The sequence below is a fragment of the Sinohyriopsis cumingii genome, unplaced genomic scaffold (genome assembly GCF_028554795.1).
Source record: "Sinohyriopsis cumingii isolate HCF-2022 unplaced genomic scaffold, ASM2855479v2 utg000837l, whole genome shotgun sequence".
Lineage (NCBI taxonomy): Eukaryota > Metazoa > Mollusca > Bivalvia > Unionida > Unionidae > Sinohyriopsis > Sinohyriopsis cumingii.
The window spans coordinates 1395993-1540171 of NW_028315936.1; the positions used below are offsets into that span (position 1 = coordinate 1395993).

Sequence of the window (144179 nt, forward strand, 5' to 3'; positions counted from 1 at the left end):
TCTGTACTTCTCTGTCCATTCTTCTTTTTCCCTGTTCATTTCTTCTCTGAAGAGCTCTTCTATCAGGTCTTCAGTGATTTTTAACATTCTCACATTCTCTATTTCTTCTGGCTTCGGTATCAGACTGTGTCTGACCCTATGCAAATTCACGTAGGCTTCGTTGAGCTTAGCTAGTTTGGAGCACATCTTCTTAGGAGGATGAGTCGACAATGGATGGTTAGACTGGAAACAACCCCGGTTCTTAAAGTCAAAGCGCGGACGTGAAGGAAAACATCCCCTACACGGTTTTCGAGCCGCAACGTTCAGTGAGTGTCATGAGAGGGATAGTAAGAAATCAAAGAGCATCAATCCAACATTCTTATAGCTAAACAAAAGACAAAGGCATTTTTTTTCAAAACACAACATTTTTTTTTTATTCAAAAATCACTTAACACTAAACAACAGCTCTAACATTTTTTAACAATAATCCAACACGATAACATCAAACAATTTTTTTTCAAATCACAAACATTTTTTCTCAATTTTACAATCTACTTTAAACAGGGCTGACAACGTTGTGAATGAAATTGTGATTTCCACTGTTGGAAATCATTAGGCCATTGATGGACACTACGTTTCCTAGCTTGAGACAAAAGATAAGCATAATGGTCACAAAACCATCGATCTACTTTCACATCGTTCCTAGTAGAAGAACGAGGATCAAAATGAGTCACTAAATGTTCTAAGGAATAGCCCAGGCTTCGATGATGCAGAAAATACACACAGTACTGTCCACACACCAAGGAATCTGTGCCTTGTAATTTCACATTATTGGATCGGGTGGTCTGAGCATTTCTTCTCATAAAGTCGATGATATCGTCTTCCAAAGGGGGCAGTCCATACGAATCGAAATATTCCACACATCCTTCTTGAGGAAAGTAGACGGCTACCCAGTGGGTTCCTGGGAGATGACTGTCGTCCGTGTTGATCACGTAAGCTTGATGGTCTTGAGGTTTGCGATGAGGGAGTTCATCTTTAGCACAGACGACAGGATTCCAAGAAGACGTATACGAACTGTGGTTCAAAAGGTAATAAAGTTCCCAGGTATCCATTGATTTGTGTGTTGTTTTCTTCTTCACAGATAATAATAAGTCGTCAATTCGATCCTGACTTTTTGCTTGAAAATGTCTGACGAATAAACGTTTATTCGTTCTGTTTCCTCACTCTGATTCAGGAGAGCTTCGATACGATGGATCTCTTGAGTGGTTAATGGTGGACAAGAATGTTCACGCAAGTCTTTATACCACTGGTGCAAAACGTCTTTGTCCGAGATGAGACTCCAAGCCTCGTCGAGATACTCGTCCAATTTTTTTTCTTGACTCAACATCAGGCATTTATCCTGTTGAATTTGACTGGGATGATCGTTTTGACATCCATAGCAATTTTTCTTGATCAATTCCGTCATTTTTTCGACCAAGTGTTTGGCAAAACAGGAGACTAAATGGGCTTCTTGTTCTGTCCATCTCGACTTCATCATGATCACTTCTTCTTTTTCCAGGGTCTCCTCACATTTCATGTCCAAAGTTTCTCCACTAGGTAAAGAGGGACAACAGTCTTCCATGGTTTCTAGTAATCTAGGATGACTTCTCTCAAACTGTTGATTTCTATCGTATTATCGAATTCTGCTTACAGGATGACGTTCACCGTTTCATCAGGGTCTCGGTCTTTAAACTGAATTTCCACACGACTCTGGCCGGATTTTATAGGGTGGAAATGTCCCTCGTCGCTGCCTTGGTCTGGAGTGAAATCAAAAGCCCACAAAGCATAGCCTCCTGCATAATCCTCGTACGTAATACCGTGACTGGTGTTGGTTCCTAACTGTCCAGTGGCTTCGTACAGGGACAAGTACGATCTCAAGTAATTCTTCTTGGCAAAGTCAGGTTCGAAAGGTCTGGTACACAAGGTCTTGCCATCGCGACTGACTTCGATCTTGGACACGCCAAAGTGTTGAAAGTAGAAAGGATTTTTTTCGGCAGCTCCGTTGAAGGCTGTATTCTCGACGATACCAACGATCAAACGTTTGGGTAACTGTCCTTGGAACAGATGATCTTCGATCATGGATCGCTGTCCCTTGGGAATGGTGAAGGTTTTCACTTCCACGCGTCGTATGGGATACTTGGCGGTCGTTCTGCTCAACGTCTGACTGATGTCGTTTCCCACTTTAGGTAACACTTCCACACGGCGTACGTAGAGTCTGGCTTCTAGGATTTTGGTTTTGTAACCGTCACTATCAGCCATCAAATGGAAAGCGGCACTGCTACGATTCAGTCTCAGACGGACATCCACCCCGTTCAGCAAATACTTTTCTTGCAACCACATGTCCAAATGCAAACGATCCATCAGTTCTAAACTTGTGTCGACTCCCGTGATTCTCTTTCTTCGTTCTACAAATCCATCATTGTTGTCTTTCTTTTCATCAGTTTCCAATATTTCAAACTTGGTAGGTTCGTCAGCTTCCCATACCACACAGGCATTGAGATGAGTGTTCTTGGCATCTATTCCGTACGTCAAGAGATTTTCCAGGTAAGCACGATAAGGGTGCTGCTACTGACCAGTTTGTTATTCAAGTACAAGTCCACTCCACTGAACAAGGAATGCATGAAATTGTTGACGGGAGCTACTGCTTCATCGTCTATAGCACCTCCAGTCTTATCTAGAATTTTGACTTTCAGGTACAAGTAACTGCTATTCAGATCGATGTAATCTTCGGGCTGTCCTTTGATTTCAAACTCGATGGGAGCGGAATCGGTCAGTGAGGAGACGGGGTGAAATTCCACCCACTGGGATTCTTGCATCGTCATCATCGTGGGGGGCATGGCAAACAGATCCAGTTCCGTCTTGGAACAAGCGCAAGATTCTCGGTGCATCATTTTTTTGTCTCTTTTTTTGGCCTTTCTAGCTTGAAGTCTGGTGAAAGGGTGTTTTCTGCGTCGTCTCTTTCTGCCTTGTCCTTGCTGAATGCCTGACTCGGTAGCGTGCAGAGCATTTATAGGTGTTTCTCGGTGACCCAAAATGTCTTTGCCCGTTTGCAGCAAGACATTTTTGCCTGCCCCCATGAAGGCTTCTTTAGGGTTTTGTTTGTCGATGATGACATTTTGGAGAAATTCTTTGCCTTGCGTCAGTGGCGCATCTTTCAAGGCGTGCAATCCGGGTGTCACCATCGGTTTCAACACCGGGGCCACCGAACGAAAGGCCGATTTTAACATATCTCCTAAACCGTGTCCTCGCTGTCGAGCAACCCCTCGGTACACTGGATACATGACTTAAGAGTCGTGAGAAAACCGTTTTCGAAAATGGAGTTTCACCGTGACTTTTCCTTTGGTGAATGGAATATTTTGTCCCAAATCTCCTTTTATAGTAATGTTGACCGTGTCCAAATACGACTTGCTGACCGGCAAATAGTGAGGATGAACAAATTCGCGGTGGACGTGATAAGTGTTTCCACCTTCCTCGTCAGCGTCCGTGGCAGAATCTACTTTGAAAGGAATGACACGCAGTAACGGCACGGAGGTGTGTCCCACCACGTTGTACCCCACCACATCGGAATACACAAACATCAAATTCAGTCCTTGGTTCAGTTCTACCGGGGCACGAAATAATTTGCTAAAAGACTCGTTGTCGTAAACGATGGGTAATTCGTTTTTCTTCATCATGGTCTTTCTCATGTTCATGTCTCCGCCCAACATGTCAAACAATTCAGGACAAAATAAAATGGACATGATTTTACTTCGTTCAAATTTCATCAAGAAGCGACGAGCTGCTTTGTGGTACTCCAGGGTGACACTTTTGTTGACATGCTCCAAAGCTTTCAGAAACACGACATTAAACCTGGAGGTTATGGTGCTGACCAAATGTTGACCACTAAAATAATAGCCTGGGGGAATGAACAAGTGATAGGTGGTGTACTTTTGTGTACGGGTTTTCTTGTCATATTTGACATTGCTATCCATCCACTGTTGCATTTGCTCGTCATGAACTTCCACATCAAAAAAATTTTGATTGGGAAGGACATTGAGGACTTGGGTCGGGTGAATCATTTCTACTAAAGCCACTTCCCAATGGGCTTCGTGATCTAAGGGGATGGCCTGAGGTAATTTGGCCGTGTAACAGCACAACGTGTTCTTGGGAAACACCTACATGGAACTGTCACTGGGAAAGGTTAAGTAAAATTGGTTTTGGTGACTCATAATTCCAGAGTTCTGTGGCTGTCCGAGGGGTTAGTGGACGTCAGAGGCGTGTCTCCGCCCCAAATGGGGTTCTGGTTGTGGTTGTTGGAGTGGTGACTGACACTGGCACTGGACACAAGGTTCCCGTGGTTCCCGTTCGAGGAGAATTTCAGGGAGGGATTGGGAAGCAGGTAACCGATGCAACTGCTCAATAAAATGGTCCACAATTGTTTGTCTCCTTGTTGCAAACTCAAATTGGCGATGGCTGCCCCGATGACACAATACACCACGAAGATTTGGCAGAAAAAGACGATTTGCGTTTTAGGCACACGTTCTCCACACCACACCCACAAGGGTTGTTTTTGTAAATCTTGCACAGAAGAACTAGGTGAAGGAGGAGTGGTCGACGTAGCTGCGTCTGCTGTGTGAAAGGGTATGATGGTCACTTCTTTTTATAGTCGATGACTTGCGAAGCGTCGATCCAAGAATCAAAACTGGGTGGATATCCTTTCCAACGTACTTTGACTTCTTTGACACGTCGTTTGCCCACTTTACGGTTTCTGCGTTCGAGAATGCTTTCGATGTCGTACACATCGTCTTCTTTTTTGGTGACACGTTGTAACTCGGGCAAATAAAACGTTCCTTTGAGCACTTCTCCGTTCATGTCTTCCAATTTATAGACGGCAGGATGACGACCATGCACTCGTCCAGTGACGCGAAACAATTCGGTCGTCCAGTTAGGTAAGTAACCTTTGTCAAAAGTACGTTTGGTTTTGCCAATGCGCACCCAATCTCCTACGGTCAACTCTCCACTTTTCTTGGGGACAGCCCTCGTCGGGGACGTACCGAACAGGCGCTCAAACACCAACACTTCGTTCTCGGGAGTCACGTCTTGCGGGGAACGTCCGATGCTTCGATGGTAAGATTGGTTGTACGCTTGCACCAGGTGCGGTAAGATGTCGATGTACTTCAGAGTGTGGTGATGCGTAAAATATTTCCACATGCGTTCTTTCAAAGTGCGTTGAAAACGTTCCACGATGCTGGCTTTGGTTTCGGGATTCTCAGTGGTAAAAAAATGAATGTCACGTTTCTTTAATTCTTTTTGGAAAGCTTGGTTCAGAAATTCGGTGCCTTTGTCCGTTTGCCATCGAAGAGGGTGACGACCGCTTTGTTTCAACACCCGTTGCAGGGCTCGCACTAACTCGCTGCTCGATTTGGAAGTCAAGGGCACGACCCAGGCAAATTTGGAAAAGACGTCGATGACACAAAACAAATATTTGTAGCCACGATTGTAGCTGGCCAAATGAGAGACATCGGCTAAATCGGCTTGCCATTGATGATCGATGCCTTCCACTCGGGTGCGACTTCTGGCAAACTTGCGTCGAATGGGTTTGTGTAAAGTGTAGGTAGCTTGTTCTTGTAACCATCGTTGCACTTGAGGTAAACGGAGACTTTTCAGTCGAGTTTTGGCAGCACGATACAATTTTTGAACTCCTGCGTAACCTGCAGGATGAGAGGGATCGTAGTAAATGCTGGCTAAGACTCTTTCCATTTTTTTGTGTTGGTTGGTGTGTTAATAAGGCACCCACTCTTGGAGGATGCTACTCTTTTTCTCTTGGGGTATTTTCTTGGATTGCAACGCTTTGCGTGTGCGACCGGCAATAGGTGTTGAAGAGGAGGAGGATGTCTGAGCGGGGGATATCGGTTCTTGTTTCACTTCTGTCTTCACTTCTGTCTTCACTTTCTTTTTCTCTTGTGATGAAGAAGGGGTGGCCATCATCTTTTTAATCCATCCAATTCTGGAGGTAGGTGGTGTTGTTAACTTGCGTACTTTTTCTGGTGGAGTTTGAAACCCTTCTTCTTCTTCTTTTCCTTTTTCTGTCTTGGTCACTGGTACTGGTACTGGTACTGGTGATGGTGCTGGACTTTTCATCAAGGTCTTAAAATCTTTCAGAGTGGGTAGAGCTGTTTCGTCTAAAGCTTTCTGGTGAAAGAGTTGCAGTCGTTGCAAGAGTTGACCGTACTTTTGCGATTTTTCTGTTTCGGACAAATCTTGGCGATCCATCAAGGACTGCAATTCGTGTTGTAACTGGGACATCTCGCTCAAATGGGGATTGGGAGGCAAATGCGGGGTGTGTTGTTCTTGCCACCGATGGTATTCCATCCATCGTTTGTAAGGCACTAAAGCTAGTTTTCGTCCTTCCATGGGGTTGTCAGGGGTCGATTCTGAGATCTTGGAACTTCCGAGGCCTTTTTATCTTGCTCCCACCAGTCCTCCCAACATGGTTCCCAAGACTCCTTTCAGTATGGGGCCTAACAAGAGAGGTAAAATACCTCCACGTTGCACTAACATCTTCTTTTTTTGACGAATGGGAATTTTCTTTTGAACCATTTGGCGAAGAACGTGACGATGTTTGCCTAAGCATTGTTTCTGGTGTTTGGACAAAGAGATCGTGCCTTTCAAAACGTTCAAACAACATTCTCACACGGTATCGATGACCTCTTTGGAGGCTGTTTGAATGAGTTTTTTTCGTAGGGGTGGAGAAGCTTTGGACAGGACAGATAACATGTCCCCATGTTTGGCTAAACGTGGTGGCAGTCCTTTCCTTTTCTTTCCTTGGGGTTTTCTGGAGGGTGACATCTTTGAGTCTTCAGGAGCACCAAAAAACACTGATACCCGACTTGGTCACAGGCCTTTTTTATACTGGAACGCGTCGCCACTGATTGTCTTTACGTCGTATTAGTTTGAGGACAGGCATGACACGTCGTGCAGGGGTACGTAACGGACTAAATCGAGCCAGTTCTTGCTTGGACAAATCCAGTAAACTTTGTAACATGCCCGATCTTTCTTCAACTTTGATTTTGGGAGAAGGTACTTTGTGAGCAGCAGCCACTGCCACTAAATTGGAAGGTCCTGCCACTGGGGAAGTTCTTTTGTGGGTCATCAACGGAGAAGTTCTTGGTGTGATCAACGTCTCCAAGTACTCTTCAGTTCTGGGTGTCATTAACGGCGAAGTGGACAAACGTGAGGCTGCCGGAGACGCAGTCACCGCTGTGGCAGGTCGTGGTTTGCGAGTGTAAGGTTGCGTCCTGGCCGAAGTGCCTCTCTTGCGACTAGTTTTCTGTGGACGTTTCTTTTTCTGGGGGCTTCTTTTCTTCTTCCGGGGTGGTGTCTGGTCAGAGGAGGGTCCTGCCACTGGAGAAGTTCTCCTTGGGGACCTGGTCTTTTTCTTCTTGGGGCTTCGTTGGACTTTTGTCTTGGGTATAACTTTGGGGGCATTAGGATCCCATCTTAAGAGTGAGCGAATGATGAGCCCTCCTAGAGTACCGCTCCCTCCAGGTTTCAAAATGATTTGTTTTTTGGTTTGAGTGTCGATGCGGGGATCGGCCAGTTGGACCAAAGCGACTTTGTTTCGATCGAAAAAGCGTTTGGTTTGATGAGGAATCTGAATGATTCCTTGGAGTAATTGACGTGCCGTCACCGTGAACCATCGTAAGACTTCTTTGAGACTAGCTTCTAAGACACGAGCTCGTGTTTTTGTGGATCTTTTTCTCGACTGATGCCATACAAGGCACGAATCAATTTGACGGGAAGATGCGACTGAAGGACTCACGGTACTAATTCCACTCCAATGGTAAACATATGGAAACACTGTCATATTCAAAATTCAATAACTTAAAATTTATGGGTGCTGATAATGACACCTATAATTTTTCGTGCACATCTAACCTTGGGGCAAGCTTATGTGTGGAGAACACCATATGACCCGCGGCAATTTGTTTACATACATGTGCATGAAACACGTGTTATTGATTCTGCACCAAATGAATCAGGTGCTACTTTCAGTATTGAGTACTCCTGAGTCAAGCCTGTAAAAATGCTAAAATTGCATCAGTAGAAATTTGTCAATATTTTTTTTACATTACATATAGGACAAGCTCTCAAAAGATATTTTTCCTAAAATTTTAATTTTCATTATTAACCAATTATGGACCACCAAACCTGTAAATACTCACCCATTTCTAGACTGGTTCACAGTTCTTCCGTATAATTAGTACCGTGTGTCCTATAACCAGATTTAATTTTTTTTGAAAAAGTTGTATTTTACTCCTTGATATTAGAGCATAATTGTAAGAAAGAATTGGCCATGCTTGTGCATGGATAATAGTGCAATATCATTTTATGTGATACCAATGTCTATAGTTAAATTGCATCCGTATCACATGTTGCTGTGTTGTATTGTACTTATTAATGGCTTATTCTTGTTATTAAAATAATTGTTTTCTGCCTTTGTATCTTCATGTTATCTTTCTATGGCATGCATGCTACACAAAAGAAACACAATCATGCTGACATCAGCAAGTATGACATCACAGGGTATCAAATTACATGACGCATTGTATTTTCATCTCTCACTGGCTATAAGACAAGTTTTAAATGTTTTAAATTTCAAAATTGCATTTCTTTTCTTGCTGACTCTCAAAGAAATAAGATACAGTGCATCCCTATTCACATCAATCAAACAAAACAAATAAGTGTGCCACATGACAGGTCAAAATGATAAGAGGCCATTTCCCTTTTGTGACTAAAACATATACACACACCCATGAAGCATCAAGAGATGCTGACATTCCAAACTTATTTAAACTATCATCACATGTGATTCATGACCCCCAAATGTTAATAAAAAGGTATAAAAGCAAGGAAGAGTTCCATAAGCTTTATTATACTGAATAATTAAATAACACAGTGCTACTTTTTAGTATAAAACTTCGGGGAAGGGTGAATAAGCAAAGAATAGACAGAGTAATTTCTTCAAGCCTGGTAATGTTCCCCACAACGGGGGTGGGGGGGGGAATGTGTATCAACCCAAATAACACATCAGCATGAGGTATGTTACATAAGGACAGCAAGACACAAATTTGTAAAAGCTATCCAAAGTTCCTATAATGCTGACATTGATGTTGGAGACAGAAAGTGTATGCACAAACTGTTATGACTCAAGCTATTAAGTATGCTGGAGGTGGAGAAATGTGTGAAAAACTTTGCTATGCCAAGACAAGTTCATGTCTCTATGCAATATGCAGACACTGATAAAAATTGTCACTGAATACACTACTTGTTAAATTTAAGGAATAGAATTGAATTGCATATTGAAGTTGTCTAATACATAAATATATACCTACATTTACCCAAAGCTCATAAAAAAGTTAAGAAAATGTCTCAAAATCATTACTGTGGCTACTTTCCACTATAAGCAGTGTTAAATTACTTACTTTTTAATATAAAGCTGAAAAAATGCATACATTATTGAACAAAAGAGAAACAAAGCAAACATTGCAATCACTCAATTACAGTCAAAGGGGAGGTAATACACCTTGATTTGGCAAACCAAATAGCAAGCTCTAATTTACAGCTAAATGATTCCTTACTATTACTTGATGGTAAGAACAGAGCAATGTAGGTTTAATAAATAGCTTTTGTTTCAAATATGAAACCATATTTCTGACATGAAGCTTGTTTTCATTTATTCACAACAACATATATGGTGAACAAAACCCATATCACTTAGTGCACGCAGTAATCAAATGCTGAGATTTGGAATAATGTGTTCTGAGACCACAAGTTGCAACACCCTGAGTATAAAGGTTTTCTATCATGGGACTTGGTACATGAAGAAAAAAGAGATCTGGTTTGGTGGGAGAGAGCAGTATGTTCACCACGCAGTTATGCATCAAGAATGTTTCAACTGTATGAAGGGAGGTTGGGGAAGAAAAACTGCCTGTGTAAAGAATGCAATACAGATAGGACTTTTGCAGACTTATATTGGGAATGAAGGGTTGAAAACTATTATTTTAAGTGAAAATGTCCCTCCCTGCTCCCTCAACAAAAGAAATGCAGAAAAGTTCCAATACTGTTTGCCCAAAAATGTAATGTACCAATATCAGAAACATGCTGAACATAGAATAGGTGTCAAGGAGTTTAATTCTAGGATAAGAAATAAGACCGGTATAATTGATATTCAATGTGACTCGACATATAATAATTCAATTTACAGGTTGAGGCAATGCAGCATGTGCAGTTTTGTGCACAGTCCTTATTTTTACAATGTTCTCTGCTTTGATCTGCTGAGTGTGTCTCTAAAGTTAAATGATCAGTACTGATACATAAGTGATTGTGACATAAGTGGCTTACATATAAAATCTACCCCACCCCACCCCATTTTGGGGAATTATTGCATGTGTTAAATGGCATTTAACCATACAGGCCAATCTATGGGTACCATCATATGAAATTCTGCCATCAGGCCATACTGTGCTCTTTTCCCTATGGCCTGAGCTATCTACTTCCACTTTCCAGTGTATAAAACCATCCCCATCTGTCTTTTGTATAGAATTTTTCTCCGAAATCACATGCAAACCATGATAAAAAGACTCCATTATCACTGTCATATGTAAAAACCACCAAATTGATACCCTGGATGCACGTGGTAACCATGGAAACAACAAGCTCCTATTATGGTATAGGTCGCATATAGGACTCACGGTACTAATTCCACTCCAGTGGTAAACATATGGAAACACTGTCATATTCAAAATTCAATAACTTAAAATTTATGGGTGCTGATAATGACACCTATAATTTTTCGTGCACATCTAACCTTGGTGCAAGCTTATGTGTGGAGAACACCATATGACCCGCGGCAATTTGTTTACATACATGTGCATGAAACACGTGTTATTGATTCTGCACCAAATGAATCAGGTGCTACTTTCAGTATTGAGTACTCCTGAGTCAAGCCTGTAAAAATGCTAAAATTGCATCAGTAGAAATTTGTCAATATTTTTTTTACATTACATATAGGACAAGCTCTCAAAAGATATTTTTCCTAAAATTTTAATTTTCATTATTAACCAATTATGGACCACCAAACCTGTAAATACTCTATCATTTCTTCACCCATTTCTAGACTGGTTCACAGTTCTTCCGTATAATTAGTACCGTGTGTCCTGAAGGAACGTCATGTTCGCACTGAGACTGAGACAGACGAAAAAGAGTCTGAGGTTTTTATAGATTTTTTTTATGTGGAGTGAAATGAAGTCGAGGACGGAGACGTGTACAGGACAGGCCCTCCGTCTTGGTACCAGTGGTGAAACAAGTGGGTACGAAATCGCAAATCCTCGGGGGTCGTAGGTTTCAAATCGACGAGTAAATAGGCGTGTGGAGTTTAAGTGGCATCGTCGTACGCCTGAGTCAGCCAAGGCGTTCCTAACTGTTTGGCTAAGACTTGCACTTGCGATTTATCTCGAGGGCTTTTAAACAAGACCACGTAATGCGCATTGAGACTGATGGTGCGATGGGCTTGACTTTGTTGAAACAAATTTTGGGTGATGTAAACGACACTGGCATTACGGTGATGCCCTTTGTGCGTGAACCACAGTTTAATTTCTTCTTCGTCTTCTCCTAACATGTCGTCGAAAATGACCAAATGGGTTAGACGGGAGTCAGAGACGATGCCATCGTCTTCTTTAGGAATGCCTTCCACAAACACGATGGAATCGCCTTGACGTTCTCGCAAGAGGCTGTACGCCGATTGCCACTCTTTGTAACACCACACGATCCGTTGAGGTGGTCGATCGATCAAATGATGTTTATGTTCGATCAAACGTTTGACGAATTCGGTTTTGCCTGAACCGCTAGGTCCAGCAATGAGCATGTTAAAGGGATGGCGAAGATACAAAGCCTCCCAACTGGCACGATCTAAGTGTTCGTCGATGACTTTGACAGTAGAGGAAGAGGGAGCAGAGACAGCAGAGGTAGCCATGGTGTGAGAAATGTCACTTGTGACACGAAAAACAAACAAGACAAGAGTTTATATACTTTTTCAGAACACGTTTATTGAATGTTTTTTCAAACATGAATACGAAAGACAAAAATACATAAAAGCCAATGGCTTAAGTACAAGAATAAAAGGCACATGATAACCATGAACGTGGAATAAACACAAGTGTCTGTACAACATGTTTTGGGTAAAGTTCTAACCAGTTCTATAGTAGCGGGTAAGGTCACACAAGTGTCCTCCCGAAAGGGTCTTTCAGGCCTGTCCACGACAGTCCCGTCCTGGGTGACGGGTTCTTCTGGCACCGTCACTAACACGGATTGAAAAGTAACTTTTTTCCTTGAATAACTCTCGTGCATACTGGGCCACCTCTTGGGTCCAAGCCAAACCAATCTGGTTTCTTCTTCGTCAACGACATGGTAAGTTACTTCAATGAACAATGAACTATCGATCTTGCCAAGGGTTCCTTTTTATATACAGACCAATACCGACGTGACCGTACGGTAAGGTGAAGTGATTGGGAAGTCGCACTCGCTTCTGGTATACAATTTGATAGACTTTTTCCAAGGGTCGACTGACGATGTGGTGAGTGGGTAAACGTACAATCTTGTTCGGTTGATAGGTGGTCACTTTAAAGTTTCCATCCTCTCCCGATTGCAAGGCTTCTTTCAATACCCCAAAGTTGACCACTCGACTGGTACGATAATTCAGAGTCAGTCCTTTCACTTTGCACGTCGTGTGCACTTCTCCTTGTTTGTCCCGGTATTCGTAGCCGTAATTTTTGGGGCCGCCACTGACGAAACTTAGAATCTTGTCGTCGGGATGCTCGTCTGTCCAGGCTCCTAAACGGTCTCCTTCGATGTCAGGGTGATGTTGACTCGGGTGATGGATGTAAATGCAACTGTCCGTGTCAAAGTACAGGACGCGTTCTTCTAACAGTTCTAAAGCTTCGTACAATTTTAAGCGAGCATGAGCTGTCACGTAAGCCGCAATGATATTTCCAAAAGGGTCGTCTTGCACAAAGTCCAGATCTTCTTCGTAATTAACCAAGATCAAATCCTCGCGAACGACGTCCACGTGTTTCATGTATTTGGTTCTGTCGTGAATCATCTGGAAGTAGCGGGAAGGTTCTGTCAAATATTCCGTCTTGGGTAAACACGGACGTTGTGCCATTTTACCCCACAAGCAATTTAACATCACTTTGGCAAACGATCGCCTGCCTTCGTTTTTTTCGATGTGGTCTAAAGAGATGCCTTCTTCTTCGTAGTATTTCTCTTTGAGTTGTATTTCGTCTTCGGGAGTGTGACACCAGGAAGGATAGCCGCTGACTTCTTGTTTCAGTTTCAAAAAGGCATCCACGTAGTCGGCGAAAATGCCTTTCTGAGTAGGGTCACCCTTGTGGTACTGTTGTGTCTTGGGAAAGTGGCAAATCTCGTACACTTCTAACAGTTGGTATCCCATGTCCAGAGCTTTGAACAATTCCACGCTGACCCAGGTTCCCGTCAAGGCCCGTTCTTCCTGGGTGTGCTGACAAGGCTGATCTTGGTTGCACGTTTCGGCACAAGTACGGCACAAGGGACACATCAGTTTGCCTTGACAATGGTGAGGTAAGACGGGATGGTATAGGTTCGTGGGAGGCAAAACTTTACACTTGATCAAGCCTTCGTATTGTCGAATGTTTTTCAGGTCGCTGTGTTCCGTTAACAATTGCGGGAGCCCTACAGGAAAGCGACAATATTTGCACACGTAGGGATACAGCGAACACACGTCCAAGTATTTGATTTCTTCTCCTTTCTCTTCGTCGGCTTGGTACAGCAAACAGGTGGCATTGGTCCTTCCTCCGTACAAACTATCCCTCGGGTTCAGCGGGTCCATGAACTGGTAACTTTCCACGAGGCGTTTAAACTCGGGATCGGTTTTCATACGGTGATCGTACTCGTGTTCCCACATTTCCACCACTTGGTATCCTTCCTGTTCTAACTTTAGGCGCCGCTGACAAGTGTCCTGGTACAAGTCTTCCATGGTTCGTTGCAAAAACTGATTTTTAGTGCCACGGTCAGGGTAACAGACGGGACATCCGTGAAATAAGCAACCGTTAAACTCGTACACGATCTTGGGGTTTTCTAAGTCCCAGCCATCGACCGAATACGTTCCGATGGTCTTTTCACCCCCTCCGTTGCGGGCATGCTGAATCCACTTGTCTTCCTTGTCGCACAAGTAATGTAACCAACGTAGGGCTTTGACCGAGTATTGATGTTTGGCATAGTGGGTCGTTTGAGGGCTGATGACAGCCACGGTGTTTTCAGGCATGAATCGTTGTCGATACACTAAGGAACACGCTTTGGCAATGGTGCAAGCTTCTTTCAAAGGATCGACCCCTCCGTGTTCCATGAACAGTTCTCGAAATTTTCCACAGCAACGTCGTAAAATGTCCACGTCGGAACGACAATACTTTAGCATTTCTTCCTGAAAGTCGAAAGGGTCCGAGGCGTGAGCCTGGTACCAAGCGTAGAAAGCTTCTCGTTGTTCGGTACGCATGTTGTCGGGGTCGTAATAGTGAGCCTCAGGTAAATGGGGTAGAACGGCATGTTGATTGGCTTCCGTATTGAAAAAGTGTGGAAAGTACCCTTTAGCCATTTCTGTCATTCCAAACGTTTTAGGCATTCGGCTCAAAGGCATGGCCAAATAGCTCATCGAATCTTTAAACTGTACTTGTCCCACTTGCATGAAAATGATTTTGGCTCCGTTCAAAGTGACTTTAGGACGTTCGGTGCCATGTTCCGTATAGTACCTCAAAAGAAACTGTCCATCGTATCCGGAGAAATTGTGAGCCATCACCGTGGCATGACGATGACAATCTCCGTAGCGTTCGATGTCCTCTTGGCTCCACGTCTTATCGATGGGGTCTAAGATCCATCGGGCAAAATGGGCTAACGTGTTCGGTCCCCGAAAGATTTTTTCACGCCCTCCAGGAATCTTGCTGCAGTGAGGGCAATGACTGAAGATAGGTTCTTGAATGCACTTCTCGCACGCTCGATGAGCCACGCAGAAATTAGGAATGTGAATGCCGGTCTCTTGCATGCATTCGAAATCGAAAAAGATGAAATTGCCTTTCTTCTTGTGACCGTCCTCTTTCTTTGGTGGGGGTTGGTATTTTTGCACGTAGCATTGGTGTTCCAAGTCCACGATGTGGTGACAAATGTGACATTTTTTCTTTCCTGAACATACGTGTGCCTTAGTACTATTGGTACGTATGCCTTGTCTACACGCAGGGCACAATCTCAGCAGTTGTCAAGCGCATTTCTTCTGTGAACCTTGTGTTTTCAAGTGTTGTTGGTAGCAGGTAGGGCTGACAAACGTGCGCAGACAAGTTGAACAAGCCACTGGTTCTTCGCTCAGACAGGGTGGAGAGGCCAAACATCCTGAGCATTTCCATCCACAATGTTTGTGTTGCTCTCGATTGTTATAACCATAGTCACATTTCTCACAATAATAACCGTATCCCAGGAATCCAGTGATACTGGTAATGGTATCGAAATGTTCATCGTGATAATAGACATGAATGTATTTTCCGTCCTTAAAATCTTGGCCTCGAAACAACAGAGTTCCACGCATTTCTTGAGGGTGCACTTTCAAGGTGTAGCGTGGAGCTAGGGCATCTTGCAATTTTAGCATTTCAGGAATGCCACAGGGTGTGTCTTTGGACAGGCCAGCTTGTTGCAACAGGAGTTCTGCTTCATTTCGTTGTTTGGCTCGATCGGATCGTTGAATAGTTTTCCAGGTTCTTTTCCATTCTACCGTGTCGTTCTTGTTGGCATAGGTTCGTCCCACCACGATGGCACGGGCTAAAGACATCTGGTCTTGAGGGTTGTTAATTCGGACGAGACTCTTTTTGGTGTTGCGAAGGTCGTCCACCAATAGCATCTTTTTGCATCCAGTCCCTTGAGGAGGAGAGACGTGGGCCATTTTCAGTGTGGCTTTACCATCGGTGATGTCAAACTGGTCATTAGATTGTTGTACGTGTTGAATCTTCTCCATGACTTTGGAAGGGGTTAGTTCTGCGGGTCTGCTAAACTCGATCCAAACAGGGGATTTCAAACCGTCGTGATCTATGGATAGTGTCAAGCGATCGTCTTCTTTGGCTTGACATTATCGCTTGAGTGCGGTGAGCAAAGAATCCCACATCTCGGTGATAAACCGTTCTGCTTTCTCCAAGGGTACGTCGGACTTGAAATCTTTAAACTTCACCGTGTAGGTGTAAGCCGTGGTTCTAAATTTTCTAGAGGAGCGCTTTTCCGTCTCTCGAATGGAATAGTATTTTTCCGGGTTGACTAAGGGTGGTGAACTTGGTTTAGAGGTTTCAAATTCTGGTTCACTCATGTCCTCTTTAAAATCACTGGCATGAATTTGTGCCAAGATTTCAGCCCTGGTACGAGGCGATAGATCACGTTTCTGCCTCTTACTTTCTTCTTCTTCTTTCTTCTCAAATGAATAGGATCATTTCATCTTGAGTGCAAAACGTCAAATGACTCAAGTTCAAACACCATAGACTAATTTATAGTCATGGAAACCAGCGTATATAAAAAGGGTGTGTGTCTTGTCCTTTCACTATTCATTTCACTCTCAAGCCGAGCACAACGATGGAAGAGACTACCCAGATGGAACGTTTCGTCAGAGCTTTGCGAGGGGTCATTAGAAAATTCTCTTCAGATCAGCCGACGGACTACTCTCCTTCCTTTCGAGATAAAAGTCAAGATACTTGCTATATCTGTCAGAAGAAAGGGCATTGGTCTTCAGAGTGTCCAGACCGTCAAAAAAGAAAAAAAAAAAAGGGCTAAAAAAGACAAAAGTCAAGATACCTGTTATTATTGTAAAGAAAAAGGACATTGGTCTCCAGATTGCCCAAAAAAGAAACAAGAGGAGTCAGAAGAAAAGAAGGATTCTTGAGAAGAAGAGAGGGATTCTTCGGAAGAAGAGAGGGATTCGTTGAAAGAAGAGAGGGATTCTTCAGAGGAAGAAGAGGAAGAAAGAAGACAATTCTATTTAAAAGAAGCAAAGAAACAGGAGAAGAAAAGAAGAAGGGAAGAAAATGAGGAAAAAACGGTGAAGAAATTCAAAAAACAGAGAGACTAAACAAGGAGAAAGAAGAAGTCAATGAACTTTTAATTAAAGTGTTCTGTGGTGAATTGTGAATTGGATTGTAAAAAATGGATAAAAGAATACATGAATGATATAAGGTAAGTGTCTTTGAGTTTTGATTTTAAAATAAGAAGCTACACTCACGCACTCATACACAGAGATGTACTATAAGGGTAAAATGGTTTGTTTTTTTTTTTGTTGATTTTTGAGTTATTGGCAAATTGAAAGGCTATGTCTTTTCGAGAGAAGTGGGTGGCCCTGAAAAGGGCCTTTTTATTTTGGTGTAGGGGTGAGTTTAACTAATCAACTTTAACTGCCTTAAGCCTTTGCCACGGCCGAGGCCTACTTCTGATGATTGGGTTGAAATCACTAAGGGTGGTACGATAGGCTTAGTCACAGGGTTGGCGTGTTTAGCTCGGGAAGGTCGTATTCTCTTCGGTCGTGATAAAGAAGTCTGATACATTTGTTTCAGACTTCTTAACTCCGCTAAAATGTCCAACAGTACCGTAGCCGTTTGATTTTCACCCTCTTGTTTCTTTGCTGCTACTTCTTCTTGCTGTTGTTGCTGTTGTTTTTTTCTTACCTCTTCTTGTTGCTGTTGCTGTTGCTGTAGGAGAAAAGCTTGTTCCGCTTCCTTTTGTCGTTGCATAAATTTCTCCAATTCTTCTTTCTGTCTCTGTCTAAAATTCTCCACTTGCGGTAATGAAGAAGGTAACGAAGGTTCCGGAACAAATTCTTGCGAGGTAAGAAAATCCACAAAATCCCAATGTACCTCTTCTGAAAGTAAGTCCGGGTTCCCTTGGGCAGTCTCCCCTGCTGGTGCACCCCAATGGATCGTTTTCTGAGTTTCCGTCATGTTGAATCACTGTCGCATAGATTGACTGCACACAAGCGCTAACGAATCTATATAGACCACGTGACGTCACAGACTGCTCTCTTCGGATTGGATGCGGGCTGACTGAATTTTGTAACGCGTGTTTGGATTGGTGAATGAACTCAATCCGTTTCAATCCTTCCTGTACCTATAAATAAGCGCAGTTCAGTGCATTGATTCACTTGTTCTCGTCGCTTCAAGATGTGGACCACAGCTGAGTCATCCACCCTTGTGTCTTCCATGATGTTTAGGACGGACATGCTCATGTATGTCCGGTCCAAGTGGACTGTTGTTGATAGGACAGATACTAGTCAATGGATGAGGAGAGTTTACATAGAAAGACAAGGATGTCTCAATAGGGTACTTGTGTATGGACCGGCAGTTAGAAGGAGTTTAAGAAGAAGAAGAAGAAGATGTGACAGATGCCATCTATGTTAATATTAATATTAACATAAACCCAAAGGCACTTTTCAGGGCCAGCCATATTTCTCGAAAAGAGATAGCCTTTCCATTGCCTACCCCTTTTTTAAAAAATTTAAAAAAAAAAAATCCCAAAAGCCCAAACTCTATTCCCCATGTTAATTTCCCCTTGTCGCTAGACAGACCCACACTATAGTTCCATGTTAAATTCCCCTTGTCGCTAGAGTGACCCACGATTTATTCCCCATGTTAATTTCCCTTGTCGCTAATCTGACCCACGATTTTTCGCCATGTTAAATTTCCATTGTCGCTAATCTGACCCGGGGGGGGGGGGGGTCTGTAATGCTAATTCCCATTGTCGCTAATGTATCTCCATTCACTACTGACCCCCCAAGCATCATCATTAACAACTACGAACTTGAGGTAGTCAGTCAGTTCACGTACCTCGGCTCTACCATCACCAACATTCTCTCGCTTGATGCTGAGATCAACAAACGGATTGAATAGGCATCAACAACTCTCTCCAGGTTGTCACTGAGAGTGTGTAACAATAGCATGCTGAGCCTGAACACTAAGAACTCCGTGTACCGTGCCTGCGTGCTTAGCACTCTTCTGTACGCCAGTGAAACCTGGACTCTGTATGCCTCACAAGAAAAAGACTGAGTGCCTTTCACATGCGATGCATCCAACGCATACTGATTACAATTATGTTAGGTCTGTGTGGTTATCCCACTGATTTTCATTTTCCTTTGCAACATTTAATACGGTAGCTTCAAACTTCAGGATATATCCGGCATTGTACACTACTTACCATAATCTTATTATTATTTCAGCCAAGTAATATTTTTTTATTTGTCGCCGGTCTCACAGTTTAGCAGACGAAACTAACCCTGCAAGCTTTTGATTTCTGCATGGCACCATTTTCTCACCATGTATAAATCTATCTTGTTGTCTGGAGCAAAAGCGGGACGGTTGGTCAACTTCCTTTGTAACCAGCCCATGGAAATCATGTGCTTATCCGGTGCTTAATGATTCACATTGTTGTTGTTGAGTTTAATTATAGTGGCGTGCGCACAATTGTGCATGTGCCACTTTTTTCTGACTGCACCGCAGCCTGCTAGTTGTTCCTGGGGTAGGGAATGGTGCCACCTCTCCCAGGCTTTTATGAATTCAAGGAACCCTGATAGTTTGGCCTCAATCTGTGGGTCCATAAAGGTCACTTACAGTTGAATGGTTGACTGTCATTAGTGGGAAGGAGAGCTCGGGAACGGTCTTGCTTGCTTTACATCGCTGGTTTCTTGCTGCATTTGCCTGGTGTTTCTTGCGATTTTTTTTCCCGATATTTTCTTTCTGCTTCAAAATGTTCTTAAAAAAAGGGGGGGGGGGGAATGTTCTATGCTGTTTATAGAGGTTCTTAGTAGAAATCATGCATGAAGAGAGATTTTCAAGGTTATTATGGTATTACTAGTCGAGGTGTTTAGGGTGTGCTTCCTACGTTATGTTATTTATAAGTTTTTAGATATTGCCTCTTTAAGTTATTTATTTATTAACGTTTTTAGAAATTGAATGTTATTTATGCTTTATTTAGCAAGAGACCGGAGTCCTAGCCGATTACACGGTTCATTAAGGACATCAAGGACCGGATTCCTAACTGATTACTTGGTTCGTTAAGGATATCTAGGACATCCGATTTTGCGGTTTCCTTAGTTTTTTATAGGTGCTTCGTAAGTGAATTATTTATTAATACTTTTATAAAATTGAATGATATGTTATGGGTTATTATGTGGTGGCTTCTGAATTTCTTTAGCTAGCTACTGGGTCTTTTGGTTTTGTGGGGATAGTAATTATATTTTGTTCCTAAGTCCTGCTGAGTCTATGAATTGATTTATATTTTTATATGCTGATTGTTTATTTTTATTAGAGTCCATAAGTAAGTCTGGGTATGTGTGTGGTGATCTAATCACTTTTTGGCTTTTGATAAATATTTTCCGAGCGGGTTGATATTTTGGGCACATATTGAATACGTGGTGTAGATCGTCGGTGGTGTGGAAGGTAAAGCAGTTAATGGTTGCTGGTTGCTGATTTGGGTCCTATAAACCTTCCAAAACGGATGGCTAGTTTAGTTTTTCCAGTTATTAACCTGTTTATGGTTTTCTGTTCTAAATAGGTACCTTTAGGTAGCTGTATGTTCCTATCTACGTTTTTTTTTTTGGGGGGGGGGGGCGTTTCATGGTGCTTTTTACCTTTTGTGAAGGAGTTCCAAAAATCTTGCCATGTTTGGTCTATATATGTTTGTGCGAGGCTTAGTGGTTCTGTAGAGCTATAGTTAAGCTTGATAGAGTTTTGATCTCCTAGTTTGGTTTGTGCAACTTTGTCTGCTGTTTTGTTGCCAGAGATTACAATGTGCGACGGTATCCACATGAGCTCGACTAATTGATGTGCTGTGGTGATATTGTCGATTAAATGGCATGCTTTGACGAGGAATTGTTCCCTAGAATGTGTATTGCGATTTTGGATCGATTTGATAACGCTTAGGGAATCGCTTATAATGACTGCTTTAGGTATTTGGCTGTCTTTGATCCATTGTAGTGATTCAAGTATAGCCCATAATTCAGTGGTGTAAATGGAGCAATAGTCAGGTAATCTGGATCCCGTTTGTATATTGAATTCAGGGATGACTATTGCTGTTGCTGTTCTTGGTAGGTTGTTTGTTTTTGATCCATCGGTATATATTTTAACATAGTCCATGTATTTTTGGTTGATGTCGTTTACCAGTACAGGTTTTATTAAGTTTTCTTGTCCTTCTTTATTGCATAATTTGGTAGCTTCAATGTTAATCCTTGGTGGTTTTTGTAACCATGGTGATTTGTTCTAGTCTGTATTGTTTGTTACCTGTTTTTTTAGTAGAGGTATCTTTTCTCTTAGTTCAAGAATTACTTTGCCACTTGGTGTGGTGGGTATGATTTTGGGTTTGAAGACAACTTTACACTTATTTATAGCTATCTTGGTGGGATGGTTGTCCGGGTGGGTATCTAATCGAATGGAGTATCGGAGGAGCAGTTCTTGCCTACGTAATTATAAGGGTAGTTCTCCTGTTAGTGTTTGTAGTTCTTCTAATGATGTGGGGGTGGGGTGGGGGAGTGTTCCTGTGCATAATAGTAACACAGTAAAGTCTTAATTGTTTTTGGGATACAGAAAGTCATGTTGGCTCTGCTTGAATATGACTCACATTACTAATTCAGTTCCCATAGTACACCTATGCAAACACCATGATATTAAAAATTCAGTAACTTTAAATTTCTGAGTGCTCATGATCAAATATATATTTACCAGTATAGGTGAAACCTAAATGACAGCTTCTTTGTAGAGAAAAGGATATCCCTTTACCTCATAGAGTGTATGGCTTTTTAGCCCTTCGATATACATGTAGCAAAGTTACCGAGTGGCCGAGTAATCTAAAGCGCTCTTCGTTACGGATCATTGCCATCTCATCTGTCTGCGGCGGTTCGAGTCTCGGATTCAGTCAATGTGGGTATGTGAGAAAGCTTGCCAGTAGCTTCTCGTGGGTCGGTGGTTCTTTCCGGGGTTTTCCCGGGTTCTTCCTCCACCATTAATACTGGCCGCCATGTATAGCCTATCATGTACTGAAAAATGGCGTTAAACACTACAACAACAACAACAACAAAGTTACCCAGTGCAGTGCGCTATAAATATTACCTATTCGATTCCATACACAAAGGCCTGCCTGTTAACTGTTAGGCAGTGTAGTGTATGTTACATTTAACAGCGTTTCATCCGAATGACGATAGTACTTATCACACAAAGGTCGTATGCAAACGATACGATACCAGGAAAATTACACAGTTGTTATGCATTTTCATGGATTGGAGGTGAAGATAGGTAAGATATTTCTAACTTGTTTGATAGTGTTTAAATTATGCAGACACTATGGAAACAGAAAAAGAAAATAGACACAATCCAGTCTTAATTGTTTCTGGGATACTGAAAGTCCTGTTGGCTCTGCTTGTATATGACAAAACGATTAGATACATTCCAGGAAGAAAAAAAAAAAAAAAAAAAAAAAAAACGAAATTTCATTAATTACCTCATTTTCATGTACTTAAATAAGTTATTTTTTTTAATGACGATGTAAGTTCATTAAATCGTACAGGCTGCCAGGACTGAACCAAAACAATATGATCCCCCCTTCTCTCTCTCTCTCTCTCTCTCTCTCTCTCTCAACCTATGTTTATTAAGCAACTACCTGCTTTAAATAGTCACATTTTCCGGCTCAGATGAACTAACTTGTTATAGAAATATACATCTTTTTAGGGTTTAACGCCATTTTTCAGCACACGTAGGCTATACATGGCGGCCAGTATTAATGGTGGAGGAAGAACCCGGGAAATCCCCGGAAAGAACCACCGACCCTCGAGAAGCTACTGGCACATCTTTTTAGTATCTTAGAGTGTAACATTTCATGCTCACCACCGGTGGCTCCTTCAGACAGGTTTGATCGTATTTTCTTAAGGGCATTATAAGAAAATGAAATTTCATTCATAAATTGAATACTTCCAATAAGTGAATATTTTAAATGATGCTTATTCACTACTGTAAACCTACAGGTTAAGTAACTCGAACAGTAATACAATTATTTTTGCTTTCTATTTCATGAAATTTCCGTCTTCAATATTCAGTTTTAAACACAACGAATTTTTTTATTTTATTTTTATATATCGATTTATAACTGCTCAGTACCCCACATTTATAACACAGCAGACAAATATTTTGAATTTGTATACATGAGTGACTGACTAATTTTGTCATTTTGTGAAAAGTCGTACTTTTTTCAAATCATCCCCATCCTGTACTTTAATTAGATGAATGACATATGTAGTTTCTGTCTGCGTGGGTTCGAGTCTCAGGTTCGGCCAATGTGGGTAGGTGAGAAAGCTTGCCAGTAGCTTCTCGTGGGTCGGTGGTTCTTTCCGGGGTTTTCATGGGTTCTTTCTACGCCATTAATACTGGCCGCCATGTATAGCCTATCTTGTGCTGAAAAATGGCGTTAAACCCTACAATAACAGCAGTAGTTTAATAATATAGCACCGGACTTTCCGTATATGATGTTAATTTTAGTGCAATATGATATGAATAGACTCGAAGGATTCTACAAGTTTGACCAATCATAGGCCTAGGTGCAATTTCGAGGTCAAGCCTATGTATCATAAAGTATATTCGATCGGATATTCCTCGGCTTTTCCGTTATATCGAGAAAGAGGCCCTATAATTCGTCGATATTGAAAACTATATTCTGAACTACTTTCATTTTAAAGAAACAATATAGTGGCGGAAGGATACATACTGGAACATTCCAGCCTTTCGGTCTCACTGGACAGTTTATCTGGTGAATTTTCATCCGACAGTGACCTATTGCAGAAAAATGAGAATAATTTTACACTGAAGATACAAATAAAAACAACTAATGATTTTTATAGAAAGCATACACATGAGATTTTGACTGCGGCAATCAGGTTAATTCCTAATGAAACTGGTGGTTTTTATACTGAACCAACACTGCCACCAACCCCTCTTTTTTACATTCATTTTGGACATGAAAGAGCTATTTTGAATAATTTCATTTAGCAAGGCAGCTAAAATAATCAGTATGTTCCTTATGCATGAATCAAGTTCACTAGTACTATAACAAATTAGCACAATTTTCATCACCCCTCAACCATCCAGATTTTTAGATATTTACCTCTGTAGCAGACACATGTAAATACGTAAGCAAAGTCGGTTGCTTATCTGCAGCCCAAATTACGCATTTGATCTCCAATGCTCGTCTGTGACAGGCAGTCACCAACAAGCTAACCCATTTACAAGCCTAACTCAAAGTAAATCTCAACCACATTACATATTTAGCTTCTGTGTGAATTTATAAATGCTAGGCTTGTGATAATTAGGTTAATGCCTTCTACCTTAAAATGGGGGGGGGGGGGGTCAAAATAGGAAAGTTTCCAGTGAGACCTTCCTCCCGCAACATATGCAGTGCACTCCACCAGAGGCGAAGACCAAACACATTAAATATTTTTTTTTATTCCTACAGCCACCTCTGAGATTATTTCACATCATTATCAGAAGGAAATGGCCAAGTGATGCTCAGTCAGTTGTATATTAACTGAAGTAATTCGGAGGTACCTAGGCTTTTTAAGAAGCCAAAACCAATCCGAGATATTGCCAATGCATGGAATTATTCCTAATTTCCTGGGCAGTCCAAACGTCAATCTGGTCATTAAAATAATATAGTTTGCCAGAATAGAACTCTGTTTCTTTTCTGCAAAGACGTTTTCGGCGAACAAAATGTGTGATATTTCTTTAAATTACTGAGCCGACATACATCAAACGCTTATTTTGTCTGGCAGAAATAGCCGATCATATTCCAATTGCCTTAATTGCGTCATTTGCACATTTGATTCGTTAACACGAACCACTACAAGGAGACAGGGGACAGTTTTTATGTACAAATTTAATGCCGAAATCAGCGACCTAGTATAAAAAAATCATAAAAAATCAAACACACAAGTGAGGTCAAAAAGATTCATATTTTTGGATACCTTTATTAAAACAAAGCATAAAAATATCCACTTGACCAAAGAAGTCAATGGCAGTTCATAGCAGAAGTGTATGCACCCCAATCCCAAATTTATTTCTGCATTTTCATGTCCGAAGGTCATTTTTGATACCATGTGATACTCACAGTGCAAACACAAGCTCTTTTCCTCAAAGACAACTCTGCAAAACAGTGTGTACTAAACCGGCGGATGCGTTTGAAAATAGCTGTCATCCAAGCCATTTTTGAGATATTCTACTTGCCCCAAACAATGTGTTTACTGCTATGGGAGGCTAGCTCTTCTTCCTAGCCGACAGTAGTGAATAGGGATACCCTAGCGTCAAGGGACTGTAATGTTAAACTAGGAGGGTTGTACCTTGACGTCTATGTAAATTTAACATGGAGCAAAGTGAGTTTATACCCTGACGTCAAGGGGAAGTTAACATTGGAATAGATTGTGGGACTGTAAAACGTCAAAGGAAATTGAACATGGTGGGACTGTATAGCGTCAAGGGAAATTGAACATTTAAAAAGAAAAAAAGAAATTAGGCATGAAAGTTAATTTCTTTTCGTGGCATATGATTGGCCATGAAAAGGGCCTTTGGTTTCTCCTTCTTCTTCTTCTTTTATTTCCTCCACTTTTTCAGCCATCCCGTTGTCTTTCCCACTATACCTTTCTTCTTCCTCTTCTCCTTCTTTCCGTCTCTGGCATCCAGTCAGGATGACCCATCGCTCTGAATATCTGTTGGATCTTGATCCGGTTCTTGTTCAGTTGATCAAAGCTTTCTTTGGTCTTTAGGTTTTCTCTTTCTTTCCTCTCCTTTGTCCAATAATCTTTGATGTTCTTTACCTCTTGGGTTAGCACTCGTCTCATCAGTTCCTCGGCTTTTATAAGTTGGTCTAAACCCACTTCACATAGGACCACTCACTCCACACCAAGATATCTTAGGTATCGCCTGGATGGATCAGTGTTTGATCTCTGTCACCTAGCTGTAAAATCAAAGACGCTTGAAAGACTCATTATTGAAGCACTCTTTGCAGATGACTGTGCCCTCATGGCCCATGAACAGACTCACCTACAGGCAATCATGGACAGATTCTCTGAAGCCTCCAACTTATTTGGACTCACAATCAGTCTAGGAAAGACAGATGTCCTCTTCCAGCCCGCCCCAACCAATGTCCCCTCACAACCCTGTATCACCATTGGCGACACGCAGCTGAAGAATGTGGACAGTTTCAAATACCTTGGCAGCACAATATCTAGTGACAGTTCCCTGGACAAAGAAATCACTGCGAGGACCCCAAAAGCCAGTCAAGCACTCAGACGACTTCGAATCAAGGTTTTGGAGCACAAGGACATACGCCTGTCAACAAAGATGAAAGTGTACAATGCAGTTGTCCTCACGTATCTCTTGTATGGCTGTGAAACGTGGACACTATACCGAAGACATATCAGTCAGGTGGAACAATTCCACCAGCGCTCCCTGAGATCCATTATGCGGATCAAGTAGCTAGACCGAATCACCAACCAGGAAGTCCTTGACAGAGCCAACACAACAAGTGTCGAAGCCAAACTAATCAAGGCCCAGCTTCGTTGGACTGGCCATGTCATCCGCATGGATCAAATCCCAAAGCATTTGTTCTATGGCGAGCTAACCCAGGGAAACCGAAACCAAGGCCGCCCTCATAAGAGGTACAAAGACAACCTCAAGATGAACATCAAATGGACAGACCTCCAACCCCGCCAGCTCGAGCTCGCTGCCTTAGACAGAAGCCATTGGCGAGCGCTGACCAGAAAAGCCTGTTCCACCTTTAAGGATGAACGCCGCAAGCGTCTTGCTGCAACTCGGGAGAGACGTCACAGAACTGTATCACAAATACCACCAACCACCGGTGTCCCATGCAACCGCCTGTGTGCATCGGAATTTGGACTCAGGAGCCACATGCGCGTCCACCGTTGAATGAGATCGCACAACTTGTCTTCCTCGACTCGAGAGACTACCATTATTATTATTGTTACATTACCCAGAGCTTCCTTTAAGCTATCTACTCACATATAGGGAGGGTCAATCAATACTCTTATCTTTTTCACTTCTTTTTTTAACATACCCTCAAGCAGATCCATAGCTAATTTCACACTTGTGACTTGTCTGGTCACAAAATCCTTTGTAACTGGATATTTCCATTCCTTCTCTAGTGTCTCCACCACGTACATTCCATCTACTATCCAAAAATAACTATGTCTCAAGTTGTTGAACAATTCTGTTACAGCCACCATCTTCCTTGTCGTTATTCCGTAGAATGGCGCGAACGACGAATGCTGTAAGTTCTTATATGTAAAGCACAGACGTCAAGGAAAACATCCTTTTCTCTTCTCATATTATATACTATTCACACAAAGGTAATGAACCATATAATCTAACCTCATTATATACTATCCACACACGGGAAACAGCAAAACCAAACCCAAATATACTATCTACACACGCCAAGCAGCAAAAAAACATGACCCAAATCTACTATTCACACACCCGAAGCAGCAGAATCAAACACATTATCTGCTATCCACACACTCGAAGCAGCAAAAACATAACCATAATCTACTATCTCCACATACCTATGCGAGCGCTTACAATCACGCACACACACACACACACACACAAACACACACACATAAACGCATACAATCACACCAGGAAATGAGTGAGTGTTTATAATCACACTACTCCACATTCACACATTGGCAAATTGATTACTATTTCTTTTCTAGAGTTTTGGTTAGCCCTGAAAAGGGCTGTTTTTCAGAAATCCAGATGAGTCGATCTAATGCTGCCACCTTTCGGGTCTGGCACCGCACACGCATCTCCTACTCCAGTCTCCTTGCCAATTCACCCTTGCCACTGGGAGCGCATAGGCGGGTTGAGTGGCTTCACTATTCCAATCTTCGGTCTCTGGGATAGTGAGGACTTCCCTTTCTCTTCTCCTATTTCTAAATCTAGGATGAATTGGCATCCTTACCTCCTGTTGTGGTTGTGGCTGTGGTGCAGCTACAGGCTGTGGTGTTGCTGTTGCCTGTGAAGGCGTCCTTGCCTCAGGTGTCACCTTGCACACAGGGCTCAACATTATGTGAAACCTGATCCCTCTCTTTTTTCTTCCTCTTCTTTCTTTCTTCTCTCTTCCTCGTCCTCTTTCATTCTGCCTTCATCGACGATGGCCTCAGCTGCCAGTTCATTAAGTAGGCGTCTGGCATATTCCAGGTGCATCTGGAGTTCTAACAGTTTTGCTAGTCTGCTGCTCATATTTACTGCTGATCAATCAACAAGGGTAGTCAGACTGCTGACCGTTTTTTCAATTTATATGAAAAGCGCGTACGTGAAGGAAAACACCCCATAAGACCCAAAGCTTATATTACCTAGATCATGACCAACAAAACGCGCGGACCTAAAAGAAACACTCACTCAATTTTATTACTAACAAATACTATTTTAAAAAAAATTCATTATCCCCTTAAAGAAAATGCTTATACACGCACTTTTTAACCAAGATAAAGAATTCATGTGCTTATACACGCACTTCTAATTTTTTCTATCTTATCATAGGCAATGGATTGTTATTTCTTTGCTAGGTATGGGTAGCCCTGAAAAGGGCTGGTTTTTTGTGTGAACTTGAAGCTATGGCAATCTTTTAGGTTCTAAGATTGCGGCCTCCTCTGACGACAGGCTTTCTCACAGGATATCCTCTGACGACAGGCTTTCTCACAGGATAAGGTCTGCTTCATCGGAAAGAGAAGAAGAACTCTTTGGTGTCGATACGACAGTCGACAAAGCCTCTGTCAGGTTCAGGTTGCTGCTGATGTTGTTGTTGCTGCTGCTGTCTCTGTTCTCTCTGCTGTTTCTAAAGTCTGTACTTCTCCGTCCATTCTTCTTTCTCCCTGTTAATTTCTTCTCTGAAGAGCTTTTCTGTCAGGTCTTCAGTGACTTTTAACATTGTAACATTCTCTATCTCGTCAGGCTTGGTATCAGACTTTGTCTGACACGATGGAAATTCACGTAGGCTTCGTTCAACTTGGCTAATCTTGAGCACATCTTTGTAGGAGGATGAGTCAGCAGTGGATGGGCAGACTGGAGATTATCCCGTTTTATAGTAACAGCGCGGACGTGAAGGAAAACATCCCTACACGGTTTTTGAGTCGGAACGCTAAATTAGTGTTATGTGAGCGATAGAGAGAAGTCAAAGGCATGAATCATGATACCTATAACAAAACAAACGACAAAGGCATTTTATTCAAAACACAACATTTTTATTCAAATAACTCATAACTAACAAGTAACATTTTTTTTTCAACATTAACCATTCATTTTAAATAACAAACACTTCTTTCTTCAAATAACTATCTATTTTGGACATGGCTGACAACGTTGTGAATGAAATTGTGATTTCCACTGTTGGAAGTCATTGGGCCATGGATGTACACTACGTTTCCTAGCTAGAGATAAACGATAAGCATAATGGTCACAAAACTATCGATCTACTTTCTCATCGTTTCAGGAAGAATGACGATCAAAATAAGTCACTACATGTTCTAAAGAATATCCCAGGCTGCGATGATGCAGAAAATACACACAATATTGTCCACACACCAATGAATCTGTGCTTTGTAATTTTACATTATTGAATCGTGTGGTCCGAGCATTTCTTCTCATAATGTCAATGATATCGTCTTCCAAAGGGGGCAATCCATACGAATCGAAATATTCCACACATCCTTCTTGAGGAAAGTAGACGGCTACCCAGTGGGCTCCTGCGAGATGACTGTCGTCCGTGTCGATCACATAAGCTTGGTGGTCTTGAGGTTTGCGATGAGGGAGTTCATCTTTAGAACATACGACAGGATTCCAAGAAGCCGTGTACGAACTGTGGTTCAAAAGATAATACAGTTCCCAGGTATCCATTTTTTGCGGTTTTTTTTTGTTTTCTTTCTTCACAGATGATAATAAGTGATAAATTACATCCTAACTTTCTCTTGGAAAATGTCTGACAAGTAAATGGTTATTAGCTCCGACTTCGTACCCTGGTCCAAGAGAGTTTCGATGCGACGGATCTCCAGAGGCGTTAAAGAAGGAAGAATATTTCCTCAAGCCTTTATACCACTGATCAAACACGAATTCATCCGAGATGAGACTCCAAGCTGTTTCCAGTTACTTGTCCAATTTTTCTTTTTGACTCAGCATCAGGCATTTATCGTGTTGAATTTGACTGGGATGGTCGTTTTGACATCCATAGCAATCTTTCTTGATCAATTCATTAATTTTATATCCCAGGACTTTAGCAAAACAGGAGACTAAATGTACTTCTTGTTCTGGCCATCCGGACTTCACCATTATGACTTCTTCGTCTTTGTCTTGGGTATCCTCCTTTCATGATCTCCTCACATTCCATGTCCAAAGTTTCTCCACTAGGTAAAGAGGGATAGCAGTTTTCCATGGCTTCAAATAGTCTAGAATGACTTCTCTCAAACTGTTGATTTCTATCGTATTGTCAAATTCTGCATATAGGATGACGTTCACAGTTTCTGTTAGATTTTAAGCAAACTGAATTTCCACACAAATCTGGCCGGATTTTATAAGGTGGAAATGTCCCTCTTCGCTGCCTTGGTCTGGAGTGAAATCAAAAGCCCACAAAGCATAGCCTCCTGCATAATCCTCATACGTAATTCGATGACTGGTGTTGGTCCCTGACTGTCCCGTGGCTTCGTACAGGGACAAATACGACCTCAAGTAATTCTTGTTGTCAAAGTCAGGCTCGAAAGGTCGGGTACACAAGGTCTTGCTATCGCGACTGACTTCAATTTTGGACACGCCAAAGTGTTGAAAGTGGAAAGGATTTTGATTGTGGACTCCATTGGAAGATGTATTCTCAACCATACCAAGGATTAAACGTTTGGAAAACTGTCCTTGGAACAGATGATCTTCGATCATGGAGCGCTGTCCAGAAGGAATGGTGAAGGTTTTCACTTCCACACGTCGTATTGGATACTTGGCGGTCGTTCTGCTCAAAGTGTGACTGATGTCATTTCCCACTTTACGTAACACTTCCACGCGTCGTACGTAGAGTCTGGCTTCTTGGATGACGATTTTGTAATCGGCACTATCAGCCAATAAATGGAAAGTGGTACTGCTACGATTCAGTCTCATGCGGACATTCACCCCGTTCAGCAAATACTTCTCTTGCAACCACATGTCCAAATGCAAACGATCCATCAGTTCTAAACTTATTCCCTCTTTGATTTTATCTCTTCGTTCTACTAATCCCTCACTGTATGCTTTTTTTTTTATCAATTTCGGTTTCGTCAAACTCGCACGCATCGTCAGGTTCCCATACCACACAGGCATTGAGATGAGTGTTATTGGTGTCTATTCCGTACGTCAAGAGATTTTCCAGGTAGGCACGATAAGGGTAAGTGTCCATGCTACTGCTGACCAGTTTGTTTTTCAAGTACAAGTCCACTCCACTGAACAAGGAATGCATGAAATTGTTGACAGGAGCTACTTTCTCGTCACCGTCTGTAGCACCTCCAGTTTTATCTTGAACTTTGATTTTCAAATACAAGTAATTGCTGTTCAGATCGATGTAATCCTCCGGCTGTCCTTTGATTTCAAATTCGATGGGAGCGGAATCCGTCAAAGAGGAGACGGGATGAACTTCCACCCATTGGGATTCTTGCATCGTCATCATGGTGGGTGGCATGGCAAACAGATCCAGTTCCAACTTGGAACAGGCTCAAGACTCTCGGTATATCAGTTTTCTGTTTCTAAATATTTCAATAATCAAAAACGTCTAAGTCTCGAGCATTTCTTCTTTTCTTTGTCTTTCTAGCTTTAGAAGTGTGAAGTCTGGTGAAAGGGTATTTTCTTCGTCGTCTCTTTCTACCTTGTCCTTGCTGTGGCGTCAGGAAAGTAGGAATGCCTGACTCGCTAGCGCTCAGGGCATTTATAGGTGTCACTCGTCGACCCAAAAGGTATTTGCCCGTTTGCAACAAGACATTTTTGCCTGCTCTCAAGAAGGCTTCTTTAGGATTTTGCTTGTCGATGATGACATTTTGGAGAAATTCTTTACTGTGTGTCAATGCCGCATCTTTCAAGGCGTGCAAACGGCGTGTCACCATCGGTTTCAACACTGGGGCCACCGAACGAAAAGCTGATTTCAACGTATCTCATAAATTGTGTCCTCGCTGTTGAGCAACACCTCGGTACACTGGATACATGACTTACGAGTCGTGAGAGAACCGTTTTCGAAAATGGAGTTTCACCGTGACTTTCCCTTTGGTGAATGGAATATTTTGTCCCAGATCTCCTTTTATAGCAATGTTGACCGTGTCCAAATAAGACTTGCTGACGGGAAAATAGTGAGAATGTACAAAGTTGCGGTGATTGTGATAAGTGTTTCCACCTTCCTCGTCAGCGACCGTGGCAGAATCCACTTTAAAAGGAATGACACCCAGTAACGGTACGGAGGTGTGTCCCACTACGTTATACTCCACCACATCGGAGTACACAAAGATCAAATTAGCCTGAGGGAATGATCAAGCGATAGGTCAACTTTTGAGTTTCTGAGTTATGTATTTTGTTTTCATATTTTATATGGGTATCCAAGTACTGTTGAATTTGCTGATCATGAACTTCCACTGAAAAAAGAAAAAAAATTGATTGGGAAGGACATTGAGGACTTGGGTCGGGTGAATGATTTCTACCAAAGCTACTTCCCAATGGGCTTCGTGATTTAATTGGATGGCCTGAGGTAATTTGGCCGTGTAACAGCACAAAGTGTTGTTGGGAAACACCTCCATGGAACTGTCACTGGGTAAGGTTAAGTAAAATTGGTTAGTGTGACTCATAATTCCAGAGTTATGTGACTGTCCGAGGGGTTACTGGAAGTCAGAGGAGGGTCTCCGCCCGAAATGGGGTTGTTGTTGTTGGAGTGGTGACTGGCACTGGCACTGGACACAAGATTCCCGTTGTTGCTGTTCGAGGAGAATTTCAGGGAGATTGGGAAGCAGGTAACCAATGCACCTGCTCAATAAAATGGTCCACAATTGTTTGTCTCCTTGTTGCAAACTCAAATTGGCAATGGCTGCACCGATGATACAATACACCACAAAGATTTGGCAGAAAAAGACGATTTGCGTTTTAGGCACACGTTCTCCACACCACACCCACAATGGTTGTTTCTTATAGAGAAGAACTGGGTGAAGGAGAAGTCGCAGTAGCTGAGTCTGTGTGAAAGGGCATGATGGTCACTTCTTTTTATAGTCGATGACTTGCGAAGCGTCGATCCAAGAATCAAAACTAGGTGGATATCCTTTCCAACGTACTTTAACTTCTTTGACACGTTGTTTGCCCACTTTACGGGATCTGCGTTCGAGAATGCTTTCTGTGTCTTACACGTCTTCTGTTTTGGTGATACTTTGTAACTTGGTCAAATAAAACGTTCCTTTTAACACTTCTCCGTTCATGTCTTCCAATTTATAGACGGCAGGATGACGGCCATGCACTCGTCCTGTGACACGAAACAATTCGGTAGTCCAGTTAGGTAAGTAATCTTTGTCGAAAGTGCGAATGGTTTTGCCAATGCGCACCCAATCTCCTATGGCCAACACTCCACTTTTCTTGGGGACAGCCCCCGTTGGGGACGTACCAAACAGGCGATCAGAAACCAGCACTTCGTTGTCGGGAGTCACCTCTTGTGGGGCATGGCCAATGCTTCGATGGTAAGATTGGTTGTACTCTTGTACCAGGTGCGGTAAGATGTCGATGTACTTCAGAGTGTGGTGATGCGTAAAATATTTCCACATGCGTTCTTTCAAAGTGCGATGAAAACGTTCCACGATGCTAGCTTTGGTTTCAGGATTCTCGGTGGTAAAAAAATGAATGTCACGTTTCTTTAATTCTTTTTGGAAAGCTTGGTTCAGAAATTCGGTACCTTTGTCCGTTTGCCATCGAAGAGGGCGACGATCGCTTTGTTTCAACACCCGTTGCAGGGCTCGCACTAACTAGTTGCTCGATTTGGAAGTCAATGGCACGACCCAGGCAAATTTGGAAAAGACGTGCATGACACAAAACAAATATTTGAAGGCACGATTGTAAGTGGGAAAATGAGAGACATCGGCTAAATCGGCTTGCCATTGATGATCGATGCCTTCCACTCGGGTGCGACTTCTGGAAAACTTGCGTCGAATAGGTTTGTGTAAAGTGTAGGTAGCTTGTTCTTGTAACCATCGTTGCACTTGAGGTAAACGGAGACTTTTCAGTCGAGTTTTGGCAGCACGATACAATTTTTGAACTGCTCCGTAACCTGCAGGATGGGATGGGTTGTAGTAAATGCTGGCTAACACCTTTTCCATCTTGTTTGTTAATAAGGCACCCACTCTTTGAGGATGCTTCTCTTTTTCTCGTGGGGTATTTGTTTGGTTTGTAATGCTTTGCGTGTGCGACCAGCGATAGGTGTCGAAGAGGAGGATGTCTGAACAGGGGATATCGGTTCTTGTTTCACTCCTGTCTTCACCTTCTTTTTGTCTTCTAATGAAGAAGGGGTGGTCATCATCTTTTTAATCCATCCTTCTGGAGGTAGGTGGTGTTGTTAACTTGCGTACTTTTTATGGTGGAGTTTGAAACCCTTCTTCTTCTTTTTCTCCTTTTTCTGTCTTGGTTACTGGTATTGGTGGTGGTAATGGTGACTTTTGATCAAGGTTTTAAAGGTCATAAAATCTTTCAGAGTGGGTAAATCTGTTTCATCTAAAGCTTTCTGGTGAAAGAGTTGCAGTCGTAGCAAGAGTTGACCGTGCTTTTGCGATTTTTCTGTTTAGGACAAATCGTGACGATCTATGAAGGACTGCAATTCGTGTTGCAACTGGGACGTCTCGCTCAAATGGGGATTGGGAGGCAAATGCGTGGTCCGCTGTTCTTGCCAACGATGGTATTCCATCTATCGTTTGTAAGGCACTAAAGCTAGTTTTCGTCCTTCCATTCAATTTCAAGGGTTACGTCTGAGATCTTGGGACTTCAGAGGTCCTTTTTATCTTGCTCCCACGAGTCCTCCCAACATGGTTCCCAAAACTCCTTTCAGTAATGGGCATAACAAGAGGGATAAAATTCCTCCACGTTGGACCAACATCTTCTTCTTTTGGCAAATGGGAAATTTCTTTTGAACCATTTGACGAAGAACGTGACGACGCTTGTCTAACCATTGTTTCTGGTGCTTGGACAAAGGGATCGTGCCTTTCAAAACGTTCAAACAACATTCGTACACGGTATCAATGATCTCTTTGGAGGCTGATTGAATGAGTTTTTTTTCGCATGGGTGGAGAAGCTTTGGACAGGACAGAAAACATGTCCCCATGCTTGACTAAACGAGGAGGCAGTCCTTTCCGTTTCGTTCCTTGGGGTTTAGAAGAGGGATGTTTTTTGGAGGGTGACATCTTTGAGTCTTCAGGAGCACCAAAATGCTGACATCCCTACTTTGTCACAGACCTTTTTTATACTGGAATGCGTCGCCACTGATTGTCTTCACGTCCTATCAACTTGAGGACAGGCATGACACGTCGTGCAGGGGTACGTAACGGACTAAATCGAGCCAGTTCTTGCTTGGACAAATCGAGTAAACTCTGTAACATAGCCTATATCTCTTGGACTTTGATTTTGGGAGAAGGTGCTTTGTGAGCAGCGGCCACTGCCACTAAAGAGGAGTTTCCTGTCACTGGAAAAGTTCTTGGTGTCACAACAGAGAAGGTCTTGGTGTCATCAACGTCTCCAAGAACTTCTTGGTGTCATCAACGGAGAAGTGGATGAACCTGAGGCTACCGGAGACGCGGTCACCGCCGTTGCAGGTCGTGGTTTGTGAGTGTAAGTTTACGTCCTGGCCGATGTGCCTCTATTGCGACTAGTTTTCTGTGGGCTTTTCTTTTTCGGAGGACTTCTGTATCTTTTCCTGTGGGCTTTTCTTTTTCCGGGGTGGTGACCTGGTCTTGACACCGTTGCTCTTTTTCTTCTTGGGACTTCGTTTGACTTTTTTCTTGGAGAGAACTTTGGGAGCATTAGGATCCCATCGTAAGAGAGAGCGAATGATGACACTTCCTAGAGTACCGCTCCCTCCAGGTTTCAAAATGATTTGTTTTTTGGTTTGAGTGTCGATGCGGGGATCGGTCAGTTGGGTCAAAGCTACCTTGTTTCGATCAAAAAATCGTTTGGTTTGATGAGGAATCTGAATGATGCCTTGCAGTAATTGACGTGCTGTCACCGTGAAACACCGTAAGACTTCTTTGAGACTGACTTCTAAGACACGAGCACGTATTTGTGGATTTTTTCGCGACTGATGCCATACAAGGCAAGAATCAATTTGATGGGAAGATGCGACTGAAGGGACGTCATGTTCAAACTGTTTGAGACAGACGAAAAGTGTCTAAGGTTTTTATAGATTTTTTGGGGTTAAGTCGAGGACGGAGACGTGTACAGGACAGGCCCTCCGTCTTGACACCAGTGGTGAAATAATTGGGTACGAAATCGCAAATAATCTGAGGTTGTAGGTTTCAAATCGACTAGTAAATAGGCATGTGGAGTTTGAGTGGCATCGTCGTACGCCTGAGTGAGCCAAGGCGTTCCTAACTGTTTGGCTAAGACTAGCACTTGCGATTTATCTCGAGGGCTTTTAAAAAAGACCACGTACTGAGCATTGAGACTGATGGTGCGATGGTCTTTACTTTGTTGAAACAAATTTTGAGTGATTTACATGACACTGGCATTACGTTGATGCCCTTTGCGCGTAAACCAAAGTTTAATTTCGTCTTCGTCTTCTCCTAACATGTCATCGAAAATAACCAAATCGGTTTGACAAGAGTCAGAGACGATTCCGTCGTCTTTGTTAGGAACGCCTTCCACAAACACGATGAAATCGCCTTGACTTTCTCGCAAGAGGCTGTACGCCGATTGCCACTCTTTGTAACACCACACGATGCGTTGAGGTGGACGATCGATCAAATGATGTTTATGTTCGATCAAACGTTTGACACATTCGGTTTTGCCTGAACCGCTAGGTCCAGCAATGAGCATGTTAAAGAGATGGCGAAGATACAAAGCCTCCCAACTGGTACGGTCTAAGTGTTCGTCGATTACTTTGAAAGTAGAGGAAGAGGGAGCAGAGAGAGCAGAGGTAGCCATAGTGTCAGGAATGTCACTTGTGACAGGAAAACGGACAAGACAAGAGTTTTTATACTTTTTTCAGGATACGTTTATTGATGTTTTAAAAATATAAACGAAAGACTAAAATACATAAAAGCCAAAAGCTTAAGTACAACGATAAAATGCACATGAAAACGATCGAAGTGGAATAGAAACAAGTTTCTGTACAGCATGTTTTGGGTAATGTTCTGACAAGTTCAACAGGGGGTAAGGTAACACAAGTGTCCTCCCGAAAGGGTCTTTCAGGAATGTCCATGACAGTTCTGTCCTGAGTGACGAGTTCTTCTTCTTCTGGTACTATCACTAACACAGGTTGAAAAGTGACTTTTTTCTTTTGGACGTTGGAAGGAAGGATCACAAGTCTCGAGCATACTGGGCCACTTCTTGGGTCCAAGCCTCAAGACCCCATTTTTTCCAGGCGCGTACATCTGTCCAATGGGGGTGTAAGTCACAAGCTACACACACATCGTCATACACGTCTTCGGTAGCTAAAAGTTGACGAATCTTTTTCCCCGTAGAGGTCGAGAAGTATTCAGATGAAAAGGCAAGGCTTTGAACAAAATGAGTCTTTCGTGAAGATTTAAGGCCATTTGGGTGGTAAGTACTGTTCGTAAAGAGTCCACAAGGAATCGGCTGGTAAACGAAATCCTAGAAAACAAGTCACTAATACACACACCACTTGTCGACCTAAATTGAACGGAAACAGTTCTTGTAATAATTGATGGTAATGATCCACGGTTTGAATATTGTCATTGAGTTCCTTCCACGGAATCTGTTCAATCACATGTGATAAAAGCCATGGCATGGCAGCCTGTATTCATATTTTCTTTTTTTTCGGATACAATAAATGTACTTTCAAGCCAGAGATCTTCGTTCTCTAGTAGGAAATCTAGATCTTGCATACTGTAACCTACAGTTCAGAGTTCGTTTAGAGGTTTCCTCTTCCACTAAGCAGATTCCACGTTAAATATGTTGGTAATCCTTTAAATCTTCCTCCTCAATTCGCTGCACTAGGTGAATCTCGAAGCAACCAAAATTACGAACATGTCGATCATTTGCGACCTCAAAGTTTTGAACAATGTCTGACCACTGAAACAATTTCTGACGAATCAGTTCTCTTATAGCATTCAGGTACCAGTGGTTCAAACACCGGTGACGTAATGGATGCAATTGTTCTTTACGTTTCACTTGAATTTTGACCAGTTCTCGGTAAATGCGTTCTCTCAATTCCACAGGCAAACCACGAATGTTCTCTTGTATAGTATCCATGAATAGGTCATAATAAATCCTCTTTTGTCTGACACAAGAAATGTACTGTTTGCACAGACATGGTTTTACTTGTGTCGAATCTAAATCGTTTAGTCACTAATTTGCACATCACAGTTCGTTCAGAAGTTTCCTCTTTCACTAAGTTGACTTTGTGTAAAAGATTTTGGTAACTCGTTAACTCTTCCTCTGGAATTCGATGCAGTAAGTTTACATTGTAAGAAATAGAATCATCAATAATAAATCAATCCTTTTTAAAACCATGGGGTAGTTGATGAGAGTCTGATCAATGAAACACTTTCGCCTGAATCAGTCCTTTTATAACATTCAGGTACTAGTGGTTTAAACACCGGTGACGTAACGGATGCAATTGTTTTTTACGTTTCACTTGTATTTTGACCAGTTCTCGGTAAACGCGTTCTCTCAACTCCACAGGCAAAGCACGAATGTTCTCTTGTAAAGTATCCATGAATAGGTCATACTAAAAAAACTTGTATTTTGTCGTAGACAATAAGTGTACTGCCCGGTCAGAGATGGTTTTACTCCAGTAGCAAATCTAAATGGTTTAGTCACTAACTTGCACTTTACAGTTCGTTTAGAAGTTTCCTCTTTCACTAAGGTGACATTCTGTGAAAGATGTTGGTATTCCTTTAACTCTTCTTCCTCTGAAATTTGTTGCAGTAAGTCTACCTGGTAGCAAATAGAATCATCAGTAACAAAACAATCCTTTGAACGACGGAATAGTTGATGAAAGTCTGTCCAATGAATCACTTTTAAATGAATCAGTCCGCTTATAGCATTCAGGCACCAGTGTCCCGAACACCGGTGACGTAACGGATGTAATTATTCTTTACATTTCAATTGTATTTTGACCAGTTCTTTGTAAATACATTCTCTCAATTCCACAGGCAAACAACGAATGTTCTCTTGTAAAGTATCCATTTAGGGATTACTGATATTGTCTTACTAAAAGTAAATAGTGACAACTGGGAGACCATCGAGCATGTTCCAGGTAGGCCGAATCTTGTGGTTCCCAGTGGTGATGTCACACCACAATTGAAGCACTTGACTTTATCCCCTTCGCCCAAGTAGAAAAATCCGGCTCTGGCTAATTCTTCGGGGGTTGGTCCTCCCAGATACTTAGGCCATTTTCCTTTGAACGATTGAAAACGATTTTCAAAGTTGCAGTATTTAGACAAACGCACAGGGAACGAATATTCGTCTTTCACAGGTTCGTTTCGATGAAGGTAGGGTGACATCGATAGGAGTTTGCTCAGGGCTGGATGACATCCATAGGGTGGTAGACGTGAAGGTTGACGTCCACATTGACCATGAAACCCAATAAAGTTTCCAAGAGGACGAGTAGCATCGATTTCGCATCCATCAGGTTTGACACGCAAAGCATGACTTTCCATGATAGGGGTAGTGATAACAAAGTTCCCATGATGCTTTACGGCATCGCTAAGGTCACAGCGTACAGTATCGCTCACATCGCAAGGCTCACAATCGCACTCGTCTGCAAACTCCTTTACGCAATTACAATGGTAACCGCATGGACACTTGCAGACATTTTCCGTCGCAATGCATGGGCCTTATCCATCCAATGTTAGTCACACTATGGGAAGGTAAAACTTTTTTTTACAATTCCCAAACTTGAATGATGTCTCTTTCAAAGGATTCATCTTGTTTGCTTGGTCTTGGTAGTCACAATGAACTATCGATCTTGGACATTGTCCCTTTTTATATACCGACCAATACCAACATGTCCATACGGCAAAGTGAAGTGTTTGGGAAGTCGCACTCGCTTCTGGTACACAATTTGATAAACTTTTTCCAAGGGTCGACTGACGATTTGGTGAGTGGGTAAACGTACAATCTTGTTTGACTGATAGGTGGTTTCTTTAAAGTTTTCATTTTCTCTAGACTGCGAGGCTTCTTGCAATACGCCAAAGTACACCACTCGACTGGTACGATAATTCAGAGTCAGTCCTTTCACTTTACACTCCGTGTGCCTGCTCTTTGTTAGTCACGGTATTCGTAGCCGTAATTTTTAGGACCGCCACTCGCGAAACTTAGAATCTTGTCGTCGGGATGCTCGTCTGTCCAGGCTCCTAAACGGTCTCCTTCGATGTCAGGGTGATGTTGACCTGGGCACTCAATGTAGATGCAACTGTCCGTATCAAAGTACAGGACGCGTTCTCCTAACAGTTCTAAAGCTTCGTACAATATTAAGCGAGCATGAGCTGTCACGTAAGTCGCAATGATGACATTTCCAAATTCGTCGGCTTTTACAAAGTTCAGATCTTCTTCGTAATTCACTAAGATCAAAATCCTCGCGAACGACGTCCACGTGTTTCATGTATTTGGTTTTGTCGTGAATCATCTGGAAGTAGCGGGAAGGTTCTGTCAAATACTCCGTCTTGGGTAAACACGGTCGTTGTGCCATTTTACTCCACAATCAATTTAACATCACTTTGGCAAACGATCGCCTGCCTTCGTTTTTCTCGATGTGGTTTAAAGTGATACCTTCTTGTTCCCAGTATTTCTCTTTAAATGTCTATTGGTCTTCGGGAGTGTGACACCAGGAAGGATAGCCACTGGCTTCTTGTTTCATTTTCAAAAAGGCATCCACGTAGCCTGCGAAAATTCCTTTCTGACTGGGGTCACCCTTGTGGTATTGTTGTGTCTTGGGAAAGTGACAAATTTCGTACACTTCTAACAGTTGGTATCTGATGTCCAGAGCTTTGAAGAATTCCACGCTTACCCACGTTCCCGTGAAGGTGCGTTCTTCCTGGGTGTGCTGACAAGGTTGATCTTGGCTGCACGTTTCGGCACAACTACGGCGCAAGGGAAACATCAGCTTGCATTGGCAATGGTCAGGTAACACGGGATGGTACAAGTCCGTGTAAGTTAAAATTTTGCACTTGACCAGACCTTCGTATTATCGAATGTTTTTTAGGCTGATGTAGCGATACAGCGAACACACGTCCAAGTATTTGATTTCTTCTCCTTTCTCTTCGTCGGCTTGGTACAGCAAACAGGTGGCATTTGTTCTTCCTCCGTACAAACTATCCCTCGGGTTCAGGGGGTCCATGAACTTGTAACTTTCCACGATGCGTTTAAACTCGGGATCGATTTTCAAACGGTGATGGTATTCGTGTTCCCACATTTCCACCACTTGGTATCCCTGCTGTTCTAACTTCAAGTGTCGCTGACAAGTGTCCTGGTATAAGTCTTCCATGGTTCGATGCAAAAACTGATTTTTAGTGCCACGATCAGGGTAACAGACGGGACATCCGTGAAATAAGCAACCGTTAAACTCGTACACGATCTTGGTGTTTTCTAAGTCCCAGCCGTCTACCGAATACGTTCCGATGGTCTTTTCAACCCTACGTTGCGGGCATGCTGAATCCACTTGCCTTACTTGTCTCACAAGTAATGTAACCAGCGTAGGGCTTTAACCGAGTATTGACGTTTGACATAGTTGGTCGTTTGAGGACTGATGACAGCCACGGTGTTTTCAAGCATAAATCGTTGGCGGTACACTAAAGAACACGCTTTGGCAATGGTGCAAGCTTCTTTCAAAGGATCGACCCCTCCGTGTTCCATGAACAGTTCTCGAAATTTTCCACAGCAACGCCGTAAAATGTCCACGTCTGAACGACAATACTTTAGCATTTCTTCCTGAAAGTCAAATGGGTCCGAGGCGTGAGCCTGGTACCAAGCGTAGAAATCTTCTCGTTGTTCGGTACGTATGTTGTCGGGGTCGTAATATTGGGCCTCAGGAAATGGGGTTGAATGGCATGTTGATTGGCTTCCGTATTGAAAAAGTGTGAAAAGTACCCTTTAGCCATTTCTGTCATTCCAAACGTTTTATGCATTCGGCTCAAAGGCATGGCCAAAGAACTCATCCAATCTTTAAACTGTACTTGTCCCACTTGTATGAAAATGATTTTGGCTCCGTTCAAAGTGACTTTAGGACGTTCGGTGCCATGTTCTGTATAGTATCTGAGAAGAAACTGTCCATCGTATTCGGAGAAATTGTGAGCCATCACCGTGGCATGACGATGACAATCTCCGTAACGTTCGATGTCCTCTTGGCTCCATGTTTTGTCGATGGGTTCTAAGACCCATCGGGCGAAATCGGCTAATGTTCGGTCTCCGAAACTTTTTTTCACGTCCTCCAGGAATCTTGCTGCAATGAGGGCAATAACTGAAGGTAGGTTCTTGAATGCACTTCTCGCACGCTCGATGAGCCACGCAGAAATTAGGAATGTGAATGCCAGTCTCTTGTATGCATTCGAAATAGAAAAAGATGAAATTGCCATTCTTCTTCCTGTGACCATCATCTTTCTCTTGTTGGGGTTGGTATTTTTGCATGTAGCATTGGTGTTCCAAGTCCACGATTTGGCGACAAATGTGACATTTTTTCTTTCCTCGACATACATGTGCCTTGGCACTATTGGTACATATGCCTTGTCCACACGTAGGGCACAATCTCAGGAGTTGACTAGTAGATTTCTGCTGTGAACCGTGTGTCTTCACATGTTGTTGGTAACAGGCAGGGCTGACAAACGTACGCAGACATGTAGGACAATGCACTCTTTCTTGTCCTTTGTCCAGACAAGGTTGAGAGGCCAAACATCCTGAGCATTTCGATCCGCAATGTTTGTGTTGCTCTCGATTGTTATAGCCATAGTCACATTTCTCACAGTAATAACCGTATCCCAGGAATGCGGGGATACTGGTAATGGTATCGAAATGTTCATCGTGATGATAGAGATGAATGTATTTTCCATCTTTAAAATCTTGACCTCTAAACAACAGAGGTCCGCACACTTCTTGAGGGTGCACTGTCAAGGTGTAGCCTGGAGCTAGGACATCTTGCAATTTTTGCATTTCAGGAATGCCAGAGTGTTTGTCTTTGGACAGGCCGGCTTGTTGTAACAGGAGTTCTGCTTCATTTCGTTGTTTGGCTCGGTCCGATCGTTAAATAGTTTTCCAGGCTCTTTTCCATTATGCCGTGTCGTTCTTGTTGGCATAGGTTCGTCTCACCACGATAGCCCTGGCTAAACACATCTGGTCTTGAGATTTGTGAATTTGAACGAGGCTTGTTTTGGTGCTGCGAAGACCGTTCACCAATAACAACTTTTTGCGGCCAGTCCCTGGAGGAGGAGAGACGTGGGTCATAGACAGTATCGCTTTTCCATCCGTGATGTCAAACTGGTCATTGGATTGTTGCACGTGTTAAATCTTGTCCACGACTTTGGAAGGGATCAATTCTGCAGGGCTGCTAAACTCGATCCAAACAGGGGATTTCAAACCGTCATGTTCTATGAAATGTCTCAAGCGATCGTATTCTTTGGGTTGACATTGTCGCTTGAGTGTGGTGAGCAAAGAATCCCACATCTCGGTGATGAACCCTTCTGCTTTCTTCAATGGTACGTCGGCCTTGAAATCTTTAAACTTCACCCTGTAAGTGTAAGCCGTGGTTCTTAATTTTCTAGAGGAGCGCTTTTCCGTCTCTCGAATGTGATAGTACTTTTCAGGGTTGACTAAGGGTGGTGAACTTTGACTAGGTGCAGACTCTCTGGGTTTGGATTCTGGTTCACTCATGTCCTCTTGAAAATCACTGGCATGAATTTGTGCCAAGACTTCAGCAATGGTACTAGACGATAGGTCACGTTTCTGCCTCTTACTTTCTTCTCCTTTCTTCACGAATGAATTTGATCGTTTCATCTTGACTGCAAAAAGTCAAATGACTAAAGTTTGAACACCATGGGTCACTTTATATCCATGACAGACCAGCGTATATAAGGGGTATATGCCTTGTCCTTCCACTATTCATTTCACTCTCAAACTGAGCAGAACAATGGACGAGACTACAAAGATCGAACTTTTCATCAGAGCTTTGCGAGGGGTCATCAGAAAATTTTCTTCAGACAAACCGACGGACTACTCACCCTCCTTTAGAGATAAAGGTCAAGATACTTGCTATATCTGTAAGAATAAAGGACATTGGTCTTCAGAGTGTCCAGACCGTCAAAAAAGAACAAAATGGGGATAGAAGAGACAAAAGTCATGATACCTGTCATCATTGTCAAGAAAAAGGACATTGGTCTCCAGATTGCCCTAAGAAACAACAGGAGCAAGAAGAACAATAGGGGAGCTATGGAGAGGAAGAAGAGGAAGAAGTCAGACAGGTGAAGAAACAGAAACAGGAGAAAAAAAGAAGAAGGGAAGAAAGTGAGGATGGAGTGGAGGAAAAAGCTGTGAAAGTGAAAAGATTTAAGAAAAAGAAAGAGTGAAGACAGACAAAGAAGAAGCCTATACACTTTTTAAAGTGCTATATTGTGTTGTGAATTGGATTGTAAAATTTGTACCAGAATAGACAGTCTATAAAAAGTAAGTGTGTCTTGGTTTTGATTTTTAGAATAAGAATCTACACTCACGCACTCAACCATTCACATGTACTATATGGGTAAAAAGGGGGTTTTTGAGTTTTAATTGATGTTGGCAATTGAAATAGTATCTCTTTTCGAGAGAAATGGGTGGCCCTGAAAAGGGCCTTTGGGTATTTGTTGGTTTAAATTAACTTTAACTGCCTTAAGCCTTTGCCACGGCCAAGGCCTTCTTCTGGACTGCGTACTGTCGATGATGATTATTTGGTAGAAATAGTTAAGGGTGGTATGGTAGGTGTTGTCACAGGGTTGAGGTGTTTAGCTCGGGAAGGTCTTTTTCTCTTCGATCGTAATAAAGAAGTCTGATACATTTGTTTCAGACTTCTTAACTCCGCTATAATGTCTAACAGTATCGTAACCGTTCGACTTTCACCCTCTTGTTTCTTTGCTGCTTCTTCTTCTTGTTTTTTTTTTTTACCTCTTCTTCTTCTTGTTGTAGGAGGAAAGCTTGTGCCTCTTCCTTTTGCTGTTGTATAAATATCTCCAGTTCTTCTTTCTGTCTCAGTTAAAATTCTCCACGTGTGGTAAAGAAGGAGAAAGTGACGAATATACTAGTTCCGAAACAAATTCTTGCGAAAGAAAATCCACAAAATCCCAATTCACCCCTTCTGGAAGTAAATCCGGGTTCACATGGATAGTCTCGACGGTCGGTGCATCCCAATTCATTGTCTTCTGAGTTTGCGCGATGTTTATGCTAACTGTGTCGCATGGATTGACTGCGCACAAAACGCTAGTGCCTCTATATAGGGAATGTGACGTCAGTGACTGCTCTCTTCCAATTGGACGAATGGTGACTGAATTTTGTAACGCGTGTTTGGATTGGTCAATGAACTCAATCCGTTTCGATCCTCCCTTTCCCTATAAATAACCGCAGTTCGCTGCATTCCTTCACCTGTTCTTGTCACCAAGATCTGGACCGACGTGGAATCCTCTACTCTCGTCTCATCAATGATGTTGAGAACGGATTTACCCATGTATGTCCGATCCTCGTGGACTATTGTCAAGATGACGGACACATGTGTGTGGAAAAGAAGAACCTACGTAGAAAGACAAGGTCGTTTAAAGAGGGTTTTGCTTTACGGACCAGAAGTGAGACAGAGTTTAAGAAAAAGAAGGAGACCTAAGCGGTGCCCTCTATGTTAACAGTATGGTATGTTAACATAAAATCAAAAGCCCTTTTCAGGGCCAATCATATGCCTCGAAAAGAAATTAACTTTCATGCCTAATATCTTTTTTTCTTTTTTAAATGTTCAATTTCCCTTGACGCTATACAGTCGCACAATCTATTCCCATGTTAAATTCCCCTTGACGCCAGGGTACAAACTCACTTTGCTCCATCTTAAGTTTACATAGACGCCAGGGTACAACCCTCCTAGTTTAACATTACAGTCCCTTGACACTAGGGTATCCATATTCACTACTGCCGACTGTTGTGTTTCAGTATCAACTTACTGCAGAGTAGCTGTGGAAGGTGCACATGCCTGAAATCAATTTCAAGAACAACCCAAGCCCGAAACGCCTAGTTCACAAATGTATCCATATCTTTAAATAGTAAACAATAATAGCTGAAAAAGTCACACCGTAGCCTTAAGTTAAGAAATTTGCCAGAGGACAATTTACGAAACTGGACCCTGACACCCAAGTGAACTAAGATCGTAATTATTTTTCCTATATAGTCTCTGCATTTTTGTCTTAGTACTCAACTTTCCACTGTGTCTAAATCCAAATAGAGCATTTGCTAATATAAAATACCTTAAAAGATGAACTCACGGACTTACCATTAAAATACAACCTGGGAAGATATAAGGACAAGATTTATACGGACAATGGGACTTACCATTAAATTACAGTATATCGACAAAATACACCCTGGGACGATATAGGGACAAGAATGGTCCGGGCACATTAGAGACAAAAGGCATTTTAACAGGGGTGGGACTGTATAGGAACAAGGGAAATAGAACATAGGTAATGGATTGGGCCTGTATGGAAACAAGGGAAATTGGAGAGTGGTAACGTCACGGTACTGGACACTGGCAACAATGTTGCAAGAGGCTGACCACAATCGGGCGGAACAGTGTGGCAAGAGCTGACCTGATTACGCACTACTCTAGGGACAAATTGTTTCTGTCAGATGTTTGGTAAAACAGGAGACTAAATGTTGTTCTTGTTCTGGCCATCTGGACATTGCCATCACCTCTTCGTCTTTGTCTTTTTTGGCGGGTGGCTCTTCTTCCCATTCCATTTTCAAAGAGACTCCTCCATTCAAAGAGGGATAAGAGCCTTCCATAGCTTCTGATAGTCTAGAATGACTTCTCTCAAACTGTTGATTTCTAGAGTGTTGTCGAATTCGGCATACAAGATGACGTTCACCGTCTCGGTTAGAGCTTCTGCAAGCTGAACTTCCACATGCATTTGACTGGATGTTATAGGGTGGAAATGTCCTTTATCGCTGCCTTGGTCTGGAGTGAAATCAAAGACCCTCAAAGCCTAGCCTCCTGCATAATAGTCGTACAAAATGCCGTGGCTGGTGTTGGTGCCTAACTGTCCCGTGGCTTCGTACAAGGACAAGTACGATCTCAAGTAATTCTTCTCGGTAAACTTAGGTTCAAAGGGTCTCGTACACAAGGTTTTGCCATCGCGACTGACTTCAGTCTTGGACACTCTGTAGTGCTTAAACTCGAAAGGTTTGGCAGTGACGGCTCCTTTGAGGCCTTCGTTGCTAACGATACCAATGAGTAAACGTTTAGGTAACTGTCCTTGGAACAGATGATCTTGGATCTTGGATCGGAGTATAGCAGCAATGGTGAAGGTTTTCACTTCCAAGCGTCGTATCGGATACTTGGCGGTCGTTCTGCTGAAAGTGTGACTTATGTTGTTTCCCACTTTAGGTAACACTTCCACGCGTCGCACGTATAGTCTGGCTTCTTCAATGATGGTTTTGTACTCGTTGGCATGGGCCATCAGATGGAAAACGGTACTGCTGTGATTCAGTCTCAGGCGGATATTCACTACGTCAAAAAAACACTTTTCTTGCAATTACATGTCCAAATGCAAACGATCCATTAGTTCTAATCTACGTCCTTGCAGTATTTTCTTTCGACGGTCGTTAAAACGCACATGGTAAGAATCGTTAGCTGCTGTCACGGCTGTGTCGTTAAACTTGTCCGCGCCGGTTGTGTCAGGTTTCCATACGACGCAAGCATCTAGAGGATTGTTCTTGGCATCTTTTGCATACGTCAAGAGATTTTCAAGGTACGCTTGGTACGGGTAAGTATTCATGCTGCTGTTGACTAGTTGGTTATTCAAGTACAAATCCACTTCGCTAAACAGGTAATGCATGAAACGGTTGACGGGAGATACTCTAGCATCGGCACCCAGAGAGGTGTCGTTCGTTTTGATCACTTTGAATTTCAGGCACAGGTAACTGCTATTCAGATCGATGTAATCTTCGCACAGTCCTTTGATTTCAAAATCGACGGGGGGTCTGAGGATGTCAAAGAAGAGATGGGATGAAATTCTACCCATTAGGATTCTTGCATCAGCATCATAGTGGGTGGATTGGCAAAAAAATCCAGTTCCGACTTGGAACATTCGCAAAGCTCTTGGTGCACCATTTGTTCTCTCTGTTATTTAATAATCCAAAACTTATAATTCTCTGACGGTTCTTCTTTTCTTGGTCTTTCTAGCTCTGTGTGTGCGACGTCTTCTGGAGAGGTGTCTTTGTTGTCTCTTTCTGCCTTGTCCTTGCTATGGTGTCAGGGAAGCAGGAATGCCTGACTGGTAAGAGTCCGGGGCATTTATAGGAGTTTCTCGTCGACCCAAAATGTCTTTTCCAGTTTGAAGCATGACATTTTTGCCTGCCCTCAAGAAGCTTGTTTGGGGTTTTGTTTGTCGATGATGACATTTTGTAGAAATTATTTGCCTTGCGTCGAAGTGTGATCTTTCAAGGTGTGCAATCCTTGTGTCACCATTGGTTTCAAAACGGGGGCTACCGAACGAAAGGCCGATTTCAACATATCTCCTTAACCATGTCCTCGCTGTCGAGCGACTCCTCGATATACAGGATACATTACTTACAAGTCTTTAGAGAATCGTTTTCGAAAATGGAACTTCACTGTGACTTTCCCTTTGGAGAATGGGATAGTTTGTCCCAGATCTCCTTTTATGGCAATGTTGTTAAAATACGACTTACTGACGGGCAAATAGTGAGGATGAACAAATTCGCGGTGAACGTGATAGGTGTTTCCACCTTTCTCATGGGTTGTGGCAGAATCCGCTTTCAAAGGGATGACTCACAGTAACCGTGCGAATGTGTGTCCTACCACGTTGTACTCCACCACATCAAAGTATACAAAGATCTAATTTAATCCTTGGTTTAGTTCTTCAGGGTAACGAAAAAACTTCGCAAAATTAAAGTTAATAGTGATGGGTGGTATGAGTGGACCCTTGAGCATCTTGAGGTATCCACCCATAATGACAAGCAATTCAGGACAAAATATATTGGACAACGTTTGGGCATCCGAAAATTTCGTCAGTAGACTACGAGCCACTTTATGGTACTCAATGGTGACACTTCGTTTCGTATTGTGCAACGCTTTGCCAAAATGCGATTTGAATTTGGAAGCAATTGTGTCCAGAAGACGTTGACCGCTAAAATAATAGGTTGCAGGAATTTTCAATATTTTGATATAGATATACCGTGGAGTATCGGAGGACACTGGTCGTTTTATAGAGGCGTCTACAGTTTCGTTTTCATTCATGTATTGTTGCACTTGGTCCTTCAGAACTTCGACCTCAAAAGCGTTTTCATTTTCAGTGATGTTTTTGATTTGTGGAGGTTGAATCATTTCGACCAAAGCCACTTCCCAATGGGCTTCATGATCTAACAGGATGGCCTGAGGTAATCTGGCCGTGAAACATCCATGGAACTATCACTAGGTAAAGTGAAGTAAAATTGGTTATTCATAATTCCAAAGTTCTGATGTCCGAGCGGTCACTGGAGGTCAGATGAGTGTCTAAAAGAGGTTTGTTGTTATTGTGACTGTTGGGAGGGTGACTGACGTTGGCCGCAAGGCTCCGGTTGTTACAGTTAGAGTATTTCAAGGAAGGATTGGGGAGAAGGTAACCGATGCAGCTGCTCAGTAAAATGGTCCACATTTGTTTGTCTCCTTGTTGCAAACTCAACTTGGCAATGGCAGCAACGATGACACAATACTCCACAAAGATTTTGCAGAAAAAGACGATTTGCGTTTTAGGCACACGTCTTCCACACCACACCCACAGGGGTTGCTTTTGTAGATCTTGCAGTGAAGAGGTTGGAGAAGGAGTGGTCACTGTTGTGGTTGAGACTGTGCTGAAGGGCATGATGGTTACTTATTTGTATAGTCGCTGACTTGCGAAGCGTCGATCCAAGAGTGAAAACTCAGCGGATATCCTTTTCAATGTACTTTGACTTCTTTGACACGACGTTGTCGCACTTTACGTTTTTTTTTTTTTGATCGGGAATGCTTTCGATGTCGTACATTTCATTTTCGTTTTTAGTCACTCGTTGTAACTCGGGCAAATGTTCCGTTTAATACTTCCCCCGTTCATGTCTTCCAATTTATTGACGTCAGGATAACGACCACGCACTCATCCAGTGACACGAAACAATTCGCTGGTCCAGTTGGGTAAGTAACCTTTGTCGAAAGTGCGCTTGGTTTTGCCAATCTGCACCCAATCTCCCGTCGTCACCACTCCATCTTTCTTGGGGACAATCGTAGTCGGCGATGTACCTAACAGACGCTCAAAGACGATATCTTCCTTTTCGGAAGTCACGTCTTATCGGGCGCATCCGATGCTCCGATGGTAAGATTGATTGTACGCTTTGACCATGTGCAGTAAGACGCCGATGTACTTGAGAGTGTGTTGATGCGTAAAATATTTCCATATGCATTCTTTCAAGGTGCGTTGAAAACGTTCCACGATGCTGGCTTTGGTTTCTGGATTCTCGGTGGTGAAAAAAATTGAATGTCTCGTTTCTTCAATTCTTTATTGGAAAGCTTGGTTCAGAAATTCGGTGCCTTTGTCGGTTTGCCATCGAAGAGGGTGATGACCACTTTGTTTTAACACCAGTTTTAGGGCTCGCACTAACTCATTGCTTGATTTGGAAGTCAATGGCACGACCCAGGCAAATTTGGGAAAGACGTCGATGACACTAAACAAATATTTGTAGCCACGTAGGTGGCTAAATGAGAGACATCGGCTAAATCGGCTTGCCATTGAAGATCGATGCCCTCCACTCTGTGCCGATTCTGAACAATTTTCGTCGAATGGGTTTGTGTAAGGTGTACGTGCATGTTCTTGTAACCATCGTTGCATTGGAGATAAACGGACACTTTTCAGTCAGGTTTTGGCAGCACGATACAATTTCTGAACTCCGTAGTATCCCGCAGGATGGGCTGGAAGGTAGTATATGTTGGCTAACAAATTCTCCATCAATTCATGTTGTAACTGGGACATGTCGGTCAAATGAGGATTGGGAGGTAAACATGGATGGCGTTGTTCTTGCCGACGATGGATTTCCATATATCGTTTGTAAGCGACTAAAGTCAGTTGTCTGACTTCCATCAGATTCCAAAGGTCACATGTAAATGCAGAGGTCACTTTTATGTTTTTGTTCCTTTTTATCTTTCACCTATCCCTTGTGAAGCAGCTCCCGTCATTAGCCTTCTAATAATTATTCCCAATACTCCTTTCATCAAGGGTGCTAACAACAGTGCACAAATCCTCCACGTTGCACCAACACCCTTTTCTTTTGACGGATGGTTAGTTTCTTTTGAACCATTTGGTGACGAACGTGTCGATGCTCATTCAGGCAACATTCGCATACAGTATCAATGACGTCTTTGGATGCGGTTTGAATAAGTTGCATGGGTGTAGGGGCTTTGGACAGAACGGACAACACGTCCCATTGTTTGACTAAACGAGGAGGCAATTCATTCCTTTCCTTTCCGTATAGTGGGGGATGACATAATTGTTTGTTTCGGAGCATATGGAAAAAATACACTGACATCGATGACTTGGCACACGACCTTTTATCTCATATTTTTCGGCGAAGTATTTTTTGGAGTCGGTCAGAGGGTTTGTAACCAGGGTTTTTGACGAACACTTTGACTATCACTTCGTCAGAAATGTGACGACTTTTGTCTATGTCGCCAAACAATCCTCTCCTTTTCTTGCTCCTCTATTTCTTTGGACGATGCCGTCTTTTTTGGAGGTAGACATCGATGCTTGGCTAAGCGTTCTTTTTTCGGATGCGGGGTCAAACGACGAGACTGTCCTTTTATTTTTCCTTTTCCTTTTTTGACAGGAGAACAACGATAGTGGTGGTGTGCACTTCTTTAAGGCAGGTGAATTCTTTTTGCGTTCACTAGCACAAAAATACTGATACCATCGTTTGCCCATGTCTTTTTTATAGTTATGGAATGCGTCGCCACCGATTTTCGGTCCGTCCTATCATCTTCATGGCATGCAATGGACTAAATCGGGACAGTTCTTGCTTGGATAAATCCAGTAAATTCTGTAATATACCCGATCTCTCTTGGACATTAATTTAAGGGGAGGGTACTTTGTTAGCAGCTGCCTCAGCGGCTAAAGCGGAGGAGGGTTTCACTGCTGGAGGAGAAGTTCTTGGAGATACGGGTTTCCATTTTTTTCATCAAATAAGGAAAGACGCTTGTCAAATTGGGTTTGGCTGGCATCACCAGCAACGGAGAAGTATAAGAACCTGAGGCTACTGGAGACGCGGTCACAATCGCTGCAGGTAGTGGTTTGGTGATGCAAGGTTGCGTCCCGGTCAATGTGGGTCTCTTGCGAGTAGAAGCTGATTTTTGGGGTGTTTTCTTTTTCTATTTCTGGGGCTGTGACCTGGTCTTGACACTACTGCTCTTTTTCTTCTGGGTGCGTTTGAGTCGGAGAGTGTTTTTTTTCTTGGGGATGGCTTTTGGGGCATTTGGATCCCATTTTAAGAGAGAACGAATGATGATCCTTCCTAGAGAACCGCTACCTCCAGGTTTGCTTTTTGGTTTTAATGTCGATGAGGGGATCTGCTTGTTGCGTCAAGTCTTCGTTATTTCTCTCAAAAAAGCGTTTCGTTTGATGAAGGATGTGAATGATGCCTTGAAGTAAATGACGTGCTGTCACCGTAACCCATCTTAAGACTTCTCTGAGACTTGCTTCTAAGACACAAGCACGTACTTGTGGATTTGTCTAGCGACTGATGCCATACAGGGCACGAATCAGTTTGACGGAAAGATGAGACTGAAGGGACGTCATGTTGTCGATGTGTGAGACAGATCAAAAGTGTCCGAAGTTTTGTAGATTTTTTTAAAGTCGAAGGTGACGTGTACGCGACAGATCCTTCGTCTTGGCAGCAGTGGTGAAAAAGATGGATACGAAATCGCAAGCAATCGTGGGTAGCGGGTTTTAAATCCACGGCTAAATAGGCGCGAGTGGTTTGAACGGGATGAGTCAACCAAGAACCTCCTAACTGTCTGGCTAACACTTGCAGTTGCGATTTATCTCTTGGACTTTTAAACAAGACCACGTAATGAGCATTGAGGCTGATGGTGCGATGGACTTTACTTTGTTGAAACAAATTTTAGGTGATGTAAATGACACTGGCATCACGATGATGTCCTTTGCTCATGCACCACGTTTTAATTTCTTCTTCGTCTTCTTCTAGCATGTCTTCGAAGATGACCAGATGGGTTTGACTGGGATCGCATCGTCTTTGCCAGGAATGTCTTCTACAAACACGATGGAATCTCCTTGACTTTCTCGCAGGAAACTGTACGCCGATTGCCACTCTTCGTAACACCACACGATACGCTGAGGTGGACAATCGATCAAATGATATTTATGTTCGATCAAACGTTTGACAAACTCGGTTTCGCCTGATCTGCTGGGTGCAGCAGTTAACATGTTAAAGGGATGGCGAAGATATAAGACCTCCCAACTAGCACAATCTAAGTTTTCGTGGATGAATTTGAAAGTGGAGGAAGGGGGAGCAGAGACAACAGAGATAGCCATGGTGCAAGGGATGTCACTTTTGAAAGGAACACTGAGAAAAGAAGAGTTTTATACTTTTTCAGGACACGTTTATTTCAAACTGTTTAAAGTTGAACACAAAAGACAGAAATACATTAAAGACAAATTTTTAAGTAATCGATAAAATACACATCAAAACGATCAAAGTGTAATAGAAATAAGTCACTGTACAGCATTGTCTGTGACGAAGGTGTGGTTTCTAAGGGACACTGAATAATGTTCGTAGAGTCTCTACACTTGGAACAGTCACACAGGGGTCCTCCCGGAATGCCCTTTTGGGGGTGTCCATGTCAATGACAATCCTGTCCTGAATGGAGTGGTTTTCCTCCGTGTCGGCTTCTTATGACACTACAACAAACACAGGTGTAAGAGTCACTTTTTTCACTGAACGTTTGACTAAATGATTAATATCTTTGGCCGCTTCTTTTCTCCAAGCCTAGAAAACAAAACTTTTCCAGTCATATACATCCTGCCAGTGAGGGTGTAAGTCACAAGCTACACACACATCTTCGTAAACATCTTTATTGTCTAAAGGCTGACGATTATTTTTTCCCGTAGAGGTAGAGAAGTATCGAGATGAAAACCCAAGGCTCTTAACAGAATGAGATTCTCGTATACATTTAAAGGCTCCACCCTCATGTTTCTGGTGGTACTGTGAGGTACAGATTGTAAAAAGCCCACAAAGAATCGGCTGGTAAACGAAATCCCAGAAAGGAAGTAACCAAGACATACACCACACGACGATCCAGATTCATTGTATATAGTTCTCGTAAAAAGTGTTGGTAAGCAGCTACAGTCTGCATAGTGTCATTGATTTCCTTCAACGGCAGTTGTTGTGTCACTAATGAAGTCGTGGCATGGTAGCAAGTTTCTATGCCCTCTTTTCTCGGTGGAAATATATGCACTTTCTGTACAGAGCTGATCGTACTCCAGTAGCGAATCTAAATTGTCTAGTTACTAATTTGCACATCAGACACCTTACAGACGTTTCCTCTTGAACCAAGTTTAGATTGTGTAAAATATTTTGGTAATCCTCTAACTCTTCCTCTGGAATTCGTTGCAGTAAGTCTACCGTGTAGTAAATATAATCAGTAGCAAGCCAGTTCTTCTGGTCATTGAGGAGTTGACTAATGTATGACGACTGGAATGTATTCATCATAATCAGTCCTCTTATAGCATTCAGGTACCAGTGGTTTAAATATTGGTGAGGTAACTTATGAAGTTGTTCTTTGCGTTTGACTTGTATTTTGACAAACTCTCAGTAAATGCGTTCTCTCAGCTCTACAGGCAAACCACGAATGTTTTCTTGTAAAGTATCCATGAAGTGATTACTTCGGTCCCACTAAAGGTAGGTAGTGAAAGTTCTGAGACCGTCGAGCATGTTCTATGCAAGCTGAATCTTTCTGCTCCCGCTCGTAAAGTGACACACCGTAACTGAAGCATTTGATTGTATCCCCTTCGCCAAGAATATAAATCTGGCTCTGGCTAATTCTTCGGGGGTCGGTCCTCCCAGATATGTAGGCCACAGTCCTTGCCCCTACAGCAGACAAGAAATAATCATCATGCAATGGACAACTTTTCTTATACATTTCTTCTGAAATTTGAGATATGTTCCAATTTTGTACATGATTATTACATTCAGTACATATTACATCACTTGATAAATTAAGGGTATGAATACAAGATCATATTCCAGGACTTAAAATATCGGTGTCAGTGTTCACTTAAAATATCGGTGTCTATGTTCACTACATGTTCAAACATCACTTATTTAGTGGGAAAGAAAATTTGGATAAAGGAGCTCTGGGTTTGATTAGTAAGTATGTATATATTTTAGTTAAGAAATGAAAGGAATTAATATTAAAACAAGATGGAATTTGAATTATAAAAACTTCAGCATAGAAAGAAATGTCGAAATTGCAAATTCAGAATTATGAACAGAAAGGCAAATGCAGTGAGAAGAGAGACAATGCAAATTCATAGAGAGTAAAAGGAAAGAGGGCAGAGGCAAAATCGAAGAGTGAGAGAAATACAAATTTATAGAGAGAAAAGAAAAAGGAAAAGATAAGACAAAAAGAAGAGAGAGAAAAATAAAATTACATAGAGAGAGAGAAAGAGAGAGAGAAATTCCGACGCAAAGACGTAGAGAAGAGAGGGAAATATAGTGAGGGTGAAGGAGAAACGGCAATGTTTATTAAAATAATTAAAATAATTAGAATTGGCATGCTGAAAGCCTTTACACACGATATACATTTTTTAATGTTACCAGACTTTTAGGTTAATGAACCTTTTTTAGAAAAAAGAAGCAGACAAATACTTTCCTCACTTTGAGAAAATTTCTTGAAATTTGGTAATGACCACGATTGCATTGGACTTAATTATTACTGGCAAAGCTCTTGCAACTTTCACTTTATTGTCGGTTCAACAAAGTGCTGATTATGATGTCTTTAAGTAGTGTATCTCAAAAGATTGTGACATAGTACATGACGCATATCGACAAAGCTTTAGGAATTGTCGAGAATAAACTGGACAAACCAATGCCAAATTTGCAAGGGGTAAGGACTTTTATTTGAAAGATGGTGCTCAGTCACAGTTTGACCAAAAATACGATAACCTCAGACAACTTATATTAATTGAAAATCTCATGAATCGCGTGCAAAGTGATGTCACGAGCAGAGATTGAAATTTTGGAAAATGCTGCTCGTACAGCTGTTGATTATTCCTTGACTCAGAAAGGCTCAGTTGTCATACAGTCTTCCAGTCTGCAGTTTTACACAAACATTTTCACTCATACGAGTAGTGCCAAATCTCAATCTGGCACAACATTTCTAAATCAAATTTCCTATCCTTATCACTTCCTACGTGCACTTAATGTAAGAAGAAAGGGCACGTTATTTCTGATTGCTACAGGTGGTAAAGTAAGCAACAGAATATAATCAGGGCTATTCCTAATGTTCTAGTTTCAAAGTTGTCAAGATCATGGTTTCATATTAAAAACATTGCAATTGGTTGAGTCAAACAAATCCAAGTCTGATGCTATTAGGGAGAATTAAGAACCGATCAGATCGAAAGGTTTACTATATCACGTTTTGGCGATTCCGGCAAGCCTATCATTATTATTATAATTCTATGGTTTTAAACTATGTAATAGAAAAGAAAGAAACCAACAAGTTTTTGTAAAATTCCACAAATAATTTATTTCCTTAGACCACATAGTGAAGATTCACATAGAACTTACAGTATTATGAATTAAATCTCAAATAGTCCAAAAAGGTGTAGCACCAGTTTTAACTACTAAAATGCTAATTAAATTCCAACGGTGTTCAAAATAAGATCCAGCTCTGAAAGCGTTGATGTGCCTGTAGTCTAGAATGCATTAATGTATCAATAGTCTGAAGTGTGAAGTGTACTAACAATCTTTAAATTATTCACAATAATATAATCTAAGACGTGATTGCCTGAGTTCCAAATTAATGTTTCTGTCCAAGAATATTATTGAAGAGCGCTTTGTAGTTCCAGTGAATAAGAATTTAAATTAGTAATTCCACCCAATCAATTGCTCAGGGAAACAATAAGAGTGATTCTGGAACGAGGCGTTAAAGCAAGAATGCGTACATTTTCCAGTTAACAAGATTATATAAAACGTAAGACAAAATATCATAGCCGTGAAGTAGTTCCAGAGTTCATTTCTAGAAAATTCAAAGTTGTAAACAAATACAATCTTTTACTAAAAGTGTAATAAAGAATGCGGTAAATATCTGAATCGTCATGCGGGAATACCAATATCCTTGACCCAGGCCCAAATATAGACGTGTACCTTTATTGAAAGTAAGCTTAATATTTAACTCACACTCAGCGGAATATAAACTATGTACAGATAGTATAGCAAAATAAAAGCAACTGGTCAGGTTTACAGTGAACTTGAATTTGGACAAAGTCAACGCCAAAATACAATTTTATATAACATATAATCATGGAGAAAAACCAAACAAATATAAATTAAATACAAACAACATTTTAAAATATTAAGGGACGCAGGGGATTCTCAGAATCTTTCGTTATTAGGTCGTTTGCCTCTCTTTGATAAGTCTTCTTCTAGTGTATGTGTTCTTGTTTATGTAGAAAAGTGCTGTTTTGTTAACGTTCCTCTCCACTGTGTTAATTGGGCATAATTTTGGCATCAGACTTAGACGCAGGACTCGGAACTATGAAAATAATCACATCATAAAGTGCACTCTCTTCTACCGACTGTGAGATATCACGAGCTATGCCAAGAAGTACACTTTCTTATAATAAAGTCAAATGCTGTCTATGCGATTTCAAATTTTCCTGAAATTTCTCAAAGTGAAGAAACCATTTATCCTGGGTTTTTTCTTCCGAAAAGGGATACTAACCTAGTATTTATAAGATATAAGCACCTGAATATGAGTACGATGGGGTGAGGGCCGATTCGTGCCAAGTCTGACGGCTGTAATGTTTTTATTTTCTTTTCAGTAAAATTTAACAAAAAATGTACTTCTCTGAATATATATATATATATATATATATATATATATATATATATATATATATATATATATATATATATATATATATATATATATATAGATAGATAGATAGATAGATAGATAGATAGATAGATATATGTTGATTGACCTGTAATAAATTTTACTTTTCTATGTGAACGCCATATTTTGTTGTTCTGTTTTTGGTCTTGATATCAGAAGTACTTTTCCAATCGTACGGAGTGATTGGCAATATACTCTAACACAATCTTTTTTTCTGTAAATATTATAGTTGGCATTCCTTGTAGACTGATTGGATAAATTAAACTACCCTCTCATGGAATAGGTTTGGCTACTTTTATTGTTAGGGTACTATACTGAATTTTTAGTCAGTTTTGCTTTTCGCAGATACCATAGTACTTTGAAAGTCAAAATAATTTGCAGACATAACTTTAATTGGTGTTGACAGGTTTTCGGATTTTGTAACTGAGCCTTTGTCAGGCGTTATACATATTGTCTTTTTTCTAGGCTGGAAGGTAATCGTTTGTGATATTTTAATTATGATTGACACTTCAAGCATGTTGCAAAAACAAAGTGTGATCTCTTTTCATATGAACGTGTGAAGATACTGATCTGTATTTTTCTTTGTTTAAGCGTTATAATACTTTCCATCTTTATAGTCTAATTTAGTTTTCAGATTTCGAGTGTCTTGTACTTGTACAGGACAGACTATACCTATATAAATTATATTTTGATACTCTATGGACATGATCAATTGGCATATTTAACACAGTTTCCACGGGATAGAAATACATGAAACGTGTTATTCTTCACATTAATATAGAGGCTTTGTTTTTAGACCAGTCAGGTCAGTAAGTATATTATCGTTCTTTAAGCCGTATATATATATATATATATATATATATATATATATATATATATATATATATATATATATATATATATATATATATATATATATATATATATGTATGTATGTGCTGTATTTATTGTTCAATGATGTCAAACATTCATCTTATTATTTCGCTCGTTGTTTGTGTGAAGTATTTCAAACAGGGGTTCTTACACATTTTGAATTTACTGTATTTTATATAGTTGCAGTCTTTCTTCTATGGTGCAAATTACGGAATCAAACCAAATTTTGTACTGAGTGGATAGTTTCATTAGTTTAATTGTTAACATTTTGCAGAATTAAATTGTAATTTTCGAATGAAAATATTTATATAAAAAAAACCAATACCAAAAAAAATATTAATACCTTAAAATCTTTACCCAATCAAACCTGCATAAATATTTACGTCTTGTCGACATAATTCTTTTTACATGTTTTATATTCATCCATTTTTTGTTTTTCAGATTGCGATCTTGTAGCGACAGGGTTTGTAATCCTTTTCTTTTCGATTTTGAATTTAGTATATCAAGTATCAAACTGTATATTTTGATTGATCGAACACACACACACACACACACACACACACACACACACATATATATATATATATATATATATATATATATATATATATATATATATATATATATATATATATATATATATATATATATGAGGACTTTTGCATGTGTATACATTTCATTCTTTGGCGTCATTGTTGTTTATATATTCGTCATCGTTGTGATCGGAAAATCATCGTTGTGATCGCTCCAATGAAACTTGAATATTCATTTCGTTTTGTGTACATAGTCGGCATAATTTATTGTGTAAACATCATAAACATGTGTAAACGGTCCTTCAAATCCATCAGTACTCACTCAGATACCTTTATCTTGAAATGGCGCATTTTCATGTATGCCGATTGTTGAAACATATAATCTGGTTTTCTAGTTGCATAATTTGATATCCTTTTGGAAGCATTAATTTAAATGCGAGAATGAGTACATTTTCTAGTTAACAAGATTAAAACCTAAGACACAGAATAATAGCCATGATGTAGTTCCAAAGTCCATTTCTCGAAAATTCAGAGTTTTAAACAAATACAATCTGTTACTAAAATTATAATAGAGTACGTGGTAAACATCAGAAACAACGGGTTCGTTTTAGAGGAATACCAATGTCCTAGAGGCAGGTCCAAATAACCATGTGTACATTTATTGATAATAATTTAATATTTAACGATATTTTATGATACAGTATTTAACCCACACTTTTTGGGAAATATAAGCTATGCACAGTTTGCTTACAGTTTGCTTACCAAACTAAAATCAACTGGTGAGGTACACAATGAATTTGTATTTGGACAAGGTCAAGGCCAAAATATAATTATACAAAACATAAATCAAAGGAGAAAAACTAACAAATGTCAATGGAATATAAATAACACTATTAAAATATTAAGCGACGCAGGAGCTTCTCTGAACCTTTCATTATTAGGTAATTAGCCTTTCTTTGAGAAGTCTTCTTCTAATGAATGTGTTCTATTTATGGAAAACAGAAAAAAGCGAAGACAATAGCTTTGTAAAATATAACAAATAATTTATTTCCCTAGAATAAAAAGTGAAACGTGAGAAAAAAGAACTTACGGTATTGCGAATTATGTCCAAAAATAATCCAAAAATTAAAAACACAATTCCAAGTAATAAAAAGTTCTAAGAGAATCTCAGTTCAAATCCCGATGAAATTCAGGATGGACGGCGATGACGTCTGTAATAAACTACAAGGTGCAGATGTGCCAACAGTCTCTTGTTGATATACAGAATTATTATTCCATGTTTGAATTCAGTATAAATTCCAATGAGTGTCTTTATCCAAGAATTTGGTCAGATCACTTATGTATTTTCAGAGAAAAACATCAATTTTATTCAATAATTTTAAGAAAATAAAATTCAGCTGAAACTGGTCACAACATAATTCAATTTTAGCTGCTAGATGTTAAAGCATGACTGGTAAAATCTTCACAGTCACAAAATAATATAGTTCTCGGTTTGACTTCAGTCAACATTAACATTTTCTAGGAACAACATTACCTAATAGAAAATAACCTTCTAGAATGATTAATGAGCCTTGTTTACTTACAACACAATAAACTATTAAATTCACTTAGGAATCTCCAAAACCCTGACCCTAATGAACATAATTACGCCTTCTTGTTTACCTGAATAATTCGGTTAATAAGCTCAGAGAGATAATGAAGCTATTATTTTAGTTGCTTACATAAACTAAATAAAAAAATTTTAAAAAAATCAATCAGGTCATTCAGAAATGAACTTAATTTTGGTCAAGGTCAAGTCCAGCAAACAATGTCACATTACCAGAAAATGTAATGAAATAAAATAAGTTAAAGCTAACAAACAGTTAAATGAAATATACATAACAATATATATATATATATATATATATATATATATATATATATATATATATATAGTATGTACTCTGTAGTAGTGATATACCATGAGATTTATACATTTTTCGTTAAAAGGAAATGAGGCTTTCCGAGTTCCTTTTAATGAAAGATTTATACAACGAGTGGTATATCACTGATGCAACTTACATACTATGAATATGTTTTATTTATATTGCATACGAATACATATATTTGTCCTTTGAAAGGAGTTAAGATTTACTACAGTCATCTGTGTATTGACCGAGTGAATAAACTCCTCACATCCCCGAGTGTGTCCGCTACAAAATGTAGTTCTATTCCTTTTGTGGCTATTCACAATCACCTTTGCATATTGATAAGTTGATTGTTTTCGTTTGTTTCTATTTGTCTTTACATTGATTCAATCAGCATAATGCACACTTATGATTTAAATATGAAAGATGGTTTTAATGATGAAAGTAGAGCACTACAAACGCATTCTTAGCAATGCCATTTACATGAACGATTTATCAGTCACATACCGGCGCATGGAAGTTAATGTGGAATAGAAACTAATCGACATGACGAACCAACAAGAAGTAATTAGAAAATTTTAATATATTTATAACTGATATAAGTCATTATTATGTTTTAGTAACAGTACCACTGACCATAAAACTCTCTCTCTGTCTGTCTCTTTCTTTCTCGTCGGTTTGACTATAAAACTCTCTCTCTCTCTCTCTCTCTCTCTCTCTCTCTCTCTCTCTCTCTTATCCATTGGTCGGTTTGATTTAACTTTTACCATCATTCATACGTCCAGCGACATCGTGGGAAGACAAAAACAAAACTCGTCTACGCTCATCATTTCATAGATTTTTAGCCCGTATCTTGCTACGATGGTCCAGAGAGACCAAGAGAGAGAGAGAGAGAGAGAGAGAGAGAGAGAGGGGCCTTTGGAAATTGTTATGTTAAATTAATAATAATCGATTTTTAGAACATTATGTTTACGAAACAACCACAGTAATAAAACATTAAATACAACACAGTATGTGTACCACGAAACCTAGAAATTTACCGTATAATGTCGACATGATTTACTACTATGTATCATTGATAAACACAGTTGATAAATCCCAAGTCAAGTGCACACATATCATTACGACGAACCATATTCCATATTGCTTACTTGATGTAGTTTCTATTGCAAGGTTTTAATCCAGCACTAATTCCTTGTCTCTCTCAGTCCACATCTCTGCGTAGTTGTCCCTTATGCATGAGAGGGGAGGGTCGAACATAAAGCAGAAAAGATTGCGAAGGAAATGTGTACTATATTAAAATCATTTAGAAAACGGAAATTGTTATTACTTTGTATCGTTATTTTCATACGTCATTAATGATTAATGTGTGGAAATTTATCATTGATATAGAACCAACTGCACACGGTCGCGATTATTATTGCGCTATGGGCGGATCACAATTTCATACCAACACTTGAAAAGCCTTGTTATATATATACCAATATATATATTGGTCAAATGAAAAAGGAAGAGTCATTTCTTATTTGTTTACCCTATGCTGCATAATTTATTGTGTGAACATCATAAACATATGTTAGTAGTTAAGGGGGATACTATACGTACAATGGGAATTAGCATTACAGACCCCCCTTGGGAACATATACGTACAAGGGAAATTTAACATGGCGAAAAATCGTGGGTCAATATACGTACAAGGGAATTTAACATGTGAATAAATCGTGGGTTAATATACGTACAAGGGGAATTTAACATGGGAATAAATCGTGGGTCAATATACGTACAAGGGGAATTTAACATGGGAATAAATCTTGGGTCACTTTACGTACAATGGAAATTTAACATGAGGAATAGATCGTGGGACTGTCTAGGGACAATGGGACATTTAACATTACGGAAATCCCTGGGGATATAGCCTCAAGGGAATTTAACACATGGAAATTGAACATGGTGGATCTGTATAGCGTCAAGGGGAATTGAACATGGTGGGACAATCTAGGGACAATGATGGTAGAGGGTCAAACACAACAGAGACAGAAACATACATACACTAGTACAAGCGTGGGATTTATATATAAAGCATTACCAAGACCTGAAATCTTGCTGGGGTGTTCAAAAATTTGCATAATTGTAATGATGCTATAAATAGCTCTAATCAAGGAAATGCTCAACGACAAAATGGATGTGACAAAAAGTAACGTTAAAATGACGAAATTGTCTCAGAATTTAAAGGAAAATAAACATATCCCCGAAAATTAAGTTACAATGGCTTAGACTAAAATGGATAAAATTAGTAACTACTTACAATATCAACTTCTGTGACGATCGTGGATAAATACCTATGTATCTATAATCAGCTGAAATTCCTATGAAATCCCACTATCTATTTATAGCTCCAACTTGTGGGTTTTTCCTTTGGAAAATCCCACTATCTTTTTATAGCCTCAGCTTGAGTGACGTTCCTGTTTATGAATTCTAGTATATATGTATAGCTACAAAATGTGGAAATCCCCAAGTCGATATTTATAGTCTCAAAATTTCCAGCGTCAGTGACGTCACTGTACTGAACACTAGGGGATAAATGGCAACAGTGTTGCAAGTGGCTGACCTGAATACGCGCTACTGTAGGTAGGTAGATAGAGTGTATCTGATAGGGATAAAGTGAGTTTTATAGGGACAAACAGAGACCAATACACACACACACACACACACACACACACACACACACACACACAGAGGGAAGAGGAAAAAAACAAACCCCAAATATACTATCCACACTCGGGAGGAAGAAAAAAAAACAACCAAATATACGATCTACACAACGTACGAGAACACACACACACACACACACACACACACACACACACACACACACACTATAGGTAGGTAGGTAGAGTGTATCTGATAGGGATAAAGTGAGTTTTATAGGGACAAAGAGAGACCAATACACACACACACACACAACATACGTGCGCAGACACACTCACACACACACACACACACACACACACACACACACACACACAGATGGAAGAGGAAAAAAACAAACCCCAAATATACTATCCACACTCGGGAGGACAAAAAACAAACAACCAAATATACGATCTACACAACGTACGAGAACACACACACACACACACACACACAGAGGGAAGAGGAAAAAACAAACCCCAAATATACTATCAACACAGAAGGGAAATAATGCAAACCCCAAATAAACTATCCACACAAACGTACGCGAACGCATACAAACCCCAAATATACTATCAACACAGAGTGAAGAAGAAAAAGTTTTTTGAAAGCACCTAAGCCCTCACCTGCAATGACCAACTCTGCCAAACACCTACACCCCACCCCTCCCCACCCCCACTCCCAACACTACAAAACCCATTTAACCCGTTATTTTATGGCATCAGTGTGTGATTTAGGAAACATCAAGACACAAAATGATGGATGAATAGACTGACTATTGTTTACCGACTTGCATGCCTAAAGAGCGTGCGTGAAGGAAAACATCCTTCCATTTCAATTCTAACTAAAACATGATCCAGAGGGATAGAGAGAGGTGAAAGAGCACAATTTCATAAAGTGTGAGTAAAAACCAAAACACGCCATCCTTATTATACAATGTCAAGACCAAGAGACACTTACGTTTTCTTTCTGGTCTATTCTCTTTTAGAAGGTAGTATGAAATTTCACATCAGGGCCAACGCATCGGCTCACATTGTCAATTTTTCCATTTCCATGTCTTTACTGGCACAAGTTCTTCATCATCTTCAATTTCTTCTTCTTCTGAATCCCTCTTCTCTGTTTCGTCTTGTTTTTGTTTCTTCTCTTTTCTCGTAGGGCACTCTGAATTCCAGTGTCCTTTCTCCTGACAACGATATTAGGTATCTTGACTTTTGTCTCTCTTTCTTAGACGAAGCAGGTATTCTGGAGACAAATACCCATTTACCTTTGCAGATATAGCAAACTTCATTAGCACTTACACACTTTCGTTTGACTCTCATCAAATCAACGACCAAAAGAGTAAGTTTTGTTGCCACTTTCGCATGTGAATTATGCTTTCGTATGACTTTTAGCAAATATTTGACCAGCAGGTCGATCTGTGCTGACTCTTCCATCTTCTTGATCGTTTGAGAGCGGAATGAATACTCTGACGCTAAGACATTCTCCTTATATACAGAGACCTGCCGCGTATGTAACCTAGTCAAATGTAATTTTGCAATAAGATGAAACGATTTCATTGAGGAAGTAAAAGGCAATGATGTACCGTATCGCCTCACACAAAACCTGAAGTGTTAGTTCAAATCCGTGTCAGCGATTTCGAAGACGACATAACTGGGCTTTAATCAATGCTCTCCAATTATGCCACAAAACCACGAGTCCTGATTCACGACAAAAGAAATTTCGTTCGGTCCATAAAAAATAGTATCACATCTGAGAAACGCAAAAACGAACTTCCAAAAAACTGAGAACGACGGCTTACACCTACAACGTAAATGTATGAGTTCAAGTAGTGCGTAAAACTTAGTCAAATTAAATTTTTATAGTCAAGACGAAACGATCTCTTTTCGAAGAAGAAAGCAGACACCAAACGACAATGGCGATCCGTGTCACACAACACTTTTCAAAATGTGTATTATCAGAGGTTTGTTCTAGCGATCTGCACGGTTAAATTAAATGTTGATGTATTTTGCAATAAGACGGACACAATTTCCATGGGATCGCCCATGGTACGATTGTTCGTGCATTAGTTTAATTTTTAAAAATATTTTTTTATATAAATCGCTTATAGGATAGACCCAGTAAAGCATGGCCATTCTCGTCACTGTCTGAATAGCTACTCAAGTCAATTCGAAGCGAACGCGGTAAGAAAATAAGTATAGCCAATGAAATGGCTTACAACGGGTGATGCATTGTTTTGTTCTAGGACTGTGTGACATAATAATCCCTATGTTCTTGCGTTGTTACCATTACAGTGCAGACACTGAAATGTGAACTTACAAGCCCTCTTTGTGTGTGTGTGTTGTACCATTTCCTCTTACCACATCAAAATACTGAGCGTCACAGTATTGGTTCGCGTTTTCAAGCTGGCCATTTTTTTATATCTCACTTAAACATTTCGACATAAACACTCACAATCACATCAGTAGAGTCAGAACAGACGTGTTACAGTACTGAGGGGCATGTTATCTTTTTTTTCAAACTAATAAATTTGGGGTTTGTATGAAGTAAAGAACCGAAAGTACAGTGAAACTCAAGGATGATGACCCAATCTGTCTGTCTATTGATGCGTGTATTTACTTAAGAAGAAATATGACCTCTAAAACACAAAGAGATACGGCAAGCATGATTAGATTAAACACAACGATGTTTTTTCCTTCACGCCCGTGTAATTTAGAGTTTCAATCGTCTTTGAAGACAAACTTGGTCTCCTTTTGTAGGGCTTGAAATAATAAAAAAGCTGAAAAATCTTAAGCACTTTGCTATAGATAATTTCATCAACAGACCAAACAACATAAATACCGTTACAACAATAGAAAGCCTTAAATCTTCTATCAAAAAGAAATGCATGAAAAAAATTAAAGATTAACGATAACTAACCAATGAAACCGAATTTAACAAAGGCAATGACATGTGAAGAAATGCCTCTCACTTTGGAAAGGTAGGCGAATGTACTCTGCCATGCACCATCAACTTGAAAAAAATTATAAACAGAGAGAAACCTGAATTCAAAATTCAGTTGGTTTTTTTCTTCAAAATTATTTCGTTTCTTTTTTTTGTTTTTTTTTTGGAACAAATCTAAGCACTAATATAGAGTGGAAAAGGGAAAATGCACATACAAGCTTTGATATTTCTGAAAAAATGAGGGGATATTCCTAACGTTCATAACCACCTATATATGCTTGGACTTGTCTGTGACTTATCCACAAAACAAGATGTACATATTTCTGGTCAAGCTGCAAGTGTGTGCGTGTTTTTGAAAATGGTAAAACTTGGATATACAATTTTCTCGTGACACTTATAAAGTGAAGAGTCTGTGCAAGTGTCAAAAGCCAAAGTCATATAAGTTTTGTATTTTGTACGGCTTGTAAAGATTTCCACTTTAGGAAATGTGAAGTATCACAAGTTATTATCACAAACAGAAGTGGAACATAGGGGCTTGCAAGAAAGAAAATAACCCAGACAGTTGGTGTCATCAAGAGTGCTAGAGACGGTACCCGAACTTGCTTGCTTGCTTACTTGAATTAAAGTGATTTTCGCTCTAATGGAGCATGTATCACTGGTTTAATAACGCACCGCGTGATTTTTAATTACTCCTGGGGAAGGAAAGAGAGCCTCATCCCCCAGGCTTTTATGTACTCACAGACTATTTTTAAATTTAGCCACTCAGGTGTAGGACTAACAAGTCCTTAACAAACTGACTGAAAGGCTTTAAACATGAGTGGGAATTGTCTCACCACACACTCATTTTTCTGTCCGAGCGTGGTAAAGGAGGAAAAAAGGTGCTCAGCAAGACAGCCATGGATGTTAAGTACTCACCAAAACGCTAGCCCGTACTTATTTCATATCAAGTCGTGTCACCAAAAAAAAAAAGGCGACTTCTACGACATCAAAGGCATTGTCAAACGCAGAATGCCTCAATGCTAACTGGCTAGGTCTGCATTTCTTGCTCCAGCTGCTGTTGCGTATATTTCTTCCCTCCACACCGAGTTCTGGGCCTAATTCTTTTAATTTCGTTGTTCCCGAACTTACATTATCCATATTATCACCAACAAAAAAAAAAAACAAAAACGCACAGACCTAAAAGAAACACTCACTCACTTTTTTTACAGAACATTACTATTTGTAAAATTATGATAAGCGACGGAAACGAACAACTTAGAGTCACACTTTCTAACCAGGATAAAGAAATCATGTGCTGATAGACTCACTTCTGTATTTTTTCTTCTAACTGACTAACATATCATAGGCAATGGAATGTTATTTCTTTTCGAGAGTATGGGGTAGCCCTGAAATTTTTTTTATGAACTTGACGCTATGGCGATCGCTTAGGTTATAAGATGGCGGCCTCCTCTGATGACAGGCTTTCTCACAGGATAAGGTCTGCTTCTTCGGAAAAGAGAAGAAGAACTCTTTGGTGTCGATACGACAATCGACAAAGCCTCTGTCAGGTTCATGCTGCTGCTGTTGCTGCTCTCTCTGCCGTTTATGAAGTCTGTACTTCTCCATCCATTCTTCTTTCTCCTTCTTGAATTCCTCCTTGAAGAGATCTTCTTTCAGGTCTTCAGTGACTTTCAACATTATGATATTGTCTATCTCTTCAGGTCTCGGTATCAGACTTGTCATGACCCTATGCAAATTCACATAGGCTTCGTTCAACTTGGCTAATCTTGAGCACATCTTCGTAGGAAGATAAGTTAACAATGGATGGGCAGACTGGAGACTTCCCCGTTTTTATGGTTAAAGCGCGGACGTGAAGGAAAACATTACTACACGGTTTTCAAGCCGGAACGTTCAAATAGTGTTATGGGAGGGATAGAGAAAAGTCAAAGAGCATGAATCAAGATTCCTATAGCCAAACAAACCACAAAGGCATTTTTTTTCTTCAAAATACAACATTTTTTATTCATACTAACAAACAACTCTAACATTTTTTTAACAATAATCCAACACTATAACATCAAACATTTTTTTCAAATACCAAACATTTTTTTTCAATTCACACTCTACTTTAAACAGGGCTGACAACGTTGTGAATGAAGTTGTGATTTCCACTGTTGGAAGTCATTAGGCCATTGATGGACACTACGTTTCCTAGTTAGAGACAAAAGATAAGCATACTGGTCACAAAACCATCGATCTACTTTCACATCGTTTCTTGAAGAAGAACGAGGATCAAAATGAGTCACTAAATGTTCTAAGGAATAGCCCAGGCTGCGATGATGCAGAAAATACACACAGTACTGTTCACACACCAAGGAATCTGTGCCTTGTAATTTCACATTATTGAATCGGGTGGTCTAAGCATTTCTTCTCATAAAGTCGATGATATCGTCTTCCAAAGGGGGCAATCCGTACGAATTGAAATATTTCACACATCCTTCTTGAGGAAAGTAAACGGCTACCCAGTGGGTTCCTGTCGTCCGTGTTAATGACATAAGCTTGATGGTTTTGAGGTTTGCGATGAGGGAGTTCATCTTTAGCACAGACGACAGGATTCCAAGAAGCAGTGTACGAACTGTGGTTCAAAAGGTAATAAAGTTCTCAGGTATCCATTTTTTTTTTTCTTAAGTCATCAATTCGATCCTGACTTTCTGCTTGAAAATGTCTGACAAGTAACCGTTTTCTTCGCCTTGTCTCCCAACTCTAATCCAACAGAGCTTCGATGCGATGGATCTCTTGAGTTGTTAATGGAGGACAATAATGTTCACGCAAGCCTTTATACCACTGTTGTAACACGTCTTCTTCCGAGATGAGACTCCAAGCTTCGTCCAGATATTCGTCCAATTTTTCTTCTTGACTCAGCATTAGGCATTTATCGTGTTGAATTTGACTGGGATGATCATTATGACATCCATAGCAATCTTTCTTGATCAATTCCTTAATTTTTTCTGTCAAGACTATAGCATAACAGGAAACTATATGTGATTCTTGTTCTGGCCATCTAGACTTCATCATGATGACTTCTTCGTCTTTGTCTTGGGGTTCTCCTTCCTCAGGATCTTCACATTCCATGTCCAAAGAATCCCTACTATATAAACATTGATAAAAGTCTTCCATGACTTCCATGACTTCTCTCAAACTGTTGGTTTATATCGTATTGTCCAATTCAGCATACAGGAGGACGTTCACCGTATTATCTGCGCGTAGATTTTCTGCAAACTGAAATTCCACACGCATCTGGCCGGATTTTATAGGGTGAAAATGTCACTCGTAGCTGTCTTGACTTACAATTCGTTAGAAAACCGTTTTCGAAAATGGAGTTTCACTGTAACTTTCCCTTTGGAGAAGGGAATATTTTGTGCCAGATCTCCTTTTATAGCAATGTTGACAGTGTCTAAATACGACTTACTGACGGGTAAATAGTGAGGATGTACAAATTCACGGTGTACGTGATAGGTGTTTGCACCTTCCTGGTCATTGTTTGTGGTACTATCCACTTTGAAAGGAATGACACGCAGTAACGGCACAGAGGTGTGTCCCACCACGTTGTACTCCACCACATCGGAATACACAAAGATCAAATTCAGTCCTTGGTTCAGTTCTACCGGGTTTCCAAAAGCTCTGTAAAAATCCATATTACTTTTGATCTTGGGGTTCATATTGTTTGCGACCATTTCTGCATGTCCACCCAAAATTTCAAACAAACTACCATTGAACCTGAGGGACAATGTGTCCGTATCTTGAAATTTGATCACGAGACGATGAGCCACTTTATGGTACTCAATCTTCACACTTTTTTTGGCTCTGTTCAGTGCTTTGCCAAAGGCTAAGTTGAACCTGTCCGCAATAGTGTCCACCAAATGTTCACCACTAAAACAATAACCTGAAGGAATTTTCAAGGTGTAGATAATGAAGGCTGGATTGCTGGCTGGTCTTGTGTCCCCTAAAAACCCGATTTATTGATTTCTTCCTCCAATTGGGCATTCAGGATTTCCACCTCGAAAGTGTTTTGCTTTTCGGTGATGTTTTTGATTTGTGTTGGGTGAATGATTTCCACTAAAGCCACTTCCCAATGGGCTTCGTGATCTAACTGGATGGTCTGAGGTAATTTGACCGTGTAACAGCACAACGTGTTGTTGGGAAACACCTCCATGGAATTGTCACTGGGTAAGGTTAAGTAAAATTGGTTGTTATTGCTCATAATTCCAGAGTTTTGTGGCTCTCCGAGGCGATACTGGAAGTCAGAGGAGTGTCTCCGCCCAAAATGGATTTGTTGTTGGAGTGGTGGCTGGCACTGACACTGGACACAAGGTTCCCGTGGTTCTCGTTCGAGGAGAATTTCAGGGAGGGATTAGGAAGCAGGTAACCGATGTAACTGCTCAATACAATGGTCCACAAGTGTTTGTCTCCTTGTTGCAAACTCAAATTGGCAATGGCTGGCCCGATGACACAATACACGACGAAGATTTGGCAGAAAAAGACGATTTGCGTTTTAGGCACACGTTCTCTATACCTCACCCACAAGGGTTGTGTTTGTAAATCTTGCAGAGAAGAATTGGGTGAAGGAGTGATCGCAGTAGCTGAATCTGTATGAAAGGGAATGATGGTCACTTCTTTTTATAGTCGATGACGTGCGAAACGTTGATCCAAGAATGATAACTGGTCGGATATCCTTTCCAACGTACTTTGACTTCTTTGACACGTCGTTTGCCCACTACGGTTTCTGCCAGTTAGCACTCCACCCACCTCGAGAACACAAATAACATCTAGTCAACAGCCGACTATACCTAACAAACAACCCGTCCCGGGAAGAGTGGTGGCAAAACAAAGGGCCAATTATGTTAGACAAACGGTATGGCCAACTCAAATGTAAATATCGGAGGCACTACGTTCTTTTCTCACTCCGATACTACAGGCAATCTCAGCTGAAATAACAACCACAACAACAATAACAGCGACAGACACCATAGCAGCGGATTTGAAACTATCTACATCAACTGAAGAATTAGTATCAGAACCAGAAAAGGAAATTGAGGCGGTTGAGGAGGAGGAGGGGGACGCTGACCCTCGTTGAAAAGTACACCGAAATGGGGCTAGATCAAGCATTGTATGACGTCAACATAGCAGGGCAGTTTATTAGAGCCATACAATACGTTGCCTACAGATCTCTAGACACCTTTAAACCAAGACCTTCTCAATGGAGATTAGGGGTCAGAGTTCTTCCCCAATTCTACAGACAAACCTACACTGGATACCCCCTCAGTCAACTGGTAGAAGCCGTGCTTACATTACCGCCCATCATGGCTGCGCATTTCCTGATATCAAGAATCATGAGACTAGGAGTGCGGGAAAGAACGTGAAAGCAAAAGAGAGACGTGTTACCTTCTAACAGAAAAAAACAGACTTTTTTTAGGGCTCCAAAAGATTGCTTTTTATTAAATAGGGAACCATATTTGGCTTGGTATCCCTCCTTGACTAAACTATTCTCGAAACAAACTTGACCCATTGGAACACTGCAACAAACTTAACTTTTTAAACCTAACAGTGACCAAACTGGTATATGTCGCTTAGACATAATAATTTAAAAAAGATCAGTATGGCTATTTTTATGTACACTAAGTACTAATATTAGACAGATATGTTAGGAAATTTAACAGACTCTTAGATTTGAACTAATTGCACAGGTGGTTAACACATTATTGCTACTTATTATTGTTGATTAGCAAAAAAAATCACGGGACTTGATTTGAAATAAGTACGGGCTAGCGTTTTGGTGAGTACTTAACATCCATGGCTGTCTTGCTGAGCACCTTTTTTCCTCCTTTACCACGCTCGGACAGAAAAATGAGTGTGTGGTGAGACAATTCCCACTCATGTTTAAAGCCTTTCAGTCAGGTTGTTAAGGACTTGTTAGTCCTACACCTGAGTGGCTAAATTTAAAAATAGTCTGTGAGTACATAAAAGCCTGGGGGATGAGGCTCTCTTTCCTTCCCCAGGAGTAATTAAAAATCACGCGGTGCGTTATTAAACCAGTGATACATGCTCCATTAGAGCGAAAATCACTTTAATTCAAGTAAGCAAGCAAGCAAGTTCGGGTACCGTCTCTAGCACTCTTGATGACACCAACTGTCTGGGTTATTTTCTTTCTTGCAAGCCCCTATGTTCCACTTCTGTTTGTGATAATAACTTGTGATACTTCACATTTCCTAAAGTGGAAATCTTTACAAGCCGTACAAAATACAAAACTTATATGACTTTGGCTTTTGACACTTGCACAGACTCTTCACTTTATAAGTGTCACGAGAAAATTGTATATCCAAGTTTTACCATTTTCAAAAACACGCACACACTTGCAGCTTGACCAGAAATATGTACATCTTGTTTTGTGGATAAGTCACAGACAAGTCCAAGCGTATATAGGTGGTTATGAACGTTAGGAATATCCCCTCATTTTTTCAGAAATATCAAAGCTTGTATGTGCATTTTCCCTTTTCCACTCTATATTAGTGCTTAGATTTGTTCCCAAAAAAAAAAACAAAAAAAAAAAAGAAACGAAATAATTTTGAAGAAAAAAACCAACTGAATTTTGAATTCAGGTTTCTCTCTGTTTATAATTTTTTTCAAGTTGACGGTGCATGACAGAGTACATTCGCCTACCTTTCCAAAGTGAGAGGCATTTCTTCACATGTTATTGCCTTTGTTAAATTCGGTTTCATTGGTTAGTTATCGTTAATCTTTAATTTTTTTCATGCATTTCTTTTTGATAGAAGATTTAAGGCTTTCTATTGTTGTAACGGTATTTATGTTGTTTGGTCTGTTGATGAAATTATCTATAGCAAAGTGCTTAAGATTTTTCAGTTTTTTTATTATTTCAAGCCCTACAAAAGGAGACCAAGTTTGTCTTCAAAGACGATTGAAACTCTAAATTGCACGGGCGTGAAGGAAAACATCGTTGTGTTTAATCTAATCATGCTTGCCGTATCTCTTTGTGTTTTAGAGGTCATATTTCTTCTTAAGTAAATACACGCATCAATAGACAGACAGATTGGGTCATCATCCTTGAGATTCACTGTACTTTCGGTTCTTTACTTCATACAAACCCCAAATTTATTAGTTTGAAAAAAAAGATAACATGCCCCTCAATACTGTAACACGTCTGTTCTAACTCTACCGATGTGAGTGTGAGTGTTTATGTCGAAATGTTTAAGTGAGATATAAAAAAATGGCCAGCTTGAAAACGCGAACCAATACTGTGACGCTCAGTATTTTGATGTGGTAAGAGGAAATGGTACAACACACACACACAAAGAGGGCTTGTAAGTTCACATTTCAGTGTCTGCACTGTAATGGTAACAACGCAAGAACATAGGGATTATTATGTCACACAGTCCTAGAACAAAACAATGCATCACCCGTTGTAAGCCATTTCATTGGCTATACTTATTTTCTTACCGCGTTCGCTTCGAATTGACTTGAGTAGCTATTCAGACAGTGACGAGAATGGCCATGCTTTACTGGGTCTATCCTATAAGCGATTTATATAAAAAAATATTTTTAAAAATTAAACTAATGCACGAATAATCGTACCATGGGCGATCCCATGGAAATTGTGTCCGTCTTATTGCAAAATACATCAACATTTAATTTAACCGTGCAGATCGCTAGAACAAACCTCTGATAATACACATTTTGAAAAGTGTTGTGTGACACGGATCGCCATTGTCGTTTGGTGTCTGCTTTCTTCTTCGAAAAGAGATCGTTTCGTCTTGACTATAAAAATTTAATTTGACTAAGTTTTACGCACTACTTGAACTCATACATTTACGTTGTAGGTATAAGCCGTCGTTCTCAGTTTTCTGGAAGTTCGTTTTTGCGTTTCTCAGATGTGATACTATTTTTTATGGACCGAACGAAATTTCTTTTGTCGTGAATCAGGACTCGTGGTTTTGTGGCATAATTGGAGAGCATTGATTAAAGCCCAGTTATGTCGTCTTCGAAATCGCTGACACGGATTTGAACTAACACTTCAGGTTTTGTGTGAGGCGATACGGTACATCATTGCCTTTTACTTCCTCAATGAAATCGTTTCATCTTATTGCAAAATTACATTTGACTAGGTTACATACGCGGCAGGTCTCTGTATATAAGGAGAGTGTCTTAGCGTCAGAGTATTCATTCCGCTCTCAAACGATCAAGAAGATGGAAGAGTCAGCACAGATCGACCTGCTGGTCAAATATTTGCTAAAAGTCATACGAAAGCATAATTCACATGCGAAAGTGGCAACAAAACTTACTCTTTTGGTCGTTGATTTGATGAGAGTCAAACGAAAGTGTGTAAGTGCTAATGAAGTTTGCTATATCTGCAAAGGTAAATGGGTATTTGTCTCCAGAATACCTGCTTCGTCTAAGAAAGAGAGACAAAAGTCAAGATACCTAATATCGTTGTCAGGAGAAAGGACATTGGAATTCAGAGTGCCCTACGAGAAAAGAGGAGAAACAAAAACAAGACGAAACAGAGAAGAGGGATTCAGAAGAAGAAGAAATTGAAGATGATGAAGAACTTGTGCCAGTAAAGACATGGAAATGGAAAAATTAACAATGTGAGCCGATGCGTTGGCCCTGATGTGAAATTTCATACTACCTTCTAAAAGAGAATAGACCAGAAAGAAAACGTAAGTGTCTCTTGGTCTTGACATTGTATAATAAGGATGGCGTGTTTTGGTTTTTACTCACACTTTATGAAATTGTGCTCTTTCACCTCTCTCTATCCCTCTGGATCATGTTTTAGTTAGAATTGAAATGGAAGGATGTTTTCCTTCACGCACGCTCTTTAGGCATGCAAGTCGGTAAACAATAGTCAGTCTATTCATCCATCATTTTGTGTCTTGATGTTTCCTAAATCACACACTGATGCCATAAAATAACGGGTTAAATGGGTTTTGTAGTGTTGGGAGTGGGGGTGGGGAGGGGTGGGGTGTAGGTGTTTGGCAGAGTTGGTCATTGCAGGTGAGGGCTTAGGTGCTTTCAAAAAACCTTTTCTTCTTCACTCTGTGTTGATAGTATATTTGGGGTTTGTATGCGTTCGCGTACGTTTGTGTGGATAGTTTATTTGGGGTTTGCATTATCTCCCTTCTGTGTTGATAGTATATTTGGGGTTTGTTTTTTCCTCTTCCCTTTGTGTGTGTGTGTGTGTGTGTGTGTGTGTTCTCGTACGTTGTGTAGATCGTATATTTGGTTGTTTTTTTTTCTTCCTCCAGAGTGTGGATAGTATATTTGGGGTTTGTTTTTTTCCTCTTCCATCTCTGTGTGTGTGTGTATGTGTGTGTGTGTGTGTGTGTGAGTGAGTGTGTCTGCGCGCGTATGTTGTGTGTGTGTGTGTGTGTGTGTATTGGTCTCTGTTTGTCCCTATAAAACTCACTTTATCCCTATCAGATACACTCTACCTACCTACCTACAGTAGCGCGTATTCAGGTCAGCCACTTGCAACACTGTTGCCATTTATCCCCTAGTGTTCAGAACAGTGACGTCACTGACGCTGGAAATTTTGAGACTATAAATATCGACTTGGGGATTTCCACATTTTGTAGCTATACATATATACTAGAATTCATAAACAGGAATGTCACTCAAGCTGAGGCTATAAAAAGATAGTGGGATTTTCCAAAGGAAAAACCCACAAGTTGGAGCTATAAATAGATAGTGGGATTTCATAGGAATTTCAGCTGATTATAGATACATAGGTATTTATCCACGATCGTCACAGAAGTTGATATTGTAAGTAGTTACTAATTTTATCCATTTTATAGTGTGTGTGTGTGTGTGTGTGTGTGTGTTTCTGCGCGCGTATGTTGTGTGTGTGTGTGTGTGTATTGGTCTCTGTTTGTCCCTATAAAACTCACTTTATCCCTATCATATACACTCTATCTACCTACCTACAGTAGCGCGTATTCAGGTCAGCCACTTGCAACACTGTTGCCGTTTATCCCTAGTGTTCAGTACAGTGACGTCACTGACGCTGGAAATTTTGAGACTATAAATATCGACTTGGGGATTTCCACATTTTGTAGCTATACATATATACTAGAATTCATAAACAGGAACGTCACTCAAGCTGAGGCTATAAAAAGATAGTGGGATTTTCCAAAGGAAAAACCCACAAGTTGGAGCTATAAATAGATAGTGGGATTTCATAGGAATTTCAGCTGATTATAGATACATGGGTATTTATCCACGATCGTCACAGAAGTTGATATTGTAAGTAGTTACTAATTTTATCCATTTTAGTCTAAACCATTGTAACTTAATTTTCGGGGATATGTTTATTTTCCTTTAAATTCTGGGACAATTTCGTCATTTTAACGTTACTTTTAGTCACTTCCATTTTGTCGTTGAGCATTTCCTTGATTATCGCTATTTATAGCATCATTACAATTATGCAAATTTTTGAACACCCCATCAAGATTTCAGGTCTTGGTAATGCTTTATATATAAATCTCACGCTTGTACTACTGTATGTATGTCTCTGTCTCTGTTGTGTTTGACCCTCTATCATCATTGTCCCTAGACAGTCCCACCATGTTCAATTCCCCTTGACGCTATACAGATCCACCAAGTTCAATTTCCATATGTTCAATTCCCGTTGTCCCTAGATAGACCCACACTTTATTCCCCCATGTTCAATTCCCCTTGAGGCTAGAGTGGCCCAGGGTTTTTTCTCCATGTTCAACTCCCCTTGAGGCTAGAGTAGCCCAAGACTATTTCCCATGTTAAATTCCCCTTGAGGCTAGAGTGGCCCACGATTTTTCTCCATGTTAATTTTCCATTGAGGCTAGAGTGGCCCAGGGGTCTCTGTAATGATAATTCCCATTGAGGCTAGGGTGGCCCCATTCACCACTTCCATGGCAGTGGTGTTGCGCGTTCAGTGCATGCATAGCATGCAGGCGGTTTCACAGTCCGGCACTTCACAGAAGGTGATAGATGGGTGAAGGTGACGACAAATTCAGCTACAGGCACACCGACGTATATAATTCAGATAAAATACCGAATTGGAAAAATAAATATTAGACGTATGTATGAGATATGAGATTTTCTGGACCACATGATATCATTGGTGTACTAAATAAACTCCATTGTAAGGATTATCATCTCCTAACGGCAGTCTTCTAATGCTCGCTCAAGATTTCACTCTGCTGAAATTAACTCGCACACTCATTTTTATCCTCAACAATATCACGCAATATAATTTTTTTTGAATACACCAGTAGCTACGTGGTGTGTCACACAACATGTCAGCACGCCTGATCTTCTGCATGTTTTTCAAAGACCGCGTTGTTCGCAAAGTTAAATAAATCCTTGTCAATAATCCTTTGGCCCGAGATCCTTTGCTGAGGTCTTTTATTAGCTTCATCTATACAGTTTGGATATAATCGGCGTGTCCGTGCAGTTTGGTTACTTTCAGCATGAGCTAAACATACAGCTGAACATATAGCAGCGGTCTGCGGTTGTGAATGATATATTGCTTATTTGTTGCATATTTTGGACCAGCTTAGCTGAGCCACTCATTTGGAACGAGTAATGTCCTTGGTGTTTCTGTCATGCAGCTCCCTATGATACATAATGTCATATGGCCCTTCATGATACTGTTGTCTAGAAGAAGCTTGTAAGCGAAATTATTCCTACAAATCCAGAATATATTTTGACTTTTGTTCTAATGGATAAATGCCTCATGTTAAGTTTTCCATTTCTTGTTTGGGAAAGCGCATGTGCAGATTCATACTTTACACATGCACATACTTTTTCCATGGTATGAGGAATCAGCAAAGAAAGAAAATGTTCATATGAGAGAAAGAGTTTGTTTCTTCACGATTTTTCAAAAGTGATACCAAATTGTTGCCAGAAAGGTTGCACAAAGTATAGTTGCTGTGTATTTAACTGTATTGAAAAAAGAACAAGGTAGACGGTGGCATATATTATACGATGTCAGTCATATATCGGTGCTTATTAATAAAGCAAGACCTTTTTTAAATCGATTGAAATTCATATAAATAAGACACTTATTATTAAGTTACTTGCGTTTTGTAAGGGCATTACGTAGATTAGTATATATTATACGGTAGTTAATACCAGTCTGAGCCAGGAGGTGAGAAATGTTGATAGCAGAAGGCTATTCAACTAGGATTTCGTACTTTGATGGATATAATATATCCACATTGTTGGGGCTGTCCTAAGAGTATCTACGCCAGCCTTCGTAATTCTTCATTTTAAAAGATTCCATCAATCTGGAACAAAGCTTGTTTAAGATCTAACGCGATCGTGGGTAAAGTGATTTATACTGGTGAGCAAGAGATAGTTTTTTCTTGTGCTGCGAATCATTTGATGGAAATTAACAGTCCTGTCAATATATAACTATTAGAATCTTCAATTAGAAATATTATTAAAAATATCCATGACTGGGATCATTTAGAATGTTTGATTTGAATGATTAGCTTTAGCGGGACGAAGAGTTTTTTTATTTGCGTCCTACCAGCAGACATTGATTGTTTACACCAATACCATAAAGTTCACAACGAACTGGTTTATATGTTGTTAGGTCAACATTACGGCGTTTGCAAGGCACTGGACCGAGAGCGCTTCGAATTGAAACAGTGTGTATACAAGAATATGCGTTTATACTTCATCGACCACATCGATTCTTTGTACCAATAAAGAGACCTTTAATATTGTTTTGTCCGAATCATATATAATCTATTATATTTTTATTATTAATTTAATTTATATTTCTGTTGTTGCGCACATGTATTATTTGGCGAATGAATTTTATCAGACATAAGCTTCATATTATGCCAAAGTCTCGACTCGTGTTGAAATCCACAAACCCCGTAACATCATAAAACCTGGGCCCATGCTAAAGTCCCATAAATCCGTAGTGTCCCAAACATAATCTTAAATTCCCATCAGCTCATATTGTCCTCTATAGCTACTGATGTTGCGTCTCTTAACCTATCAAATGACTGAATTAGCAGAAGATTTACAACTTTTCAACCCATGGTCATCACTTAGTAATATCGCAAACATTAGACCTTTTAAAATTTGTGGTTGCTATTATAGAGGAAATCCACCTGTTATTGTGCTACGAAAGCAAGCGGCACATATCTTCCTATATGAATCGTTCAAGCCAATAATTGAAGAAAGAAAGAGTTACTGTGGTTATAATTTTAACGAATGATACAATTTCGGTGAAAGCTTAACTGTAGTATTATTATTCATATTATTCACATCTGACAATGTTTTTAACTTTTCAATCACTTACACAGACAACATAGAGAAAGTTAACCTGAAGTTTTCGTCCACTGTAGATGTGCTGTGATATTTCAGACAAGCTTGAACTTGGTCTTCTATGTTAATTAAATCTCGCTTCCAATGTCATTTCCGTTTCCCCAATATAGTCGTGATTTCCTTAACCTTCACCCCTTCACCTTGTCCTTCACACTTAATGTGATAGGTAGGTCCACAAATATCTCTCTTATCAGACTTATCCTTAGAGTGAACTAACATCTGTCTTAGGATCTGGTATCGTGTGAAACACGTTAATTTTGCGTCGTTGGAAAACGGGCTTAAGGCATTCGAAAGCCCCCATTACATATGGTAGGATGATATTACCTTTCGAAACTATTCTCCAGATGGTATTCTTTCCCCGGTATTGTCATTAGGACTAGCGTTGAGCCTGTTGGAAACCTTCTTTATTGCCCATTCCGGATAATGACACCTCTGGAGGGCAGCATTGACACGGTATAGTTCTTGTTTAAAATCCTTTGGGTCAGATGTAACGACTTTGGCTCTGTGATGTAATGTTCTTACCACCCCATGTTTCTGGTCTAATAAATGGTACTAGTCAAAATCAAGGTACTGATCGGTATGCGCTGATTTCCGATAAATCGTAATTTTCATAGTGCTATCGATGATTCTGACGGTTTTATGCCGAGAAAAGTTAATCCGCCAGTTCGTTCCTTTTCGATGGCGAATGTAATATCCGGATTAATGATGTTAATGTGATTTGTGAATTCAGTTAAATATTCTACCTTCTGCTTAATTTGTGTGTCGTCAGCATATCTGTACCACCAAAACTGTGGTACAGAGCGATGTTGACAGTCTGGAGAGATTAAATCGGTCTGCTGATGAGGTCCTTAACGTGACGCTTCAGGTTAGCTTTCTATTGTTTATGTACTTGATTGAAGCGTTGAAAACAAAGTTAGATATAATGTTTAAATATATTAAGATAAAGTGGAAGTAGAGTGCAAAAAGTCAAAATGTAGGGGAAAGGAAGTGTGAGAAGAGCAAAATAAGCAGAGAATGAGAAGATTAAGAAGTATAGAGGAAAGCGAGACGCATCTAGAAGGCATACAGGAAAAGCAGATATTAACAAATGAGAAACGAAGCTCAGTACAGATATCAGTGTTGACATATTACTATGGTGCGTGAATATATAAAACTACCACCCACAGATCCTGATACCGGTAAATATACCAACATCAGTGTTAGCTGTATTCAGTGTGATATATCTAGAGACTCGTTCGACTAAGTTTTACCTGACATCACTCCAGAAACACAGATGTTAATACTTTCACATTTCAATGCTTCGATTCCCAGGGATAATTACGATAGGTTGGAAATCATTTAGGAATTGATTGTTTGAAATGTATTGAACAATTGCAAACTATAGAATGTTCTCTTTCTTGGTGGAAATAGTGTTGGTGCTAGGATTCTTTCACATTTATTATGATCGGAACGAGAGAATCATAAAATGAATGAGCAAGTTCCTTTAATTGCAAAGTGTATGAATTATTTACTAAGCCTTTATATTTATGTTGATGTATCGATTGAACCACGTGTCAGCAAGTTATCGCCTGTCAGCAAAATATATTTGTTCTCTTCAATCATTTTGTTCTTTGTTTAGTCCGCATCAAGTGGACAAATTGTTGATCAATGTTCTCTACTGTTCCCGCCAACAGTTGTTCAAAGCTTGAGTGTAAGATTGGATTGAAGCCTTTATTGGGTCGAACTAATGACTGCGTCCTAATGTTTCACGATTAATTTATCTTTTTTCCTCTTTTTGCAGTCGGAAATATTTTCTTTACAAATAATCCCACTGCCCTGAAAAACAATAATGAGCTATTTTTCCAATAAGTAAAATGTTGCTTTCAAAGTTGAGGGGCTATATATGTGTCTAGGGTTAAAAAATGCTACATTATGCTAAAGGACCGATAATTTTGTTAGTTTCGGTGAAAATAGGTTTATATCATTGTCTAATCTGCACACGCGTTTTCCTAAATACATAGATATTTGTTCTTAAATTAATATGCCTTTCTCACACGTATTTTTGTAGCTCCCCTAGCGAGTCAAATACAGTGAAGATAAAGTGAAGATGGTATCGATTCTATTCCAAAGTGTGTTTCATTTTTGTGTGGATTAAAGCAAATTTGTATGTCTGTTACTTTTCTTTTATTGAAGAAGTGAGACATTTTTATTTAAAGAGTAGTGCGATAATGTATTCTTTATGGTATCTACCTACCATTTTGCATCTGTCGTAATTGTAAAACTGTCGTTCATCGAACCAAGACAAAACCTGTTTAAGTCTGATGCCTGGGCTTTTGCTCCTTGTGTGTGTAATCTTCATCGTTAGAAAATATGCAAACATTACACAAGTGCCAGATAATGCACTTATTACTCTTTATGCTCTAGTTTTATTTTACAATTTATGATTTTGGTCGTGGCTATACATCATCTTCATGTATTAGTCCTACAATATAAAGGGTGGACTCTGATCTTTACATATGGTTAAAACATGCAATGTGCACACCATTTCCCTGATCTCAGATAATTTTTGGGTATCAAAACGCAGATTTTACATAATTTTTTTATACACATTAAATTACCATTATATTTTCAGTACTTTTAGTCAGTCTCTAAATGTTTACAGCAGCAGTATGTACTCGCTGACGTATACAAGGGAAACAAAGAAAAAAGAATAAACTTCAAGATCTTTTTATTTGAAAGCCTTATTTAATATAATATGCAACATTTTGAAAAGGAAAACTACCAATTTGAAGCTTATCTATTATAACATTATCCGTCCTCTCTTAAGCCCTTTCATCCATACGTCCGTTCACAAATTAACCTGAAGCCCCCTACTGCGTCTGAATTTATGATGTTGTATTGATTTTTTAAAATGTTGCTACAGCCGAAGGAAACAAATCCAGAGCACACTAACCTTTCATTTGCTACTGTTATGCCGCTTCATCACCGTCCAATCGACAACCAGATTATTTATTTTTGTATTTATTGTGTTTATCTTGTTCGGCTATGTCGTTACATCCTAGTCCAATCGAACTTTGTTGTACTATATTATCTCCTAAGTTTTATCAAATATAGGCGTATAGACCATGCGGCTATTGAATAACCCAAATTCTTTTAGCGAGTTACCGCTTTTTAACTTACAAGGTTCTGTTTCGTTCATGACCTAACCTATCAGAAAAATGAATTTTGTGGAGACACTTCTCTCCTATTGCCTTCTGTTACCACATGACATGTACGGATCAACATAATCTTTGTGAGTCAGTGTAGTCATGAACAAGTCGGACCTTACTTCTCGATATGCAGTATTTGCGAACTGTAAATTATGAACAGTGGCATACATATATGAGCTCTCACTCCTCTCGCAAAGAAATAAGTACTCTTGTTGTCGATTGTGAGATTTAAGACAGTTGGTACAATAAAAAAAACCTAAAACAATACAAAACACATACTTAGAATACAAGACGAACATAATACATAATATAACAAATACAATACACATTATGTAACCCAGCCACCGGCATTTATAATTTTATCACAAAAATAAAAACAATCCTTTACCAGACTCGAAGAGTATTACTTTCCTGAAATATATTAAACGTGTTCAATCCCTTTGTCTTTCACTTGCGTGAAAGACAAATCTCCGCACTGCTCGAGTGGTTGTATGACTCCCTCTCTAGCCTCGAGTAGTAATTCCCTAGCCTTTTATTAGTATCGCGGAGAGGTGGTTTTCATACACGTGACGCACGGGAATCATGTATCGCGATCGATCGCTCACTCGTTCGCTCACTCACAACAACCACGCACATTAGCACACGACGCAAGTCCCGGGTCACATGCCCCCTCCCTACAGGTAAATGTCTCCCGAGATTTAGCAAGAGTGTGTTTAAAAAAATACAATAACTACAACTACCATTTTGAACCATCCTTCAAGTCTGGAAAGAGTAAAAAAAAAACTATCATACATACGAAATGATTAAAAATACGGAGCTTTAATTAATAATTTAAAATTATAATTGAATCGTCGTCGTCAAATGCCTTGAGGTATTTAATTTACACGAAAGGGAATCTGCTGCGTTGTTACAGCTATCCACTGCTACAAGCAGGCCTGAAAACTATAGATCTCAGTAATTCACACGTACTAAACCGTTTGCGAACACACCCACTGGCCTAGCCAGTCGGGTGGTTTTCGGTCTCTGGTTGAACGCCTCAGAGGTTGCTGCCCTGAGTCGTCCTGTTGTGACCCCTGTGGCACCGGAGGGCTTAGGATCAACTTCACAGACTGACGGTCTGGGTCTCCCTCTAATCTCGTCGGGCTTTGAACTGACCTTTCGTCAGATATCTCTGGGGAACTGAACTGAGTACTCTCGGGTGAGACGTAAGAGGGAGTAGAAACATGACTCGTGGGTTCACCTAAACTACTGCCATATTGCCTAGAACTACTTGTTTGAAAGTTTACGCTTTCAAGAGGCGTGCTAATATGGGGATCCATAATAGAGTGAGATCTATTGTCAGAGGTAATTCGTATAGGGTGTTCACGGAATTGAACATTATCTCTTCTGGCCCATCTGGATCGTCTTTGTGGTATAACATACCGGTCGGAGTCCGAGTCAGAACTCGAAGATTCAGAGCTCGACTCCAAAAGTGTAGCCTTTGGTACACCCGGTTTCTTCTGAATCTGTTTCATGGGGACAGGATCAGAAGGAAGGTAGTCAAATGGCAAAAGCATATTACGATGCAATGTGCGCGTTAATTTCGAACCCTCAACCCTCTTTACCTTGTACACAGGTATATCTAAATTGGGGATTGATATCACCTGATATCCTTGGACCACTTGTCGGCTAATTTCTGTTTCCCCTTCAGTCCAACATTGCGCACTAAGACTGGGTCCCCTACTTCAAGTTTGGACTCGCGGACCCTTTTGTCGTACTGGGCCTTGTTCTTAGCATGGCTCTTGCTAGACTCCCTCGCCGCGGCCGTGTAAGGAAATTGGAGGCGGTCTTTCAGTTTTTCCACGTACGCATGGGGCTCTTCAGCAGCCTCGCCACTATCTGGTGTAGTGCCCAGATAGGCGTCGACAGAAATCCTGGGGTGCCACCCAAACATAAGAAAATGGGGTGAGAATCCCGTGGAGTCAATTTTAGTAGTATTATATGCATGGACAATTGGAGCAATGTAAGATTTCCAATCTTGTTTTTGCTCTTCCTCCAATGTCCCTAGCGTTTTTAAGAGCGTACCATTGAAACGTTCGCAAGCACCATTCCCCTGTGGGTGGAACGGGGAGGAACGAGACTTCTGTATGTTCGCTAATTTGCATAACTCCTTTATAACTCCACCCTCGAAATTACGTCCCTGATCGCTGTGTAGCCTTTCCGGAAAACTATAATATCGAAAGAAGTGTTCATAAAGGGCTTTGGCGGTAGTCTGAGCCGTCTGATTGCGCCAAGGAACGGCCTGAGCATACCTGGTGAAATGATCAGTTATCACCAGGGTATTCTCAAACCCTCCCTTAGATCGCTCAAGAGACAAAAAGTCTATGAGGCGAGTTCCATAGGGCGGGTGGGTTGAATTGGGGTTAATTTTGCCATTGCCTTAACCGGGGTCTTTCTGCGTATGCACCGTTCGCAAGACTCCACCTTGCGATTCACTTCCTTCTCCAGACCCGGCCAATAAAACCTTTGCCTAGCTAACCAGAGTGTCTTCTTTCTGCCTTGATGGCCCATATCGTTGTGGATACCTTTCAAGGCAAGGCTCCGGTATGACTCTGGAATCACAAGCTGTTTGATTGATTGACCATCAAGAGAAGTGGTTCTGTAGAGAACGCCTTTTCAACCAAAAGGCGGTCCCATTCACGGAGAAATTTCCGCACCGACGAATTTTCTCTCCGGAGATCCCCCTCCCTGGGCCTAAAACCTTTGCTCTTCAGATCAATAATTCTCGCTAGAGTTTTATCAGTCAACTGTTTCCTGTCCCACCTTATGTTATTATACTGTTTAGACGCAAGCACCTCATCGGCCGACCGAGGTGCTGGATCATCCGAAATACTCCCAATTAAGGGTGCAGAAACAGTGGCTGAATGGCAAATGGCTTCCACCACGTCTGGGAACATTTGTGGTAAACGCGAGAGAACGTCGGTGTCAGCGTTACTTTTGCCAGCTCTATACCTGATGGAAAAATTGTAATTTGCCAGAGCCGCAACCCATCTATGCCCTGTAGCGTCCAGTTTTGCCGTCGAAAGGACGTATGTTAATGGGTTACTGTCCGTGATCACCTCGAAGGAAAAACCTAAGAGATAGTCGTGGAATGTATCCGTCACAGCCCATTTTAGCGCCAAAAATTCGAGCTTGTGAGCTGGATAGCGTCGTTCGCTATGTCTCAACCCCCGACTGGCGTATGCAATGACTCTTTTCACCCCCTCTTGCTCTTGATATAGGACTGCGTCTAAACCAGAGCCGCTAGCATCCGTATGTACTATGAATGGTTTAGCATAGTCGGCAAACGCTAAGATGGGGATAGAAGTCAACTTATCTATAAGATTTAAAAAAGCGGTTTCTTGAGCATTGCCCCATGTCCAAGGAGCTGCTTATTTGTTTTTGGACTTATTCTTTCGAGACCCCTTGGTCGTGCCATGGTCCTCTAAAAGAGCGTTTAATGGTTGTGCTATTTGCGAGAATCTCTCGACAAAGCGGCGATAGTATCCTGCGAACCCTAAAAACTGACGTAACTCCTTAATATTCTTAGGTTTTGGCCAATCCCTGGTCGCATAGATCTTTTCCGGGTCGGTCTTGATACCTTCCTCCGATATAACATGGCCCAGATAAACGACTGAGGACATGAACAACTCGCACTTAGAGGGTTTCAGCTTAAGACCGTGCTGATGTAAGCGTGCGAACGCAGCTTTTAACCGTTCTATATGCTCGTCTAACGTTCTGGAGAATATGAGAATGTCATCTATGAAGATGAGGCAATCTTTGAGGTGCATTTCTCCCATGCATTTCTCCATGAGACGCTGCAAAGTAGCCCCAGCGTTGCACAGACCAAAACTCATTCGGTTCGCCTCGTAAAACCCTAGCGGACCCACCGAGAAGGCTTTATATTGCCTATGTTGTTCTTCTATCTCAACTTGCCAATAACCAGACCTAAGGTCCAGCTTAGAGAAAAACCTGGCCCCTTGTAAAACATTGACTGTATCGTCAAACCGTGGAAGCATAGAAGCATCCTTCCGGGTCCTTGCATTGAGGGACCTGTAGTCCATACAGAAACGTAAGCTGTTATCGCGTTTCCGGACTAACACAATATTTGAGGAGTAGGGACTGTCAGATTCCCTAATTGCGCCAGCATCTAACATTTCCCTAATGTGCTGACGCATCTCCTCATACATCCCCGGCGGTATCCTCCTGTATGGCTGTTTGAACGGTTTATCGTCCTCAAGCACAATCTTTTGCTTGACTAAATCAGTTTTTCCCAAATCTGTGGAGCCCTTTGAAAATATGGAATCGCACCTGCCCAATACTTGCCTAAGTCTGTCCCGTTGCTCTGGGTTCAGACTTTTAACACCAATGTTAACTTTCAAATCTTCCAGAGCGGAATGTCCACTGTCTTTGGACATGTCAGGGGTGAAATTAGAAGCTAAGTTGTCCACAGCTTTGACTTTACTTATAAGACATATATCTGATTTGGGTCTTTTTGTCACCCCTTTGGCGGATATATTGCAAAGTCTGACCTGAACCCTTGAATATGATCCCTTGTGATCAGCCCTGATAACCCTTGGACAGACCGTAACCTGTTTTGAGTTTCCCAAGTTCACTGCAACTACTTCTGCTTTATGAGCATCAACATTGCGGGCAATGCCTTTGATAGTAATGGTTTCATACGGCGCAACATTGACGGCATGCATATTAGTAGATCTCACTGTAAATGACTTACACTCAATGCTTTCATTAGCAAGTTTCCATTCATCTCGGATTCCATCTGTAGGAGGATTATCAATTATGTAATCCCTACAAAAACGAATGACATTTGTTCCAATAATAACAGGACAAGTGCGGTTGGACACTGAGTTCAAAATCAGATACGAACGGCATCCTAATGGTGCACTCAATGTATCCCAGATAACTCAAAAAAGAGCCGTCTGCAATAGTTACCCTGAGACCCAGTGATTCAAGTAAGTGAAGCACCGGATTATCACCCAGCGACAAATAAAAACTATTTGATACGGTAGTCACCATGGATCCACTGTCAATAAGGACAGTAACTGGAACATTGTTTAGATAAACAATACTAGTGTTGGAGAAACCAACCAAGCGCTGAAATAGCGTATTCTGGCCTTTAGGTTTGTCACCAGCCCTGCGTATGGCCATCTACAGAGGCGGTCACTCTTTTAAATTCTGCTCTCCCCCACCATAACCACGCCCTCGGTTACCGTTAACTCTGTAACCGTTCCCCCGACTTCCTCGGTAATGGTGGCCCCTATTGCCATAGTGGCGTCGGCTGTCATCGCTGTAGTTTTGGGCTTGTCTGTTACTGTCATCCCTCATTTTATTAGTTCCAGACAGTTCTCTGAGGAGTAGCGATTGTTCTTGCAGCTGTTTAGCAAGTTCGTCGATTTGAAATTCTAGTTTCGCCTCAGTTTGTTGGATTCTTAAGTCGAAATCTTTCTCCATCTTGCATCGCTCGTGGCCGCTTTCTACCATGGGCTGGTGGTTTACTTTCTTGGGTGGAATTGGATTAGCGTCCTTCGGCAAGTTCAGCTGCTTGTCGACCATCCTAATTTCTCGAAGTAACTCGTCATAGTCAGTGACTGAGTCGAACTCATGGCGAGCGTGGCTCTTGAGGAGTTCACTATTCAGTGAAGACAAACTTCTGTTTGAGGAGGCCATCCTTATCCTCTTCTCTGATGTGGCCCGCTTCGATCACAATTTGGAGAAGGGTCTCCAGCCTGCAACCAAAGGAAGTCACAGATTCCCCTTATCTCTGGAAAGAGTTGAAAAACTCTTGCATAATCATGCCTTGAGTCGACATATCTCCAAGGGCAGTATCTAGGTGCCTTAATATGACGTCAATCGATGCTTTCTCGCCTAACTCTATAACGGTATGTCTCGCCTTGCCCCGCAGAGACTGTCTGACAGCTTGTGTCATGATCGTTGGGGGATATTCACGTACATTTTACCTCGAATCTCCATTCGTAATATGTGACGTCACCTTTTTGTGTTGGGTCATCACCCGAAAAGAAAGGGATCTTAGGTACTACGACGGAAGTGGACGGGGTGGGGGTTGCGTTGGCTGCTGGCGGAGTACCCTGGGAACCACCAAACAGTGCTGAAGCACCTACTTGAACCTTTTGCTTGGTGTCCGTACTCTGTATACCAAACCGCATGAGCGAGCCCCTCCCAATTCCTGCAATTGGAGTGCTTTGCGACCAAGGGCTAGATTGAGGTATATCAGATCTGGCTGGGGTTACAGTGGATTTAAGAGAGGCCCCGACGGGCATTACCACATACCCACTGGCATTCAATGCCTGTATCATTTCCTCATTTGTCATTGGGTTCTTACTTGTAGCCATCATGAAAAGAACCCTTAAAAAAACCGCGCGTATATCTGACACTGCAAACAAATCGTACGACAGCGATCGGTTGTATAACCACGATTCAGTCAAGAAACTATTTACCAACGCAAACAATCAATAAAGGTGTAAGTCTTCAAAGTAGATATTAATATCACTACAAAATTACTTTATCAAAATATGCTGACAAATTCTAAATAGAAACCGTCTCGCATGCCTTAAAACTTTCACTCGGGCGTTAGAGCGCTGTAAAGTATTGTGAGTGGGGTTTAAAGCATAGTGGTATATTAGATAAAGAAGTCAAAGCTGTCTCATTAAGTCAACAACACCTCACTCAGTGATCTATAAAACCTTCTTATATGTGGTGATCAGATAATCTGATAATCAACACCAACATGTATACATGTATTTCTCAATAAACGAAACTGATATACTACATCAATAATGTAAACAGAAAATAAACATATGTAAAATAATTGTAATTGTCATAAATGTCATTGCAATTTCCATTTAATTAATGCAGAATTATATTCAGGTAACAAGTAAGTCCTTTGCAACTGCTAAAGATTATGCCATGTGCGTTATAGCCAATCTGTCAACAGGCTGAATTTACAACAATGACCTTAACCTCGATTTGACACGGCGATTTCTACGTAGCGTCAAACAAGTGGATCAACCCGTGCTGCTACCAAGTGTTGAACTAAACGAATACTGTTCGTGCAATGCTGGCGATAAGCACAAATAGAGTTAGAACGTCATTACTGTTACTTGCAAACGACAAATAATATATTGAGTAGCTAACAAATGTATGGAAAATAACACCTACATCATTTCCAAATCCAAGAATCCTTCCTTTCGAAACTGTCACTAATTAAACGAATAACACGTAACACAAACACACATTACTCATCTTTCTATGTATATGCACAGTTAAATGTCATCAGCTGTGAAGAATACCGTGAACTCACCTGTCGTCAAAGTTCAGTTTGATCTGCCGAGAACGTTGAAAGTACTGGAAATGTTTCCTGTTCGGGCCAAGAAAAGAACACTACCAAATCATTTTGAAGCGCGTGCTAGCATCCTTCAGTACGCTTACACTCTCCAATGTGGACTCTTTTTGGGATCCCTTGCTTGCAGCCCTTCGGTCTGGTTTACCAGTCAAATAAGATCTTCTCTCCATCCCACGGGTCCCACGGTGGGCGCCAGATGTGAGCTCTCACTCCTCTCGCAAAGAAATAAGTACTCTTGTTGTCGATTGTGGGATTTATGACAGTTGGCATGAGGTACAATAAAAAAACCTAAAACAATACAAAACACATACTTAGAATACAAGACGAACATAATACATAATATAACAAATACAATAGCATTATGTAACCCACCCACCAGCATTTATAATTTTATCACAAAAATAAAAACAATCCTTTACCAGACTCGAAGAGTAATACGTTCCTGAAATATATTAAACGTATTCAATCCCTTTGTCTTTCACTTGCGTGAAAGACAAATCTCCGCACTGCTCGAGTTGTTGTATGACTCCCTCTCTAGCCTCGAGTAGTAATTCCCTAGCCTTTTATTAGTATCGCGGAGAGATGGTTTTCATACACGTGACGCACGGGAATCATGCACCACGATCGATGGCTCACTCGTTCGCTCACTCACAACAACCATGCACATTAGCACACGACGCAAGACCCGGGTCACGAATAGAAGAGTTTTGTAAATATTGCGCGTATTTTTGGGCGTGAATTAATATGAGTATGTGCTTGTTTCTTTCAGTTATATATCTAAACTTTAAAGTCAGTGCCAAAATGTCAGTAAGTCTTGCCATATGTTAAATAGTGGATGCCTTTTAAATTTGGCCCATTGTTGTATTTATAGCTTAACACATTTTCAAGCTAAGGAAAACTCTGCAAACATTGTGTTATGTCAGAGGCGAACCTTGTCATCATTGTCTTGACCTACTTTTCCCCATGTAATCACAGTTACTCATAATTCTATAATGTCAATAGATTTTACGTATTGCCACCAAACTTACAATGAAAGTAAATATCTCACATATAACAACTGAGTCAAAGGGGAATTTTTCCATGATTTTAAGCATTCTCTAAGATTGTTTCAATACTTTAATTTTAATACTGTTGAACCTGTCCCTTTCAAAAGTGCATTGTAGATACGTTTGTGAATTTAGCTGTGCCACACACTACAACCTGGTTGATGTGACCTACCTTATATGGTTGAGTCAATATTCTTACATATATTGACTAATGCTAGAGAGGCAGGGCTATATTTGATTGCAACATTCGTACCCACGATTCTAACTGTATGACATAGGACAAGTGTTTTTTGATGCTTTTACAGCCATAGAAGCTTGAACACATCAATTGTTAGCAAAGAGTGAAGTGAGTTGGTTATTTTAAAATATGATATCAAACTCAGATCTTATTAATTTTCCTCCACATCTCTCTATTGTGAAACGAACCAGAAGACACTACATCAGATATTTCATCGAACCCTTGTTTTGAGAAACAATATTTACACTTAGTAACTACTTATTTGCGTTTGTGATTGTGTTAGATTTTAGGATTATACAACTGCTGAAGCAGGTGATACCTATAATTTTGCCTAATTATGGTCTTCGGAAAGCTCTTTAAAAGACTGAATACACTTAACTCAGGAATACTTCTTTTACCTTTTTTCTTTTTGCAGAAATTTTCCCCGTAGAGGAGAAAAATTGCAATATGCGTTATTTCTTTACGGAAAGTTTTCCAAACACCTGGATTAATAGAAGACAAATAACAGTCAATGACAGAAAATGTCGAAAAGTAGTGGTCATTAGAAACAACAACAAGCACTGTATTGTTGTTGAGGGGGACATGGAGTCAAATGAAAAGGATGAACGTATAATACCTGGCGTGGAAACAGCATTTGCAGGAAGACCTGATCAAGACGTGGAGTATCAGTTCACTTACAATGTACAAAGGATTATGCTAAAGCAGAGTGACAGGAACGCAGTGTCAGTTGGTGACAAGAGAGGAAGGAAGGGGTCCATGGAAACTGACAAAGAGCTTCCAATACCTGAACATGGGGAAAATGGAGACGAGGAGGATTATAATGACATACAAGAGAGGAACAAGGGTGCAAGGATGTGCATATTTAACCGGAAGTTTCTGTCGCAGGCGAGTTACAATACGAACAGCAAAGAAAATTCAATGGCAGAAGTCACAGAAAATCAAAATGAGAATAATTGTGGAATGAACAAGACTGTAGCAGCAGATATGGCAATATCTGGTGTAGAGGAAGATTGTCCGACAGCGTGTGATGGAGAGGAGGTGATTTTATATATGATTATATGATCTATATACTGAGAAATATACATGTGATTCAATACTCTCTCTCTCTCTCTCTTTGTGTTTGACAGCGAAATGAAATGTGAATTAATTATTTACGTAAATATCAATTTATGTGGATTATTAAAAAATGAAATTGTCATGGTGCTTAATTCGAGAATTCGTGATATTTTACACAGAGAGAGAGAGAGAGAGAGAGAGAGAGAGAGAACAATCTCCTATGGATCTTTAAGTTTGTAACAACCACAAACTCAACTAACATTTTTGGTTGATGAAAATTAGTACATTCATAATATCTTCACATTTTCAATTTTATCCGTATCACCTTTTTAAATTCGCCTCTACCAGGTAAAGGAGAGGTATTGTACTATATATGTTCAATAATTTCACTTCTTCCTAATTATTCTTTCTACATATGTCTTTGCATCAGTTTCTTGTGTCATTTATTCCATGTGAAGGGTCTAACTTTTTATATATATATATAGACTTTATTTTATAGATTCTTGATACGTTTTCAGTTATGTTTGTCTTTCTGTTTTCAGTATACATTCAGTTATACCTTACATCATGACAATTCGGAAGAAACGGCATCTTAATGATTTCTAAACCATCTAAAAGAAATAGAATGTGACTCGGATTTCGCGTTTCATGGATATTGGTTAAACTGTGTGTTTCATGGTTAATTTGCAGCCACTGCTGAAATCATTAAACAAGATAATGGTATGCATCCTAACTGGTAATCGTGTAACAAATATACAACATTTTGATGAAATAATTTACTACATTGTTGCGTTCAGCTCATGCCCAAATAGTGTCATACATACTGTTGTCTACTAACCTCTCTAGAATCATGACCAATGGCCAGGAAATCCTACACAACGAGTACTACACATTTTTGTATAAGTTAGACATCGTAACCTGTATTTAAGATTTAGTGAGTGTTTAAATTTTGAGTTTAAAGTTAATTTGATAGGCACTATTTTATGCTAGATAAATGAAACTTAAGGATGATATGCATCTAGGTTGGAACCACAAACTAACAATAAAAGAATGTCATTGCTGTAATGTAAGTTTATCTTGGTTTTGGTAACCTTCTGCATTTAGTTCATGACTGCACAGTTTTTGACATGCTGTATCCAATATAGAATCATGAAACATATTGATGAGATTCATTTGGATAAGTACCACAACATTACTGCAGAAAGTGTATGTGAACTATATGTTATGCTGCAATGACATCTCTGATATCTTGTGTTTAAAGTCAATTTCTTGGTTAATATTTGTGTTAGAATCGTGAAACTTAAGAACTGGATACATCACTCTAAGTAATGTACCCTAAACACTGAATAGAATAAAGTCACTATGGCCTATATTTTATCCTTGACTATAGTAGTCGCATACCGTGTGGTTTGTTTGTACCTTTGTACCGATTTGAAAAATGAAAATCATCAAGGATATAAAAATGCATAATATTTAGTCATTTCATTCATTGGTTCATAAATGCTACCTGATTGTCGCCAAGGGCCCCTAACACTGTTGAATTATTGACATAATCTTAAATTCTGCATATCATGTTATCAAGTTCTTTATCATTGGCACTTTCATTCTCATCTGAAGTTAAATATGTTTAGAATGGTATTTTGCATACCTGATCAAGCTCCCAGCATGAGAGATCCTAGACAAAACTGAGAAAATATTACACTATCACCTATTTCTTTGCCACATATACTATTTCTCTGATGTATAACGTTTGAACTATAGATGATATTATACTGAAACAGTACACAGATATACATCTTAAATAGAGAGCGTGTCATATATATGACAGTTAAGTCCTTAGCTCAAAGTTGACAGATCAGGTGTAGATAAAGGCACCATTTGTATAGTATATGCTGTGTTTGGTTCATTGGTAATTTTATCTTAGGAGAAAGTTTTACTTACAAAATTTTGGACATGTTTGACCATGATACGGTTTTGACTATGTTTTACTCATCAATAATAATAATAATAATAATAATAATAATAATAATAACATTAATAATAATAATAATAATGATAATAATAATAATAAAGTCTTTATTTTATTAGAGTGATACAGTTTGTACGAAAAAAAAAACTGATCCTCCTTCTGGCCCTGAAGTAATAAATTATTTACTTATGTACAAATTCATATATCAAATACAGATAGGAATCAAGTATCATGTAAAATTGTATAACGGACTTCGGGTTCAAAATGTCAAAGGTCGAGGTCAATTTGACTTACACCAGCGGCTTGTGAAAACCTTTGTTATGCTCCAACCCTACCCTGCCGCTATTGAATATGACAAGCATAATGTTTATCATGCCCACCCATGTTTATATCCGGACAAACGTGTGTGTGTGTAACTATCCCTATATATTTCCACGAACTGTTTCGAAACATAGCAAACATTATTGGCATGAATGTCGGATGAGATCAGTTAGCATGTACAGTTTAATTATGTTTAACAGAGTTCATACTTGTTTTGATGGACTTACAGAATAGTAACCATTCTGGATTTTTGCATAACTATTATGGATTTTCTGTGCAATATATGCCTTTGGACGTAGTGGACCAGAATTCGCAAAATCTTCGTTTTGTGATAAAAGTTTTAGAAGATATTTGTTTATCAAAAAGCATGTATAAGAGCGCAAAATGTAATGCAGCAGCTTGGTTAGGAATGGAAATAAATCTGCGCTTTCCCTTTAACATAATTGCACCAAAAAGTGGGAAAAACATTTTGACATTATGATCTTACAGTCTGATAGTAACGATAACCAGTAAGCCATAAACATGCTACTAAACAGGAAAACGTTCAACCAAATCGTTCTCAAACATTTCTCAAGAGAATATGATAAAAACGAAAGCATCCTGGTCTTTCCAGTTAATTCAAATAATTCCTGTCCAGCATAAAATATGGCCACTGTTCTTATAAACAGAAATCCGTTTAATAACATTTTAAAAATTCTAAATAGAATTAAACAGAATTTAACAGAAAATGATTCTTACATGAAGGGTTTTCAAGTCAACTGCTCAAAAAATGGTCTACAAAATATGAGTAAATTTGACAAACTTAGCTCTGGTTTAAAGGGATTTAAAATTTGTACCAATGGTGCCCATTCATCCTAAATATGTCAGTCACTGATACAAAATAAAAGTTTTTCTCTAAAAGAACTGAGTAGAATTGGATCAAATTTTACGCCAAGCTTTCTGAAAATAACAACTCACGAATTAGTATAAATGGTGTCAGCTACAAACAAATAACCAATGTCACCAAAAATAAATAAGCCTTTAATATCTTTTTTTAAACGACATTCAACATCATTTGGTTAAATTAGACAAAACATGAAACAAAAATGCAATGTGGCATAAAGGACTTTCTAAATATAGATGTCATACTAATGCCTCCATTTCTAAAACTCTAATTAAGACAGGCAGATAACTTTAACCTGCGAAACAACCGATTAGCCTCATTTCACCAACTTCGATTATAAGCATCCTGGCATAAGGGACTTTCAATATTAAACAAATGATACGTATGTGCTTTCAAATGTGGCTATATATATGAAAAAGATAAACATTGAAATGATTGTTTTTATAACATATTTGAATAACAGTATTGAAAGCAATATTCACAGAATGCATTCTATTGACTAGGATTTCTTAGCTGCTCTTACGTTTGGCTATTAGACAGAGGTAGGTTAGAAGAGTTCCAACTGGTACCCTTGTTGGTCACAAATCGACATTTGATATATGATAAAGAATCCTTAGAATTATAGAAGTTTTCCTGCACTGGTTGTCTATATTTAAAATGCTTGCTTCTTGTATTCTTCTTAATCATTAAGCTACATCACTTATGTGACCACATTGTAAGCTGATTCCCTTTTACCGGATGTCCCTATGTATTTTGATATACGCTCGACATTAATCAACTGATGCGTTGTTTTTTAAAACTGCTTATCTAGGCGAGCTTACCATGTACAAATCATGTGACTGTCAAGCAGCAGAGTCCTTTGGTAAATACCATTTTTCTTGAGGAGACACTAACTGAGAAGTGGCAGAATAGGGGTATTCCAAATTCGTATCACCGGACTGCAGGTAAATCTTAGTGCGAAAAGCAACATTAACAAGCCATATTACCCTGATTATTATTACACAATACTCTCATTATCTTAACAAATATTCATTATAAAAATTGTGACTATTTGATCATCTGTTGCTATGATATTTGGTATGGGCTAAGGAATTTGTTGAGAAAACGGTATGAAGAATGTTTTATTAACTAAGTAATTAAATCTGCATTTTAAAACGTTTGTCCTCTAGAAAAGAGATTTTAAATATATAAAGTAATTGAAGACAAGCGTATGGTAAATCGATATCCATTCTTAGCAGTGGTTCTGTGTATGGAAAATGTTACCTAAGGTATGTATAACTTTATGTAGTAAAATTCAAGTCGCATAAGCCATAGATTGCTATGTCTTTGCAGGTTTTCTAAATTACATGCAAGAAGTCAGTGACGCAAAGGAATACGTTTAGGACTAATATTCAGTTCACAATGGGAAACATTCTTAGTATTTGCTTTAGTGCAGCAAAATAAAGATGTATTGGAATTTGTTGAATATGACCTTCATGTAGTTCAATGAAACGCGACTATAAAGAACACTTCATTGTACATACATATTTGTCCTTCATCGGCAGGGGAAATTTGAAAAGAGTTTATTAAGAAAATGCACGGAAAGAGATATCAAATATCAGGACTAAACTATGCAGATGGATTGCACTGACGATAAGAAAGAAGAAAGAATCATATTTACTAGGCTGTCACTTTATATATATATATATATATATATATATATATATATATATATATATATATATATATATATATATATATATATATATATGAAAGAGAATAAAAAATATACACCTGACAGAAGGGAAAGTGGATTATACAGGATAACGCTTGATAATAGTAGGCATAATTAATATTGAATACAAATCATACTATCATTAGGTTAGAGAATTTTAATTCGTAAGCTACGGAGATTCGAACCTAGGTCCGCGCGTAAACGGGTAGAGACTATTTACCCGAGGACCTCGGTTCGAATCTCCGTAGAGTACTAATTAAAAAATTAAAAATTACCGTACCTGTATCCTGTATGATAGTGTTATATATATATATATATATATATATATATATATATATATATATATATATATATATATAATCATTATCCGTAGATGCCCATATTGTCAAAGCATTTTACAGTCTAGTTTTGCATTTGGCGAAGAGATATTGACCCTATAACTTTGTAGGATGCTGCTGTATACAATATATAACCAAATCAGTCTCATAATCAATGAATAATTTTTTACCCAAGAAATGCACGGTACCCAGACTGGGGAGCCATGACCATAATTACTAACTAAAAAAATTTAAACAACTTCTTCCCAAGTACCACGCACCAGAATTAGACCATATTCGACAGAAAACATCCTATCATCGATATCATTCATATTTCTACAAGGGGTGATGTCGATCGATCGTAAGAGTTAACAAGACGCATTCATGCATGTTTTGGTTTGAAATATGGCAACCATCACTAAAAATATTGTATAAAGTGGCTAAAGAGATTCTCATCAAATTTGGCAAAAATATCTGACATCAGACATAATTGCTTTTACTGGATGTATTTTGGCAGGAAGCTATCTGGCATGAAGGCATTTCAATGTGCTTAAATAATGTTCATTCTTAGCTTTTAATAAGACGATATATCAGTATCATTTTTTCCTGAAACATCCTAACTTAATTACAATGAGGAACGAAACGCGTGGCCTTTAATAAAACGTGTTATAATTTCAATTTCACATGAAAGTCATGCTGTTTATGGTAACTCAACTTTTAAAGATCTGTTTTGATGGCTTCGATTATGAGCAAGAGACAGACTGCATGTTAATTGTGCCCATATCGTTACTAAACATTTTATCAGGCTATAGTAAAATATCTAAAATCAACATGATATGAAGTTAGAGATAGCCCTGATTATAAAATCAACATGATATGAAGTTAGAGATAGCCCTGATTATAAAATCAACATGATATGAAGTTTGAGATAGCCCTGATTAGTGGAATTTTCAACTTTTAAGTAAAGTGAGAAAGGTTGAGCAAAACAACATTCACTTATGACACTTGTTTAATCCCATTGTCTTGGGAAATTATCCAGTTGCAAACGTCCTAGCGGATTTAGTTCCGTTGGTCTGTTAGGAAGCTGTACTTCTTTTGAGTTTGCTTATGAGGATAAATGTGCTGTGAATTCGATTATATAATAAGTTAATTAACTTTCCTTACCTTTGTAAGACGTCCGATCCATAATTTGTTTAATATGTGAGACTTGTATATGAATAGGAAAATGAAATATACAATTTTCATACATGCCCCACCTCACAGTCACTGATGATGTCAACCAATGTTAGCTCCCTTCTCTAGCGGGTTACAGAAGGAGAGGTGTAGGTAGTAAAGTGACACATGGTCAATATTTAATCAACTGTGGCAGTGGCAAAAGTACCATTTATTCGCTTTCTCAAACACGTGGTCTTAATTATCATTTTTATGTAAACATCTTTAAGAAACCTATTAATATATTTATTAAAATTCCTTTATTAAGCTATTTAATTTCACCAACACGATGATGAAAATTTGCTCTAGACCATAAATTAATGCAATTTTTACCATACAGCCAGCTCATCGAAATATTAAATCCATTATGAAAATATTACATCCGGGATGTAGACGGCGTAAACAATTAATTGCTCACCTACTAACGCCATCGACTGGGGTCAACTCTAGCTTTTCTTGTCTTGCTAGCACTACAAAGTAACAGCACTCAACATCGTCCAATCTTTAGTTTGTAATTAATTGTACTTATATACAGCTAATACAATGTAAACTTTTCATAGTACTCGCCTTTTTGTGTAGGATTTTGGTGCTTTGTTATGTTTCTGTTTATGTAACTATTATTTTGTGGCTTTGTGCTCTTGAAAAAGAACTATGTAGATTCTTAAATCGCTTGGGTTGATTTCGCATCTATTTTGCAATGTTGTTTGTCAGTTTTTCTATCATACTGATTATTTCCTTAACCATAAAGCGCTCTTTCATGATCCAGTGCCTTTGATAAAAACTTAACATCATTGTTTCTTTTGACATTAACACAATGCTATCTATTTATCTGTCGGACCTCATCATTTGAACTTTTTCATTATTTCAAAGTACGTATAATTTTTATTCCTACAGCTAAGACGTTTCGCCACCCTGTGGTAATCATGGATACATCTGATCAAATGAATGAACTCCTGATTATAATCCAAATTTCATCATGTCAGACTACGTATTCTCCTCAGATCACAGCAAGAATGTTTACACAGATTAAAGACCGAAATAAAAATGGAAATTTACAAGAACAGGTGCCTCATTATGTTACCAGACACAAGGAAATTGTTCGAAAGAAATTTATCTTTAAAGGATCAAAGGGAAATAACGAAAACGCAAGTTGTAACAGCATTCTCCAGACATGGTGCGATTTACAAAATATACAGCTAAACAAAGAATCAGCTGATTTGAGAATACAAATTGCTATTATTGATCGTGATTTTGTGGCCATTTGCTCAACGTGTAATAGTTTTGTCTTCATTTATCACACTATGGTGAATGATCAGAAAGAGCTAAATACATACCGATGTACAATAAACGGTATGAAGGACAAAGACCTACAAAATATATCGCTGCAGGGAACAGCAGAAAATATTTTGATATTCGGTTTCCAAAGTAAAATTATGTCAGATACATTTGACTTTACAAAACATATTACAATTTTCGCAGATGAAATGGTATTTGAAAAAGTGTGGACGAGCCATTTGGCGCATGAAATTCATTGTAAGTATGCAACTTTCTATTTTTTCAGGATATTACATCACTCGAAGAAAGAATGTTAGCTGTTTTGCACTGGCATCCGTACTTTGTCTCATGCTTTTGTTGTGCCTCCTCTCTGTCGTTGTTACTGTGAACACAGCACATTCAGTTCTAGTCATGGATATTTCATACACGCAGGCTTCACTTCGCAATTGTTGGCTCTCCAGATGTTCAGGATTATAGATTCACCTATCCTTTTTTAAAGTTGGAATTCCTCACAATATCACAGAAACTTTGAATGCTGTCACAAACAGAATTCATGTATCTTCATATTCTAAATCGCAAAGTTTCAGTATGAATTTCCCATTTCACAAGCACAGATAATATCGCAATGTACTGACAGTTCATAAAGATTTCTTTTATATCTTGAAGTTAGGTGTGGGCGGATCCATATCATGTTCTTTTTCATGTTAATTCTTCTCCAGTACATTGGCAGTTGATGAAGTGCTATCCTTATCCTCATATCCGATTTTCATATAAACTGATATGATTTTAATTGCAATTTAAATTGGGATCCAATCTTTATCATCGATCATAAACATAAATTGCAATTGTACTAAACATGTATATTTCAACTGCACTTGAAAGTCATAACAGCCTATGCAGTCACACCGCTGATGACATGGTTCTTGGCGGGAACAATAATGCAGTTACAAAAGAAAATGTTCGACCGTTAAGATTAACCAGTAGATCTGGTAATGACGCATAGTAGCATTCTAAGAAATAATACTCTTCTGGATTAATTTCGTACTTAAAAATTAAAACGCTGAATTCAGTGAAATTGTCAGTTATTACCATCTACATCTACGGCATACAACATATAAGCTGTAGGCTGACGCAGATATATTAGAGCCAAATTATGCCAAGATTTGTTGACTTTCTTCTTTGCTGACCTCACTTGTTTACGTCCCATACGTTAGGGCAAACATAAATCACGAAACAATTAATGAGGTATAATTTACGCTACCAATAAAAGCAACAGGATGACTAAGAAACACGGTACCAAACTCAAACGTGGGCTTGCTGATATACGAAGAAGAAATGACAAATATATTTTGTTAGGCCGATTAAAGACCGGGGTTACATTGACCCAAATCTTGCATTTGGCTTTTCACAACTTCGTCTCTGCACAAAATTGGTGATTGTTTGCTATTGGGGCAAGGAGGGAACATATTCTTTATAGGTGTAAATGGTCATTGACATGATCATTGAAACCGTATTTTCAATACCAGGGTTGGCACGATGAATTAAATAATCAATCAATCGATAGATATACAAATTAAAATGATTTGTGAGACAAAACATTAGATAATTGATTTTTGAGTAACACAATTTTCACTAAATATTTTAATGTCGTAATTTAATTTAAAACTACAATTTTGCGTAATGTTAACCGCATAAGCGTGGTATGGCAAAAGTAACTGATACATATGTATCCTCTCAGCTAATGAGAGCAGGGTATTCTATTCAGTTCTGATCTGGCAATGACATGCTGAACACGTTCGTTCTACTATCTCTTCCTTAGATGACATGTCATAGCCATGATGGATACTTAAAGTAACTTATCGAATCCACCTAGTAAATTAAAACATGAAGTGCACTTATTGAATTCATTGCAGACAAAAATGAATGACGCTTTCCAGTAATGTGAAATTGCCTGTTGGATTCTACCATCAACCATCGTTGTCCTTATCATCCAATAATATTGTAACAAACCTAGGTTATATGTTCTTTGTATTTACGTATCCACTTATAGCTTTGTCAGGTGTTAGTGATTATCTGTTATATTAAGGGTGACTCACTGTTGGAAAAATATTTTTCAAATATTAGTCGATAACTAGGATCAGAAGTCATTATGTAGAGTATTAACTTTTTGTTCGTTTGGATTTTTTTTTTGTTTCGGAAAACGGACTCTCACTAATTTCTTGACACAAATAATTCTCGAGATATTCTCATATATAAGTGTTTGGTTATGTTAGGTAGGACTGATTGTGTGGATTAGGTGTTTGGGTCATATTTTGTAGCACGTGGCATGACATCTTGGTCTGCAGTTTAGAAAGCGTGCTGATAAATCACTCAACCAATGCAAGCGTGAAATAAATTTTGGGTCGTTAGTTGAGTAGAGACAATTTAGTTGTGGTATGAGCATATTTGAAAACCTTTAACAAATGGGGAAAGATTGACCCAAACCAGCCTCAAGCAGGTGTTGTTTGATTCGCTCTGTAGTAAGGTTAGCTTATACGCTTTACGTGTTACAGTATAGTACGGTCTTGAAGAATCATTTAACCCACTTTCATGGCAATATTCTTGCATACTATTTTTTTAAAGTCAAGCCACTTGCATGTTATGTAAACGGATGACATGATGAATATACGATGATAAGAATTCAAGCTTCTAAATTGTTACTTACTCAGCGGTGTGAAACAAAAACTTTCAGGACAAAGGAGTCATTTTTTCAATGACGTTCTCTATTTTTGTCAATACTTTCTGACCCCAAGTCCAGCAGAATTATAGCTTTGGGCATAGTTGCTGAAATTACTTCGCTGCAATTGCAGCAGACATCCTTCAGTGGGCAATATCTAGAAACATTCACTAAAGATCAAGTGTAATGGATGTCATTTTATAAATTTTAATGAGAGTATGTCTTTCGCCTCTTCCATTCCGTGTATTATTAACTTCCCTGCTTTTACAAGTCCCATTTTAAACTAAAGTCTTAATTTACATTATACCAATGGATGAACAATGTTATATTCTATTTTGTGGAATATTTTCTTGTTAGAACCCATGCTATCATATGTGAAAAGATTTATTATCTTCACCCGCATGAGACACGTGTGACTTAAACGTCTAAAACTAGAACTATTTCTTTAATGTTTTAAAATAAGAATGGCAGCATTGAATTTCTCAATATATTTGATGACTTACAAGATAACTTATATTATTGTGTCACCAATACATGAGCCTTAAAGTTGTTTGCAAATGATAATGTGCTATGCAAAAGCACATTTTAAGAATTTAAACAATTCATCTTTCATCTGTAGTGTTTAAAATGCGATGCCTCAAAGATTCAAGTTAACGACGCCAATGTACGTTTTGCATCATTTAGCAAACAACAATGTTTGTATCTTCTGTCAAAATCTGAAATAGTGAAGCCGTGTGGTTTGCAATATATGCACCGTAAATTAGCCTCACTTGCACCTTAATTCCCAAACACACACACACACACACACACACACACACACACAAAAATCTCTGCGGATGATTCGATATGAGCTTCTAAGTCATCTCATGCGCATATCAAAGAGGATGGCTGATAAACGAGGAGTTTGCTATCTTTAAATATGTTCGTTCCAGGAAATACAAACGTATTTCAAATGCAAATGCAAATTGAATGCACGTTTGGTAAAATAAAAAACCTTTTTTTGGAGTCATCTAGATCTATAGTTATCTGTCTGTCTCCAACATATTTTGCTTCTTTTTCGAAATAGCTGCCTGTATATAAAGAGACATGGGTCATACCAAGTCTGGTGACGTAAAATTGTGTTGGAGAAAAACTCTTAAAGAGTTCGTATTGAATTCGCTTTGCTGTTAACACTGCCGATGGATTACCTTTGCTGGGGATACTTTTATAATAGGCTATTTGGGATTATTTTACCCTTTGTATCTAATAAACTAAAGTTAAATTTTGACAAGTTGCTTTAGTATACATCGCATGAAGAAAATTGCGAATAATGTATTTATTTATATTTAAATAGTTTCTGTAGTGTCTTGGTACACTGAGTATCTGTATTATTAGTAACATTTCTCATATATGATTGATTAAGAAAATGATCTTTGTAGGGGATTCTTTCATCGTTAAAAGAAAGCGTTTTGCGTTTTCGTCGAAGAATAGACAGTGCCTTTAGAAAGAAAATGAAATAAGTATTAAAGAAATATTAAAAAGAATCTTTAGGATCCTTAACTTCACACCGAAAATTGTATTAAAATATTTCTGTATTACCATTGTAACAGGTTGTACTTGTGTCATGTGAATAGAATGTTTGTATCTGCGCAAAACGCGTTCGACACTGTTTAGTGTGACTGCTGATCGTCATTCCACAGTCATTGTTATGAAACAAAACAAATGTAATGCTACAATTTAAACGTGTATGGAATTTTTATTTTCATGGATTGACGGGTGTGGGTTGGGAATGAATTTAATTCACTATATGTGCTAATGTTTCGAACTATGTATCAAAATTAATATTGAATTTGCAACTTCACAAAGAGAAGATTTCTTTTTAAAAAATCTTTACTTTTCCATTCTGAAAATTTTTATTAATTTTGAATGCTGATTTTCTTGCATGCATTGTTATGGTATGATAATCATCCTTTCGTTTAGGTTAAGGATACATTTATATTACAGGTCTTTGCGCCCTGTGCGTAATGCCAGAGGAAATTATGATTTATTATAAGTAACGCTTTTCTCGACACGCAAGGGAGGAAACGTGCAATCAAACAATAGCTTTAAATGAAAAGGCAAAAGTAACGTTTTGCATATGTTTCTGTAAGTACATTGTCTATCAATTTATGTGTCATCTTTGTCTAGTATGCTAGGATGCTGCTTCAGTATATGCAGAATATATTTAAGTCCTGACCCCTTAAAGAAGCTGTGGGTGGTGCGCGCAGTGGGCTGGGAGTTTCTGGAAACATTAAAATTTAGTTTTTAAATAAATTGTGAATGCAGTGATCAAATATATTCTTACCTTTGTATGGCAATACAAAATTATACATCGATAAAATCCTAAAATATTTTGCTTGTTTTTAAGTTAATATAAAACATAATCTGCGCATAATGAAAACCTCAGCGTAACAACCCTCCCTCTCTATCCACAAAGGATTAACTGGCTACTATGTTGCTATGAACTAGATGCTGAGTTTTTTGTTGTTTTGTTTGTGTAATTAATTGACTGTAAAGTAACGTGGTGATATTAAAGGTTACTAATTCTGAAAAAAAAATCAAATAAAATTTAAGTTATGGACGTCATGGTTAGTACAACCCATGAAACAATATACGTAATTAATCTGTAATATCATAACATTAGGTCCCTATCCCTTTTTAAGAATTTAAGTAGTGACAAAAATGTATTCTATTCATATCTCTGAAAATAAATTAACAGTTTATAGTTTCCAAGTTTTAAGTGTGGAGAAATTCGACAATGCATACAGTATGTTGAATATATTAGTTCGAAAGACATAGTTCTTAAATGTTATTAATGTTTGTTGTAGCTGATGTGTTCTATCAGACAGGACTTGTATTTGGCGATCCTTGTAAGTCAGATAGAAGACGTATCAAATATACAGGAGAGAATGAACTCACATCACCTCCTCTAATAAACGAGCTATTTGTGAAAGCAATGTACCTTCAAAGATTTATAGCATTGAAAGTCCCAGATCTTTCATGCTATGTTTCCCTAAAGAGTAAATTAAAGACAAGAATATCAAGAAAAAAATCAAGGGTTACAGAGGATATTTTAGGCATCGATGAACAGTATTTAGATGTTTCTACAAGAGCACCAGGAAAACTTTTCCTTAAGGATAAAAATCGATATAAAACTATAGTGGATAAAAATCATTGTGAAGAAAGTGTGCATACATTCGTCAAAACTTTCTTTAAATTAAGTGACACTACTGTTTTACTGAGAGAAGATGGCAGTAAATGTGAACCGCAAAAACAAACTTGTGAGGATACCATGGCACAACAAGGAAAACGAAGTGATAGATATGATAAAAGGAACGTTGGAGAAATTGATCTGAAGGAAAGTAAAAAGTCTAATCTTCACCACAGTATATGGCTTCCATATAATGAACGTCCTCTGCCCTGTCTCAGTCGAGAGGCAATTGTTGAATTTTTTGAGGGAAAACCCCATTATACACCTACTGAACATGAGGAATATAGAGAAATATTAACACAGCTTGCATCAGATAACATACCAGGACCAAAAATTACGATGAAGTATGAAATGCTCAGACTGTGTACCATGAAAAGCTTTCCAGAGGGGGGACGACCATTTTCTATCAGAATCACCGGAGCTGGATTTTATTATGCAGGATACCGAGACCAGGTGATCTGTTATTGTTGTGGTAATCGCAAAGATAATTGGGTTCTTGGAGACATTCCCCTGTTGATTCACCAGAAAATGGACCCCAACTGTCCTTTCCTCACAAATAATTCTGCAGTCAGTATTCCAATTAGAACGGCAAATTCAGCACAATCACCTGCAGAAGTTCGACTATTTGCTTTACAAAGATTTAATGGGGCAAATCAGTCAGATACAGCACAAATCGAGTCATCTTTGATGCTTCCATCTGGTGAACCACGTAAAGTCAACATTTCAAATGGAACTCTCCAAATGTTAGTGACAAATAATGACTCACCACCAAATAACCCATTGTCATCAGGTGGGCAAAATATATCCGACAATCGACGTACCATTGATGCAATTGCTAACTCTATTGAAGAGTCACCCCCTAAATATCCACAGTATGCAGTAAGGAACGCAAGAATAAATTCATTTCTTGGTTGGCCAGCAGAGCTGGTTCAGAGACCGGAGGAAATGGCTGAATGTGGATTCTACTATGCAGGTAGGCTATGAGATGCGTGTTGATTAATATACAAATATATCTACACATTAGAAACAGATTTTAGTAAGATTAGGCGTCTTATTAATCCAGTGTTCCATAATTTGGATTCCATTTAGGGTTGCTGGATTGTGGGTGCATTATATATATATATATATATATATATATATATATATATATATATATATATATATATATAACAGTCTAAATTCAGAACGGTTTCCTAACGTGTGTCAATGGAGAGTAGTTAAATCTATTTGAACAGGTTTCATTACGTACATTTTTCAAGTCTTTTAAAGCAAATAAAAACAAATCACCGATTTTAATATGATACCACCAACGTAAACTAAATGAGGTTCCAGTTATTTGCGTAAGTAAAATAATTCATCCTTTATTTTGAGTTGTCATTTATAAACCATAGTAGTAAATCAAAGATAAATTCCTTTAAAAATTAGCTTAAATGGTACACGTCATTGTGGGTAAGTTATTTCTAGTTATAATGGGTATGACTGGGCATAAAAATTTAAAGGTGTTTTTGTTGATATAAGAGGATGAAATAGGTTGAATATGCCACAATACCAGTTTTATCCACACTGAAAATTTCACTCACGGACAAAGAAAACCAGGCACTGATTTGCTAAAGGAATTTCTACATTCGATACCATCTGCTACAGATGAAACTTCAAACAAAAACTAAAATACCTTTGCTTGCTTGAAATAATTAGACTTTTTCGTTTTAAAAAACTAAAATTGGATATACCTACTTGAACCTGTTTTAATAGATTTTAATTCTTTAAAATCTCGGATAGTATCAGTAGATCAGTTTGCATAAGAAATAATAACACCGGAACAATGACAGAGCTTTAATTGGATTTCTTATTTTTAATGCATAACAATACAAAACATGAAACAGAAACAAAAGATATGCAGACATAAGCAGTAATACGTTAGAATTAGATATGAACGTTATGCATAGAAAATGTTACATGAACTCATAAACGTGGTATTTACAGTATAAAAGTGTTGAGCCAGCCAAGTGGAATGCTTGAAATTTATTATGTGAAGCTACAATGATTCTGCCAAATCAGAGTGGTTCTGATTTTTGTCTAGTGTGTTAGATTGTATTTCATTTGCACTTTCTTTCATTTCAATGCGTATCCTGCGCCAAATCTGTGACCCAATGCAATGAAATATTCTTGAAAAATTCTTGCTTTTTATTTTAGAATGGAAAGATAATTTTCCAAATTTGATCTTAAGTTGAGGTCATCGCCTTGTTTTCGTGCATGAAATACTTTCATGAGGTATACTGTGGGCTATTTTGTTTGAAAATGTGTACATATTATTGTGTCGAAGTATTAATATGTGTGTTCATGTATGTCACAAAGTGCAAAAAATGTTAATTGGTAGGTAAGTTGGTATATATATTGGAAATAAAAGGAAATTAGGAAAAATATACTTTATATAACTTTTTCAGGATTCGGTGACTGTGTACGATGTTTTCATTGTGGTGTCGGATTGCGTCATTGGATGGGTGAAGATGATCCATGGATCGAACATGCAAGATGGTCAACCTCTTGCATTTATGTCTACAAAATGAAGGGAGAGGAATTCGTCTCTCTTGTAAAGATGGCAGTCGCAATAGCGGAGAGGGTAAGAGAATTACATCTGACATAATCTTTGTATACATCCCGAAATTGAAGAGTAAAGCGTTTGCCTAAGATCTATAGAAGGCTGTATGATAAAATGTATATTTGCTTTGACACACCTACCACCACTAATACTGTAAAACAGGTTTATACTCTCACCAGTTGACCTGTTAAACATTAGCGTATGTTGTTTGAAGTGCATTATTTTGTTGTATTTTGAAAACATTACTTTCTCTGGGTATCAGTTTGCAGTTTTGTAAAAAATAAAATTTTAATTGGTACTTTAATCTGTGGATCGAAGAAGAGTTCATAGTGTTTTCAAAGATGGATCATTGTTTATTCAGTTTGTCCTTATTTTGCTTGTAATAGCCACAAAATCATCGAAAACTGATACCACATATAAATAGTTAACTTACAATATATACCAAACGTGGGCACAAAGAAATACTTGTCATATTTACTGGCATCAAAAAGTTCACTTAAACTAAACCTTTTCTTTTGGACCTTAAGCAGAATCTTGACCTGTCCAGGACATTGCAGTGCATGAAACAGCAAGGTTATTTTTCACACATAACACATGTACACTAAATGTGGATGGGGTTTTGGATCTTCAGATAGATAATGCTATAGAATTGTTTTTGTACAGCTCAGTTTGACATTAACTCCTGACTTGTATTCCAGTAACATAATTTGAGTCTAGACATGTATGCCAAACATTTAATAACTCTAACACTTAAGATTGGGAATCTTTTATTAAAAGAAAAAATCCACAATTTCTCTTATTATATCAACTTTTCTAATTAGTTTCTGATGACAGTCATAATTTTTTACATATGTAATGTACAAATTTTAATTACATTGCTTTCATTAGCAAGTCCAATTCAGTATTTTCATGTAATTCACATTTACGAAGCATCGATATTAAAATAATTAAACAGTTGATATGACCTATATATCCTTTGTCACCTGATAAAATAACCACTCGCATAATTTGTGAGCATTTTGTTAGTACATACTTCAGTTAGAAGTAAAATATTGAATACAAGAAAATGCATCTAAAGCGTTTTTTTTTTGCTTAATGGAGGGTCTTTATTAGAAGAGAATCTTTATTAATTTTACCTAATAATTCACAATGTATATAACGTCTGAAGGACTGTATACTAGCTTTGTGAGTGATGTCGTAAAATTGCACTTTGACATACCTCAAATTGTATTTATTTGATCCTTATACTTCCAATTTTTCATATTTCTTTAATTAAATCTGTGGATTCCATCTTCAAAACAAAGCAACAGTATTCAAATTATGCCGAATATTTAGACCCATTTTCGTTAGCCAATGGTAGTCGGTCGACTTCATTGATCATTAGTGTGGAAATAAGTGTATCAACTACTCTTTGCAGCCAAGATGACCTAACCCATACAAAGTCACGGCTAAATATCCTAGTTTTTTTTACCAGTGTGTTAAATATCCCAGATCACATAACAGTTAACAGTCCTTAACAGGCAGGAAACGCTGTCAGTTATAACAATATATATTATAGAGCAACACATGTATTTGCATATACTCTAAAATCTTCTGTTATAAAATAGTTATAATATGTTCATGCCTTTTAAAATAAATGTTTCGTATTAAACCTGTAACAATTCCGGGTAGTGTTTGGAGTACTAATTTATCTTTGTATTGGGGAGGATTTTACATGTCAATCAAATTTCAGTTGATAGTCACTGTCATAACATCATTACTTCAATTAATCTACAAACTTATGCTATGAATGTAGTGCAGAAATGAGGTAACATATATCTGAAATGTTATTTTGCCAGAACTACTTTAAGAATATGCAAAATCACACTTGAGTGAAGCAATAACGTAAGCCAAATCAATGTTACACTGGAGGCATCTGTTGTCAAAGTAGGATTATCTATGGATAAATGCCTATTCAAATAGAAATATATAGCATGGAGGGTTGAATGGATGGACACAGTAACAGGACAATATGGATTTCATCAAAATGACTAATAAACGGGAATTTATGAGGCTATAAAATGTCGGGAATTGTGCATAAGGGCAAAATATTATGATGTAAATCGAGAATGATCACCTGAATGAAACCTATTTCTAGCATCCACTAAGTATATGATTTAAATTTGGCCCATAAAAGTCACAAGTCTAGACTTAACTTTAAGAAACTGGATCCGTTTCCATTCCTAAACCCCAGCCACAGTTGCGGCTTGATATCTAAAGTCGTAAATTGCAAGCTATTTAGATCTTGAACAAAATACACTGATACTATGGACAAGAGAAGAAGAGTACACCGATAGTAGAGTAGATTTTGTACGAGCCTCTTATTTGGTCCGTATCTTTGAATAATGTGTCCAGTACATTGGATCTAAGCTTGAAAATTCTGATAGTAAAAACTAGGGATCTTCTGAAGCATGGCGAAGCGCTTTAACATGACATGAAGTATGTTCTTCTTTCCTCCAGGAGGAAGCAGCCAGAGAAAATGGCGTAAGAAACCAGACACCCCAAAATAGCACTAAGGCAGCTCTTGCCGATGCTACAAATGAAGGTATAGTACTCTAATTTAATGTATTGTACTGCTTCCAAAGTCAGATTTAATAATTGCATAGCTGGTTATCATTGCGCATTTTCAAACATGTACAAATAACAGGCTGACAAACGTCTGCTTCATTTGAAGCATAATTGACATAAATTGAGCTGACTTTCTCTTAGCATACAGTTGTTTGCAGCTGTTGTACGTTTTATAGTGACATAACCATACCATCTATGTCACAAGTTTGCAGAGTACGTTGGCATAATGTTTCAGTTAACTGCAACAATCGGTCATTGAAGAAATGAGAACCGACAGAAAACCAGCAGAGAGAAATATTATACGTTTTGGTTGTTGCACTGTATGGGTATTCCACAATAAAATGTTCAGCGTACAATTAAGAACAAAACAGTTGTTTTCAACTCTCTTGCTACTGTCTTGAACAAAATATCGAATACGAGAATGGTTCGGGAAAATGATGTCGCATTCCAAAGCATTCAAGCTGAAACTCCTTTGTTATTTCAGCTGTCTTTTGGTATGATTAGCTCTTATTTTCTCATTCATTCATTTCAATTATAACAAATCTGTGATCATAAACTAAGTAACACAAAAGAGCGAAGAAAAGGTTTATTTCTCTAAGTAAACAGTGATAAAAATAACATTATGGTCAAAGAAATCCTGAAAAATCCTAATTTGTTCTATCGCAAGTCTAAAAGTGGTGAGTAATTGAAATGATTTCCGTGATATTCCAAATGAAGTTCAAACAGTGCGGATGAATCACAATGATATAATGGCAAAATTCTTTAAATTAATTCACAGTAATTCTGACACTGCTGTTAACCCCTAACAGTCTGAACACTTTGTAATTCCAATGATTGATTGAATTAAATAAATAAATCATCTCAAATGGAAACACCTCATTTGAAAACAATTATTTAACCATGAAACTGGTGATTATGCTAGGAATGGATACTTTCTAGTAAATAATCTCTTATGGTACTAAAAAGCTAGGATGGAATTGCTAAAAATAAAGAGGGCCAATGCGTCATTTACATTGCAATCAAACTTGTAACCAGTGTCAAGTACTGTATCCACTATCCGATCAGGAATTAAATAATCCTGGATTTCAGAGAAAACATGTGACCTGAAATCACATCAAGATATTTACGTGACAAGAGTACCAATAACTCCCTTGAAACTTCACTGTGTTTAAGAACATGAACGCATCTAAAATTACATTACATTTATAATAAATATTAGTATATAATATTTAGTAAATGACCCTTACAATCGACAAACATGAAAATTAATGCATGTAATATAGATAGACATAACAACATTAACTGAGTTCTAACAATAATGCAGAAAATGCCCGAACTAACCTAAATGCATGTGACGCATGACAGTGAGATATATGAGGTATATTTATGCAAACTTGTAATGTTTCTCTGTGCACTCTTCAAAGAGTTTTAGTGGCATCAACTTAAAGATTTTGCGAATGGAGCTAAGGCATCTCATCTCAAGATATGCAGCATATGTTCATGACATGTTGGTGCAATGAGAGAGTACTCTCGAGAATAACACCTAGGTTTTGTACTGACTGTGTGAATTTAATGTTGGGGTAGCTAATATTTATTCTTTGAAAGGATGTGAATGAGAAAGTCTTTTTGTTGTCAGAATAGCTTCAGCTCTATTATCATTCATATGCAGCTTGTAACATATCATCCATAATTTCGCATCAGGAATGCGCCTCTCTACACCTTGGATGGTAGCATCAACTTCAGTTGGGTGACTAGATTTGTATAGTTGGGTGTCATCAGCGTACAATTAGTGATACACTGGTTGATGATCTATGACACTCAAGAGCGGCTGAGTGTATAGAATAAATATAACAGGTCTGAGAACAGACCCATGTAAAACACCACAACATTGATCAACTGGGCTGGAGTGTATTCCATTTATGAACACAATTTGTGTCCTGTTGACCAAGTAGGACTTGAACCACAGTAAGGCTGTATCATAAATGCCAAATACATGCTGGTGACGGTGAAGTAATATATCATAGCATATTGTGTCAAATGTTGTAGACAAGTCAAGCAGGATGAGGACTGTAATCTTTCCGCTATCCAAAGCAGATAAAAGGTCATTACCTACGTTCAGAAGAGTAGTTTCAGTACTGTGGCAAGGGAGATATGCAGACTGTACATTGCTAAAAGACTGTTTAAATTCAGATGAGAGTCAAGTTGGGATAGAATCACATTTTCTAAGATTGTTTACATGAATGGGAGATTAGAAACTGGGGGATAGTTCTTAAAATCATTCTGGTCGAGTGTTGGTTTCATCAGCAGAGGCTTTTCATTGGCAATGTTGAAAAATGATTGAAATCCCCAGATGAGAGAGAGGTATTAATAACATCAGTTAGTGAAGGCAATATTGATTCTAAGCACTCAAGCAGCAATGATGTCGGAATCGGATCCAGTTCACATGACTCTGGAGCACCCATCATCATGATTGTACTTACTAAATCTATATGAGCAGGTTCAAATGCTGCTAATGGTTGCCTCTGAAATTCTGTATCCCAACTGTATTGTGGCGACGAGTCAATTAAAATTGTGTTATCAGGCTTATCTCTAATTGTTTGTACTTGATCACGGAAGAAATCAGTAAACAGGTTCAGAAGGTCGACTGGAGGAAAGTTAGTTGGAAAAGGTGTAAATTTGTTCCTTGACATTGGCTTGTTAGTAATCTTGAAGAGCTCTTTGCAGCTGAAACTTTTCATGATCTTAGTACTGTAGTGGGCTGATTTCGCGGCATGGACTATGTTTGTTACATTCTTCATAGTGGCTTCATAATCTGGTGGAAAGTCAAAGCCTCTCCGCTTTCCGGCGGTCTCTTTTAACAGCGCGAAGCTGGTTCCTGACACTGTTATAGCACGTACATCTTTTAATTGATACTCTGCGCTTGGTTGCTGGGACATGTTTGTCAAGCAATGAACGAGGCAGTTATCAAGTTGTTCTACTGTAGGAGGTAACCAAGTTAATTTGGTTGGATGTCATGCATTAGTTGGGTTCTATTTATCATTCAGAGGTTTATCTTAGTAGCAAATAAAGGTGGAGTGCTAGGGACTGATACATCAAGATGGTATATAATGCAGAGGTGATCTGATGAAAAGTTGTAGGACACCAGGGAGGACTGTAGAATATTAACATCAGGTCTATGAAGTGTTACGAGGCTGTGCTCATAAAATAACTAACAGAAAAGAGTGAAGACAACAATGTTTGTAAAGCTGAACCAATACTGTATTGTCCTAGATTAAAAAGTGAACACAAATGAGAAAAAAGAACTTACGGTATTGCAAATTAAATCCAAAAAATCCAAGAATTGAAACACAAGTCCTATCAATGAAAATTCCTTAGTAAATCACAGTACAAATCCCGATGAAAATCCAAAATGGAAGGCGATGAGATCTTTAATAGTCAGCGTTGTAATGATGTGTCAACAGTCTCTTGTTGAATCAAAATAAATATTTTTCCAGTTTCTGAATTCCGTATCAATTCCAGTAAATGACATTGTCCAAGAATTATCAGAGCACTTGTGTATTTCCAGGGAAAACAATCAATTAAATTCAATAATGTGTAGGAAATAAAAACTCCGCCCAAACAGGACACAATATAAAACAACTGTTTATTTAGCTTTCATAAGAAACGACCGCATTGACGTAAATAACTAGCAGAATGGGCATTACCTTACTAATGGGCACCAATGCATAGATATCACTTTTGCCATGATGACTCCCATTGTTTATAACCCGTTCGAAATTTTACATGTGGTTGGACATGGAACGTTTACAGAAATATCCATATGGACATTTTATTCTATAGCTGAACCTGTCATTATGGATTTCAATGTATCCATATGGAAATGTTATTATGGTCCCCACTCTTTTATAAAGATAAATTTCCAGGTCATTTGCAGGGTTTTTCCAGGATGAAATTATTTTCTTCAAGGTTCACATATGACCGTTACTGAATGGAATTAAAGAACATTTTATAGTATAAAATATGCATTTTCTAAACCTAAGATGGTTCTCTTTCAAGACTCTCCGAAACATCTAAGCCAGAAAAGACGATTATGCACAAAACCACAAAATTGGCATGTAAAGTCATTTCAATGTACAAAAAAAAATTCTCACTTTATTTTGCTGACCTGCATTATGTTACTAAGTGGGAACAACATAACGAACATACCTTAGTTTTGTTTTGTTTCCTATTACAGTATAAAATAAAAATATATATCCTATTACAGTATAAAATAAAAATAAACGCAAATTAGAATTAGAATCTTGTCTTTTAACAAAGAGAGTTTAACCCAGAATTTATCTGTGCCAATAAAATCCCAAGCAAGAAATTTCAAACAACCTAATCTCCTTAAGAATATCAGGTTAAAAATACATCCTTTTAAACAAAAACATTTTCCAAAGGGTTGATTTAAACCAGTCCCCAAACCTGTATTAACACAGAGGCTGGAATAGTTATTTAATATATAATAGAACGGACGCCAATTTCTCATTTCAGCTCAGAGATTCAACAATTTGGACTACAAAAATGGATTATAACGAATAGCAGTCTGATTTCTAATTCGGGTTTCCTCCGAACATTTCCACACCATTTTTCATATTTGGACATTTAGGTTGGGGTGTGGGGTCTTTGCAATTGCATATGGAACATTTGGAACTTGCCGCCACCGTGCGATAGCGACGTGTGATAGTCGATTACCAGCGGGCCTAGAAAATTTAAACTTATGTTATATCGACTTATACCCGCATGAAATGTATAGAAAAATGATTTATGTTTTCAAAATGGCAAGTATTTTAATTGTTATGTCTTTATTCCGCTGACAGACTAGACGAAACTACCGCGTTGATGAAATCTGACCCGGTACTCGCCATTTGCATTACTAGTCACTTCACGAATCTCAAACGACGACATCGGAAGTCCATTAGTCACGTGATATCAACAACAAACTCCATTTTAGTGTGTTTATAGAGACATTCAATTATATTGAATGAAAGTCATGTTCTGTTTGTAGAAACAAGCACTCTGGCCAGTCTGATTTATCAAGCAGAGAGCACATGTCAACGTGGTAGTCCCCTGATACAACACAACTCCAGAAGTTCATCTCGGAATATAGAAATATGGAAAACTTTGTTTTATTCGTTTTTATATTTTGATTACAACCAGTATACGACTTTCATTTAATATCGTTTTATTTTTTCACTACAGCATTTGAAAATGTGGGTTACTTGATTTGCGTACTCATGCGACTAGTAATGCAAATCACGAGTACCGGTCACATTTCATCAACTCCGATTTTAATACTGACAATTGCTAAGAAAGTAAGTAATTTTCATATCCATTTCATGCATGTATCACTCAATCTAACAACGTTTAGAGTTTGTTAGGCCATCCGGTAAGGGGTTACGCTTTGCGAACACGATGTTTGTCTATTGTGATGTTAGACTGGTTTTCATACCTTCTATGAAAGGAAAGATACGGATATCAAGCTGAATTTGAAAATAAAAGTCTACCAGACGAATCAAATCCACTGAGCATTTGGATTTACTGAGCATATATGTTTACTGCAAGCACCAACATGATCCATACTGCACCCTCTGAATATTCTGGTTAGAGTTCGATACATTTAACTCACGATCAGTTTAGTTATGACTCAGTTACATGACTGATTCGGGCGTCACGTGATAGCGGAAAATTCCCGGGTTTTTCCCGACTTTCATCAATATTTGCGAAATTCCAAGACCTTTCACGGTCGGAAAAAAGTTTCTCCCGACTTTTTCCTGATTTCCCGATAGCGTGGGAACCCTGTGTTATGGATTCCTTACGTACTCTATGGAAAATTCCATGGGATATGCAAATTAGTCCACGAGATCTGTAGGTTGTCCATATGGAATAAAATTAAAATTCCATATGGAATTTGGCAGTAGTCTATATGGAATTTGTGAATAGTTCATATGGAATTGGGAAATATATATATGGAAGTTGTAAATCGTCCATATGGTATTTGTTAATAGTCCGTCCAGTACGAAATTTTCTATGTATACTTAAGGCGGACTTCAGACGAGTATTTTAAGCGCTTTCTGCCTGAACCATAACAAATATGCTTCCGATTTCTATTTAACTGCCTAACTATTCTTAGACATTATTGGGAATCAATGATAAATATTCACAATAACTTTTAAAATGGATCATAAATTGTATTTTGACAGACATTATTAAACATGATTTTGGTTTTTCTTGTCCTCATTTTCTTTCTTGCATTCAAAACCTAATTCATGATGACATCACTTAAGTTTTTTTTTCATTTCACTGAAAACTTTGGTGAGATTTCACAAATATTTTGGCCAAAACTTTCATTGAAATTGTAGTGAGATCTCACTAAAATTTCAACGAAATATTTGTGAGGTTTCACAAAAAATTTCTACTAAATCTTTTGTGCGATTTCACTAAAATTTTCATCATTATATAGTATTTTACTGAAGTTTCAGTAGTTTTTCAAACATTTCAAAAGGTTTCAAATAATGGACATGAATAAAACAGGACTTTATTAACCATGGTGATATTAAGTGTGCATTAAAAAAATAATATACAGATGTTGTAATTATATGACATCCAAGGCAAGATATACGGGGTTAATAATGATAATAATGAATTTATTTAGAGAATGTAACTCAGTTAGTTACAGAACTAATCTACCTTGGGGCCTTCTATCTGTTATGTACAATATATACAGTATATACAACATGGTGTGAAGAATCTGTCTTGACACTAAATAATTAAGTGATTTTAAAAATCGCTGTATCAAGCCTGGAACATATTCACAGGCATATGTGAACACATACACATTTATAAAATATACAATATTAATCTGCATTGAAAAATTCAACTGTGAAAATGATGCAAAATTACAGAAAAGCATCCATTTGAGACATGAAATGAAGAAATGCTAGGAGCCTGCCTTATGTCACTTTTGTACTGCAGACTTGATTTTAGATTAATGTACAAACTATGATGCTGTTTCGGTCTCATGAATTAGTCCTTATTCCATAAGCAGCCATGACAAACGTTTATCATGATATAAGTACTCTTATTTTACACCGAATTGGAACACACATAGAATATTTTGATGACATTCACAATAATGTCTCATAATATTGAAAGATGATTCTACGTGTGGGTCAAGAAAATTTCACAAAGATATGAGTTATCTTTGATAGACATGGGTATCTGGCAACAATGCCCACCAGTGATCTATACATTGTCCCTCATTAAATTCATTCTGGAAGAGATCAGTTCTGAGTTACATAACTTTGAAATCATCCTGGTTCATTTCCTTGTCCTAGTTAACACGTTAGCTGCTACTGTAAAGCTCTTTATGGCACAAAACGTTCGGTTTTGATACAGACTGACCAACTGTATTCCCATCGACTTTACTTTCAAGCTTTTCTCACTGCCTCACATTTTTCAAATAGCTATTCAAATTCGTATCCAGCTCGAAAATTCGAATCGCCAGGTTTGGCAAGCATGCTAGTTTCCATCAGTTTCCGCTACGCAACGATTCATTGGGCAAGTACAAATGTTGACCTATCAGAAAGCTCTTTACAGCGATCATCTTATAAATAATTAACAAAACAAATACTTATTAGAAAGCTCGTTGCGGAATGGGACTGGTTAAGCATTATTTGTTTGAAAAATTCGGAGACGATATTAAAAATATGGTCCGTATCGAAGAAAAGCAGATTCAGGTCAGGAGAAAAGCTAAATTCTGTTTTAAAACGGAAAACATAAAAAATTGTTTGAGAGCAGTTAAATCCAGTTGAAGTTAAACAAAAATACAACAAAAACAAAAAATTTGAAAAAGAAATAAAACAAGGAAAGATGTAGAAAGAAGCTATTGTGCCTCCAAAAAACAATAAAATCACAGCTGTCAGAAACAGAAAATATAAATGCCGCTGAAAATCACTAAAATTGTACTAGAAACAAAAAATAAACTTTATTATATCTTATTGAATTTTTTTTATTGAAATGTAGGTGATATTACAATCATAAAATATCACTATATTTTCAGAATTTTTGACAAATTCTCAGTAAAATTTCAATCATAAATTCCCACTGATATTTTCAGAAATATTGGCAGAGTCAATGGAATTTCAGTCACAAAATTTCACTGATATTTCAGAAATTTTGGTTAAACCTCATAAAATACCATAATTTTAGTTTAAAAACAAGACATTTGTGTGAATGTCAAGAAATGTTCACTGTGATTTTGCTGAAGTTTCAATCACATTTTCAACAGGATATAATTTTTGCAGAGCATATTTTAATAGAAAGCCAAACAAATTATTTTTCAGAGTAAACATCAAATCAAACCCAAAATCTACCTGGCATCAAATTTTCAGTTCAAAGATTCGTCTGTGCTTGTATTACAAGATATTAATATTCTGATCATGTTTATATTTTCTCTACTTCTTTGGTCATGTATGTGTCTGTTTTTAAATATTTGTGGAAATAAATTAAAGAAAACTGACATGCATGTGTTTTCTTCAAATTTATATGAGTATGTATATTCATCCTTCTACGTCACCTATGCTGGCATATACATGTACTCTAATTCCCACAAATATTTATATTTGAATCAGATAGGTTTTGTTATTAATTCTTCAGGAGTATTTTCCATGATGCTATAATACATGAGCCTGCTTTCCATATTAAAAAAAAACAAATTGCTTTCTGGATTAAAGTTGCAACTTTATTCCATATGGAATTTTCACTTGCTGTGAAGTACTTATGGAATTGATATGGAATAAATTATCTGATTCCATAAGTTTTTCAGTCTATATCTCTTTCATACAGATTTTTTAAGTATTCGATACGGAATCCATGAGAAATTTCTGTATGGGAACACTTATTGCAGATGTGTTCAAAGTTATATCTACTTTGTCAGCAGTAAGTGAGCAAATAGTGGACAAAGAGCATACTTCTTAATAGTAATTATAGGAGAAAATGTCATATCTTCATTTGACAAACATCTGTCTGCCATCTAAACTATCTTTTAGGTACATGTTTCAGGAGGGGCCCCGAGTGGCCGAGTGGTCTAAAGTGCTCTCCGTTATAGATCACTGCCATCTCACCTCTGTCTGCATGGGTTCAGTCTCGGATTATGGGTATGTAAGAAAGCTTGCCAATTTACATTGGTGACAGTCCTCACCATTGTTAACCTTAATGCTTAGCAGATGATGTACTGTTACTAGATGCTGGTTTAGTGAGTCAGCGTCTTCGTAGGAATGAAACATGTCTATTTAATACTTGCATTGGAATGTGGCAATGTGAGTACAAGTCTGCTGAGTCTGCCAATACGTGTAAGTTGTTTCCTGTCTATGTGGGTAGATTCAGATTGCTGACTGCTTGTCAGAACTGCCCAAAGTTAATACTGTCCAGGTCTAATGCTGTTTTAATATCTGTAGCATTCTTCACCTTAAGCATGAACGCATATGTTATATCCTGATACCCATTCTAACGGTAAGGCTAATTTGCAGACACTTTTGTTGTCATCATTATCATCTCTATCACAAGTCTTTAATAATGACAATCAAATTTTTTTAAAAAAATGAATATATCTTGGTACTACTGTTATAGACGTAGACAAAGACCTCATTTATTTCTGGAATTACAAAATAAAATTGCTTTTAATAACATTTACTTTATTCTGGTTTACCTTAATGTTTGCAAAGGAATAAATCAAGGTAAGAGGTTTTTATTTAAGTGCTTGGATTGTTGTTGTTCATAGTGATATAGGACTCATATTGTGCCTACAATTCATGGTCACTGGTCACTTTATGCACTTGGTCACTGACGACAGTTTATATAATTAATTCTTCTTTTTTTTCTTCTTCTTCTTCATCTTCTTCTTATTATTATTATCATTATTATTACTATTATTATTATTATTGAATTACGATCATGATTTCTCATAAACAATAAAACAGTCACTACATGAATATGTTTTGTCCATTTGCATAACAACTTTTGTACAATTTCCTAGTCCAGAAACATTATTTTTACTAGATCCGATAAAATGATCTTTAACCGGAAACAAGATGATCAAGAAACTCATACAAATTTTGAGACATACTCCCCTGCAGGAGGCTCACATGTATGTTTTTACAGACATGGGCCAAATACACTGATGGCAGATGGCTTTCTTTATTTAGTCTGTATTGCAGTTATGTATAAAAACGAGCATGGTTTGTTTTAACTTCACAACTTGTGCTTGCCTCATCTCACCATAAAAATAGATGAAACGCTAAGAGACAATTCATTATGTGAGATGCTCAAATGCCCCTATAACCTTGGATTAAAGTAAAAGACATAGAAAACTTCCGTTAAGGTTTCGTTATTGTTTATATTCTACATTTGCTTCTATTATATCATACCCCTTAGTCAATGTTCTCTTTATTTCGGTGGAATCATTATGAAACAGAGAGTTCATTCTATGACGTGATTAATCCTCCCCATTTATCTTGGGGTCAAGGTCACAATCATTTTGCATTAAGCTCTTGGTTAAAGTTGTTTCATTTGCTTATATTTTCTTAACCACTTGATGGAATTTACTTCATACATGAAATTAATTATTACGATGTAAAGACTATTCATCATTCTTTGCCCTTGAGGGTAATGTCGCACAGTGCAATGCATAAAATGTGGGATCAACATGCAGGCCATGACCTTCTGGTATTTTTTCTGACAACGTTCTCACATTTATTCTACAGATTCACACTGCAATATTGGAACCAATTCTACAGCTCTTAGAGATTCGACTAGCGACATGAGAGTCATAGGTGGTGCTGCTGGTGGAGCAACAGCATCCGCCTCATCTGGTAACGCTGATATACAGAAATACTTACTTACAGATGCAGCTCAGAGTGTACTAGACATGGGCTACCAACCCAAACTGGTTCAACGGGCCATTGAGAGGGCACTGAAACAGGGTGAGTGTACAAATGATTATGATATGTATCCTACATAAGTGCGCAAGAAAGACTCAGCTATGCCGTTGTAGATTATGGTTGCAGTGAACTGTTCTTTTAATATTCATTTGAATTATTAGCGGAACAAAGATTATGAACTCTGATAATAGTGTACATTATTTGATGGGAGATATGGGTCTACGGTTTAACCAGTTGGTAGTGGGTTTTGCTTGAGGGGATGTAGTATATATTGCTTTAAACTGTATTTTGACAGAACTACAACAATGCTTTTCAGCTGAAACATATGGAAGATGTTCCCAAATTATACGAGATAATTTATAAGAGTGCTTTGACAAGAAAGTTCATATATTGCACTAGTTGTTTGCTTGGAGAAGACACCTGCTTAATTAATTGACATTATTTAAGAGGAAATATAGCAGTATCATTTTAATGCATTGGAATATTAAATACTCCACTGCTGTTGTTGGAAATCTTCATTTAAAATAAGATCATTAATAACATTATACTGCTTAGAATAGTATCTTGTTTGATATAATCATGATTAAAATGGGATTATTCTGTTAAGAATACGAGTGAAACATATTTGCACTTCTTGCAGCAAATTAGACATTTGCCTATAAAATGATTAGCAATCTGATAAAAACATTTATTAATTTTTTTATACTTTTTGGTTTCTTACAGCATGGAATAACTGTTTAGATTTGTCATAAAACTTTCATGTATATACTTCTTTATGCAAAGAGGAAAGGATTTTTTAGCATACTCAATCATCAAGACTCTGAAGCATGAAAGTTGCATCAACAATTTTTTTATATATATTTCATAATCAGGAACTGAAAAACTAACAGGACTAATTATAATGGAGGCTGTATTTGAAATTGAGGAAGAGAATAAGGCAAAACAAAGACCCCAATCATCCTCTCAATCTGCTGAAGGAAATATAAGCAATGCAAAAGGTAAAGTTATATCCTTTTAATGGTTTTGCCAAAACATTGGAATTAAAGTATAATATGAACTTTACATTTGTGTCCTGTATCTGACTGATATTTAAATTTCTCTAATGTTCATAAATTTTATTACTGCATGAAGTGTTCTAGACAAATGCAAAGATAACTGAGTTTCTTTCTTTCCACTTCTGATATATAAGCACAAAAACAGATAGGCATGTGTATGGTCCCTCTGAGAGCCTTCAAGCTATAATCAGTCGGTTGTAACTCTAGATGAATTTTCAGTATGCATGTTCTCTCAGGTCTATCAGTGAAATTTAAATATTGACTGTAAGCACTCAAACAAAATGTATGCATTTACAGCCAAGATCTCATATCAGCACTAAGGCTGAAATGTTTGCACATCAGTAAATGTGTAATAGAACATACTATTAGTGATGCAGGAACTTTAAATTTAAAAGAAATGCATTGCCACATCACTTTGTATGAAGGCTATAGTAAAATATTTCTGTTAATTCCTTTTTAAAAGTATTATGATTTTCATATCGATTGTGGCATAGCTCCAAACAAAAGATAAAGTTGATGAGAATTGGTTAAAAGTGCATATATAAATTAGGTTGATTTACAGATAATGCTGATAACAGTTTATTTAAACAATGTTTATCATTGAGAAGCATGTTTGTTTTTTAACAACATCTTTAATTAGTAACATTTGTATTCGTTAGGAAACAATGACTCTAGTTTAGAAACCACAGTTGCTTTGTGCTCATTGTAGATAGTACACAAGTACCTCATAAGCATCTTTGCACAGTACAGTACCATGTAAAGAGTGAAATGCTACTTGCAGTGTTATTGAGGGGGAATATCTGTGTCATTGCTATCTCTAATGTGTCTTGTGACAATAATGAATAGAATGGTCCTTACACATCTAATTGGTGGTAACTGATACCTTCAATCTTCAAGGATCTCTGGGTGATGAGAAAAGAGGGAATTAATGCTGTCAATCTTGGTATATAAAACAACAAGATTACCCCTTTATGCATAAGTGTTGACAACATCATTGCTGCTACCTAGCCTGTAGCATCTTAAACACCCTGTTTTGGAGTTGCTGCTTAGTGCTGCTCTACTTTGAGCTCTAAACGATATGCTAAACATGTACTTGTACCTCATCATGGACGAAGCCAGACTACTAGTCTGGGTTCTCAGATTGCCTCACTTTTGAGCTTACTTCATCAATTATGATGGGGCAATCCAGAGTACTCACAAAGGTACATGCTACACCATCAGCATTATCTTGTTGCAGTTTTATGTCATGACCCATGCAGAACTTGCACACCAAATCTTGCAGTAGTACACACGAAAGGTGGATATATTGCACAACAGTGTACCACAGGATAATCATGAACAATTGTGACAGTATGTAGAATATCAACCTAAATATGCTAGCGAAACAAATGAAGGTAATATTAATGATTTATGACAAGATTAAAAGCACATTATATGTGATGATCATGGAATTCCAAACAAAACTTATGCCTTTGGGAAGGCGTGATAACAGCACTGAGAAGAGACCCTAAAATTAACAGCGAGGAAGTCTATCAAGGATGCAGAGTTGCCAGAAATATATGTTTGTGCATTCTACGAAAACTGAATTACCAATGGAAGTCTCATCCAAAGGTCGAATGAAGTCATAATGATGCAGATTGAATATAATACAATCTGGTGGCAGTTGTGTTAAGCATGTACTTATACCTCATTATGGATGCACTGTAGTTTGGCCAACTTGTTTCAGGCACATTGCAAGCTGGTGTTTCAGCTGTACCAGTGGTGCTTTGAAAACCAAGAGCCATATTGTCTATGATTGCCAAAAATATGTAATGAAGAAGATGAAAAAGTACACTATGAACCATTTCGCTTATTGATTTTGGTCTCCGACAAATTTTAAATTTCTGTGGACCCCTTTTTCTGAAACATGTTCAAATGTTTTTAAATTGTAGAATGTGACATTTGAGTTATTTAAAATATATATCTACCACAAAAATCATTTATGACAAAATAAATTATCCCCTGCTTCTGACCTGTTGTCAATTCTGTAACATGAGGTACATATTTTATTTGCATCATTATGTTGTGCTCTAATGATATCACATACATAAAATTTACCATTTAAGACCCCTTTAAAAATTTTCAGCAATGAATGTGTATACAATTAAGCTTGCATAAATAATTTACCTCCATGCTGTGACCATTTGAAATAAGATTTCACTAAAAGGTTGTTACTTAACTTACTCAGATTGCTGAACTGTACTGCATGTCCAGTTGCATTTATTTATGGATTTTTGTCATCATGTATGTGTTCAATATCATAACAATCCAAGAGATGCTTTACTTTATGTGTCAGGCATATTGAATTTGAATGAATAATTTTCAGTCTACTGTAATGCATTGTTGTTTTCTGAAATATCAGATAATAAAGTCTTGCTTGAATCAAACTCATAATGTTGGAATTGCAAACCCTCTCTTTCTTCTCACATGTTTGTTTAAACTGTGAGACAGACATTTTGTGAGGCGATTTGAAGTCATTGAAGCAACTTTTTGATGATGTTCCACAAAAATAAAGGAAAAATCATTGTCTTTCTAAATTACTTAGAAAGTCAAGGATTTTACTTTATTTTTGTTGTTTCATAAGAAATCTGGATTTTATTTTTAATGAATTGTAACATTTTAACTTTTTCCTCAATTTTAAATAAATTTTACAGAACTTTGCATGAAGATTTTATATTTCTGAAGATTTTACCAATTGTTAACTTTCATATTTTTACAGTCTTAGATGTATGTCTTCTATCTTAAAGATTAAATATTTACACTTATTTGGAATGTTTTATCTTGCTCGATTTTTTAAAACTGTGTCCTCTATAGTTCTAGAAGTACGCATTTAATTGTCACTATATACCCATGACTGCTGACATACCATTAAAACCTATTCATAACCCTGCTATTCATACATTACGTGAAAATTAGAAATTCTTTGATGTACTCTATCATTTAGATGTATCATTTTTGAAGGATTTGTGCACTGATTGGATCTTTGAAAGTGTTTCCAAATCTATAATCCTTTATGTGCTTACATACAGGACTGATGCAGTACCAGCATTGCTCATGTCCTTTTACAATGGAAAATATCAGTGTCTTAGTCTATTGCTTCTGATTGATTTAATAATTCTTCAGGGAGATCACAACTATTCTCTAAACAAACACATGATCACACACACCTAATTTAGTTACACAAGTTAAATTGGTTTTCTTTCATCAACCGGTGCTCATTTATTCACCTCAAGCACTTATGTCCTTCTTATATACTGGTTATCTTTGCTACTGGAAGGCATAGAAACTAATCCTGGGCCTGACAGTATGTATTGAATCAACAATCTCAGTATCCTGCATATAAATATTCAGAGTTAAAAATCTACATTTGAATTCATTCATGCAAATAGTTCACAGTGTCATATGCTGTTCTGTACTGAATCTAAAATGGACTCGATTCATGCAAATACTTCACAGTTCACTTTGATATGCTGTGTTATACTAAAATTGAATTGATTCATGCATTAATGTTACAGTTTGATATACTTCAACTAAAAAAAATTCACTTCAGATAATGAAATCACCATATTAAAACATTCTGGACTGTTCTTTAATTATAGGAAAACCCTTTGGTGTAGGGTCACTATGTGAAAAGTCACAATCCTGTGATTGAATCATGATTTCCTTGTTCTAGAATGCATTTCATAGGAAAAAATAAATTTAAATTGGAAGCAAATACTGATTGGAGGGTAATATGGATGACCTACTAGTGAAATATTTGTTTGGAATGGTATTGAATTAAGAATGGAAATAACCCAGAACAATAAACCATAATACCTAGGTCTTATGGGAGCTTTTAATGAAGATGTTCTTATTTCCTATTAATAAAGTACTTTACATATGCCCCTCTTGTAACCTACAGCAAATTATACAGGAAGTAACAACATTTTCTGGGTATTCTGATACCTTGATAGATGCACAGATTAAGCTGTTCAGAGCAAAATTTGTTTGGTCAACACTTTTCTAGATGTCAATGATCAAATGATCAGGTCAAAGTAAAAGGGAAATATTTAAATAAAAATTTGCAGAGAAAAGGCCAAAGCCAAATTAGTTGTTTATGCTATGAAAGAAAATAGAAGTCACATATTTTTTGGTGTTCACAGAATTCAGCAATGATGCATTGTAGACTAGAATCTCTATTTAAACACTAGATAATCAGCTCAATCATGACATAATGAAGCTGTTATGTCTGAGAAAGAAACTATTCCAGGCAGGTGTGGTTCTTTGCAAGTTGCTTACTTATGCTAGCCACAGTGTTAAGCAGCTATCACATGCTGCTACCACATGGTTTCAGCAAAATTCTGTGTTTTAAGTAAAGGAATATCTCTGACATCCCACCCCAACATAACTATCCAAATATGAACCACTGTTGGGAAAGTATAGAAGATAATGCCAGGTATCCAAATCACTTCACAATATGGAATGCAATTGAACATCCCACCCTGAGCAGCTGTTTCTGATAACTAATACAATGTGGGAAATTTCAGAGGAAATTTAGACTAAGCATGACAGTGTCTTCCTTTTCATCTTGTTTAATATCAATGCATAAATAAGATTTGAGACAATAAGTTTTGTTCATATTTATTTTTCAGACCATGATAATGATGAAGCAAATTGTAAATTAGGCAGAAAACAAGGTAAGAAAATGCCTTTTCTGTCTCTTAATATAATTCATCAGCTATTATAATAAAATACAAGATGAATCAAATAATATGAAATGTTATTTTTCTTGTGACTTCTTGTTAACAGTTTGTATTTGGCTTTTGGTAATCTGATGCTGGTGCTCATCTATTGATTTTTGAATGATAGTGATGTTTATCATGCCACTGCAAATAAAAAAGAGAAAGTATTTAGGTCAATATTTGGAATATTATATATTTTTGGAACCGATACATTTCTCTTTAAGATATAACATAACTAATTTTTGTACATGGGTACATAATTCTACTTCAAGATATTAAGATTATAGATTCACATAGGATATAGATATAGTTGTTGACGTATATGTTTACAATAATTAATAAAATATGTAATAATAATAGTAAAATATGTTGACAACTTTGGAGTAATTTCTTATTGGCTAGTGTGGTCAAGTGGGTTCTTAGAAGAATTAAGTTATTTCCCATTGAATTGGTTAGGTCAAGTGGGTTCTTAGAAGAATTAAGTTATTTCCCATTGAATTGGTTAGGTCAAGTGGGTTCTTAGAAGAATTAAGTTATTTCCCATTGAATTGGTTAGGTCAAGTGGGTTCTTATAAGAATTAAGTTATTTCCCATTGAATTGGTTTGGTCAAGTGGGTTCTTATAAGAATTAAGTTATTTCCGATTGAATTGGTTAGGTCAAGTGGGTTCTTATAAGAATTAAGTTATTTCCCATTGAATTGGTTAGGTCAAGTGGGTTCTTATAAGAATTAAGTTATTTCCCATTGAATTGGTTAGGTCAAGTGGGTTCTTATAAGAATTAAGTTATTTCCCATTGAATTGGTTAGGTCAAGTGGGTTCTTATAAGAATTAAGTTATTTCCCATTGAATTGGTTAAGTCAAGTGGGTTCTTATAAGAATTAAGTTATTTCCCATTGAATTGGTTAAGTCAAGTGGGTTCTTATAAGAATTAAGTTATTTCCCATTGAATTGGTTAGGTCAAGTGGGTTCTTATAAGAATTAAGTTATTTCCCATTGAATTGGTTAGGTCAAGTGGGTTCTTATAAGAATTAAGTTATTTCCCATTGAATTGGTTAAGTCAAGTGGGTTCTTATAAGAATTAAGTTATTTCCCATTGAAATGGTTAGGTCAAGTGGGTTCTTATAAGAATTAAGTTATTTCCCATTGAATTGGTTAGGTCAAGTGGGTTCTTATAAGAATTAAGTTATTTCCCATTGAATTGGTTAGGTCAAGTGGGTTCTTATAAGAATTAAGTTATTTCCCATTGAATTGGTTAAGTCAAGTGGGTTCTTATAAGAATTAAGTTATTTCCCATTGAATTGGTTAAGTCAAGTGGGTTCTTAGAAGAATTAAGTTATTTCCCATTGAATTGGTTTGGTCAAGTGGGTTCTTATAAGAATTAAGTTATTTCCCATTAAATTGGTTAGGTCAAGTGGGTTCTTTTAAGATTTTAGATATTTGCAAAGTGTTTAAATAGTAAGTAGTAGTAAAATGCATTGTATATAAGTACCGGTACATGGAACTGGATAATTTAATCAGTCTTGTTTCTGATGTTTTGGTTCTAACATCATTGTTTGATGTATTTAATGCTGTGTTTAGATACAATTTGAGAGAAAATATTTGTTTAGATTATTCATTGGAACTACAAAGTACTCATTGGACTAAATTATTGTTTTGGTACTATTGTGAATTATTCAAACATGTTCTGTACAATGCCATTTTGATGCATCAGGACTGTTAGCAGATCAGTGCATTTGAGAATGTGAAATTCATTGAGATCATTTGATTCTTTTTGACTTGAATATAACTTTTTAGGATTTTTTGGAATTTCATTCACAATACTGTAAGTTCCTCTTATATTTTTGTTTTAAAACTTTGATAATGACATTATAAGTTAAGTTTAACAAAACATGTTGGTTTTGCTACTTTCTGTTTCTGAGTTCATGACCACAGAGTTGTAACAATAAAGAAGATGACAAATACCAGGTAGACCAGGAATTTCCAAGGGGAAAAACCAGTTTCCTAATCTCTGATCCAAGTAAACAGGCATTCAAAAAGAAAAAAACATTAGTCAGGTAGGCCCGTAATCCTACCCTCATTTATGGACAAAGTTCATTCACACAATACAAATTGATATGCATAACGGTATCTTTCCACAACCTAGACTGACTTCAGTGCAAAAGAAATATTTAAGGTCAGTTTCTTACATACAGTTAGCTATAGAGTCATGTTACTTTGTAGGTGGATAGAGCTTGATGTTAGCAAAAACAATATTTAGATAACTGAAGGATGGGCTCAGCATGCAAGCCATGTCCAGCTTCATCTTTGCCTGTTTAATTTGTTCATGCCAATATGTGTTTATTTGTATTCTTTTTCTGCAAACATTTGTTACATGCCTCCATACTACAGTGTATGTTAAGATTTTGAAGTGCTACCTACTAATACTCTCTGCAGATGGAGTTGCTGGAGAGGTTGAGGGGGCCAGTGGTGAAGATAAACAAAATGATGCAGAGAAGATAAAACGAGAACACAGAGAATTATGTGAAGCTACTCGGTGCAAAATTTGTTTGGTCAACACCATTAGTGTGGTTTTTCTACCATGTGGCCATTTGGTGACCTGTCCTGACTGTGCCCCAGCAATGAGGAAATGCCCAATCTGCAGAGCACTGATTAAGGGAACAGTGAAGACATTTTTTGGATAAATTCTACCAAATCATAAAAAGTTCAATGCATATGGAGGTACACTGTATATTATATGTAAAACACCAGATAGAGGTCCTTTAAGGATATTGTTTTAATTATGTGCCACTTAGTGAAAAGTCCGTATTCAGAAAACTTAATAGTAATTAGTATTGTTACATTTTCCGTAATATTTAATGACATATCCCAGTTTATGTCACTGGTTTTTTTTAGCCCTGTTCTGAAGCATACCATAACATTCTTCAGTTCTTAATGAGCAACATTTTATATTATCCATATTCTGAGCAATGAATATTAACTCTATAAAGAAGTTATGTAAATGTACAAGTTCAGTTTTTGGTAGCAGTACTAAAGTCTTGTCATTCATTCACTCTTAACATCCTCACATGTTATGCTCAATTAATAAAAGGTACTAAATTTCATAACGTTGTGACATACATTTAAACATGCAATTTACAACAAAAAAAACAATTCTGCTAGAAAATAACTGCTTCAAAAATGGGTCACATTCATAATTAGATTCAGTCAAGCTACAAAGATTCAGGTGAGATAAGAAACTTCAAATTAATATTTCTGAGTGGTGACATTATTTTAAAACTCTAAATTATCTGGTACATCATTTGTCACTGACCCAGTATAAAAGAGAGAATCATTTGAATGTTTTTTGCGAGTTATTCTAATAGATCATCTTCTTGATTATCTGACCCTTCCTAATTTCCAGGGGCCCTGGGTGGTGAGTGGTCTCACCTCTGTCCACATGGGATCAAGTCTCAGTCTCAGCCAATATGGGTTTTGAGAAAGCTACCAGTAACTTCCTGTGGGTCAGTGGAGCAGGGTTTTCCCCCATTATTCCTCCACCAAATATACTGACTACAGTGTATAGCCTATAATGTGCTGAAAAATGGCATTAAACTCGTAATAACCAACCAACCCAATTTCCTCAATGCCTAGAGAGGGGGTTAGTAGAATACATAGTTGCAAATTAAATTGGTCTGAAATCCCATTAAACTGTAATACTGAGCTGTGTGGCACCGTAATTGGAATGCTGGAATCCTACCATCTTGTCAAGCTGGGTAGGCTACTGTCAAATCAAACCGTTCATGCTTAAAATCAAGAACTTGGCTTGATATGCATGCACACCAACAGTGTAAAGATTGTTTGTACTCGCCTAAGTATTGACTTCATTTGTGAGCAAACACGGTCCAAGCAAACAAATTTAATTACCAAATAACATCTGCATTGTCCTGTGTTTGTACTCTTTATTGATTCAGTTAGGATTAAAATGTTTTCTTTGTAACAGTTCAGCTAGTAAATATATAGCAGTTTGGTAGAAGTGGACTGAAGTGTAGATTCATAAAGGCTTTACTGCATATTACAATACATGCTTTGTGAGCCTAGATTCAGTGATCATGGGTTAAGTGAAAACAGTAGTAAGCTAGTGTTGGTCATTGGATCTAGACTGACAGCTACAGTTGAAGCATTCCTATGTTGAAGCTCATGTCAGCTTTCAAATGCCTGTATAATGGTTTGCTTGACTGCCATGTTGCCAAATATAATAATTGGTACAGCTTGATCTTTAAAATGGTATGGTTGGTCTGCCTGCAAACATTTCTGTAACGAATTTGTCAAACAAACAAAAAAATCTCTACATGATTAGCAGAAACTGCTTCTTGCATACCCAAGTCTATGTCTTTCAAGCCAAAGTCAATAAACTGGGAATAAGTCATTACAACCTTGATTCTCTAAGCTCATGTTCTTAGACTGGATAGACAGCCCATTACAGCTTGCCCACCAGAATACTTGACTTTCTTTTACCATTCATTCCAATTTGGATATGTTTTTTTGCAAATTATTATGGTTTATTGTTTGGATGTCATCATATAACTAAGTTCAGTACAGGGAACCATGCAAGACAATAAATTGAAATTTGTTCTGAACTTAAATTTGTAAGGTTTTATATTCACCTCAGGTTTGGGAGGAATTTATGCAATCATGAGATACCATGATCCTAGCTTTGTACACAATAATATGATATTAAATTTTGAAATAGAGTTTAACCTGGGAAGAACAATTTGAATTTTGACCCCATTTCAATGTTATGATGATATATTTATAATTCTGTTAACAGTTAACATATCTTTCAAGTATCTGTTAAACTATCATGGTGAAACTTTGTGGGCATTTCCTGTTGATTACTGACATGTTACATAGCTTTGCATTACGATGACCTGTCTTAGGTTCAATTTGTTCTAGCTTCCAGTGAAATTTGACAGAGTTATGTCCACCTGCTTGATTCAGAACTTTGGACTTTAATTGCTGCTTAACCATGGTGAAGGATTTGATAGAATGAAATCCAGTTTGTTACGAAGCTAATTTACATCAAGAGGACTTAGATCTGGTTTATTCTCTCCATTGTCCAGCATCATTTGACCAAGTCATGGCCCGATTTGACTTTGAACTGTGTACTTCCATTTCTACACAATAATGTTTGAAGGATTTAATGGGTGGATCAAAATTTAGGATCAAACTTTACAGTACACAGACCTGTGTTGGATATGACTTTTACTTTTTTCCAGTGAAGATTTACAGAGTTGTGGCCCCTGTGTGACCCAGAACAATGACCTTTAATTGCATCTTGTTAGTGTGTACACATTTCAAGATATTGTTATAAAAACTAATGTAAATGAGAGTGACTCTGAAACTACAATTTGAATATGTATTCGTATTGCATGGATCAGGTGATTTTTCATATCATTCAATTTACAAAATCCTCTGCCTTCATGTAGAATACATTCGATTTCTCAATAATTTTTTAACACATAGAATACTACGAACAAAGCCTAACACTAAAAAGAAACCTGGCAGTACAGTTCTACAAAGATAGAATTTGTTGTATATAAGAATTTTTAAGGTGACAGCTTAAGAATATTGACCAGCCTATAACAGCATTTCTACAAATATTCTGTAGGGGGAAATTGGTTGGCTTTTTTTGCAAGATGTACATCTTTACAACTAGATAGGTTTCTCAAGAATCCAAAAGATCATTTTTATCATTAACAAAAATAATTTTGAATAATCATTTAATTTGTTTAAAACATCTTGCTCAAGTTTAGATTTGGTGACAGGAGAAAAAATGTATGAAACTTCAGTTTGTCTAAATGTATATTCTTCATGACAATTTGTACATAACTGTAAAAAAGAAAGTGAAACTTAAGTGACCTTGCATATTGATGATGCATTATTTAATGAAACTGATTCATGACATTTAGTATAGTGCTGGTACTTTAGTGAAGAGAATGGTATCTTGTCTATATTGAATAAATCTTGTAATCAATTTGTATACAAATTTGCACAGTTTGTACAACGTGTCATATCCAAATATTGGTAATATTTAGTAATAGTTATAATCAATGTAGTATTTCTGATAATGTGAAATTTATTCTTTGCTTCCCTGTAGAACCTTTCATTGCTCAGAATATGGAAGATGTGAGATGTCCAGTTTTATAAGATAACTGACCTGATGCTTAATGATCCTTTTACTATGCTTACATTTCACATATTCTAAATTTTACAAAAAGAAGAGTCTTCACAATGCAAACATACTAAAATAGATGTACAGTATAGGATTTTGTGCAATTGTTTTTGCACTCATAGTTGAATGTATCATACCTGCTATATGCATAGTAAGTGTTGGGGGTTTTGTAGACTCAAAAAGTGTATCTATTTAGTGGGGAGGGGCAGTGCACATGACCCAACCCAAGGGTGTTTTCCAGTTTATAATCAGTTATCTTTTTATATAAGCTTATAGAAAATTACTGGAAATTCATATGTGATTAAGAAAAGGAAATAAAATGTTTTCTTGGAATCATTTAATACACTTACAAAGAAAAAGATAGTTGGAAGAATTTATCATTGCCCAGTACCACCACCACCACACACATGTGCCTACACTCACATAATCTAAACCAGACAGATGCTAAATAAAAAAATATATACCAAGTTTCTTTCTTCAAAATCTATTGGACAATGGAATATTTTCTTAATTAGACAAAGTCTTTCAAGTGACATTTGTTTCATCTTTACACTGAATTTTTTCAACTTTGCCACAATCTTCTTGAATTTGTCTCAGAATATAAGATGATCTTTCTGCATGTGAATTGATGTGGGAGCTGTCAAAATATTCTGGATGGTACTTCTACATAAACAGATGTCATATACTCCAGAATCACTGATGCTGAGGTGGTCTTTGCAGTTTGGGCAGAAAAGTAAATTGTTTCTCCTTGCTACTGTACTTTTAAAAATCTAACTCCATCCAGGTATTTTAAAATTTTGGGCAACTTAGATCTTATGGTTTAGCACATATGTTATTGTGTCACTTTATTGATTCAGTGAATCACACTTATGATTCTAACTACCAAAATAATCATGTATTGCATAGATATATAGAGCAATACCAGAGTTCAAAGAAAATTTGCCACTTATCATGAACTTGTCAGTAATCTTTAATAGAGATTTCTTGAGCATTTTCATTCACAGCAATGATTTGTAATAACTTGTTCTTCATTACAAATCTCTTTGATTTTCCTACAACTTCAAAGGAATTAACACCACCCTACCCTAATCATTCTTTGCCAATATAAGTCATCTGCGAAATGGTGCTTGCTTATATGCAGCCTCCTTTCAAATTGCCTCTTTGTTAATCTATTATACCAATTGGACAGTTTTACATGGGCTATAAACATAATTGTTTACTGTTTATACAGACTACATGTTCAGGACATATATAGTGGCAGTCAAAAAATCTCTGTTTATTTGTTATATATTTCTTGAATTAATGACAATCATGTTTTTCAGAATATGACTGCGTCAGGAGGTTTGGGAGTAAATAAACATGTTTTTTGCATGGCATATCATATTATGTCAGGTATGAATTATTATTTTCACTGTGGTAGAGTTACTGAAATCACATCAGGATTCTTCAACAGAAACTAATTTCTGGTAGGCTATAATAACTATTGTTTACCAAAGGTCTTATACACTTTTCATTGACTTAATCAATTTCTTTCATAGAAATGTTTGTGCAGTTATTAATTTGCAAAAGCATTGCCTATATTTCCTTATCTAGTAAGAGATAGAAATTTCGCACATTTTGTTTCTTTGACATCATTCACAGAATTCATAGCATTCAGAGTTACATGTTACATGATATATATATGACATCATAATGTAAAGATCAAGTAATTTTTGGGTTTCAAGTAAGTGTTGATTTTACAAAAATAAACATCCTTAAAGCTTCTTTTCTATCAGATAGATAACACATACCATGTATGGGAATATTTGTGCATTATTAAATAATTAGAGGATTTCCTATTTTTTAAGATTCTGATGTTAGTTTTGGGACTTAACATTTTTTTTAAATTATTTAATTCCATTTCTTATGAGGACATGAAAAGTTGTCAAATTAGATGACTCAGTATACAGATTAGAAGTTGTCAAATTAGATGACTCAGTATACAGATTAGAAGTTGTCAAATTAGATGATTCAGTATACAGATTAGAAGTTGTCAAATTAGATGACTCAGTATACAGATTAGAAGTTGTCAAATTAGATGACTCAGTATACAGATTAGAAGTTGTCAAATTAGTTGACTCAGTATACAGATTAGAAGTTGAGCTGGAAATATTTGCAAATACACATCACATATTTCCTTCTTTACTTTATTAATTTTGTAGAGTTGTTGTGTCCTAATGAATATGACCTAATGTTGGTCTGGACAAGGATTATCAGTTGCTATGTTTGGGGTACTTGTTGTTGTCATTACATGTATTATGATTTGCTTAGAACTGTCAATTTTTATTGTTTGGCAATGGATATGTTTGCAAGACTTTATTACTGCATTCCATGCATCACTTTATATTCCATGCATTAGGATTTCTCAAAGATAATATGCTTATATAAAATCAGAATCCATACCTAAGGTACCTTGAATCTGTTATCTTCTATTAGTTATTAAACTGTAAGATTGTATCTGAGTGAATTTAGTCAAGAGTGTTGTTATTTTGCAATTAATGATGCAGCTTTATACTAATTCCACTGAATTTTTATTATGACTTGTACATGAAAATGTTTTCTAAAACTTAATGTTGTATATATAATTTGTTTGTATAGGGTTTATTCAAATCAAGACTCTTTCTGAACATCAATTGTATCATATATTTGTATTATTTCATCAGTTTCACATGTTTTATGTGATTTTGTACTTTATAAATGCATTGTATTTGTCCTTTATGTGATGCAGCATCAACAAGCATCAATATTGTTATATACAACATATATATTTTTTTGGCAAATTAGAAACTCATGTTCATTATTGGTACCAATGTAAATAGAACCAATATTATAGCTTTTATGGTTTTGTCAATGTTTATACATCACACACATTGGAGACACAAGTTTGTAAATAGAACCAATATCATAGCTTTTATGGTTTTGCCAATGTTTATACATCACACACATTGGAGACACAAGTTTGTAAATAGAACCAATGTTATAGCTTTTATGGTTTTGTCAATGTTTATACATCACACACATTGCAGACACAAGTTTGTAAATAGAACCAATATTATAGCTTTTATGGTTTTGTCAATGTTTATACATCACACACATTGCAGACACAAGTTTGTAAATAGAACCAATATTATAGCTTTTATGGTTTTGTCAATGTTTATACATCACACACATTGCAGACACAAGTTTGTAAATAGAACCAATATTATAGCTTTTATGGTTTTGTCAATGTTTATACATCACACACATTGCAGACACAAGTTTGTAAATAGAACCAATATTATAGCTTTTATGGTTTTGTCAATGTTTATACATCACACACATTGCAGACACAAGTTTGTAAATAGAACCAATATTATAGCTTTTATGGTTTTGTCAATGTTTATACATCACACACATTGCAGACACAAGTTTGTAAATAGAACCAATATTATAGCTTTTATGGTTTTGTCAATGTTTATACATCACACACATTGCAGACACAAGTTACTATAAGAAGAGTTCTTACCCACTTCATTTATTGTTGAAATATGAATTTGCTTAATAAAGTAAATTCAGTTGTGTACAGTACTGCCAGTCTGTATTTAGGGATAATTATAGTACAATAGCTTGTCCTATAGACAGGGATATCAAGTTGTAATGGTGCATCAAAGTTACTACACCAGAATTTGGTGGGTACAAATCTTGTCCACAAAACTAAAATGTTACATTTTAGTACATCTGTTTTTGTGTCAGTTATTTTTCTTTAAGAAGAAAATTATTTTGCCACTATAATATCTTCTAGGGATAAAACTTGGTTGCATAAGCTTTAATGTCATAATTCAGGCAAGAATTTCAATGTTAATCAAAGGATATATATCTATATATATATATATATATATATATATATATATATATATATAATCTTTAAATTTAAAGTCTTATAGGTTATAAAAACAACTAAATGGTGTACTTCTAGGCAAAATCTTTACACTACTTACAATAAATAAATTTTTAAAAAATAAACAGTTAATTTTTTCTGTGTTCTGTGATATTCATGTGTAAGTAAGAACGCTTTCATGTTTTATCTATTATTCACTTGTATGACAAATAATAATGGAACATGTATAACCATGGATTCAGTTGACTTATCTACTGATGATTGTTGTTGTTATTTCATGATGCAAAAAATTACTATTCTGAATTCTATGTGCAAAACATTTCATCAAAAAATGAAGTGATGAGAATAAGTTGGTATTTGATCAGCATGCATTGGGCAGGTTTTTCACATAGGTTACATTTTGCTTTTCCAAATCATTCATTAGTTGTATAAATCTCTAGACTGTCATTCTTTGATATTTTTCTTTTTTTCAAATGAATCTGAAAGTTTTCATATTGAATTTTTCACTGTTAAGCTATGGTCTGTAAGAAACTGAAAGTATTATGTCATTTATGGCATGAAAATAATAATAATAAATATAATAATAATAATAAGAAAGTCTCTAGATAAATCCCATCTAATGGATGATCTCAAAACAACCTTTGTACAAAAAAAATGTCAATGCATCATGGCTCAATACAGTTTATGTTCATAATAATATTATCAAACATTTTGCAATTGGAAATCAGATCTATAATGTTTAGCTTCACAAATGACATAATAATGGAAATAATAATGGAAATAATAATGAAAATAATCGTCATCTGATTATCTCATTGAATTTATATCAATAAACTTTGCATAAAATTTATACAAATTTAGGTATAACATTTCTAGTTTACTAGGATTATCACAAAACAACTAATATTTATTTCTTGTATTATTTATTTATTTGTTTATTTATTTATTTATTTATTTATTTATTTATGCAAGTAGTTTAATTATGCAACATAAAGAAAGCAATAAGTTATTCTTGTGAAGATACTTGTATATGTCATGATTCAAAATTTAAATCTCTTATCTATGACTGTCGTTTATGTTTCTAGAAGTACATTATATTCCTGAAGGATATTACTGTGGCAAGGAAACTGTCTTTTGAAGGAAAACATGACTGTAACAAAGACAGAGATGTACTAAAACACAAGAGATATGTTGGACTGAATTGTCTTGTGGCATCACGTATCAGAACTTTGATCCCCCATTATCACAAGATCTCAAACAGTTCTTTTTATAAATTTTTGAATTAATCTTAAATCATTTTCCTATTCAAATGGAAATCTTGCATCAGTCAATAACTTCTTCTAATGAAACTAATGCAATGCAGTTTTTCTAAGAAATGAAAAGGATAGAAACTTTATTAAAAATACTGATGCTAGCAAAAATCAACTGTACTCTGACTATTGATAGCATAATATTTACTTTCAATCACCTGCAAAATTATTGGGATAAAACAGTGTTTCATATTCCTACATTACATTTAGAGTTGATATGATTAATATATACTGGTTTTTGTGTGGCTTTGTTTAATCAATAGATAACAAATTGATGAAGGCCACTGGGTCTTGATAAAAAGAAGCGGTTAGAAAAAGTTATCCAAGTACTTCTGGATACCTGATAAATGTGTAAATATGCATAAAAAATGCCATGTAATTTTTAGGACTGTATTTACTATCAAGATGATATTCTGTTATGAAGCATACAAGTTGCTGCTTAAGTGGAACCTTGTAATTATTTCCTTTCTTTCACCAAATGTTCACCTTTATTTTATTTTAGGCAGGCAAGCTGCAGATACATGTACACTATTTTTTTGTTGCAAAGACATAATTTTATAATTTCTATAGGAAAGGATTATTACAAAACATTTCATACTAGTACTGTGTACTAGCAAAAGTCTGAGTCAAATACGGTATAGTTAATCTAATGCAGCATGCATGGCTAACTATGCCTTAAATATCACTCATACCAGCCGCTTGTACTCACTGCATACACCACTTCATGCCATGGCAACAGAGTTTGGACAATAGGACTGAACTTGTTTTTATAGTGTGTATGTGTGTGTGTTGCATGTTAAGGGGATAAGGCACAGCATTGTCAATACATGACTGATTAATGGATTTATTTGGTACATTGTTTACATGTATGTATATGTAATAAAAGCTTAATTGGTTTAGCATGACTGGAATTTAGAATTGTTTTATTGCAGATGATGAGAAGAGAACCATCTCCCAGATGTATGAATATTGTATGTTTTGCTTGTATCAGATTCAATTTTTCAACAATAATTTGTCCTTAATGGAAAAGACAAGACAGAGTACTGTTATTTGTGCAGGTAAAAATTTTCTTTTTTTATTATCTTGTTAAGAAAGATTATTATAATGAAGTACATCATTTTAGCAAAATATAGTTTATTTAGTAATATGTTTATTGCCTTCCTTTATCTCACAAAATATCGAATTATAGCCTTTGTTCCTGCCCTTTGTATGGTTTGATATTGGAGGACTGGATGCACTATTTTGATAAGATGAAAAGTTAGATAACCTTAATCTGTTAATGTTTTTAATGGAAAGAACTCTGGAAACAAAATTTAGGATTATCTTTCAGTTCTGTGTCTGCTGGTACATAGAAACAATTGTTGTTGTAAATATATTGACAAGGATAGGATATAATATAGTTTGGATGCATAAACACAGGCAAAGACTTTATTTTAGGATATATTCATATGTGCATGAACAATAAATGTTAATTTTCCATTACTCATCTTATCCTTTAGACATTTAAAATGGTTTATTTTTCAGAAAATTTAAATATGCCACTTAATATGAAAATTGCATATTGTTTGTGAACTTGAGTGTCTTTACCTGTGTTGGAAGTAATCGGCCTCATTAACTTAACTTGGTTGACATTTAATTCCTTCCTATCAGCTAGAGAGCTCAAGGTCACCGGCCATCAACCCCAAATTGAATGTAACATTTTTGCATCTTTTAAATCATTTAAAAATTTAGTATACATCATACATATGTGGCAATGTTGAAACATATTTGCATTGTAATTTGATGGTCAATATGCTGGCAGCCTGTGTTATAGTGTGATGGTAAGTATTCTGAAACTTTGCAGTCATACAAACATGCACATTCTTAATTGTTGTTAATTTGTCATACTTTAAAGGTTCCACTTGAGCAGTATTTTCATGTTACATTTTTGTTTTGCAAAATGTAAATAGTTTTTAGAACTCAGAAAAAAAAGAAAAAATATATATATATATATATATATATATATATATATATATAACATAATCTTTAATGGATACTTTTAAATTGCATAAAAAGTTTCATGTTATAATTTATTATATGTGTACATAACATACCTTTGAATGTGCAAAAAGTGCCACAGCATTTTGTATAGGATTTGAAAATGAATTAATTTTGTTAATTTCATAAACTGATCACATTTAAGTTGACCAGATGGACAGGGAGGCCTTTGTGAATTATCAGGCAGGTATAATTATGAAAAGTTATAGTTTTCATGTACAGAAATCAAGCATTCTGGGATATGACAATTACAAAGAAAACTTGTGGTTTGAATATTATCAAACTATAACCTTACCAAGACTTCACTTTATGCATGAGAATAAACATAGACAAAACCTAAATTAGGATGACTTAACTTTGCATGGTGAATAATATGCAGCCATAACATTTTCTCAGTGCATGCAGGGACTTGTGAGGGCTAAAATTATGGGCCACAAGTTATGATTTCGTTCTATAGCCCATTTTTCTCATCTTCAGCAAAACTCATGTCAGATGATAAAATGTAATGTCTTTATTTGAATGATTAAAAATATTTTAATTATTGTATTTGCATTGGGTAAGGTTAATTGGTATCCAACAAAATCTGGATTCTGATTTTTGCTTCCTTATCTTGTATAAGAACACTATTAATGTGCCCTTGAGGAAGGCACTTAGTCCCCTTTACTTGTGCATGATATGGCAAATGATGTTTTATGAGTGCCATTGGACCAAACACAAACAAAAATACAAAGATGTGGAGATCTTACCGGGTTGAGAATAATTTTGCTCAGTATATATAATTAGTAGAGTTTTTGATTTGTAGGGATTTTGATCCTGCACAGTCTAAGGGAAGCCATCTGCATGTACTATGTTTCACAGAATAATGCTTACTTCTAGTAAGGCCCTTTCTAATATTATCCCTTTTGACCTTTAAGGATTCATAATACTAATTATATACAAGAATGGGAACCATTCTGGAAATTGGTGAAGATAAAATAGGGTATATATGAGTTTGGCTGGCCAGGATTGGTTGATAATTAAAGTTAGACCTTAGTGAAATTAAACTTTTAAGAGCTTATCCAGTTTGCAAAATAACAAATAGATACAATGTTTTATTGATGTAATTTTAGTCCCTTTA

General features: G+C 37.8%; 1 protein-coding gene across 1 annotated transcript; it reads left to right on the forward strand.

Moving 5' to 3' along the window:
* The first annotated feature begins 22010 nt into the window (after positions 1-22010).
* LOC149773185 (uncharacterized) lies at positions 22011-95796 on the forward strand. Its single transcript, XM_089946668.1, has 3 exons — positions 22011-22379; positions 60022-60043; positions 93312-95796. Exon 3 carries the CDS (start codon positions 93344-93346, stop codon positions 93956-93958), a length of 615 nt encoding a protein of 204 aa, XP_089802794.1. The 5' UTR covers positions 22011-22379; positions 60022-60043; positions 93312-93343; the 3' UTR covers positions 93959-95796.
* The last annotated feature ends 48383 nt before the right edge of the window (positions 95797-144179 follow it).

Excerpts from the sequence above, each read along its gene's own strand:
- LOC149773185 (XM_089946668.1), top strand. The coding sequence starts at position 93,344 with ATGCGTTATTTCTTTACGGAAAGTTTTCCAAACACCTGGATTAATAGA.